Raw genomic sequence first — 144,179 nt, forward strand, 5'->3', positions numbered from 1 at the left:
AATATACAGTGCCTTGAAAAAGTAATCATACCCCTTGAAATTTTCTAAATTTAGTTATGTTACAACCAAAAACGTAAATGTTTTTTATTAGGATTTTATGTGATAGACCAACACAAAGTGGCACATAATTGTGAAGTGGAAGGATAATGATAAATGGTTTTCATATTTTTTCACATTTTTTCAATTTTTTTTACAAATAAATATCTGAATATCTGTGGGGTGCATTTGTATTCAGCCCCCTTTACTCTGATACCCCTAACTAAAATCTAGTGTAACCAATTGCCTTCAGAAGTCACCTAAGTAGTAAAATAGAGTCTACCTGTGTGTAATTTAATTTCAGTATAAATACATCTGTTCTGTGAAGCTCTCAGAAGTTTGTTAGAGAACCTTAGTGAACAAACAGCATCATGAAGGCCAAGGAATAAAGTTGTGGAGAAGTTTAAAGCCGGGTTTGGTTCTAAAAAAATATTCCAAGCTTTGAACATCTCACGGAGCACTTTTCAATCCATCATCCGAAAATGGAAAGAGTATGTCACAACTGCAAACCTACCAAGACATGGCCGTCCACCTAAACTGACAGGCCAGACAAGGAGAGCATTAATCAGAGAAGCAGCCAAGAGGCCCATGGTAACTCTGGAGGAGCTGCAGAGATCCACAGTTTAGGCGGGAGAATCTGTCCACAGGACAACTATTAGTCGTGCACTCCACAAATATGGCCTTTATGGAAGAGTGGCAAGAAGAAAGCCATTGTTGAAAGAAAGCCATAAGAATTCCCATTTGCAGTTTGCGAGAAGCCATGTGGGGGACACAACAAACATGTGGAAGAAGGTGCTCTGGTCAGATGAGACCAAAATTGAACTTTTTGGCCTAAAAGCAAAACGCTATGTGTGGCGGAAAACTAACACTACACATCACCCTGAACACACCTTCCCCACCGTGAAACATGGTGGTGGCAGCATCATGTTGTGGGGATGCTATTCATGTGTTAGAATGGCCCAGTCAAAGTCCAGACCTAAATCCAATTGAGAATCTGTGGCAAGACTTGAAAATTGCTGTTCACAGACGTTCCCCATCCAATCTGACAGAGCTTGAGCTATTTTGCAAAGAAGAATGGGAAAAAATGTAACTCTCTAGATGTGCAAAGCTGGTAGAGACATCTCCAAAAACACTTGCAGCTGTAATTGCAGTGAAAGGTGGTTCTACAAAGTTTTGACTCAGGGGGGTGAATACAAATGCACGCCACACTTTTCACATATTTATACCACACTTTTCAGATATTTATTTGTAAAAAAGTTTGAAAACCATTTATCATTTTCCTTCCACTTCACAATTATGTGCCACTTTGTGTTGGTCTATTAGATAAAATCCCAATATAATGCATTAATATTTTTGGTTGTAACATGACAAAATGTGGGACATTTCAAGGGGTATGAATACATTTTCAGGGCACTGTAATACTGTAAATGTTTGCTTTTGGGTTTAATACTGCTTTAAGGGCTCGCTCGGCCGGGCACATGTGTATTTTCTGCATGGAATGCAGGTTCTTGCTGGCAGAGCTAGTAGAAATCCTGCCTAAACTACTTGCGTTTACATGCATTTGGACACGTACGAGTCTAGTGACTGTAAACATATATGTGTATGTGTGCTTTTTTATGCATTAACACGTCTACAAATGTAAAATGTGCAGCACAGGAGGCACCTGCGTCCTATTTTTTTGTATGCTGTTAAAACACAGAGGAAATTTTCACTTAGACACAGCTGTGTGTATGGCACTAGGGTTGCACCAATACTGGTTTCTATGCTCATACTAAGCATTTGCACGCATACAAATGCAAATGCTCCGATACCTGAAAATTATACCTTTGTGGTGTGATTTAAGCTCATACAAAATGAGTTGCAAAGAATCACATACGATTTGAACAGGTATGTGGTGCGATTCCGGTCCGAATCGCATGCATTGATTCAACTAGGAATCGCACCGCAATCCTGTTCAAACTACATGTGATTCTTTTGCAGTGCGATTTGAGCCCATTCATTTTGTATGGACTCAAATCGCACCACAAGGACATCGGCAAGTACTTGACCGAAAATATCGGTACTCATACCCTCCGGTAAAAAAACGGTATAGGCGCAACCCTATATGGCACCATTGATTCCTATAGTGCTGCACCCGCACAGATGTCACATTGGGAGCAGCGGCTGTGTCCATGCAGCTACTGCATCCCAATTGACAGCAATGGGACTGCCTGAACAAGGATGCACCTGTTTGGGTAAGCACGGCCCTCCAATGGTGCAGACATACCAAGTCTCCCGCATTTCTGCGGCAGCTCCCGCACACCCGCAAGTACCTCCCGATATCCCGGGAATGATCGGTGCGGCGGGGAACAGCTGTGAACACCGATCACCCTGTATAGATTTTTAGCTGACAGCCGCTTCTCCTTCTCTCCCTCCCGCGGCTGTCAGCTACAAATCTATACAGGGAGATCGGTGTTCACAGCTGTTCCCCGCCGCACCGATCATTCCCCCCTGTGTGCTGCTCCTCTGGCCCCTGTCCTTCTCCGCCCCCCCCTGTTCTCCTCCGGTCCCTCCATGTCCTCCTCTGGCCCCCATCGTCCCCTGCAGTTGGCTTCCCTCCTCTCCCGCCGGCTGAGGGGGACCTGTCAGGATGGAGAGCGGAGGGAGGGGCTGGGTAAATATGTCATTCACCGACCCCTTCCTTTTTTTTAAAACACAGAGTAAACTGTGTTTACTATGCTTCAGTTTATGAATGGACAGGAGCCTCTGTCTCCTCTCCATTCATCTTCAGTGCTGAGAAAAGGACTGGGGAATCTGTGTCCTCAGTCCTTTCTCTGTCTCAAAGAGGGTCTGTTTAGACCCCTGATATCTCACCAAAGCCCCCCAAAAATATAAAAAAAATTAATTGTAAAAAATGTTTAAAAAAATGTAAAAAAATATATAAAATAAAAAAAAAACTACTGACTAACTACTGACACCACTCCCCCCTGCCCTATTGACACTGTCCACTGCCTCAACCCCCTTCCCCCAAAAAGAATTGTGAAAAAAAATTAAAAACAAATTAATTTGTAAAAAAATCAATACGTAAAAATAAAAAACTACTGACACCATCCACTGCCACATCCCCCTTCCCCAGAAACACAGTGAAAAAATATTGAAAAAGTGATTTTAAAAAATCGCCACCTCCCTGAAAGGAGTTTTTGCAGGTTGGGATGTCTGAATGGTGTATGCTTACGTATGCTCCATGGTAAAGAAGCCTTATGCCGCGTAACACACGATCGGACTTTCCGCCAACAAAACCGTGGATTTTTTTCCGAAGGATGTTGGCTTAAACTTGTCTTGCATACACACGGTCACACAAATGTTGGTCAAAAATTCCGAACGTGGGAACGCGGTGACGTACAACACGTACGATGAGCCGAGAAAAAGGAAGTTCAATAGCCAGTGCGGCTCTTCTGCTTGATTCCAAGCAAGCGTGAACTTTTGTGCGACGGACTTGTGTCCACACGATCGGACTTTCTGACAACAAGTTTTGTTGGCTGAAAATTTGAGAGCCTGCTCTCAAACATTTGTTGGTGGAAAGTCCGACAGCAAATGTTCAATGGACTTTCCGACAACAAGCTCACATCGAACATTTCCCGTGTGTACGCGGCATTAGATGCATACAAAACTGTACACTTGTGTGAATGGGCCCTAAAGATACATTTAACCTTCAGTGCACACCTTGGAAAGAAAAGGAAACATCACAGCCCACAGTTCACATTTCTTTTATATAAAAAACAAAATATTTTATAACAGTGCATCCTCTTTACAATAACTCACAACTCAAAGACATGAATTAGATATACATTAGAGCCATTTGTTGAATCCAGTGTGTCTCCGGCTTCCACAACACGACAGCTTTGTTGTAAACAAAGCATCCACTTGTCACACAATCACACAAGGACTGACCATATAGATGGGTAGGTTGACCCTGTCATTACTCTGCCCGGCATTATACCATCTATGAGTGATGGCCGAGCATGTTGTGACAGGTCTCAATGTACCTCATGTGTGATATAGAAGAATTTCCTCTGACTAGTTCTATCAGCTGATAAGACTCTAAACAACAATAGCAAGTGCAAATGGCCTCTGGGGGCTGAACGGACCAGCTTCCAATAGTTCTGTGCAGATAATTCTCCTCTTTGTGTGGAGGAACTCAGGCTTGAGGCCTACTAGATGGAATTGTTATTTTTTTTTCTGAACATCAATAATAAATACCGCAGAACAGACTCAGTAGGAACAGTTCCAGTGCTGAGAGCCGGCTTCTAGCCAACATACTGCTCCATCTTCTAATACTCTCATTACTAGTAAACATCGCTTTAGACTGGACCAAAGTGGCAGCTTGAGGTAGAAAATCGATCAGTCCGAAATGATGCGCAGCTCGATCTCTTCTGCTGTAGAGTTTAAAAGTAAAAAGTTACTTTATTATCAATGTTAATATTATTAATTAAAAGGATTAGAGTTATTATAATAATTAAAATAAAATATAATTTTTATTTATTCTTTTAAATACAGTGGCGATTAACTTTTTTTTGTTAGTGTTATGGAAGAAGTTCTTACTGCCTGATACGGCAAACTCACTATGCAACGATTCTATTTTGACTATCTATTATGTGAGCTGTGTATTCATTTGTATGTATGCTTTACAGTCATTTAATTCTACCACTCTTACAATTTCTTTATCTTTTTAATAAAAACTTTATTGAAAAAAACAAACACAGTATATTAAAATAAAAATTAACGTTTTTATAAACATGTTTATTTCACCTATACTTTGCATAATAGAGGTCAGCATGATGCTTAACCACTTGCCCTCTGGAAGATTTACCCCCGTTCATGACCAGGCCATTTTTTTGCGATACGGCACTGCGTTGCTTTAACTGACAAAGGCGCGGTCGTCTGAGGCTGTACCCAAATAAAATTTATGTCCTTTTTTCCCCCACAAATAGAGCTTTCTTTTGGTGGTATTTGATCACCTCTGGGGTTTTTATTTTTTTGTGCTATAAACAAAAAAATACCGACAATTAAAAAAAAAAATGTATGTATATATATATATATATATATATATATATATATATATATATATATATATATATATGTATATATATATATATACAAACATACCCAATAAAAAATGTAAAAAAATCTAAATTCTTCTTCAATTTAGGCCAATGTGTATTCTACTACATATTTTTGGTTAAAAAATTCCAATAAGCGTATATTGATTGGTTTGCGCAAAAGTTATAGCGTCTACAAACTATAGGATATTTTTATATATTTTTTGTTTTTTAATAGTAATGGCAGCAATCAGCAACTTATAAGACTGCGATATTGCGGTGGACAGTCGAACACTAACAGATGCTTTTGACACCTTTTGAGGACCAGTGATACTAATACAGTGATCAGTGCTAAAAATATGCACTGTCACTGTACAGATGACACTGGCTGGGAAGGGGTTAACATCAGGGGTGATCAAAGGGTTAACTGTGTGCCTAGCCAGTGTTTTTTTACTGTGTGGGAGGTGCTTTTAATAGGGGAAGGCATTGATCCATGTTCATGCTTTGCAGGAACACAGGATCCATGCCTTCCCTTCCTCACAGAACGGCAATCTGCCTTGTTTACATAGGCAGACCACCATTCTGCCTGTGTACCAAAGGACCGGCATTTGCCAGTGGACACTGGCACCCGCCGATTTACATAGGCAGACCACCGTTCTGCCTGTGCACCAATGGATCGGTGGGTGCCAGTGGACATCGAGTCTGTGGTACACTCCAATCAGCTCCTTATGTGTATAATCACAGCGTCGCATTTGCGCGCCCTCTACCTGGAAGTGTCGGATCACGTACAATGAGGGAAAAAAGTATTTGATCCCCTGCTGATTTTGTACGTTTGCCCACTGGCAAGGAAATGATCAGTCTATAATTTTAATGGTAGGTTTATTTTAACAGTGAGAGCACTTACACTGTATGAGAGCTGATTGGAGGAAAGGGACCCCCCCCCCCCCCCCCCACACACACACACACACATAGGCAGAAGGAACATGCAGAGCTGTATTCTGAATAGGCAAGCTTAGTGCTTGTCTCCCTCTAAGCACCCTCCCTGACACAAATTTTGAGCTCTTGTTATCTTGTGTTGGAGAACCTGTCAGAAGTGACTTATGCTGATAACAGAGGAACAGAGCACCAGAGAGAAACAACACTTAGAGCTTTGGAGAGAGACAAGTAAACACTACAGATATATGTGCTTAGTTCAAATTTCATGAATGGGGTTTACAACCACTTTAAGTACCATTAAGGGTCAGATCTAAGCTTTGGCTCATTCAGTGGCCTCTTGCTTCTCATTCCTAGGTGAGAGCTTTCACAAAGGAGGTCATACACATTGTTCCTCCTGTGCAATCTACGTTGACTCTGTGGGACCTTAACCTGGTTTTGTCAGATCTTCAGAAACTATAGTTTGAACCTATCAGGGATATTCCTCTCCCTGTTCTTGAAAACTCAACAGGAAGTAAGAGGAAGTACCTCCAAAGTGAGCCCCCCCCTCCTTCCCCTGCAGCCTTCTGGGACACAACACAGGTCCCAGGAGACTACGGAACCATTCACAAGGCACAGTGCGACTCGCAGCTTCACAGCCAGTTTTCCTTACTTACAATTCCAGCACCTGGACCCAAATTCGATTGAAGAATCGGCTCAAGTGAGGACATCGCTGGATCCCTGGACAGGTAAGTTTCCTTATATTAAAAGCTTTGGCCCATTCAGTGGCCTACTGGTTCTCATTACTAGATGAGAGCTTTCATACAGGAGGTCATGTACATTGTTCCTCTTGTCTGTGCAATCTACGTTGACTCGTTGTGGGACCTTAACCAGTTTTTTTTTCAGGTCTTCAGAAACTGCTGCTTTAAACTATCAGGTTAAAACTTAACAGGAAGTGAAAGGAAGTACCTCTAAAGCAGAGGTAGGCAACCTGGGGCCCTCCAGCTGTTGTGGAACTACATTCCCATGAGGCATTGCAAGGCTGGCAGTTACATTTACTCCCAGAGGGATGATGGGACTTGTAGTTCTGCAACTGCTGGAGGGCCCCAGGTTGCCTACCCCTGCTCTAAAGTAAGGAAAATGTCCTCTTAGACAGACAAGTCCCCCCATCGAAAGATTTCTCAAAAGGGGGATTTTTGGATAAGCCAGCCCTCCACAATAAAAGGTATGGGGTGGGGGGCAAAGCAACCACAGTATCAGTGTATAGAAAGCTGTTGTAGGGAAAGGATAGCAAAAGATGACAAACTACCTAGGGAGAGATTAGGGACAGTTAGCCAACTTTACTTTAAAGGAGAAGTACAGCTAAAGCTCGTTTGGCTGTACTCCTCCTATAGATCACAGGAGTGCAGTTCGTTCTGCACCCCTGTGACCGTTTTCAGCAGAAAGCGGGCTGAAGTCTGCTCTCTGGTGATGTCACAGAGTCTGTCCAGGCTCCGCGTCATCACGACTATGGAGTCAGGAACCACCTAGATCCCTGAACCAACAACTGGCTCAGCCTCTCAGCGAGCCGTTGAGAGCCGGAGCTTTCCGCTCCCGCCTCCTCCACAGCCCAGCGCTCCAAAGAGCGAGGAGGGGGAAGATTTTATTTTAGGTTGAACTGCTTTTTTTCTACAAGGTTTCCAGTTTAAAAAGTAGTCTTTTGTTTCAGGAATGGTATTTTGAGGGGGTTATATTTCTTTTGAGCGTTTTAATTTTATTTTATGTTAATAGAGCCTTTTTTAGGTATAGGTTGCTCAAAGTGGAGCGTTCACTTATTACTGACCATGTGTTCTTGAAGCTGCCTTTTGTTCATAGTACACCGCTGCATTGTTTGAAAGAAAAAAAAAAAAACAAGTGCATGAACAGTGTGCAAACAAACCACCGCAAATTATATCACTCAGTGTGACACCTATCTCCATAGATAAAATTTAGACATTCACCTGTTAGGCCTATTATCCTTGTATCCTTTCTGCTGTCCAGTTTTATAATTTATTTTTAACTCTTCATTACTGTAGTAAAATACCTGCCTGTACTCTTTGTCCCTAGTACTTTTTGTAAATTCTACTTAATGAACAATGTTCTACTGCTGGTCAGTTTTACATTGTTGTATCATCTGCATTTTTTAAATTTTTAATATTATCTGATAGAACTTGACCACTGGCTGGACAGTTTTGCATCAATGAGAACAGGGACAGCCACAGCAAACTACAGGACAATTTATATCTTCCAGTCAAAAGGGGGTATACTACTACAGTAAAACCTTGGTTTGAGAGTAACTTGGTTTGAGAGCATTTTGCAAGACAAGCAAAATGTTTTTATTACATTTTGACTTGATATACTGTACAAGCGATGTCTTGATATACAAGTAGCGTCATGTCACAACTGAATATAAAAGAGAAGAGAGGCGCCTCTAATTGTAGCAATATGGTTACATTTAATGAAGGTACAATATTTAGCAAATCACATGGTTGATGATTAATACAGGGACTGCAGGAATCTGGGGTAAATCTGTCCACATAAACTATCCTCCTCACCGCCATCGACGTCATCCTTTCCACGCTGTACTCCATGAGCGGTTCAAGCCTCGCCTTCAGATCGCTCTACTGCATGGTAGTCTTCACTGTCACAATTGCAGACTGACAGCGGTAAGAGCCGGCGGTCCGGGGGATGGTCTATATGGACAGCTTTAGTTACAAGATAAAGGGTTCCCCTAGGTGGACTTTTCCGGCACTTGCAAGGGCAAACAGGTAGGGTGTATAAAGAGTAAAGGGCGTTTGTATATAATAAAAACAGTATAATTTTATTAGTATAAACAAGTACATATGATAAAAACAAGCAGTAGATATCCAAGATAACATAATGAAACTACACAATAGCCATGATGAACACACCAAAAATGGACAGCTTTACCCCGGATGCCTGCATACTTAGATGTGCCTCTTTTAATCATCAACAATGTGAGTTGCTAAATGTTGTACCTTAATGTGACCATATTGCTACACTTAAAGGTGCATCTCTTCTCTTTTATACTCTGTAGCTCCTGATGAATTTTGCTTCTAATGCCCTGTACACACGACCGGTTTTGCCATCGGAATAAACTCTGAAGGTTTTATTTTTATGCCATCGGAGTAAACTCTGAAGGTTTTTCAGACAGAATTCCGACGGAATTCCGCTCAAGCTGTCTTGCATACACACAGTCACACCAAAGTCCGACCACCAATAACGCGGTGACATGCAACACTTACGATGGGACAACATGTACGACGTCTCATACTTGCGTCAGAGCATGCGTCATTTTTGGTACGTTGGAACAGCATACAGAAGAGCGGTTTTCCCGATAGGAATTTGTTCCGTCTGAAAAATATATCTAAGTCCGTCTGAATTTTGAAGTAAAACGTCCAATGGGGCATACACACGGTCGTAATATACGATGAAAAGCTCCCATCGGACTTTTTCTGTCGGAAATTACGACCGTGTGTACAGGGCATAAGGCTCCATGCACACTGGTTAAAAAATGGCTGCTTCTACAAGAGTTTAGTGTTCTGCCTTTAGAAGCAGTTCAATGTTATCCTATGTTATCCTATGTGTTCATGCAAATTAGAACGATTAGAGGCATAATTTGAGTGCAACTATATTATTAGAGGCAGGAAAAAACCCTTCTGGCTTGCGTTTCTGACTTGAGCTTACTAACAGAAAAAATGTAAAACTCTCCTAAACTCGTCTAAACTTTGTACAAAAAATGCTCTACATGAGTGATTTTTTTTCTGCCAAAGGAACTGGAGTTCTTTTTAAGCCCAGTGTGCATAGAGCCTAATCCTCTTGTAGAGGCTTCCATTTGTGGATGGACATCTTATGTTTACACAACCTATCACATTGTTATAATCTTTTTATATGGATTATAAACTGGAGGATTTATGAATAAATGATTGTGGAACGAATCATCTGAGTTTCTATTATTTCTTATGGGGAAATTCTTTGGAAATGGCTTTGGATTACAAGCATGTTTCCGGAACAAATTATTCTCACAATCCAAGGTTTTACTGTATTTGATTGAGACTGTTTGTGAAAATCATACTTTTTTTCTAATAGATCCCAGATCTCTCAGTAAAGAGTACCTTTTACTGCTAATCATCCCTTATGATTGCAATAAAAGTAAGAAAAAAAAGTAAATGGAAAGTGTAAAAATATATATTTTTAAATAAAATAAATAATTAAGAAATTTAGTGCCCCTGCCCCCCCATGCTCGTGCCCAAAGGCGAACGCATATGTAGGTTGTGCCCGCATATGTAAACGGTGTTCGTATCACACATGTGAGTATCGCTGTGAACGTTATAGAGCAATAATTCTAGCACCAGATCTCTTATTTAACTCTAAATTTGTAACCTGTAAAAGCTTTTAAAACGTTGCCAGTGAAGATTTTTAGGTACTGTAGTTTGGCGCCGTTCTATGGGTGTACATAATTTTAAAGTGTGACATGTTAGTTATTATTTACCGTATATACTCGAGTATAAGTCGATCCGAGTATAAGTCGAGGCCCTAATTTACCACAAAAAATGGGAAAAACTTATTGACCCGAGTATAAGACGAGGGTGAGAAATGCACAGCTACTGTAGGTGGAAAAAAAGGGTCAACAATGCCCATGTGCAGCCTCACTGTGCCCTTTTGCATGCCTCACTGTGCCCATTTGCAGCCATAGGTCCCCTGAAATTCAAACTCGGTAGTTAAGGGTTCCTAGATGCCCCCTAGCTGCAGCCAAAATTTGGGGTCTCTGAACCCAAAGGGTCCCAAAATGACATTGCTGCAGATGGACACAGTTGACCGATTTGGGGCCCCGTATCTCGGGGCTACTTAGTGCTAAGAACCCTAAATTTGGTGTGCAAACCCAGTGGAACTAGCACCATAAAACTTCCAAAGCTAGGGTTTCTAGTACTAAGTGGCCCCGAGATACAGGGCCCCAAAAATCAGTTCAGAAAATGTCAAGCACTTTTCTGCAGCAGAGAATGACATTTTCCGAACTGGATTTGGGGCCCCGTATCTCTGGGCCACTTGGTGCTAGGAACCCTAGCTTTGGATATGTTATGGTAGCAGTTCCTCTGGGTTTGCACACCAAATTTGGGGTTCCTAGCACCAAGCGGCCCTGAGATACGGGGCCCCAAATTCGGTTTGGAAAATGAATTTTTTTGCTGCAGAAAAGTGCTTGACTCGAGTATAAGTTTGCACACCAAATTTGGGGTTCCTAGCACCAAGTGGCCCTGAGATATGGGGCCCCAAATTCGGTTCAGAAAATGTCAAGCACTTTTCTGCAGCAGAGAATGACATTTTCCGAACCGATTTTGGGGCCCCGTATCTCAGGGCCACTTAGTGCTAAGAACTTCAGCTTTGGATATGTTGTGATACCAGTTCCACTGGGTTTGCACACCAAATTTGGGGTTCCTAGCACCAAGCGGCCCTGAGATACGGGGCCCCAAATTCGGTTTGGAAAATGAATTTTTTTGCTGCAGAAAAGTGCTTGACTCGAGTATAAGTCGAGGGGGGCACTTTCAGTACAAAAAAATATGCTGAAAAACTCGACTTATACTCGAGTATATACGGTATATTTTACAACAAAAATGGGAATTATATTGTGTTTGTGTGCCCTAAAACTCATTACATTGTACGTTTCTCTAAAAATTTGTGTTTGAAAAATTGATGCGCAAATACAAGGTGACATAAAAAATGGCAAAATCTACCATTTTATTCTCTAGGGCCTCTACTCAAATATTATATATATATATATAAAATGTTTGGGGTTCTAAGTAATTTTCTAGCAAAAAAATATGATTTTTACATGTAGGAGAGAAATGTTAGAATTGGCCCGGTAGGGAAGTAATTAAAGTGGTGATAAAACATAACACTGCTGTGTTCATAGTAATGTCAGACTGTATCATATACACTGGGGTTGCTTTATTAAAGGCAAACAGACTTTGCCCGTGTAGTTGCACTCTGCAAGGGCGTTTGCACCAGAGCTTAGTAAAAGAGATGAAGCTTCACTTTGCAAAGAATACCCAATCACATGCAAGGAAAATAAAAAAACAACATATTTGCTTGCATATGATTGGATGATGGAAGTCAGCAGAACTTCCCCCTCATTTACTAAGCTCTGGAGCCAATGCCCTTGCAGAGTGTACAGGCTATTTGCCTTTGGTAAATAAACCCCATTGTGATTTTGCAAATTGATCCATTTTAGTCTGCTTTTATTCGACTGCTGGAAAAAACACTTGTTATAGATATTTTTTTTTCATTTGATTTTACAGACACTGAATCATCCAGCAATTTTTGTTTTTGTAAATTTCAGGACAATTGGCAGTCAGAACTAAGTAATGGTTGTAGGACAAAACAGAGCAATTTTCCTCTAATTAGACCAGAGAGAAATCAATTGTATCCAACACAAACACACAGAACCGTCCAGTATATCTGGAACCTGATGTGAGTGTCAGGTACAATAGCAGACTATTATAATAACGATTAAGTAGCCACCTTTACAGTTTATACAAGCTATTGTGACCATTAACTTGCAGTTAGGATTTGATATACAATCATACAATAATTACTGATATTAGGCATTTACATTTGACATACTGATTTATTACTGGCTTACAAAAGGAGTGACATTAGACACATTGGATTTGATTTACCAAAGCTGGCCATACACTGAACCATTTTGCAAACAGGTAATTTTTCTCCTTCACTGATATGCGCTGATGAGGCTGCACTCATGGGCACTGATAGGAGGCACTGATGAGGCTGCACTGATAGGTGGCACTGATGAGCACTGATAGGCGGCATTGATGGGCACTGAGGCTTTTTTATTACATATGACCCCGATGTCTAAACGCCGTTATAAATGTCATTGTTGGTACATCTGATTAACGTGGCTAGGGTTTGTGTATTTCAAAAGTGGAAGTGTACTGAACTCCCTTCGCTAGGTCAATGATTTTGCTGTAATTGAGGAGACCCAAGTAATGGAAGAACATACTGCGGCCTTGAGGCGAAGTAAGTAACAGTAGCGCATAACTTGGTTTTATTGGACAGCGTTTTCCTATTCTAAAGGCTATCATACTTACCTTGTCAATGATGGTTAGACCTGACTGGATCTCAGGCTGTGCAATATCCCCACTGGGGAGATGCGCTGGGGTAGATGTGCAATTTGTTTCGGTCCGAATACAAATTCGGCCAAATTTTTGGTGATTCGGATGTATCTGAATCTCTGAATGAAATAGTAACGAATAGTAACGAATTTAGTTCAAATTTATTAAAATTTGTTTCATTTATTCATTTTCCAATGAATTCCAACTTTTCAGAACGATTAGAATTCAGATCGATCAAAAAATGATCGATCGATTCAAATTCTGTGTGAGGAAATAGCTGGTTGTTAAACAGCGTGCCGGGAAGCCGCCTGCCCGCGTCCTTAACAACCATGAGTCATCATCTGTCAGCGGGCTTCCCCACTGGCAGATGAATATAAAGATAAATAATGCCGGCAATTGCTCAGCAATAGAAAAATGTAAAAAAAAAACGACGTGGGGTCCCCCCCAAAATTCATGCAAGACACTTAACGAGCATGCACCCTGGTAGGTCAGGAAAGGGGGGGGGTGAGTGAGCACCCCCCCTCCCTACTGAACCATACCAGGCCACATCCCCTCAAAATGGGGGGGGGGGGGGGTGCCCGTGTTGATAGGGACAAGGGCCTATTCCTAACAACCATGGCCTGTGGTTGTCGGGGTCTAGGGGTGGGGGGCTTTAACAAGGGGGCCCCCAGATCCCAGCCCCCCATGTGATCATGTACCCGTACCCATTCACCAAAAAAAGTGTCAAAAGTTTTCTTTTAAAAAAGGAATTGTCCTGTGTTTCTTACCTTTTGACACTTTTTTTGGTGAATGGGTACGGGTACTCGATACCCAGTTACATAGGGGGGTTGGGATCTGGGGGCTCCCTTGTCAAAGGGGGCTTCCAGATTCCGATAAGCCCCCACCTGCAGACACCGACAGCCCAGGGTTGTCGGGAAGAGGCCCTTGTCCCCATTAACGTGGGGACAAGGTGCTTTGGGGTGGGGGGGAGCAGAGAATCAGTAGCAATTCCTGAACACCAATCCTAGTATGTACTGCACTATAGTGCCAAGGCTTGAGCAAGTCCAAAACAGTTGTCCGTTTTTTTCCTGCTGGAGCACTGGCCATTGGAGTTCTTTTTCCTGGAATCGAGGATTTGCCCCAGAGTGTCTTCTGCTATCGTTGGGAGGCTGATATCGGAGGTGACCAGAGGGACATCAGTTGCGGCTCTATAGGATCCCTACACTGACCTGCTATGCCTGTTTAGACCCCCCTGAGTAAGGGCGGTCACAGGCTTTCTGGTAAGCCTTCATTCTCTCCGGTGGTGGGCAGCACTATTGAGTGGTCTACGGGACATTTTTTTGCACTCTATTTTTTTGGACTAATTTTTTTATGTTCATAATTTTTCAAATTTTGTCATTATTGCTTGGACTTTTTGAGCACATAATTTTTTGATGTAAGTTTATTCACTGGTGATATATTGATTGTTTATAATAATTTTTAGATGTTAATTATTATCACTATTGTTCATTCACTCAGATTCATGTCCAGCACTACACTGATTTATCTATACTATTGTTGTTTGTGTAGTTGTACTTTGGAGCTAACCGTCGTGCTGGTCACCTCATGGGTCTGGGATGTATGGGACCTTTGATTATCATTATTAGTTTTTCTGTATTTGTGGTTGGATTTAATAAAAGTCTACATTAAAAAAGAAGGTACACTAACAAATTGAAGCCAAACTCCAAAAAAAAAACTGTTGCTATAATGCTTATAAGTACTACATATAAGGGTTATAGCAACAGTTTATTTTTCTTTTGAGATAAAGGTTGTACAGCAATAAATAAAACTGATCATTGTAAGCACCCCTGCCAGTGATAAATGGTTTGTCTCAACACACTAACTGCTACATTTTCAAGACAGCTTGCTCTGTTGAAGAACAACAGTCTTGCTGGCTGAATCACCAGGTGAAAATACATACAAACATAAAGTCTAAAAAAGGAAACTAATGTAGCCATCACATTTAATAAGAAATGGTAATCTGCAATATAATAAATGTTTGCTTTTGGGTTTAATATCACCTGAGGCCTGATTCACACCTATGCATTTTTAGTGCCTTTTGATTTTGCAGATTGGCACTACAAAACATGTTCCATAGGAAACCATATTAAATGGACTGTAGTTCAAATCTGCAAAATGTAAAAAGCACTAAAAATGCATAGGTGTGAATCAGGCCTTAAGGTGGTTTTCAAAGGTGGAATAGGGATAACCTGTCAATGGTTAGGGAAGGTCTTTTCAACCAGCCTACACCTATTCTTGTGCAAATTAAGGCCCCCTTGTTAGCTTGGAAGATGGCGTTTAAAGGGTTTGTAAAGGTAAAAGTTTTTTCACCTTAATGCATTCTTATGCATTAAGGTGAAAAAACATCCGACAATACCGCCCCCCCCCAGCCCCCTTCCGGTTTTCCTTACCTGACCCCTCGAAAGTCCCGCGCTCACCCCCAACATCCTCTTCGCCGCTCAGCCTGGCTGTTGATTGGTTACAGTGGATGGATTGAAAGCAGTGCAGCCATTGGCTCGCGCTGCTGTCAATCACATCCAATGACACGGCGCGCCGGGGGGTGGGGCCGAGTGATACAGTGAGCGGCTATAGCCGCCGGCTGTATCACGGGAGCGCGCCCGCAAGCACTCAACACCATGCGAGGGAGCTCGTATGAAGGTGTTAAGTCCTTGCGGGGGGGAGCTGAGACAGCTGCCGAGGGACCCCAGAAGACCAGGTTCTGGGCCACTCTGTGCAAAACGAGCTGCACAGTGGAGGTAAGTATAACATGTTTGTTATTTTAAAAAAAATTTTAAAAATTATCTTTAGTGATCCTTCAATATTGAGGAACAGATGGAGATTTCATACAAATGAAGAGAACAAAAAAATATTTGGTCATTTAGGTTTGTATTTCTCTATTGAAGAGCAGCTAGAAAGAAACACAGTGAAGTGACAATGATCACTGACATGGCTTCTTGATAAAAAAGACAGAGCAATTATTTTTTTTTTTTTGCAAATTTTACCTAGGCTGCCCATATGGCACAATTTGATGTTATTTTCATTGATGGTAACATCAAAAATTTCACAGCGAATCAGTTTTGGTAAAATCATACCACTGATCCTTAATGCTAAATAAAGCCCTAGAATTGGTTATTCATCAATCATTTGAGCCAGATGAAATCTCTTGCTTTACCCAGACACTGATAGAAGTCACAAGACTGCTCTCATTAATTTAGCAGTTTATATTTACTAGAATAATTGCATTTCCTTGTTGTATGTGCTGTGGGAGACCAGATATAGTGAATGCAGGGTCCTGGGTTTAGTAACACTTTAACTGCTTCAGCCCTGGAAGATTTGGCTGCTGAATGACTAGGCCATTTTTTGCGATTCGGCACTGCGTCAATTTAACTGACAATTGCGCGGTCGTGCGACGTTGTACCCAAACAAAATTGACGTCCTTTTTTTCCCACAATGAGAGCTTTCTTTTGGTGGTATTTGATCATCTCTGCGGTTTTTATTTTTGGCGCTATAAACAAAAAAAGAGCGTCAATTTTGAAAAAAACCCAATATTTTGTACTTTTTGCAATAATAAATATCCCCATTTTTTTTTTTTAAAAAGCAAATTTTTTCTCAGTTTGGGCCGATATGTATTATTCTACATATTTTTGGTAAAAAAGCGTATATTGATTGGTTTGCGCAAAAGTTATAGCGTACAAAATAGGGGATAGATTTATAGCATTTTTATTATTATTATTTTTTCTTTTACTAGTAATGGCGGCGATCTGCGATTGTTATCGGGACTGCAACATTATGGCGGACACATCGGACACTTTTGACACATTTTTGGGACCATTGGCATTTATACAGCGATATAAAAAGCTATAAAAATGCACTGATTACTGTAAAAATGTCACTGGCAGGGAAGGGGTTAACACTAGGGGCGATCAAGGGGTTAAATGTGTTCCCTAGTGTGTGTTCTAACTGAAGGGGAGGGGACTGTGTAGGGGAGATGATAGATTGCTGTTCATACTTTGAATGAACAGACGAGATCTGTCTCTTCTCCCCTCAGAGAACCGGGATCTGTGTGTTTACACACACAGTTTCCGGTTCTCGCTGTGTCACGAGCAGTCATCGCGCCCGCTGGGCACCCGCATCGGCTGGGTGGGTGAAGTGACATAACGTCGTTTTGCCCAGCCGTGCCATTCTGCCGCAGTACAACTGCGGCGGCTGGTCGGCAAGCGGTTTTAACTGACCTCAGCCACACTGAGCTATTTAATTTCTTAAGCCCCTGTTTTCCATAGTCACAAGTGTAGGGCAGGACTGGGAAGTTTTGTATGGGGAGTGCAGCGGACACAACCATCCAGAACGTTCAAGGTAAGGAGGGATTTCCAGGGGGCTAAGTGCCTCATTGATTGGTGGACATGGTGAAAGGAGGTTGTTTCTAACAGACATGAGGGTCTATAGTAAAAAAAAAAAAACTTTTCACGTCTTCCAGCATCAGCATCCCTTGCGGCTTGCCACATTAGGATGCAGGACATCTCAGAGTGGCAAAGAAAGTTGATACTGTAAGGCTCGTTTACACTTTCAATAATGGATAGTAAAAAACGTGGTTAAACTGCATTTTTACAGCCCCTGTGGCATTCATTGGGCAGTACCGTTATCAAACACAACCCATTCAAGCAAAAGGGGCCACACAGCAACCACCCTGAAACTGAGAGCAATGCATGCAGTTGCAGCACGGTGGTGTGGTATTTGTACGGTGAAAATAGGCAGTGAAAACCTACCCTTGGACTTTATTTTTCCAGACTTGGCAATTGCAGATCTGAACATGGTAGCTATATAATGCCCAGTATGTGTCCCGCTCTGAACGATGTTTGAATAGTGAGCCACTCAAAGCCACCGGCAATTTATCTCATTAGAAATAGCCCAGGGGGCAACTCTGTCCTACCCTGGCCTGGGGTAATGCACAGACACATATACACAACAACACAACACAACACATACTAATAGAAAACACAACTGTGTTCTAGTACAAGACTGCGTTACCTCGTCGGTGCTGTTTTCTCTTCTGGCAGATGTTAATGCATTTATTACACACCCACATGAGACAGACTAAAACTGCCGACCCAGCAGCCAGGAATGCTATAAACACCGCCACAAAATATAACTCCTCATAGCGGACCTCTGGAAGGAGAGACAGATGTGAATAAGATATACAATAGGCAGTAAGTTGGGGAATGTCTAAAAGAATCATCAGAAATCAAAGGACAGCTTCTACCATGGACATTGAGGATGATTGTACTCTGTTTGATGTTGCCAATTTCATCGCTCAGGGTGATCATGTAGAACCCAGAATCTCTGACCTCCACGTTCAAGAGCTGTATAGAGCCATTGTCGTAGTTGTGAACACGCCCATTGTAACTACTGGAGATGTTGATGTAAGAGTTCGTCTTCCACTCTATGATGCATTGCGACTTCCAGCTGGACATGAACTGCCACTGAATCCATGATGTTCCGTTACAAGTGTAGTCGACAGACAGGAGTACATTCTGCGTCACTGTGGCGTTTATGATGGGATCTGGGATGAGCAACATGATACCTTTGCCTGAAGGAGAAAATATGCAGGACATTTTAGTTTTCATATTCTGTTCACAAACATCAATTCAAATGTTTTAGGTCAAACCAAGTGTTAATATGTTGGCCATAAAAATAATGCTAAGTGATGGATTATAGTTTAGATCAGCCATTCTCAACCAGGGTTCTGTGGAACTCTAGGGTTCCTCCAGAGGTTGCTAGGGGTTCCCTGAGATGTGGTTGGTGGACATCTCATCTTAAGGTTCCTGCATAGTTGCATGGCTAATGCCACTTGCTGGAGACAATCCAAAATGACACCAATGATCTTCTTAGTTGTCTGAAAGTGTGGCAATTTGACCACCACTTAAAGAGTGGCATTCTTCCCATTGGCCACCAATGTTAGGGACATTTTTCCCACTGATACGTAAACTGGTTTTAGAAAAGGTTTCCCAAGACCTGAATATTTGTTTAAGGGTTCCTCAGGGGTAAAGAGGTTGATTAAAGCTGGACTAGAATCTTTCAGTGGGGTAACTTACTAATGGACTAGAAGCAGTGATGGTGAACCTTGGCACCCCAGATGTTTTGGAACTACATTTCCCATGATTCTCATGCACTCTGTAGTGTAATTAAGCATCATGGAAATGTAGTTCCAAAACATCTGGGGTGCCAAGGTTCACCACCACTGGACTAGAGGCTGTTCATTTTGCAAAGTGCATGTTCACCTAGCTTTGTAAATAAGGTGAAGCTGTGTTTGCTTGGAGATCCCACTCATGTGCAAGGGAAATTAGGACTTTCGCTTAGACTAAAAGGTAAGTAAACATTTTCTGTGAGAGGAGTCATCGGGGGGGGGGGGGGGGGGGGAGCACTGAGCCTATAGTTAGGCTTTAAAGAAATCTCTGGTCTTAAAAAAACCTTTCTATAGCTTCTAACAGCAGCATTGTTCAGGTGACAACCTGCTAATAATGTTGATAGTTCTTTAGACTGGAAGGGCTGAAGCCCAAATCAGCAGATATTCTGAATCCTGAAATATCATGTGTAGCGCTTACTCCCGTAGAAGCCGCTGGAATTTTCGGGCCTTCCCTTTAAATACAGCCAGGCAGCAGGAATTTCTCAGCTTTCATACAGACTTAAGAATCAGTCCAGGGGATTTTTTGTTTTTTTGTTTATTTAGGCAGGGGGCAAACTTGGGTGGGGAATAGGGAAAAGCATGGGATGCCCAGAACTGTAGAGCTTTAATGAAACCTTGAGGACTTGCTAACCTTTCTGGCTGCTAGATATTAACGTAAAAAATGCTGTACTCCAGAGGGATTAACGGCACAGCTAAACTGATAGCAAAAGGTTCCAACTGATGAATACAGGTGCTACTCCTTAGAAAACTGCTGATGCACCTAGCTGCTTTGAACCCAAACTAGAGGTGTAGGATGGCTTTGATTGCGCTGAACTAGCATTAAGCAGTCCCTTGGATATGGGCATGCAAAATATTGCACCTACACTCAGTCTCACTTTGATGAGTCCTGAGGTCCATGAGGCTGCTGCACAGGCTTCCTGCTATACAGGCCTAGATCCTCTTGACTGTCAGGATAGCTTCAGCTAACTCTAGCTGAGGCTGAAAAGAGTGTGGGACTTCAGATGCTCCTTCTCTCTTCCACTAGCTCTCTCCCGTACTTCCTGCTGCCCAGGGGCAGAGCCCCCTAGCAAAGGAGTCCCTTTGTGGCAACATACTTTCTTCATTTCTGTGTGTTTTCTATAGATCTATATGTTTTCAATACTTCAGTTGAAGTTCAGTACGTTGATCTGTTCTCTTTGGGGTCCATTCACAAACATTAAAGCATACAGGACAAAGTAACAGGGCCATTTTCCTCTAGGGAACAAACATGTACAGTATCTCACAAAAGTGAGTACATCCCTCACATTTTTGGAAATATTTTATTATATATTTTCATGTGACAACATTGAAGAAATGACACTTTGCTACAATGTAAAGTAGTGCGTGTACAACTTGTATAACAGTGTAAATTTGCTGTCCTCTCAAAATAACTCAACACACAGCCATTAACGTCTAAACCGCTGGCAACAAAAGTGAGTACACCCCGAAGTGAATATGTCCAAATTGGGCCCAATTAGCCATTTTCCCTCCCCGGTGTCATGTGACTCGTTAGTGTTACAAGGTCTCAGGTGTGAATGGGGAGCAGGTGTGTTAAATTTGGTGTTATCGCTCTCACTCTCTCATACTGGTCACTGGAAGTTCAACATGGCACCTCATGGCAAAGAACTCTCTGAGGATCTGAAAAAAAAGAATTGTTGCTCTACATAAAGATGGCCTAGGATATAAGAAGATTTCCAAGACCCTAAAACTGAGCTGCAGCATGGTGGCCAAGACCATACAGCGGTTTAACAGGACAGGTTCCACTCAGAACAGACCTCGCTATGGTTGACCAAAGAGGTTGAGTGCATGCGCTTAGCGTCATATCCAGAGGTTGTCTTTGAGGAATAGAAATATGAGTGCTGCCAGCATTGCTGTAGCGGTTGAAGTGGTGGGAGGTCAGCCTGTCAGTGCTCAGACTTATACAATGCACACTGCATCAAAATGGTCTGCATAGCTGTCATCCCAGAAGGAAGCCTCTTCTGAAGAAGATACACAAGAAAGCCTGCAAACAGTTTGCTGAAGACATCAGACTAAGGACATAGAGTACTGGAACCATGTACTTATTAGGTTCAGATGGTGTCAAGCGTGTGTGGCAGCAACCAGGTAAAGGAATACAAAGACAAGTGTGTCTTGCCTACAGTCAAGCATGGTGGTGGGAGTGTTGTGGTCTGGGGCTGCATGAGTGCAGCCAGCACTGGGGAGCTACAGTTCATTGAGGGAACCATGAATGCCAACATGTACTGTGACATACTGAAGCAGAGCATGAACCCCTCCCTTCAGAGAGTGGGCAGCAGGACAGTATTCCAACACGATAACAATGCCAAACTAACCTCCAAAATGACCACTGCCTTGCTAAAGAAGCTGAGAGTAAAGGTGATGGACTGGCCAAGCATGTCTCTAGACCTAAACCCTATTAAGCATCTGTGGGGCATCCTCAAACAGAAGGTGGAGGAGCCCAAGGTCTCTAATATCCATCAGCTCCGTGATGTCATCATGGAGGAGTGGAAGAGGACTCCTATGGCAACCTGTGAAGTTCTGGTGAACTCCATGCCCAAGAGGGTTAAGGCAGTGCTGGAAAATAAAGGTGGCCACACAAAATATTGACACTTTGGGCCCAATTTGGACATTTTCACTTAGGGGTTTACTCATGTTTGTTGCCATTGGTTTAGACATTAATGGCTATGTGTTGAGTTATTTTGAGGGGACAGCAAATGTACACTGTTATACAAGCTGTACACTCATTACTTTACATTGTAGCAAAATGTCATTTCTTTAGTGTTGTCACATGAAAAGATATAATAAAAATATTTACAAAAATGTGAGGGGTGTACTCCCTTTTGTGAGATACTGTACTTACCTTCCATTCACTACCAATCCACCACTGGAACACTGGAGAAATTCCTGGTACTTCCAAGTGTGGGGGGAACACTTGACACTCCCTTGCCTCTCTACAATGCACTACTGTCTAATCACCCAGTCACCAAGCCTGAATGCTGTCACATAGGGGTGGTGGGGGTGTGCACAGCCTTGTATAATGTTAAATATGTTTGGCCAGTCAAAAGCACGTATTTGGGTATTCTTTGCAAAGTGAAATAGTTACAGAGTTAGCCTGGTTGAAAAAAGACACAGGTCCATCCAGTTCAATGTTACCACACTTACTAAGCATTAGGGAACATTGCCTTGCAAAGTGCAACTTCTTTTAGTGAACAATAAAGTGAATACTAAAAGTAGAGAGGGCTTTAAGAATCTCAACATGTTCATGAACAGAGCTCACTTCTTTAGGAGAAGAGAAGGTGGAGATATATAGTATGTTAATAAAAAGAAATAAAGGGCGGGACTTTTAGTGAAGAACACGGAAGCAACTGAGAAATTGAGTAGAAATAGGCTTTTGATTGATTCAATACATAGAACAAAGGTTAGGGGTATGCACTTCATGACATATATTGTATATCAATATTTGGAAGTCAATTAATACATAAATACGTAGTCCAACCATGGGTTAAAACAGTATTTCACAAATACACCGGTCACATAATAACATGATTAATTGCATTGTAAGAAATATAATGTTTGTAATGTTTTAACCCATGGTTGGACTATGTATTTATGTATTAATTGACTTCCAAATATTGATATACAATATATGTCATGAAGTGCATACCCCTAACCTTTGTTCTATGTATTGAATCAATCAAAAGCCTATTTCTACTCAATTTCTCAGTTGCTTCCGTGTGCTTCACTCAAAGTCCCGCCCTTTATTTCTTTTTAATATAATTCATTGGGATGGAGGATGAGACTTGTACGGCCACTGATCCTCATGTAAAGTCCCAAATTTTTTTTTTTCCTTTTAATATATAGTATGTTGTCTCACAGTTGTCCAACAACAAATTGCATAAAACGTGTCAGTTCACCAATCTGTGCCTCCTATGTTTGTCTTCTTGGGGAAGGGTAGCTTGTCACAAATCTAAATATGGTTGTATTTATCCCACCAGTTAACCACTTATGGTATAATGGCAGTAGGATGCCACTGTCCCATAAGACAACCGATCCTGTTGATCTTTTTGGTTGGAATAGGTTTTAGGGATAACACCAGAGTCACTTAACATCCTCAAAAATCCTTGCGAAGTCAGAACCCTCCATATGATGGTGCCCACGCAGCGACCCACTTATAATGCATGAAAGCATTTCTAAAGGCATTTTTTAATTAAAATACCAAATATGTTATACTTACCTGCTCTGAGCAATGATATTTCAAAGATTGGCCCCAAACCTCTTCTTTTGGGGTCCCCCATCACACTGTCTGCTCCTCCTCTTCTGTGTCTGCCCCCATATTAAGCCACTTGCTATGGGGGCAGATGTGCAGGCTCGGCCCCGCCCCTGCTCTCAGAATTTGATTGACAACAGCAGGAGCCAGGAGCTTTATTGAAAGACTTGACCAGATCAAGTAACCACACATAGACAAAGTGCCTCAAACAAAGACTGTCACAAACTGAGAACCCAGGCATCTTAGTATTGCAAAAATAGAAAAGGTTTACTCAGGGCTTTTTTTCTCAAACAATAGGTACTGGAACTCAACCATGACCCCCCAAAACCCCTCCCCTAAACACACCGTCCAAATCACATCAAATAGTGGGTGTGGTCATATTTCACAAACAGTAGGAGGGTCTTAATGGGGCAATAAATATCAGGATTGCATTACATACAGAGTGCAGAGTTCATGGGGGTTACACACAGAGTGCAGAGCTGTCACTTGTAAACACAGAAACCAGACTTCTGTGTTTACAAGTGATTGTGGTGAGCAGGCACCAAAGGGTCTGAGCCAGAGGTGGTGGAACTGAATTCCACCAAGTTCCCCCTGAAAAAAAGCCCTGGGTTTACTAAATTTAAGTTATAGAAAAGCACTGGGAAAGCCTCCACCAAACACCATTAAAATCACAACAATGTTGCCATTAATACATTTTTGCCATTAAGATTTTTGCTTGTTTAGCGTTTCTGAGCTTTGAGTGATGGTTAAAGCCTGACCAGGCGCTACGACGCTCGTGCAGAAAACACATACCAAATCCCATTAAGACTGGATTGCTAGGAAGTGTCTGGCTAAGTGTCATTACTACTCTGCAAAATGGCCTAGGACAGTCAGTAGCATGATAGCGATAACCATCGCATGGCAAAGTAAACCTGTCAAAAGCGTAATGGGGGGTAACAGCAGATAGCACCAAATTATGCAAGACATGATGACAGGTATTAGAGCATCGTATATGCATCTACAATACTGACCCACATAGAGAGATGCATAGAGACTCTGCCCTACAAAATAACCTGTCACCCAGATATAGTCTCAGACTAGCTCTTCCTTATCTCTATACTCTATTGCTTGTGTTAAAAATAAATTATTCTATATACCTGAAATACGTCCCTAAATCCATAGTCATGTGATGTGTCCTGTTCCGCCTCTTCTATCTTCTTCCTTACATTTTCCTATTGGCTTACCAGTGGCAGGGCCCTATGAAGATGCAGTGCTACCCCTGTGAGGGCCGCTTAATATTGTATGTTCTTCTGTGCAGCCTTGACCCTGTGAACTTTCCAGCCCTTCTGAGACTCTAGGTTCAGACATGATGTGTATACCTTTAACTAGTTACGGACCAGCCGCCGCAGTTGCACTGCGGCAGGTTGGCTCCCCTGCACAAATTGCCATCATTGTACGTCGGGCACGTACACGGCGATCTGTGGATGCGTGTGCACGCCCATTCGCTAGCAGGAGAGACAACCAGCGGGTCTGGCAGACTCGATGTCCGCCGGCCACCCACGATCACTCCAGAGACAGGCAGAACGGGGATCTGTCAGTGTAAACAAATAGATCCCCATTCTGTCAGGGGAGTAGAGTGAGATCTGCTGTTCCTAGAGATAAGGAATAGTGATCTCTCTCCTCCTCCAGTTAGCCCAGCCCCCATACAGTTAGAAACACCTCCCTAGGTAACACTTAACCCCTTGATCGCCCCCCTAGTGTTAACCCCTTTCCTGACAGTGACATTTATACAGTAATCAGTGGCTATTTTTAGCTCTGATTGCTGTATAAATGTCAATGGTCCCAAAAAAGTGTCAAAAGTGTCCCATCTGTCCGCCGCAATGTCGCAGTCCCGCTAAAAATCACAGATCACCAGCATTGCTAGTAAAAAAAAAATAATAATAAAAATGCCATAAAAAACTGATTATAGCCCTCTTGGATTTACTCAATAAAAGAAGAGGCTTAAGGGGTGTTAATTCAGCCAAATTCTGGAAGAACAGCCAAGACTCAGCTGAGGTAACTCTCAGAGCAGTTAGACAGAAATGGCAATAACAAGTAAATGACACTAGTGTACAAAGTAACAGACTAATAGCAACGGATTTCTTAAAGGGTATTAAGTTGTTGTTAGTACTACTACTGCTAAAGGGGAGACCCAGGCCAGCCTATAATACCCTTTATCCTAATGAGAGATGGAGTAGTATAGATACCAGTAACGTGTCCCCTTTAAGAGTGATGAAAAGACAGTGTTCCAAATACAAGGCCTTGCAATTATCTTCACCGGCAATTGGAGCTCAGAGAAGCAAAGAATTCCTAAATGTGGCAAAGCGATCAGCAATCAATGCAGGGAACCTTTACAAGACTAGTGGCAAATCCTCTTAGCAATCCGAGTCTAAGATGTCTGTATACAGTGTTCAAAGTGATGTGCTAATGGCTGGTAACTGGATTTTTGGGCATGTGCCCGCTCACCAATCCTGATGTCCGCAGTGGTTAACCACTAAACAATACAAGTCTGTCCTTCTTCTAGCAAGCAAGATGAGATGGCTGTTCAGTCTGCTGATTTATTGGATCTTCTGACACCTTTGCTGTCAGCGATGCTGCTGGGGTACCTCTGCCCTGGTGTAGCGAGCAGAGTCCGTCCTGCCTGGGCTGAAACTGCAGATGCTGTGGATAGCATGGTAGGCCGCAATCCTTGGAAAGAAGCGGCAGAGCTTTATTCACTCGATGGATCCTGGGAAGCAAGAGAGCGTGGGCCTGGGCGGCAGATCCCTTTAAAACCTATCCTATAAGTCTCCCCTGGAGAGAATGGCTTGCTGGGAAGTGTAATTCATAGCTAATTCAACAGTTCAGCGATGGCTGCTCAAGAGACTACAGTTCCCACGATGCTCTCCTCCAGGCTCAGAAATGTGATGCATGTAATCCGAGCCCAGCACTAGAGGGACACAGAGACAGTCTGAAGAAATGGAGGCTAAGTCTGCAGTATGTATATATAGCTGTAGTCTGCTCCTGGCTACATAGGACTACAGTAACTAATGTCATCAAGAGGCAACCAGCACTGGATGGACCATTTGTGACTCCGGGAAACAGTGCCAGCAAGGGTGAATATTAAAAAGGCTACACAAGCTATTTTTTCTGAACAAATTGGTGAATGGACGAGAGAAGGGTGGGACGGAGGAGTAGAACCGCTTTCTGCTTTGCCTGCAGATGGGCTTTAATGACACTTATCTCTGGGTCTATAATGTGTAAATTTAGAAGAACACAAGGTGAAGCCATTTGAGGTGGAGATAAAATACAGATTTGTGAATATTTATGACTATTTTCCTTCCTAGCTATCTTCTGTAATTTACAAATTGCCTCGACCCCCATATAATGGAGATGAAGAGATATGAACAATGTTTTTAGTCTATATCAGGAGATCAGCCTAGGGTGACAGCCATGGCTCCCTCCATAGATACAGCAGAGGAATGCCATAGCCACCCAGAGACAGGAAGTGTGTTATTTGCAGGATTACCAAATGAAAATATAGTAGAAGCATCTCTAAAAAAGAGAACAAATGCAGCCACCACACCAAGGACTAGTAAGCTGTAATATTTTCCATTATTCGTTTTGGGTTTAGATACACTTTAAAGTAGAACTGTAGGCAAAACTTTTATTAAAATTTGGATAGAGTAAGGAAGGAAGGGTAGTAACCCATTAATTTTTTTATTTTTGCTAACTGTGTCCCATCGTGGAGATTTGCCTTCACTTCCTGTTCCATAGGCAAAACAGGAAGTGAAAAGGAAATCCCTGCCCCCCCCCCCCAAGTCTCACCAGAACTAGTGTCCCCATTAAATGATTTTCACTGAATTACTTTTTATGGGGACAACCCCAAATTTTGGATTTTTTTTTACTTTCACTTTCATGGATAATGGTAAACAGGACAAATAGAGAAAGTGGAACGGGGGTACAGACAGCAATAAAAAAATGTTATAATCTATCTTCACTCTAGCCAAAACTAAAAAAAAAAGTTTTGCCTTTTTTTTCAATCAAGTAATTTTTACTTTATTTCCAATTTACAACAAAACTCAAAACGCACAGAGCATTCCCACAAAGAACAACGACAAACCCCCCCCAAAAAAAACACACACTTTTTTGCATCTTCAAGATTATACCTTGACTGTTACTTAAAGTGACACAAAAGCTTTGTTTTTTGTTTTTTTTTTAAATAACAAACATGTCATACTTACCTCCACTGTGCAGCTAGTTTTGGCACCGAACATCTTCTGGGGTCCCTCGGCGGCTCTCGCGGCTCCTCCCCGCATTAGATAACCCCCTGGGAGAAGAACTTTCCCGTGAGGTTACCTTGCCGGCGTGCTCCCGAGTCATTCATTCAGCGTCCATAGAAGCCAAATGTATGACTCAACCCCACCCCCTGCGCCTAGGTAATTGGAATTGATTGACAGCAGCGGGAGCCAATGGCTGTGCTGCTATCAATCCATCCAATCAGGACCCGAGACACCGGCTTTTGTTGGTGTGCTCGTCCCCAGGACATGATAGCGGGGGTACAGGTAAGTAAAACGGGGGCTCAGGGGGGCTGCAGCGTTACAGGAGGTTTTTCACCTCAATGCATTCTGCATTGAGGTGAAAAACCTCTAAGGTTTACAACCCCTTTAAGACCTCTTTTTACATCAAACTCAATGATTATCTTTTTCCTACATAAGGTTAATGACATACAAATCTAACCATTATATTCAATCTGATTACTATACCTTAACAACATATATATGCATATTTAGTTATCCCCCTCTAAAAGATCTATATCATTGTTAACTTTCTTCAACATCTTTATTATGTTCAACTAATTACTCAACTAACTTAGAAACTAACCACCAGGACCACATTTTCAAAAACTTTTAGGGCTTCTCCTATGTTTATATGCCAATTCCTCCCTTTTTTAACTTAAGATTAATTGCTTTAGACCATTGGGCTATTTTTGGCAGAGAGTTTGATATCCATTTTTGTAATATAAGTTGACGGGCTATATACATAGATCTTAACCACATCACATGCATTTCAACCGGGATAGTGTCTTCCAGGACAATTCCTAGCAATGCTATTTTTGGATTAGGCTATATCTTAAATACAAACTCCCAGTAGCGATGAAATTTGGGTCATCGTCATAGCATATGTATAAGTGTACCCGTATCATTAGTACACCTTGGGCAATTTGGTGTAATTGCTTTACCCCAAGAATGTAACTTTAAGGGAGTATAGTGGGATCTATGAATAATGAATAATTGGGTCAGACACTTTCAGGAGGATAAGGATACTCTGAATAAATTCTTCAAAGCTTGCTCCCACTCCTCAGCACTGAGTCTCCAAGTCCCTACACCATCGTCCAGGACTACCATCTTGTATTTTAGTTCCAACTGTCATTTGTAGGGAAGAGTATATATCCCCAATAAGTCCCTGTTTAGAGTGTCTTATGCCGTGTACACATGAGCGGAATGTCCGACAGAAAAAGTCCGACTGGAGCTTTTCATCGTATATTCTGATCATGTGTATGCCCCATCGGACTTTTTACGTCGAAAACTCTGACGGACCTAGAAGGAGAACATGTTCTAAGTTTTTCAGACGGAAACAATTCCTATCGGGAAAACCAATCGTCTGTATGCTGTTCTGACGTACCAAAAACGACGCATGCTCTGAAGTAAGTACGAGACGGAAGCTATTGGCTCCTGGCTATTGAACTTCCGTTTTCAAGTCCCGTCGTACGTGTTGTACGTCACCGTGTTCTGGACAGTCAGAATTTGGTGTGACCGTGTATATGCAAGACAGCGGAATCTGGTCGTGTGTACAGAGCATTATAGTTACTGCCATCGCTAAAATTAAAGATGGAGTATGTTTTAGTTGAAAAGTCGTGGCCTGACTCTGCAGAGCCGTAACTGTGAATATAGAAAAAATAATTTATTAGACAGATGATATTTCTCTGCCAATATATCAAATGGTTGTAGAAAATCGTTATCAAAAAGTTGATGAAGTAACACAATACCGGCTCTTTTCCATTAGTCAAAATTTTCGAGTTTTGCTACCTCAGGTAGTTGCAAATTTTTCCATATGGACATATATTGGGTATATCCCTCATCAAGTGTTTCTTGTTTGACAGTAGTCCAAATTTTATAAATAAATTAAATGAAATGAAATGTGGGAAAACAGTGTTTACTGTGGAAGTGATAAGCTACTATTATCTGCACTGGTGGATCCATTGGCAGTTGGGAAAATATAATTTGCCGTATAGGGTCCTCTCGATTTATATCATTCCAACCATATAATTGCTGAAGTTGTGATGCCAGATAATACAGTCTGACATTAGGAACAGATTAACCTCCTTCATCCTTAGGCAACTGTAGAGTTCCCAGTTTAATCTGAGGGCGTTTATATCTCCAAATAAGATCTTTAAACAAAGTATCTACTTGTCTAAAACATTTCTGAGGCAACCATACAGGACAATTTTTTAGAAAGTATAGTAGTTTTAGCATCCAAATCATCTTTATCAGATTGGCTCTGCCAACTACTGTTAAAGGTAACTTAGTCCAAATTTTCCCCACTTTAAAGCGCTTAAGTAGTGGAATTAAGTTCCTCTCTACATATGCGCTCACTTGTGATGTAACCTGGATGCCTAGGGCAAAAAGTAGAGGTGATAATGGACATCCCTATCTTGTACCTCGTTCTAAAGAGAAAGGGTCTAGTGGCTAACACTTTTGCCAATAACTTCACATCTGATGTAAGTAATGATATTGGGCAATGCGATTATGGATTATCAGGAGTCCTATCAGGTTTTAATAGGACTATAATAATCGCCTCATTCATAGAAGGAGGGAGATGACCACACTCCAATGCTGCATTAAAAATCTCTAAAATTTCAGGCAACAAATCAGCTCCATAGACTTTATAGACCTCCCCTGGTGACCCATTTGCACCTGGGGTTTTATTATTAGACATACTGGCAGAAGCAAACTGGAGTTCTTCTAAAGTCAGAGGTTTATCCAGTGCCTCTGTGTCAGCTGCAGACAATTCTGTTAGCGTAATGGAATTAAGAAAAAGTTGCAGTTCGGTCTCTTTATAAGATACATTACTACTATTCAAGTTTTTTTATAAAAAAATCAAAAAAACACAGATGATATCTCTGTGGTAGTATGTGCAATTTTAGTTGGGGATACTTGCAATTCTACCACTTGTGTCACTGTTTTTTTTTAACTTCTATTATTATTATTATTATTGTTGCTAAGAGATGGCCCGTATTTTCCCCATCCTCAAAATAAGGTTGCTGAAGAAATTCTGTTCTGTTCTGTTTTTTTTTTTTTTTTTATGGGAAATATCGGCATATGTCTGTTGTTTTTGTATCCACATCTGTTGAGCTTCTATAGTGGGATTCGCTATATATTGAAGTTCTGTCTGTAGAACATCTTCAAGCCTTAGATCTCTTTTTTTTTTTTTTTTTTTATTTGAGAAATAAATAAGCCTTTTATATAGGCTTTTAAAGAGTCCCAGTAGACCTGCAAAAATACAGAGGTCTTGTTAACAATAGTTAGCCTTTAGTTAAACTTTAAGTAAATATCCATTTCATCTGAAGATGTAGAGGACATTTATGTTTAACAGCCTTATACACTCTTCGTGAACTGAGGCTTTAATCTGTTAGTCATATGCTGTAACGCTTGGACACATGTTCCATAGTAATACTATAAACATTAACTTAAAGGAATGGTAAATGATACACATAACTGCCATTTACAACTGCACTATTAATGTTTTATGTGTAATAGGTAATAAAATCAGAGGGAGACTCCGGGATGAATAACCTGGAATACAAAGGTGCCGCAGTGCTGGTATGTCTATGGAATGTTTAGGATCTTTTAAAAGTGAATTCTAGCTATGACTTATATAGCACAGTTACAATGGTCTAGCTGGGATGCGCCACAGCTGGCCAATCCCTGTGGAATTTGGAAATCACTGTAGAAGACACCGGCATTACAGTGATCCCTACTATCTTCTAGGACCTGTGCCGATTGGCTGCCCTGCTGCACAGCGAACATGGGGGTTGCTTGCCCTGTACAGGCGCTACTCCTCAGACCCCGTTCACACTTGAGTGTTTTTCAGCTCAAAGCTCAGAAACGCTCAACAAGCAGAAATCCCATTCATTTCAATGGCCCCTTTTCACATCTGAGCGTTTTGTCACTTGCAGCAAAACACCTGTCAGTGAAAAAAGTACATGAGGTACTTTTCAGGCTGATTTTAGCTTTTTTGTCCCCATAGACTTGAATGAGCGTTTATTTCCAAGCGTTTTGTCGTGCGATTTCTGCTCAAACAGCAGCTCTCTGCCACTTTTCAGCAGCACTTCACACCTTTTAATTGAAAAACACCTATTATATTTGCAAATCTGCTAAAAAAAAAAAATGCTCAAAAAACAAAATGCTTGAAAATAATGTCTGCAAATCACTACTCTGAGTTATGTTGCCACTTCAAGCCCCTGTGTGGGCAGATTGGATGCTTTCTGTTATTCTTTTAAAATGTAATAAAATATAGTTGTACCAGAAAAAACATCTGAAAATGCTCAGCTAAGTGTGAATGTTAAAGAATGCAAAGCATTCTGTTATTGAATGAAGGGGGGGGGGATACTGTGATGTCACCGGCTGCCTCTATACATCGTCCAATCAGAGAACACCTTGCATTCATTGAAAAAATTTCAAGACATTCTGTAAACGGCAGCGGACTCCCTGTGTTCACTATGCAGCAGGGCAGCTATTCGCCACCGGACCCAGAACATAGTGCCGATCACAGTAATAGCGGTGACTACTACAGTGATTTCCGATTTCCATGGGGATCCCACGTGTGTGGCATATACATACTTACATTGTTGGAAGGTGGAATTCAGCTTTATATCATCAATATAAAAATAAAATAAATAGAATTTAAAGTGTACAGTATGCCCAAACTTTTTCCTTGTTTTTGACATTTTGGGGATAGGGTTTGAACCCGTCTTTTACTGTTATCTGGGGCCCCCGATTTCCCCTCACTGCCTGTACTGCTGATATTTTACTAAACAGGAGGTCATGGTAACTCTTTAACAACAGCACAGGCTAAAATATGAATACTTTTTTTGAATGTTGTAGGGGAATGCTAGAATCCCGGTTGGGTTTTTATTTCTGTTTGTGTCTGTTACAGATGTTCCTTCATTTCCTGTCTGGTGAAACTGTTGTCAGCAGGATGGGAAGTGAGGGGAAATCTCTCTAATGGAGCCCCAGATTGCAATAGAAACCTAATCCTTCCAAAAAAAAAAAAGTAAAATGCGTTTAGATTGATATACACTTATAGCAGAGCTTGACAAATGTGGTTAGAATCTAGAAGCCAGTTAAAAAAGTTAGTAGCTAATTTTTTTAAATCACATGTCCAGTGCTTCGGGGCAATAAGAATTGCTTAGTAGAATTATTATTATCCAGCTCAACCTTAGTCTTTGCACCTGCGGGGGGCACATGGGAGGGATCCAAACCGCTCCTGCTGTGTAGCCCAGGCGCCAAGAAGCAATTTCCAATCGCCATTGCGACCTGGCGCCTGGGTTTTGTCCTGACTTAAAGCAATGAGTAAATGTTTAGAATACCACTAGTATTCTCTCTGCTTTGTCCTCCTCAATAAAATCAAATGTCTCACATGCCAACAAATCCAAATTCTCACTGCCCATGGTGCAACTTTTATGGGTGAGAAAGGCCCAGCCATAGAGAATAATGGTAATCTTCATTTGGTATTTTGGTAGACGTTGGTAGTGGGCCCAGCCTGGATCACAAAAGATCATGTGTGGAGAAAACAACCCTTGTGCCTTCACCATGTCTACATTTTAATACATTAAAAAAATCTGAGGTTACTGGTATAAAAGTCATTTTTCACAGATGTGATAATAAGGCTGTGCTAAAAGCCTTGCTGGGATGCATTAATAATCATATATTAGAAGAGCAAATATACCTATCTCTCTTGAAGAAAATGATTCTCCAGGCTCCCTCTAGTGCTGCTCATATAACTGTGTATATCTCGTACCTGGTGCTGGAGGCCAATGGAGGGAGGACTTCCCTTGCGGCTAAGCTCGAGACTCCCCTGAACATGGAACAGGAGGAGTCAGACTCAAAGAAGCACAAATCGCCTGCTGGAATTGCTTGCAGACTTGTTCTGACTGGAGTGTTGTCAGACGAGATGTCCAGGTACTCAGATGAGACACCAGTATAGTGTCTGCAGACAGGTGGCATCCGTGGGAAGCAGTCAGTTGAAAGCTAAGGTACCGGGTGTGGACAAGAGCTAGCGTGGTCAGGAGTATAGCCAAGTTCATACACAGAAGAGCAGGATCAGACAGTCCGTTTAACAAGCCGAGGTTAGATCAGGAGGCAGGCAGAAGACAGGTCCAAGGACAAGCCGAGTTGGTAACGGGTAGCCACAGATGCAAGGGTATCACAGGAACAAATGCACTGGAGAGCTGAATATCAACCACCAAATCACAGAGGGCTCCCTTATAAAGGCCATTTGGCACCAGTCCGGGCCGGGAGAGTGCATGGCTGTGTGCCAGCATGCATTCATGTTTGCTGGCATGCCTCCGGGTGGCCATGTAAGATACTGACAGGAATGCCAGGTCTTCGTGAGCCTCTGTTGCAGATAGTGTCCTAAAAGTGTAATTTTAAATCTCTACTTTGTGACGTCATCACCTGGGGCATTATGAGTCTGTGACATCACAAGGGGAAGGGGCCTCTGGATGACATCATCCAATGGCCACGTCCCTATCGTTATTTAAGAAATGCTTGACATCGGCTCGGACAGATCAGCAGGATGCAGCATCGGAGGAGGGTCATCGGCAGGAGTGGCGGCAGAGGCAGAAGAACACTGGACAAAGAAGACAGGAGAAAGAAGAAGAGCAGAAGAAGAAGTGGGAGAAGGAGAAGCCCGGAGGAGGAAGATGCGGAAGAAGATGGAGGAAGACAGGAGGAAGAAGAAGATATTTTTAATAAAAGACTTGTCAAAAACTGTCTACTGTATATTTTCACACTAGACTACTTTTTGTGGTGAATGGGTAGGGGTACAGTGTACCCCATACTCATTCACATAGGGGGGAATTTGGGATCTTGGGGCTCCCTTGTTAAAGAGGGCTTCCAGATTCCGATAAGTCCCCCGCCCGCAGACCCAGACAACCACCGGGCAAGGGTTGTCAGGGAGAGACCCTTGTCCCCATCAAAGCACCCACCTATGTTGAGAGCATGCGGCCTGGTAGGGTTCAGGAGGTGGGGGTGCTTGCTCGTCCCCTTCCTTAACAGGTAATGGTCTGGTATGGAGTTTGGTGGGGGCCCCACGCCATTTTTTAAAATTTTGCTAAGGGGGGGGTCCCCTCCGAATCCATACTAGACCCAAGGGCCTTGTATGGAGCTAGGGGGGGACACCCCACACCCCCAGGTGACAACTGATGACTCATCGGTTGTTAAGGACGTGGCTGCCGGCTTCCCGGCCCCCCCTTTAACAACCAGTTATATACAGTGAATGTACAGCTAAAAAAACCCCACAAAATTCAAATTGCGGCAAAACCGCATCAAAATTGTGATAAAAACGCGGTACTTGCATTTTGGATGCGGGTCCATTGAAGTCTATTACATGCAAAATGCTGCATTTTGCGGGAGAAAAAGTCAACGACCCTTTTCTAAAAACGCAGAGGCACAAAAATACATTGATATGAATGTGTTCCATAGGAACTCATGTTACAAAAAATTCCCTGCATTTCTGCAAAATGCAAAATGCATCAAAAAACGCATTAGTGTGAATTGAGCCTGTCAGAGGCTAAGAAGTCTACCACCCATGAGTGGTACAGTTTATTTCAATACAGTTTATTTACAGATCAATTTGGATTGGGGAAAAAACTATATAGAGGATCTGACTTTTCCACCGCAATTAGAATGATTTAGATCCCGTCACCTTGTGGTCCTTCGATATTATGTCTTTGACTGCTTTGCGATTTAAAAGAAAAATATGGATTTGAACACGCGATCATTCTTCCAAATTGCTACCTGTGTGGCCTTTGGGTATGTGAGAAGAACTAAAGCGAGCCTGGATCAGCCTTTTCTCCAGGACAGGTAAATCTTTTAACCCTTCCGTTATTTTTTATTTATCCAACCCATCATGATTGCTTATTGTCTGAGTAAAATCCGGATTCTGTAAAGGAATTGAAGTGTCATCCCTAATAATGTGCTAGGAGTCATTCTTTGTATAGACTTGTCTGTATATTCTAATAGGACATATGATTTATTGATATAAACTTCAGTATTCTTTCTTTGAGACTATTTTGCATAATCTTTTATTCATGGGAATTTATCACCACACAGCAATTGATTTACTATAAGACAGTTCCTGGCAGGAGACAATAGGAATACATTAATGACTGGTGAATGGATTCGGTCCAATTATATTAATGCAAGTCATGTCGTATATCAATGCAGAACGCCTAATATAACAGTTATCCCAACTGAACCTTCCATTTAAATCAGCATAATACATTTCAAAAAAACTAAAGGTGTTCAAACTCTAAGGTCTCTTTCAGACAGGCAGTGATGCTGCTTACTTCCCTCTAAAAATTGATGATCCATAGTGGATCGTTTTTCAGAGGGTGGTATAACAGTGATTGGCAGGTGTTCAGGAGAAGCTAATGCTGCCTCCTGATACCTGTTTTTTTTTTTCTTTTTTTACCTTTTTCTTTAATTGCCAATTTTACATTGCGGTATCGCACTGCACCTGTGCAACCAGTCGCACTGAGATAAGTGGGGCCCCCATCGAAACTGTTCTTTGCTCGAATTTGCGGTGTAGCCCCACTGATCTCAATGGGTAAGTTTGACAGGAGGTACCACCCATCAAGCCTGTTTCCTGGCAGCATGCTGCAGAAAAGAATACTTGCTATTTGTGTAAGCAGTGGACCCTCTACAGAGGTCTGACACGCCCCCTGTTAGAGCACCCTATTCAGCAAAGCTCATGCTTCCTGCTGATTGGATATATGTGCCAGACCTCTAGAGAGAAACTATTACTTCCACACAGAAAGAAAGGGTCCTTCTTGCCAGCAAAATTGTGCCCCCCATCCAGGTTAAAGGTTGTGGCCTTAAAGAATAGAAGACACTGACAGAGCCAAGGACAGGCTGTATAAGTGAAGCATTCATAAGTAAGCTGTGGCCGTATAACTGTTTTAGTTGCGGTCCTTGTTATTAAGAGCCTTTTGTTGAGTTCTCATAGAGTCTCGCTTTTATTTAGTTTTTTTATATCCTCCTTTTATTTTGTTTTTATTGAGTCACCTTTTTCAGATTTTGAGCCTCCCTTGTTTAGATTTTTCATTAATTCCACCTTGTTTTGTTTTTTATTGAGTCCCCATTTCATTAAGTTTTTATTGAGTCCCCCTTGCATTGAGCTTTTATTGCATCCCCCTTGTGTTGAGTTTTTATAGCATCCCCCTTGTATTGAATTTTTTGTATCCCCCTTGCATTGAGTTTTTATTGAGTCCCCCTTGTATTTTTTTATTGAGACCCCTTGTATTGGGTATTTATTGAGTTTTTATTGAGTATTTATTGAGCCCCGCTTGTATTGAGTATTTATTGAGTCCCCCTTGCATTGAATTTTTATTGAGTCCCCCTTGTATTGAATATTTATTGAGTTTTTATTGAGTCCCCCTTGCATTGAGTATTTATTGCGTCCCCCTTGTATTGAGTATTTATTGTGTCCCACTTGTATTGAGTATTTATTGAGTCCTCCTTGCATTGAGTATTTTTAGTGTCCCCCTTGTATTTAGTTTTTATTGAATCCCATTTATTTACGTTTTTATTGAGTCCCCCTTGTACTGAGTATTTATTGTGTCCTCCTTGTATTGAGTATTTATTGAACCCCCATTGTTTTGAGTTTTTATTGAGTCCCCCTTGTTTTGAGGTTTTTTTAGTCTTCCCTTTTTTTACATTTTAATTGAGTCCCCCTTTATTGGGTTTTTATTGAGTCCCCCTTGTATTGAGTTTTTATTGAGTTTCTCTTGTTTTGAGTTTTTATTGTGTCCTCCTTGTACTGAGTTTTTAATGAGTCCCCCCTTGTTTTGAGTTTTTTTTTAGTCCCCCTTGAATTGAGTATTTATTAAGTCCCCCTGCATTGAGTTTTTTATTGGGTCCCCCTTGTTCTGAGTTTTTATTGAGTCCCCCCTTTATTGAGTTTTTATTGAGTTCCCCTTTTATTATGTTTTTATTGAGTCCCCCCTTTTATTGAGTTTTTATTGCACCCCCCTTGTATTGAGTATTTAATGAGTTTTCACTGAGCCCCCCATTTACATCCAAATCAGGTGAACGGTGTAGGAATTACAACAGTTTGTATATGTGCCTCCCACTTTTTAAGGGACCAAAAGTAATGGGACTATTGGCTGCTCAGCTGTTCCATGGTCAGGTGTGTGTTATTCCCTCATTATCCCATTTACAAGGAGCAGATAAAAGGTCCAGAGTTCATTTCAAGTGTGCTATTTGCATTTGGAATCTGTTGCTGTCAACTCTCAATATGAGATCCAAAGAGCTGTCACTATCAGTGAAGCAAGCCATCATTAGGCTGAAAAAACAAAACAAACCCATCAGAGAGATAGCAAAAACATTAGGTGTGGCCAAATCAACTGTTTTGAACATCCTTAAAAAGAAAGAACGCACCGGTGAGCTCAGCAACACCAAAAGACCTGGAAGACCACAGAAAACAACTGTGGTGGATGACCGAAGAATTCTTTCCCTGGTGAAGAAAACACCCTTCACAACAGTTGGCCAGATCAAGAACACTCTCCAGGAGATATATGTGTGTCAAAGTCAACAATCAAGAGAAGACTTCATCAGAGTGAATACAGAGGGTCAGGGCCGACATCAGGGGGGTACAGCCGATACACATGTACCAGGCCCGAGTGTCTGCAGGGGCCCGGGGCGCGGTGGCAACCAGGAAGTGTGCAGGAGAGAGGAGCCGAAGGAGATATAGTACAGGTCTGCAGGAGAGATGCGGCCGTAGGCTAAGCATAGTAAGCTGGCACGGCTGGGACTCGGGAGATGGTATGAGGGAGGAACTTAACAGCCTTTCAGTTGCTCATTGGCTGAGTTGCTCATAGCCAATAGGTACACAGAGAGTGCAGTGTCCATCACTGAAGAGCCTCGTGCTTCCTGTGTTGGTGGGGGGGAGAGAATTCCTCTGTAAAGAAGCTGCTGCAGAGATCGAGGTAAGTGAAAAAAAAAAAAGTGTTTTTTCCTGAAGCTGCTAGAAGACATTGTACATGCACGGTCTGCGCTCCCCTGTTAATATCAATCACTGTATTGCCAGCCCTATTGCTGTCCTTTTAGCAGAGTGAAGGTGAAAGTAACATTACACATGTGCAGCATAACTGTCAGCTTATGTCACCATGTTAAAAGGACAGCACTATGGGTAGCATTACAGTGATTGTTATTAGTCCAGGTTCACTAAACTAGCCAATGCTCTGAAAAGCAATCCATGCGGATTGCTTTTCAGGCCCCTTTCACATGAGTGGTCCGATCGGGTCCTCCTGTCCGTTTTTTAGGCAACCTGATCAGACTGCCCATTGTTCTCTATGGATTGGCAGATTTAAATGGAAATGTGTCCGTTTACACCCGTCTGCCTCTGATCTGATCTGGCAAAAAGAAAAGATGGAAGGGCCCCCATTCCCCTCCATCTGGCCGGATCAGAGGGCAGTTGGGTGTAAACGGACGGCATGAGCAGACACAGGTCTGTCAGTTGCCCGCTCAGCTCAGCAAGGGATCCACGGACAGATCCCCTGCTGAGAAAAACTGGATCGGCCCCTGTGAAGATTGCAGCTAGAATGCAGATAAGGCCGGCCATAGATGGTTTAAATTCTGTTTAGCAGAGACTGGCTGAGATTCAAACTATGTATGGACAGGCTGAATGTACCCAAGGTAATCGATCAATCAACTTGAGTACGACCAGCCTGTCAGATTTTACATACAATTATCGCTAGCAGCTCTTGTAGTCACTAGCAATAATTACTGTGTTCTCCTGGCAGGGGCGGTTTTCCCACCCCCCACTGGGAGAATACAATGGCTCCACAGCGGAGATTCCCCCATCAACACTGTCTTTGTTAATGGGGGAATCGAGCAATTTTTTTCCTGCAACCCGTGGGACAGAGATGGGGGAAAAAAATCATAATTGGGCCAAAATGGGGAAAAAAGTGCTTGCTTTATATATACTTTAGTATGATGCATAACTAGAACATCTAACAGGGTTATGTCATTGCATGAGATTTCCCCTCACTTTCTGTGTTGATGTCACCATAACAGGAAGTGAGGGAATCTCCCTGTGGGAATATAGCCAGGAATTGTTCATATATATATATATATATATATATATATATATATATATATATATATATATATATATATATATATATATATACGTATGCGCAACAGTTAGTGAGAGAGAAATGCCCTTGGAGACAGTTGCCACCAGAACCGGAGTCCCAGGATGGAGGAGAAGGGACTGGAGGAGGAGGAGGATGTGGCATGATGGAGATGGGACTGGAGGAGGAGGAGAAGGACATGGGATCAGGGAGATGAGACTGAAAGAGGAGGACATGGGATGGGACTTGGTGGGACTGCCAGTGGGTGGGCCCTGGGGAATGTTGATGGTCAGGTCTGGGGGGGGGGGGGGGGGGGGCTAGGCCTAAAACTGTGTAAGGGGCCCCAAAATTTCTGATGGCGGCCCTGCAGAGGGTTCACCACAAGATGTAAACCATTGGTGAGCCTCAAAAACAGGAAGGCCAGATTAGAGTTTGCCAAACAACATCTAAAAAAGCCTTCACAGTTCTGGAACAACATCCTACTATGGATAAATGAGACCAAAATCAACTTGTACCAGAGTGATGGGAAGAGAAGAGTATGGAGAAGGAAAGGAACTGCTCATGATCCAAAGCATCAGTGAAGCATGGTGGTGGTAGTGTGATGGCGTGGGCATATATGGCTGCCAATGGAACTGGTTCTCTTGTATTTATTGATGATGTGACTGCTGACAAAAGCAGCAGGATGAATTCTGAAGTGTTTCCGGCAATATTATCTGCTCATATTCAACAAAATGCTTCAGAACTCATTGGACGGCGCTTCACAGTGCAGATGGACAATGACCCAAAGCATACTGCGAAAGCAACCAAAGAGTTTTTTAAGGGAAAGAAGTGGAATGTTATGCAATGGCCAAGTCAATCACCTGACCTGAATCCGATTGAGCATGAATTTCACTTGCTGAAGACAAAACTGAAGGGAAAATGCCCGAACAACAAGCAGGAACTGAAGACAGTTGCAGTAGAGGCCTGGCAGAGCATCACCAGGGATGAAACCCAGTGTCTGGTGAGGTCTATGCATTCCAGACTTCAGGCTGTAATTGACTGCAAAGGATTTGCAACCAAGAATTAAAAAGTGAAAGTTTGATGGATGATTGTTAATCTGTCCCATTACTTTTGGTCCTTTAAAAAGTGGGAGGCACATATACAAACGGTTGTAATTCCTACACCGTTCACCTGATTTGGATGTAAATACCCTCAAATTAAAGCTGAAAGTCAGCAGTTAAAGTACATCGTGTTCATTTAATTTCCAATCCATTGTGGTGATGTATAGAGCCAATTAGAATTAGAATTATGTTGATGTCCCAATATTTATGGACATGACTGTATGTGTGAATTACAGTCTTTAAGTTTTTTAGATATACAAATGAAAGTGATCAGATGAATACAAAATACTTCATCAGTACATGCTAATGTTTCACAAGCCTTTTTTATGTTCATTAACATACTAATGATGGGAAAAAGGAGTAACCGGGGAATACGTAATAGAAGCAGATTAAAATTCAGCTTTAACTAGCAGTAAAATTGTTTTCAAACTAGCTGACCACTGTTGTTTCAGACACCATGGAGCTGCACTAACTTTTACTTTTATTTTCCATTACTGGATCATCACTAACTCTCTAATGCAAACACAGAGCACGCGCACAAGTGAGTGGATAGCAGGGTTTCTCAAATGGGATTTGAGGACTAATTACTCCACAGTGGCTGCAGCTACAGAGGTCATTGAGGGATAGTTTTATAGCTTATCTATTGCTAGTTACAAGTATATGCAGTAAAACCTTGGCTTGAGAGCGTTTTGCAAGACAAGCAACATTTTTAAATACATTTTGACTTTTGACAACTGGGTATAAAAGAGAAGAGAGGTGCCTCTAAGTGTAGCAATAAGGTTACATTTAATGAAGGTACAACATTTGGCAACATATTGCTACACTCATGCCGCGTACACACGGGCGGACTTTTCGACAGACTAGGTCTGGCGGACTTTTCGACTGACTTTCTGACGGACTTTCCGAATGAACGGACTTGCCTACACACGATCAACCAAAGTCCGATGGATTCGTACGTGATGACGTACGACCGGACTAAAACAAGGAAGTTCATAGCCAGTAGCTGCCCTAGCGTCGGTTTTTGGCCGTCGGACAAGCATACAGACGAGCGGACTTTTCGACTGGACTCGAGTCCGTCGGAAAGATTTGAAACATGTTTCATTTCTAGGTTCGTCGAACTTTTGGGGAAAAAAGTCCGCTGGAGCCCACACACGATCGAATTGTCTGACGGAGTCCGGCCGTGTGTATGCGGCATCAGAGGCACCTCTCATGTTTTATACTCTGTAGCTCATGCTGCATTTTGCTTCTAATCCCCTTGGTGGAGGCTTCCATTTGTGGATGGACATTTTATGGTTACACAACCTTTCACATTGCTATAATCTTTTTATATGGACTATAAATTGAAGGATTTGAATGAATAAATGGTTGTGGAATGAATCCTTTGAGTTTCCATTATTTCTTATGGGGAAATTCACTTTGATATATGAGTGCTTTGGATTACAAGCATGTTTCTGGAACAAATTATGCTCGCAATCCAAGGTTTTACTGTAATTAGGTTTATATAATTCCCATAGCCTTGTCATAGTTTTACTTTAAAACTGTGAAATGATTGAAACAATGGGTGGTAAATTGCTATGGACTACTCAATTTCATGCAATCGCAAAGCTGATAGAAATCTTGACATGCTGCAAAAATTGTCAAGTGTATAGAACGTGTATAGTCAGTTTATTTGTCGGGTATGAATGACTGAAAACAATGCAAGCCCTATGTCTCTGACATTTTAACTCAGCAGTGTCTTGTTGGGGAGCCTGATGCCGCGTACACAGGACCGGACTTTACAGCATACTTTGCCCGGCGGACTTTGACGGACTTTACGACAGACCTTCCGAATGAACGGACTTGCCTACACACGATCAACCAAAGTCCGACGGATTCGTATGTGATGACGTACGACCAGACTAAAACAAGGAAGTTCATAGCCAGTAGCCAATAGCTGCCCTAGCGTCGTTTTTTGTCTGTCGGACTAGCATACAGACGAGCGGACTTTTCGACCAGACTTCAATTCCAAGTCCGTCAAACTTTTGAGAAAACAAAGTCTGCTGGAGCCCACACACGATCGAATTGTCCGACGGACTCCGGTACGCCAGACCAAGTATGCCGGAAAGTCCGCTCGTGTGTACGCGGCATAGGTGACTGCAGTGGACTGCAGATAGCTTCTAGATAGAGATATGGATGTATGTAATACAATATAAAGTATAACTAAAGGCAAACTTTTTTTTTTGTTTTGGACAGAGTGGAGAGGGATTAGAGCCCCTGTCAGTTTTTCATTGATGTCTGTGTCCTCGTTAGAGAGATTCACTCTTTGTCCCATTTACTGTTATCACAGAAAGTGAAAGAAAATCCAAAATTTTCAGTTGTCCCCAGAACAGCGTAGCCAGGTGCTGGACTACAGAAACATGGAGAAAGATATTTACCTCTTTACAATTAGTTTACGTTCACTTTCTACTGAGATACTGATGCTATGTCACTCCATTTTCCTCTGGCTAGCAAGGAGAGAGCTAAAACCAAGCAACCTCATAGATTTCAATGCAGGGCACTAGTAATCCTGAGCATTGTAGTCTGAAACAGTAGCCATGTAAAACAGGAACTGACTTTCTGAAATGCAGTGTGCCCTGGACAGCAAGACTTAGTAAAAGATTTTTTATTAAACTTCACGGGAAAGTGGGCTGTCTTGGCACTGAGGAAAGCAAGAAGAGCACATCTGCTGCCAACTGACAAACTGGTGAGGGGCCAGACTGGCAGGGACCAAGCCTGAGACCCAGGGAGAGATGCCCGGGTCCATGCAGCATAGACCACAGCGGTTGAATTTTACCGCTGCAGCAGGAGGACCAGAGTGTACTCTCACCCTCTTCTTCCCACCGCTGATCTTCGGAGGCATCTGAGAGAGAGAGGGGACCCTTTCCACAGAAAGACTTTGCAGCTGCACCACAGGGACTGGTGAGAGGGCTCCTCACCCATTATTCACACTGTTGGCAGGAATTGAGACACTGGAAACAAGATATTAGAGGGGAACTCCACTTTTGTGGTAAAAAAAAAATAGCAAATAAGAAAAAAAAATATTACATACACAACTGTGACACAAGGCATATTGTAATTGAATTGTATTAAAAATCACCTTTCCTTTTCATTCTGCAATGCTGTAATTCTCTGTAAAATGCAATGCAATATGGCTACCTGGAGGGGTTCTGTAGACAGAATGTGTATAGAACGCCCCCCAGAAACATAATTTCCTGCTTGTGTGATTGGGTCACTGATTTCCCCAGAAGTCTGCACTAAGATACAAGCCAGATTTCAGGCAGCCCAATTTTTGTTGAGCTACTCTAAATAGGATATCATGTCTAAAGTGATGCAGACCATGCAATTTTCCTCATTAGAGTCCTGCAAGTGCAGCAGCTGATTGATAAATATGAAACCACTCCCATCAGATTAATTTTCCACATGGACACAGACGAAAAACAGTGATTTCTTCAGAATAACAAAAGGTAGGAATCTGCAACAAAGTTTGTTAAAATCCTTGCAATGTACACAGATCACCCAGAGGAGTTACTCTTTAAGTCTATCACAGACATACTACACTTGTGCCATACCTATTCATTGTCTATACCACATCCATACTGCATCTATACTGCACCAATACCAACTATATACCGCATTATACTGAACCTTTACTGCACCTGAACCACATCCACCTTTGCACCTGCGCCACGACTATACCGTATCTATACTGCATGCAGGTTAACTGGGACTCTTGTTAAGTGTACTGATTCTCCTAAAAGACCCCAACGATAGCTGGCAGAAGAACATCTCAAAGGAATGCCCCATCCCGTAATACTAATCCTTCAAGCCCCTTTGTTCCCCTGCCCCTCTCCGCTACCAGACCCCTTTTCTTTTGAACAGTGTATACCCAGTCAGTCTAGGACTTACATATGCTACTAAAATGTGCTCTGGCAGTATTGTTTCAACACTCAGTAGATTAAACTACATTACTGCCCACCTTGCTACTCCTTATGCTGATCTGGATGCCATGTGGGAGATTTACTAAAACTGGTGCACTCAGAATCTGGTGCAGCCGTGCTTAGTAACCAATCAGCTTCTAACTTCAACTTGTAATCATTACAGTGCCCCTTTACAGTGTGGTTTCCGTTATATCACAGTGCCGCTTTTACTTTACACTGTGTAATCCATTAATATCCCATCACCAACCGCCAAAACCCCACACCAGCCCATGGGTAGCTGAATATTTTTGCATGCCTTTTGATATTCTGGGTTTGTTTTTTTATGGAGCATTACCTGGGTAACTCTAGATCTGGTTTCAGCTATGTACAGAGTCCTGCCTTTCCAGGCTTTGCCTATGGTTTGGATTACTGCTGTGAGGACACCCCGGTCAAACCGATCACGACATTGAAATCGTGCTACTTCGCTTGAAGTAGCACGATTTCAAAGTAGCATTTCAGTGCTACTTTAGGTGCGCCTTGGAAGACATCTGTACAAAATCATGCACAGATGTCTATGCATGTCGCACCTGAACTTGCAAAATGTAGTGCAGGAACTATTTTCAAAATCGGTGCGACTCCGACAGAGTCGCACCGATTTGACTGCTTCCAATGCGGACAATAGGGTGCGACTTGTCATGCAATTTTAAACTGTCAAATCGAATGACGAGTCACACCGGTGTGACCGGGGGCTTATGCCCCGTACACACGTTAGGACTTTGTTCGGACATTCCGACAACAAAATCCTAGGATTTCAGACGGATGTTGGCTCAAACTTGTCTTGCATACACACGGTCACACAAAGTTGTCGGAAAATCTGATCATTCTGAACGCGGTGACGTAAAACACGTACGTCGGGACTATAAACGGGGCAGTGGCCAATAGCTTTCATCTCTTTATTTATTCTGAGCATGCGTGGCACTTTGTCCGTCGGATTTGTGTACACACGATCGGAATTTTCGACAACGGATTTTGTTGTCGGAAAATTTTATATCCTGCTCTCAAACTTTGTGTGTCGGAAAATCCGATGGAAAATGTGTGATGGAGCCTACACACGGTAGAAATTTCCGACAACAGGGTTCTATCAAACATTTTCCGTCGGAAAATCCGACCGTGTGTACGAGGCATTAATATTAATTAAAATTGTGTTTTTTTGTAAGGTCAATGGGTGTTAACTTGAACAAAGCATTTTGCTTATGGGGGGGTAGCGTGAACCCCAACAATTTTGTTGAGATTTTAAAGACCTCAATTCAAAATTGCTTGGCTATTGGGAGACAACGGTAAGGTAAAATTAAAGTGGTCTTGTTGGTTTTTAATCGTGTAATGGGTTTTAAATGACTCCTGAGGGTAGCTACTTCTTTCAAGTCTCCTGGACCTGTTCTTATGCCAAAAAATAGCTCCTCATTAGCTTAATTATTTTATATGTTTCACATAAAAATACAGAATTTTTTGATAAAACATATAAAAATTATTAAATACAAAGAAAGAGAAAAGAGAAAAAAATGAAATAATATGAAATGAGATAAACTAAACTACCCTAAATAAAGAAAAAAATGGAACCTTTAAAGTAAAGTCAAAGAGAAAAAAATCTTTTTTTTGTTTTATAAAGTATACCTTAGCAGCTCTTTGACTGAAATTGGGAGTTTCTGCTGTACCCAAAGCAAAATTGGTAATTTAAGGCAAAATCGATTAAAACCACACCACTTATCCCTACTTACCACACTGGGTGAAAGGAAAAGGATGAGTTGGGAAGTCTATTCTGGAAGTTGCTTCTAGCAGGCTGTGGTCTGTCCCTCTTACAACATTTATGCTATGGAAACCCTAATTCGCCTGCAGACTTGGAGAACGCTGCCACTAGTCAGGCTGGTTAAACCAGTTTCTAAAGCATATCCTTGTTACAGTCCAAATAAATTATTCCTCAGGACTAAGCTATACTTATCAGTCCAATATACTGCATCTGCCAAGCCTTGATAGACAGAAACCTTTTCATTCCTCAAACGCGTTGGCTTTAACAAAAGCAGACTTTCAATAAATACAGCTTCTAGGATTTATACAATGTACAGCTCCTCACTAGTCAACCCAAAAAACACATGCTTTCGGCCATCACTCTTCGAGAGAAACCTAAAAAGGAAAACTTTCTCCCACACATGAGTTCCAAATGGAATACCTACTTGAGCAAACAATCCAGAGCCCCGTCTTTCTCCTGTACCCTTTTAGACAGGTGTCACTGGAATAAGTGTCCCCTTTGGAAGAGTTCCCAACTATGGCTGACCTAATGACAATTAAAAATTTTTGATTTTTCACCTTTAGTCCTGGTGACAGAGGCCACTATAACAAATAGGGAGGGCTGTATCCCCTTATCACTCAATTCTTTCAGCAGGATAATGTGCACACCAAACTGCAAAAATGTTTTGAGGAACATAATAATGAGTTTGAGGTGTTGACTTGGCCTACAAATTCTCCAGATCTCAATCTAATCAAGCATCTGTGGGATGTGCTTGAAAAACAAGTTTGATCCATGGTCCCACCTCACAACTCACAGGACTTAAAGGATCCGTTACTGACAGCTTGATGCCAGATATCACAGCATACCTTCAGCGGTCTAGTGGCGTCCATGCCCCAATGGGTCAGAGCTGTTTTGGCAGCTAATGGGGGACCTACTCAATATTAGGTGGGTGGTCAAAAAGTTATGGCTGATCGCTGTATGTTAGTTTTGATCCTGACCATAGTTCCACTTTAAGATTGGTGGTGAGTGAGCCATCTCCCCCACGGCTTATATTTAGACTTGGTACTTTAGCACTTTTCTGTCCGGAATCATTCAATCCAATTATAATCACTAATGCAATTAAGATGGTATTTTATGTTACTGATATAAAAACCAATTTCTCCAAATATGTGTATTTTAAAGCAAGCATAGCTAAATGCCAGGACCCGAGCCTTAGCTACATCTGAGAGCTGCACATAGTGTACTGCCGCAGGAAAAAAGCCGCTGTGCTGACCTTTGGAAGTTCTTCATTATACTACAGTATTAATCTAAGCAGTGGATTTGGGTTGCCATGGTAATCCTTGTTCTCTAAGCATGGAAGGTGTTGTACACTTTCGTACAGATCACCATGGAAGCCTCTATTCAGCAAATGCCAGTCTGGCATCTGGAAATGAATGAATAAATGAATCCTAGATTTTAGAGAAGACCTGTCATTGTGTGCTGCACAGTAAATAGGAATAGTCATTTCCTACAGCTGTTAACACCACATACACTATATTAAAAAAGTATTGGGACACCTGCCTTTACACACACATGAAGTTTAATGGTATCCCAGTCTTAGTCCGTAGGGTTCAATATTGAGTTTGCCCACCCTTTGCAGCTAAAACATCTTCAACTCTTCTGGAAAGGCTGTCCACAAGGTTTAGAAGTGTATCTATGGGAATGTTTGACCATTTTTCCAGAAGCGCATCTGTGAGGTCAGGCACTGATATGGACAAGAAGGCCCGACTCGCAGTCTCCACTCTAATTCATCCCAAAGGTATTCTATTGGGTTGAGGTCAAGACTCTGTGCAGGCCAGTGAAGTTCCTCCACCCCACGGCTCAGATAAGCTTTAGTGATTCTGCTGATTGTAATTGTTGGGGCGTTCTTCCCACTGATCATCAATGTAAGGAACATTCTTCCCACTGACCACCGCCAATGTAGGGAGCAATCTTCCCAATGACCACCACCAATGTAAGGGTCATTCTTCTCACTGACCACTACCAATGTAAAGGTCATTCTTCCCAATGACCACCATCAATGTAATTGTCATTCTTCTCACTGACCACCACCAATGTAAAGGTCGTTCTTCCCAATGACCACCACAAATGTAAGGAGCATTCTTCCCACTTACCACCACCAATGAAAGGGGCATTCTCCTCATTGACCACCAATGTAAGGGTAATTTTTCCCACTGACCACCACCAATGTAAGGGGCATCCTTCTCATTGAACACCATTGTAAGGAACATTCTTCCCACTGACCACCACCAATGTAAGGATCATTTCTCCAACTGACCACCACCGATGTAAGGGTCGTTCTTCCCACTGACCATCACCAATGTAAGGGGCATTCTTCCCACTGACCATCACCAATGTAAGGGTAATTCTTCCCACTGACCACCACCAACGTAAGGGTCATTCTTCCCACTGACCAGCACCAATGTAAGGCTTAATGTACACGGAACATTTCCTCTCCTGAACTATTTAAAGTGGAGGGCCACCCTGAAAAAAAAATTGCACCAAAAATCCTAACAAAATAAAAAAAAAAAACATTTGAAAAAAAATTTTTTTTAAAACTTACCTGAACCCTTGTTGCTAGGCAGTCTTCCTAATCTGCCTCTTCCTATTCCGCGGCGTGTTCTGTTCCTTAGTGAGCGGCCCCATTGCCTTCTGGGAACTGTGTGTGTTCCCAGAAAACCACGGGGCCATTCACAGAGAGCCGCGCCGCTCGCACGTGCGCAGTAGGAAACTGGCAGTGAAGCCGCAAGGCTCCACTGCCTGTTTCCCTTAGTTAGGATGGCGGTGCCGGGACCCGAGAGCCGAGGGACGGGTCGGCCTTGGGCGGCCGACATTGCGGGCACCCAGGACAGGTAAGTGTACTTATTTAAAGTCAGCAGCTACAGTGTTTGTAGCTGCTGACTTAAAAAAAAAAAATTTAGCTGGCCGGAATCCCGCTTTAACTTGACAGATAAAAACCCACATTTAAAATGTCAGTGGGGTTTTGCCACGTTTGCGTTTAGAAAAAAAATATATATTTTTTTCAAAATAGCCAAAAATGAAAAACGCCTGTAAACGAAATGCAGCTAAACACGGGTACCGCGTTTAGCGGTGTTTAGCATCTGAAACGTCAGAAACATCAGCGTCTAAACTCACTTTTTTGCCTTCAAAGAAAGGCCTCTAAACGCAACTGCCTAAAAACGACATTAAACTAACCTGTGTACATGTACACATAAGATAACATTGGATGAGTTCAGGGGCAGCTGAAAAAAGCAGCCAACTGCCTCTGAACGTCCGTTTACCAGCAGCAGTGTATATGAGGCCTTAGGGTCATTCTTCCCACTGACCACCACCAATGTAAGGGGCATCCTTCTCATTGACTGCCATTGTAAGGAACATTCTTCCCACTGACCACCACCAATGTAAGGGGCATCCTTCTCATTGACTACCATTGTAAGGAACATTCTTCCCACTGACCACCACCAATGTAAGGGGCATCCTTCCCATTGACCACCATTGTAAGGAACATTCTTCCCACTGACCACCACCAATGTAAGGGGCATCCTTCTCATTGACCACCATTGTAAGGAACATTCTTCCCACTGACCACCACCAATGTAAGGATAATTTCTCCCACTGACCACCACCAATGTAAGGGTCATTCTTCCCACTAGCCACCACCAATGTAAGGGGCATTCTTCCCACTGACCAATACCAATGTAAGGGGCATCCTTCTCATTGACCGCCATTGTAAGGAACATTCTTCCCACTGACCACCACCAATGTAAGGGGCATCCTTCTCATTGACTACCATTGTAAGGAACATTCTTCCCACTGACCACCACCAATGTAAGAGGCATCCTTCTCATTGACCACCATTGTAAGGAACATTCTTCCCACTGACCACCACCAATGTAAGGGGCATCCTTCTCATTGACCACCATTGTAAGGAACATTCTTCCCACTGACCACCACCAATGTAAGGATCATTTCTCCCACTGACCACCACCAATGTAAGGGCCATTCTTCCCACTAGCCACCACCAATGTAAGGGGCATTCTTCCCACTGACCACCACCAATGTAGGGGGCGTTCTTCCCACTGACCAGCACCAATGCAAGGGGCATTCTTTTCATCGACCACCAATGTAAGGGGCATTCTTCCCACTGACCACCACCAATGTAAGGGTCATTTTTCCCACTGACCACCACCAATGTAAGGGTCATTTTTCCCACTGACCACCACCAATGTAAGGGGCATCCTTCTCATTGACCACCATTGTAAGGAACATTCTTCCCACTGACCACCACCAATGTAAGGGGCATTCTTCTCATTGACCACCAATGTAAGGGTAATTTTTCCCACTGATCACCACCAATGTAAAGGTCATTCTTCCCACTGACCATCACCAATGTAAGGGGCATTCTTCCCACTGACCACCACCAATGCAAGGGGCATTTTTCTCATTGACCACCAATGTAAGGGACATTTTTTTCCCACTGACCACCACCAATGTAAGGGGCATTCTTCCCATTGACCACCACCAATGTAAGGGGCATTCTTCTCATTGACCACCAATGTAAGGGACATTTTTCCCACTGACCACCACCAATGTAAGGGGCATTCTTCTCATTGACCACCAATGTAAGGGTCATTTTTCCCACTGACCACCACCAATGTAAGGGGCATTCTTCTCATTGACCATCACCAATGTAATGGGCATTCTTCCCACTGACCACCACCAATGCAAGGGGCATTTTTCTCATTGACCACCAATGTAATGGTCATTTTTCCCACTGACCACCACCAATGTAAGGGGCATTCTTCTCATTGACCACCAATGTAAGGGACATTTTTCCCACTGACCACCACCAATGTAAGGGGCATTCTTCTCATTGACCACCAATGTAAGGGTCATTTTTCCCACTGACCACCACCAATGTAAGGGGCATTCTTCTCATTGATCACCAATGTAAGGGTCATTTTTCCCACTGACCACCACTAATGTAAGGGGCATTCTTCCCACTGACCACCATCAATGTAAAGGGCATTCTTCGCACTGACCACCACCAATCTAAGGGGCATTCTTCTCATTGACCACCAATGTAAGGGTTATTTTTCCCAATGACCACCACCAATGTAAGGGGCATCCTTCTCATTGCTCACCAATGTAAGGAACATTCTTCTCACTAATCACCACCAATGTAGGGAGCATTCCTCCCACTGACCACCACCAATGTAAGGGTCATTCTTTTCATTGACCACCAATGTAGGGATATTTTTTCCAACTGGCCACCGCCAATTTAAGGGGCATTCTTCCCACTGACCACCACCAATGTAAGGGGCATTCCTCTCATTAACCACCAATGTAAGGAACATTCCTCTCACTGACCACCACCAATGTAGGGAGCATTTTTCCCAATGACCACCACAAATGTAAGGGTCATTCTTCCCACCGACCACCACCAATATAAAGGGCATTCTTCCCACTGAAGACCACCAACGTAAGGGTCATTCTTCCCACTGACCACCACCAATGTAAGGGGTATCGTCCCACTGACCACCACCAGCAAAAGGGTCATTCTTCCTACTGACCACCACGAATGTAACGAATATTCTTCCCACTGACCACCACCAATGTAAGGGGTATTCTTCCCACTGACCACCACCAATGTAAGGGTCATTCTTCCCACTGACTGCCACCAATGTAAGGGTCATTCTTCCCACTGACCGCCACCAATGTAAGGGTCATTCTTCCCACTAACCACCACCAATGTAAGGGTCATTCTTCCCACTAACCATCACCAATGTAAGGGTCATTCTTTCCACTGACCACCACCAATGTAAGGGGCATTCTTCCCACTGACCACTGCTAATGTAAGTATCATTCTTCCAACTGATCACCACCAATGTAAGGGGCATTCTTCTCATCAACCACCAATGTAAGGGTCATTTTTTACACCCACCACTGACCACCACCAATGAAAAGAGCATGCTTCTCATTGACCACCAATGTAAGGAGCATTCTTCCCACTAACCACCACCAATGTAAGGATCATTCTTTCCACTGACCACCACCAATGTAAGGGTCATTCTTCCCACTAACCACCACCAATGTAAGGGTCATTCTTCCCACTAACCACCACCAATGTAAGGGTCATTATTCCCACTGACCACCACCAATGTAAGGGTAATTCTTTCCACTGACCACCATGAAAGTAAGGAGCATTCTTCCCACTGACCCACACCAATGTAAGGGACATTCTTCCCTGAGACCACCACCAATGTAAGGGCCATTCTTCCCACTGACCACCAAAAATGTAAGGGGCATTCTTCCCAATAATCACCACCAATGTAAGGGGCATTCTTCCCACTGACCACTGCTAATGTAAGGGGCAGTCTTCCCACTGATCACCACCAATGTAAGGGGCATTCTTCTCATCAACCACCAATGTAAGGGTCATTCTTTCCACTGACCTCCACCAATGTAAGGGACATTATTCCCACTGACCATCACCAATATAAGGAACATTTTCCCACTGACCAACAATGGACTAATTGTAGCAGAGGTCCCCTGAGACATGTGCTGCCATTAGTCAGCCCTTTCAAAATGAATTGACTGTCACACAGCTCAGTGATTCAGAAGTTGGACCTGCGCCTTTTTTATTGACAGCGCACAGCACTGCAATGCACATACTTTGTTGCTTCACTGTGCACTGTGGTGTGGCCCATCTCAGTCAACAAAGTATGTTAGGATTGCATCCAAATGAGTAGCATGCATATTTCCTGAAAGCAGAGGATCTTCAGAATAAAATGGTTATTGCAATTTTATATGTCGCACAATGTTATTGCAACTGCTTATCAAATCTACATTTTCATTACTAAATGCAATTAACGTAATTTTTGTGCATACAAACCAATCATATTCCCCCAAATATAAAAGATGAGGTTGTGTCAATTACATAGATACCAAATATGTCAAACCTCAAAAAATAAATAAAAAATAAATTATATATATATATATATATATATATATATATATATATATATATATCACAGTATATTCATTTAGTGGGGTGGAATCACTAATCAGTGTACAGAGGCTATTTTGCACATAGTGGTATTTTACTTTAGTTTTTGTTTATTAAATATATTTTGTTAATAGGAACATATTATAGTAGGTAGTGCTGATTTTACACATATTATTAGTTCTTAAAATGATATGCATCCGTGAAATGGCAAAAGAACTACGATACGCTAAATTGCTTTAAAAGCCTTTACAGCACATCAGTTTAGACTAGAGTTACACTTAAATGATGGCTCTAAAATTGTTCCTCCCATTCTGGTGCCCATGGCAATATCTAATATGTGGTATGCAATTGTTGTTTTGGTATGCCTGTGTGTCTGGAATGCACCTTAGCATTCGTATGTGCATGTAAGTGGATGCAGGGGCTTTACCTTTTTTGTGATAGTATAGTGCAGGGGACAGGTTCTCTTTATTAAACTCAATATCATCCCTACACTCTTGAGTGGAAACTGTGGTCTACCTGCTGTTTCTCTGACCACAGCAGCCAGGGTTTCGCAGCTCGGGACTTTAAACTTTTTAAACAGTGTAGAAGTTACAGCTGCTGAAATCACTTCTACTACATAGACAACAGCTGGGAGCAGCAAAGGGGCTAAACGATCACCTGGTCATCCTGACATTTTCTTGTTTAGGCACTTCCTGTTATGGGGTGACAAGTATCTCCCAATTGTAGTCCTGTGTTGTCACCCTGTTACACATGGAGACGACACCGACACTGTGATGAGGACAGACATGACAAAGTGGGTGCTTGGCCAACAAAATGTTGCCATACCCGGTTCTCTCCTCCTTGCTACATCGGTATTGCATGTAAAGGAATGTATGCTTGGTATGTGTATATTATACCTTAAAACTTTGATCCACTTTCGTCCTGTGATTCATTGCTCTTCCGGTATCTGTCTCATGTCTGTTTCTATGCTTTCTATTGTTTATGGTAACATATGATATATGATGATATTCTTTATGTATACAGTGTCAAATATTTACTGTATAAAAGTCAATGGCTGCACTATACATTTTTTTTCTTGGTGTGCTTATTCATAGTTCTGTTTTCTTAACCAGGGACTTCCTAGACAGTTGGCAGGTATGACGGCGAACTATCTACAAGCCATAGCTGAGCGGTTACTGTAAAACAAACACATGGCCCATCCCAGCCTTATCTACTATAAATGACAGCTGGAACTATAGTGGAGTATGAGAAGGATGGGGGGCGGGGCCTGCTATCATGGGAAGAAAATAGAAACATAGAAGAGTGAAAATCACCAAGTGGACCAATCAAGTCTTTTTTTTTTTTTTTTTTTTATTAATTTTTTTTTTTTTACTTTTTTGTTTGAGTGTAGATCTATGTTTACCCCAAGTATGTTTAAATTTATTTAAGGTGACCATAAACTATACAATCTGATTGTACAATCCCTGTTATGGTGGCCATATACAGCGGGTAAAATAAGTATTGAATAAGTATTGAACACGTCACCATTTTTTAGGTAAATATATTTCTAAAGGTGCTATTGACATGAAATTTTCACCACAAGTTGGTAACAACCCCAGAAAAATGGTGACACGTTCAATACTTATTTTTTATAAAATCGTTACTTGATTCAATTGAAGTGGTCAAATCTGCAAACAATTGAATAGCCATAACTTCCCTTTCGATAAATTTGGACTCAAATTCAATCGGATTCAGTCAAACTGAGTCATTCGGCCAGTGCAGAATATTATCAATTGTTTTGCATCAAACGACAGCACTGAAACGTTTTGTTTGTGAACACGATCGTATTTTGATCGATCAGATTATGAGACTACATGGTGTGAACAGAGATGCAACTGACAGTTTACGGTTGTAAGTTACGATGGTAGCTTAACTAACGCCTTCTATTAAAAGTCTAAAAGAGATTATACAATCAGATTGTCTAGTGTATAGCCAAGTTTAGGCCCCTTTCACATAGGCAGATGGGGGAGAGGGGGGTAAGTCATGAAAACAGTTTTACCACCCCTGGCCACCTACCTAAACAATATAGCTGGAGGGGGCTGTTAATGTGTTGTGGCTGTGATGCTTTGTGTGGTGGCTGCAGCAAATTTACCACAGCATGTCAAGATTACAAGTGGCACCATCTGACTCAAGTCAATAGGGCTGTGATGGAACCGTGAGCCGCCAAGCACTTGGCTTGCCATCGTGGTGCATTGGTCCCCTTAAATATTGCTGTTTGCTCCTGAACGCCCGACAGTGGTTGCTTAGCTGCACTCTGAAAAGTGATCTGCTTTTGATTGCTTAGTGTGTGTAATGCATTGTATTGTGTTTTTTTCCTCTTTTTTTTTTTTACTTTATTGAAGTGTCACAAAATGACAACTCTATGTACTGCAGTGCATTGCAACATGCTTTGGTGTGGTGGGATACATTGCAACGTGCTGTGGTGTGATGGGATACATTGCAACGTGCTGTGATGTGGTGGGATACAATAAAAAGGGGTGTGGTGTGGTGTGGTGGGATACAATACAACGTGCTGTGGTGTGGTGGGATACAATACAACGTGCTGTGGTGTGGTGGGATACAATACTATGTGCTGTGGTGTGCTGGGATACAATACAACGCGCTGTGGTGTTATGGGATACAATACAACATGTTGTGGTGTGGTGGGATACAAAACAACGTGCTGTGGTGTGGTGGGATACAATACAACCTGCTGTGGTGTGATGAGATACATTGCAATGTGCTGTGGTGTGGTGGGATACATTGCAACATGCAGTGGTGGGGTGGGATACAATGCAACATGATGTAGTGTTGTGGGATACATTGCAAAGTGCTGTAGTGTGGTGGGGTACATTGCAACGTGCTGTGGTGTGGTGGGATACAATACAACGCGCTGTGGTGTTATGGGATACAATACAACATGTTGTGGTGTGGTGGGATACAAAACAACGTGCTGTGGTGTGGTGGGATACAATACAACCTGCTGTGGTGTGATGAGATACATTGCAATGTGCTGTGGTGTGGTGGGATACATTGCAACATGCAGTGGTGGGGTGGGATACAATGCAACATGATGTAGTGTTGTGGGATACATTGCAAAGTGCTGTAGTGTGGTGGGGTACATTGCAACGTGCTGTGGTGTGGTGGGATACAATACAACGTGCTGTGGTGGGATACAATACAACGTGCTGTGGTGTGGTGGGATACAATACAACCTGCTGTGGTGTGATGAGATACATTGCAATGTGCTATGGTGTGGTAGGATACATTGCAACATGCTGTGGTGTGGTGGGATACATTGCAACATTTTGTGGTGGGGTGGGATACAATGCAACATGATGTAGTGTTGTGGGATACATTGCAAAGTGCTGTAGTGTGGTGGGATACAATACAATGTGCTGTGGTGTGATACATTGCAACGTGCTGTGGTGTGGTGTGATACATTGCAATGTGATGTGGTGTTGTGGGATACATTGCAATGTGATGTGGTGTTGTGGCATACATTGCAACATGCTGTGGTGGGATAAAATAGAACGTGCTGTGGTGGGATACAATACAACGTGCTGTGGTGGGATACAATACAACGTGCTGTGGTGGGATACAATACAATGTGCTGTGGTGAGATACAATACAACGTGCTGTGGTGGGATACAATACAACGTGCTGTGGTGGGATACAATACAACGTGCTGTGGTGAGATACAATACAACGTGCTGTGGTGGGATACAATACAACGTGCTGTGGTGGGATACAATACAACGTGCTGTGGTGGGATACAATACAACGTGCTGTGGTGGGATAAAATAGAACGTGCTGTGGTGGGATACAATACAACGTGCTGTGGTGGGATACAATACAACGTGCTGTGGTGGGATACAATACAACGTGCTGTGGTGAGATACAATACAACGTGCTGTGGTGGGATACAATACAACGTGCTGTGGTGGGATACAATACAACGTGCTGTGGTGGGATACAATACAACGTGCTGTGGTGGGATACAATACAACGTGCTGTGGTGGGATACAATACAACGTGCTGTAGTGTGCTGGGAACATTGCAATGTGATGTGGTGTTGTGGGATACAATATAACATGCTGTGGTGTGGTGGGATACATTGCAACATGCTGTGGTGTGGTTTCAACATGCTGTGGTGTGGTGGGATACATTGCAATGTGTTGTGGTGGGATACATTGTGCCACATAGAAATGCACACTTGCTGAATTTCTATGCAACGCACTGCAGGATTATGGTGTGAACTGGGCACATAGATAGCAATTGCTTGTGCTGAGCCTGTATTGACCTATGAGGAGCCATGCAGTGCACTGGACATAGTGTGAACGGGCCCTAACACTTGCTGGCTCCACCCTTAAACACAATTACCTACATGGGAAATCCAGACTCACACATAATAGCTGTTGCTCGCTGGCTTGCAGTCTCTCAGCCAATATGTACTAAGTGGGATGGAAGGTGTAATCACACACATAGCAGAAGTTACCTGCCTGCCCCGTGTTCTCCGGTGAGACGATCACCCTGAACCTTGTACTGTACATATACCGGATAACCACATCTAACCACATCTAACCACATCTTAAATAAGGGCATTAGCCAATGTATCCCATTGGGTAATAAATTTAAAAGAGCGAACAAAAGTCCTGGATGGCTTAACTCCAATGTAAAAATGCATATAAAAGCAAAGGAGAAGGCCTTCAAAAAATACAAGGTTGAGGGATCATCCTCAGCATTCAGACTATAAAGAATGCAACAGGATATGTAAAGGTGCAATTAGGACAGCTAAGATAGAACATGAAAGACACATAGCGGAGGAGAGCAAAAAAAATCCCAAGAAATTCTTTAAGTATGTAAACAGTAAAAAAGGGAGGACAGACCATATTGGCCCCATAAAGAATGAGGAAGGACATCTGGTTACAAAGGATGGGGAGATGGCGAAGGTATTGAATTTATTCTTCTCCTCAGTCTTCACGAGTGAATCGGGGGGCTTCAGTAACCAAAACTGCAGTGTTTATCCTCATGACACAACACAGGAAGCACCTCCATGGTTAACAGAGGACGGAATTAAAATTAGACTTGAGAAACTTAACATTAATAAATCACCGGGACCAGATGGCTTGCATCCGAGGGTACTTAGGGAACTCAGTCAAGTGATTGCCAGACCGTTGTTCCTAATTTTTACAGATAGTCTACTGACTGGAATGGTACCAGCTGATTGGAGAAAAGCCAATGTAGCACCTATATTTAAAAAGGGCCCAAAATACATCCCTGGGAATTACAGACCAGTTAGCCTAACATCGATAGTATGTAAACTCTTGGAGGGGATGATAAGGGACTATATACAGGATTTTAGTAATACGAACAATATCATTAGCAGTAATCAGCATGGATTCATGAAGAATCGTTCTTGCCAAACCAATCTATTAACCTTCTATGAGGAGGTGAGTTGCCATCTAGATAAAGGAAGGCCTGTAGACGTGGTGTATCTGGATTTTGCAAAAGCATTTGACACAGTTCCCCATAAACGTTTACTGTACAAAATAAGGTCTGTTGGCATGGACCATAGGGTGAGTACATGGATTGAAAACTGGCTACAAGGGCGAGTTCAGAGGGTGGTGATAAATGGGGAGTACTCAGAATGGTCAGGGGTGGGTAGTGGGGTGCCCCAGGGTTCTGTGCTGGGACCAATCCTATTTAATTTGTTCATAAACGATCTGGAGGATGGGATAAACAGTTCAATCTCTGTATTTGCAGACGATACTAAGCTAAGCAGGGCAATAACTTCTCCGCAGGACGTGGAAACCTTGCAAAAAGACCTGAACAAATTAATGGGGTGGGCGACTACATGGCAAATGAGGTTCAATGTAGAAAAATGTAAAATAATGCATTTGGGTGGCAAAAATATGAATGCAATCTATACACTGGGGGGAGAACCTCTGGGGGAATCTAGGATGGAAAAGGACCTGGGGGTCCTAGTGGATGATAGGCTCAGCAATGGCAGGCAATGCCAAGCTGCTGCTAACAAAGCAAACAGAATATTGGCATGCATTAAAAGGGGGATCAACTCCAGAGATAAAACGATAATTCTCCCGCTCTACAAGACTCTGGTCCGGCCGCACCTAGAGTATGCGGTCCAGTTCTGGGCACCAGTCCTCAGGAAGGATGTACTGGAAATGGAGCGAGTACAAAGAAGGGCAACAAAGCTAATAAAGGGTCTGGAGGATCTTAGTTATGAGGAAAGGTTGCGAGCACTGAACTTATTCTCTCTGGAGAAGAGACGCTTGAGAGGGGATATGATTTCAATTTACAAATACCGGACTGGTGACCCCTCAATAGGGATAAAACTTTTTCGCAGAAGAGAGTTTACCAAGACTCGTGGCCACTCATTAAATTAGAAGAAAAGAGGTTTAATCTTAAACTACGTAGAGGGTTCTTTACTGTAAGAGCGGCAAGGATGTGGAATTCCCTTCCACAGGCGGTGGTCTCAGCGGGGAGCATTGATAGCTTCAAGAAACTATTAGATGAGCACCTGAATGACCACAACATACAGGGATATACAATGCAATACTGACACATAATCACACACATAGGTTGGACTTGATGGACTTGTGTCTTTTTTCAACCTCACCTACTATGTAACTATGTAACTATGTAACATCTATTCTACAAGACTTCCTCTTTTCTCGCCCCTTCCATTTATACCAGTAATGACATATTAAAGGGAAACTTTGGGCATTTTAATTTGATGCTTTTAAAAAAAAAACTATTTTATACCTGTTTTTGTTTTTACTATTTTTATATATAATCTTTCTTATACAAATCAACATTAAAAACAGAGGGGGATCCAATAGCACAAATGAGAGAGCCAGAACAATAGCCTCTTTCTTTTTCAGTCCATCGCTAATTGAAACAGATCTGCGCAAAGCAAGGAGAGAGTGAGCATGAGCCATTCCCTTATTTTTTTTCATCTTTGTGTATAATCTGAGCTTCAGCTATATGGCTCTATAAAAAGTAGAAGGGGCAAAGCCCAACCCTTGAAAAACAACCCCACACCATAATCCCCCTCCACCAAATGATCTGGACCAGTGCACAAAGCAAGGTCCATAAAGACATGGATGAGCAAGTTTGGGGTGGAGGAACTTGACTGGCCTGCACAGAGTCCTGACCTCAACCTGACCTCAACCTGATAGAACACCTTTGGGATGAATTAGAGCGCAGATTGCGAGCCAGGCCAGCTTGTCCACCTTAGTGCCTGACCTCACAAATGCGCTTCTGGAAGAATGGTCAGACATTCCCATAGACACACTCCTAAACCTTGTGGACAGTCTTCCCAGAAGAGTTGAAGCTGTTATAGCTGCAAATTTTGGCCTGATAACATGCACACAAGTTGACCCAAAGGGGTTTGAATGGCTATTAAAGGTAACCATCCTCACCTGTGATCTGTTTGCTTGTAATTAGTGTGTGTATAAAAGGTCAGTGGGTTTCTGGACTCCTGATAGACCCTTGCATCTTTCATCCAGTGCTGCAATTATGTTTCTGGATTCTGAGTCATGGGTAAAGCAAAAGAATTGTCAAAGGATCTGCAGGAAAAGGTAGTTGAACTGTATAAAACGGGAAAGGGATATAAAAAGATATCCAAGAAATTGAAAATGCCAATCAGCAGTGTTCAAACTCTAATCAAGAAGTGGAAAATAAGGGGTTCTGTTGAAAACAAACCATGGTCAGGTAGACCAACTAAAATTTCAGCCATAACTGCCAGAAAAATTGTTCGGGATGCAAAGAAAAACCCACAAATAACTTCAGGTGAAATACAGGACTCTCTGAAAACGTGGTGTGGCTGTTTCAAGATGCACAATAAGAAGGCACTTGAAGAAAGATGGGCTGCATGGTCGAGTAGCCAGTAGAATGCCACAAAGTATCCTGCTTACAATACGCCAAACAGCACAGAGACAAGCCTCACACCTTCTGGCACGAAGTCATTAGCTTTTTGGCCACAACTATAAATGCTTAATTTGGAGAGGAGTCAACAAGGCCTATGATGAAAGGTACATCATTCCTACTGTGAAACACGGATTTGGATCGCTGATTTTTGGGGATGTGTGAGCTACAAAGGCACAGGAAATTTGGTCAAAATGGATGGCAAGATGAATGCAGTATGTTATCAGAAAATACTGGAGGAACATTTGCATTCATCAGCCAGGAAGCTGTGCATGGGACGTACTTGGACATTCCAACAAGACAATAAACCAAAACACAAGGCCGAGTCGACCTGTCATTTGGTACAGCAGAATAAAGTGAAGGTTCTGGAGTGGCCATCTCAGTCTCCTGACCTCAATATCATCGAGCCACTCTGAGGAGATCTCAATAATGCAGTTCATACAAGACAGCCCAAGAATTTACAGGAACTGGAGGCTTTTGCCAAGAGGAATGGGCAGCTTTACCATCTGAGAAGATAAAGAGCCTCATCCACAAATACCACAAAAGACTTCAAGCCGTCATTGATGTTAAAGGGGGCAATACACGGTATTAAGAACTGGGGTATGTAAACTTTTGATCAGGGTCATTTGGGTAGTTTCTGTTGTCATTATGATTTAAAAAGAGTGATTATAGTTGATTGATAATAAATGGCTTCAGCCAAACACTAACCATGAGTGAAAGAAAAGTTTTTGTGTTATCATTCATATTCTTTGAAAAATGGCCAAGAAATCATAAATTCTGGCAGGATATGTAAACTTATGAGCACAACTGTATATATATTATATCAAATATTAAATTTATTCTGCCCAATTAAATGAATAAACGTCCAAATGCTTGATGCGCCTAAATGCTGCTTAGGCGTGTTTTTGAAGCTGCTTTTCTACTGCCAGGAGAAAAGCATTTACAAAAGCCCCAGTTTGCATGAAGCCTGAACATCCACAATTAGGAGAGTGCAAATTCAAACCCTCTCATATGTCATCACAGATGACTGCAACTGTTGTTAGATCTAGAAAGCACTTAAAGACAACCTAACTGGGTGCCATTTCATTTACTAAAGCACTGTGTATTGATCATTTTATTGGACTGGTTACTAATAACAGAGCCATCATGTCCAATTCGATAGCCAAAAAATATAGAACAATTGGACTTTAAAGGTACCAAAACACAGTAATATATTCACAAATATATATTTAAAATGTACGGGTACTATTTATATACCTTAAAAAAATATATTAGGTAGGATGTAATCCCATTACACACAATACTTCTCTTTGAATTTTGTACCCCCTGCTTGGCACATATATCTGCAACCTACCTACTTATTTAGGAGTACAAAAGTCTTCACATTTCAAAGCCGTAATCTGCAGAGGGCTGAGACCACTTTTCAAAGCGTTTACCAGATGTAGATCTGCTTCCTCAGGAGATAAATTGGAAGTGAGAGATAATTTGATCTTGAAAAATTATCTTTCTCCTCCTAGTTATCTCCTGAGGAAGCAGATTTCTATCTGAGAAACACATTGAGAAGCGGTTTCACCCCTCTGCAGATTACGGCTTGGAAATGTGAAGACTAATAGTACTCTTAAATCAATAAGTTGTTTGTGGATATATGATCCGAGCAGGGGGTGTTTTTTTGGGGCGCTAGGAGGTTACTGTGCGAAGAATGCAAAAATAAGTATTGTGTAATGGCTTTAAATCAATTTTATATGTTTTTCTAGTTCAAAGATTTTATTGAGTTTTACATATGCCATCACAGTGTATCACAGAGATGCGACAGGGAGATGGTAACAACACAAAGTCAGATTCAGTAGAGGCAAAGTTGGGAGAAACTAGCAGCGGCTAGCTGGCACCCCCCAGCCATAACTCTGGGTTCAAGATGGGGACACAGTGCCTTGAAGTAGAGGTACTGGTCATGGAAAGAGTGAAAGAAGAAGAGACAATGAAGAAGGGAGAGGGGATCTGGAGTGTCCCATGACTGTGGCCAGAGGGTTCTAATGCAAAATACGAAAAAAGGATAGTGTCAAGGTTCTAATAAAGACTTATCAAAGGGGGTAAATACTTATTGATCCAGGGTTGCCAAATTCTCATGTACTTCTGCACCTTATCCTACCTAGAGGGTGGCCTCTAACTTGGCATGGATCATCGCCTAGGTCACTCTATTTTTAGTGGCTGTCGTACACAATGCCCGTGACGTCCATGATCTGGTGAAGGTTTGTTTTGCAGCAGTTGATGCATAAAAGAAGAGGTCAGATTGGTTCCTGGTCAGCTCTGATGGTGCCATATTCAGTAAGACTGTCTATGAAGCTGGTTATATAGATTTGTCAAACAGCTGTGAAAGAAGTAAGAAGATTTCACCCCAAAAAGATTTCACTTGAGGGCAGATCCACCAGGTGTGAAGATATGTGCCGGGTTCTCCACAACACTGAAAGCAGGTTGATGAGTAGCCCAGAATATATTTAGCTATTCTACCACTTTATAAGATGTTTCAAGGGTGGAAATTTTAAGAGACACCTTATGAGTTGCCTGCTAGATGTCTGCCCAGTCACTGGGTGTAAGGTCTAAGGTTAAAGTGGTTGCAAACCTCAGACATGAAATATGAACAAAGCATATCCCTCTATAGTGTGTACTCAATTAAGAGCACTAAGTGTTATTTCTGTCTCCTGCTTCGTTCCTCTGCCATCTGCATGAATCACTTCTGAAAATGTTTCTAACACCAAGAGGAAAAGGGTGACAGAGGAGAGATCTCTTCCTGTGTGCTGTGTGGAGGAAGGTGTTTCCCTTCCCTCCAAACAGCTCTCAGAGCTCTCCTCACTGAGCTTTTCAGAGTGTAATTTCAGCTCTCTGACCCTTTTTATCTGACAGCTCAGACAAGCTCTATAAATTCTGGACTTTGAACAGCTGTAGAGAAGATAGACTGCAGATAAACAAGTGCAACTTATGTAGGAGGATTTGTTTCATCTCTGTGTATCTCCTGAGGCCAGTCACTTCACTAGGTATATATAAGGGTTTACAGCTATTTTAAGTCAGTTGCCCATTTAGAGACATGGGGGGAGGTGGCATTGGAGTAGTTAGTAAGATGTGGGTGGTAATGACTCCCTTGGTGTGTGGATCTGAAATGCACAGGCGCTCTTAGGTGGGCATTACATTGAGGAGTATGCCTGGTGAAATTTTCATGGGATAGAAGTGTTTGGTTTGAAGGTATCTGAAAAACTCAGAGCTGAGAAGTTAATATTGTTCCTGCAGGTTAGAGAAAGATTTAAAGCCTGTGGAGGAGACTAAGCGATGTTGGCGTGTTACCCAACGATGTGTCCAATCTAATATGTTTTTAAGGTACATCAATAAAAACCTGTACATTTCAATATATTGCGTATATTACTATATTTTGGTACCTTTAAAGATGAACTTAACGCAATTTTTTTTCCCCATTTTGAATAACGTGAACTAGGGTTATAAACCCTGTCCCATTGGAGAGATCTCCCTTCACTTCCTGGCTCCTAGCCAAAACAGGAAGCGAGAGGAAATCCCTCCAAAGAGAGGGAATCCTGGTTGTCACCAGAACTAGTGTCCCCATTGGAAGATTTACCCTACGTTCCTGTTCTGGTAACATTGCAAAATTTGTGATTTTCTTTCACTTTCACTCTCAGCGGTATTGCTAAAGAGGACAAATAGAGAGGGTGAGTAATGCCGCGTACACACGGTCGGACTTTCCGGCATACTTGGTCCGGCGGACCAGAGTGTGCCGGACAATCCGCCCGTGTGTGGGCGGCGGCGGACTTTTCCGGCGGACTTCTTCCCAAAAGCCCGCCGGACCTAGATTTTAAACATGTTTTAAATCTTTCCGTCGGACTCAGTTTCGGGCGGAAAGTCCGCTCGTGTGTGTGCTGGTCCGACGGAAAGCCCGCTCGTGTGTAGGCTGGTCCGACAGACCAAATGCGACACGAGGGGATGGTATTGCATCTCGCGCTCGCTGCAATAGGAAAAACAAATCTTCCTATTGCGGCGAGCGCGGGGCATACCAGGCCCTTAGGTCTGGTATGGATTATAAAGGGGAACCCCGCTACGCCGAAAAAACGGCGTGGGGTCCCCCTAAAATCCATACCAGACCCCGATCCGAGCACGCAGCCTGGCCGGTCAGGAAAGGGGGTGGGGACGAGCGAACCGTACCAGGCCGCATGCCCTCAACATGGGGGGTGGGTGCTTTGGGGGAGGGGGGCGCCCTGCGCCCCCCCCCCCAAAGCACCTTGTCCCCATGTTGATGAGGACAAGGGCCTCTTCCCGACAACCCTGGCCGTTGGTTGTCAGGGTCTGCGGGCGGGGGCTTATCGGAATCTGGGAGCCCCCTTTAATAAGGGGGCCCCCAGATCCCGGCCCCCCACCCTATGTAAATGAGTATGGGGTACATGGTACCCCTACCCATTTACCTAGGAAAAAAGTGTAAGTAATAAAACACACTACACAGGTTTTTAAAATATTTTATTAAACAGCTCCGGGGGGGGGATCTTCCTCCGGCTTCGGGGGTCTTCTTCCGGCTTCGGGGGTCCCTCCGCTTCATCTTCTCCCGGCGTCCGGTTGGTTCTTCTCCGCTCTCCGGCCTCTTCTCCCGGTGTCGCAGGTCTTCGGCCGGCCCCTCCGCTCTCTTCATGTAGCTCTATTGCGAGCGGAGGTCCGGACTTCTGGACTTCTGGGCTTCTTGGCTTCTTGGCTTCTCTTCTCTTCCCCCAGATGTTGACACGACGCTCTCTCCGGCTGGACTGGTCTCTGAGGGCTGCGTTGTGACTTATATAGGCGGAGACCCCGCCCCCATATGATGTCACAGTCCTTGGGCATGCTGGGACTGTGACGTTTTAGGGGGCGGCGTCGACCACGCCCCCTAAAACGTCACAGTCCCAGCATGCCCAAGGACTGTGACATCATATGGGGGCGGGGTCTCCGCCTATATAAGTCACAACGCAGCCCTCAGAGACCAGTCCAGCCGGAGAGAGCGTCGTGTCAACATCTGGGGGAAGAGAAGAGAAGCCAAGAAGCCCAGAAGTCCGGACCTCCGCTCGCAATAGAGCTACATGAAGAGAGCGGAGGGGCCGGCCGAAGACCTGCGACACCGGGAGAAGAGGCCGGAGAGCGGAGAAGAACCAACCGGACGCCGGGAGAAGATGAAGCGGAGGGACCCCCGAAGCCGGAAGAAGACCCCCGAAGCCGGAGGAAGATCCCCCCCCCGGAGCTGTTTAATAAAATATTTTAAAAACCTGTGTAGTGTGTTTTATTACTTACACTTTTTTCCTAGGTAAATGGGTAGGGGTACCATGTACCCCATACTCATTTACATAGGGTGGGGGGCCGGGATCTGGGGGCCCCCTTATTAAAGGGGGCTCCCAGATTCCGATAAGCCCCCGCCCGCAGACCCCGACAACCAACGGCCAGGGTTGTCGGGAAGAGGCCCTTGTCCTCATCAACATGGGGACAAGGTGCTTTGGGGGGGGCGCAGGGCGCCCCCCTCCCCCAAAGCACCCACCCCCCATGTTGAGGGCATGCGGCCTGGTACGGTTCAGGAGGGGGGGGGCGCTCGCTCGTCCCCACCCCCTTTCCTGACCGGCCAGGCTGCGTGCTCGGATCGGGGTCTGGTATGGATTTTAGGGGGGACCCCATGCCGTTTTTTCGGCGTAGGGGTTCCCCTTTATAATCCATACCAGACCTAAGGGCCTGGTATGCCCCGCGACGGGGCTCGCAAGGTGTCAATCTAGCCGATAAAAGCGGCAAGATTGACATCCTTTTCTAGTCCCGTCGCACCTGAGTCACGTTCAAAATGAACGGACTTGTCCGTGTGTGGGCAAGTCCGTTCATTCTGAAAGTCCGCCGGAACTCCGGCGAAAGTCCGTCGGAAAGACGGGCGGACTTAGCCCGCCGGAAAATCCCGGCGTGTGTGGGCAAGTCCGTTCGTTTTAAAGTCCGGCGCACCTGGCGGACAAAGTCCGTCGGAAAGTGTGCCGGACCAAGTAGGATAGAAAGTCCGCTCGTGTGTACGCGGCATAAGGAGAGTGAATAGAGAGGGTGAATAGAGAGGCCCAGACAGTGGTAAAAAGTGTAATTTCCATTACAGTCACTGTGCCATTGTAAATCCTTGTCTTCTGGTGGGGATCCCTTTCTAGGAGACTGTAAACTAACCCTCATAGGATTCTGACATACAAACCCAAGCCCTGGTGAAGGGGTTACTTTGGCCCCCCGAAATGCATTGGATATTGTTTGTCTACCTATTGTCACTACATTGTCAAGAATAAAGCTATATGGACTGCGTGAACTCTCTCTCCAGCATCTGCTGCATCATTTCTCTAGACCAGTGTTGCCAACCCCCCGAAGTAATATTTACTGACAGGATGCCAAAATTTACAAATGGCACTTTTTACTGGCAGAAATCATGACATTTACTGACAGAGACGCATTTTTTTACTGACACTGCATACAAGTACCTAAAATGACCGTTTTCAGTGCTAAACAGTGTAAATATCAACATTTAAACTATAAACATGTAGCTAGTGCTATTGGCAATGTGTTTAAGTTAAACAAAAGTAAAAAAACATATTTTTTCATTTACATAAAGGTCAGGCTATTATAACCCAGCCAGCACAGAGCTCCCCCATATATCAGAGTCTATCAGAGACCATCTTCCGCTGAGTGAATACACTAAGGTAAGGGGGGAACCTTTATATCAGTGCTCCCTTACATCTCTTAGAATGGTCTGGTGGCACTGTCACTGACCTCCTCTCAGGTGCACCTTGCAGGGCTCAGTCAGGCGGCTCCAGCTTGGCGACTCTGGTTTTATCCTAACGTCTCCTCTCCAGTGTCCACACATGTCTGACTCCTCCCGTGACCCCCATCCCGGTGGCGCTCCCACTCTTGACTCCTCTCCAAACTCCCCCTCAGCGACTGCAGACATGATAAAAGACAAGAAATGGTCAGAGGCTGCGGACATTGTACAGGAGTTAGTCAGAGGCTGCAGACATTGAACAGGAGGAGGTCAGTGACTGCGGACATTGTACAGGAGGTGGTCAGGGGCTGTGGACATTGTATGGGAGGTGGTCAGAGGATGCAGACATTCTACAGAAGTTGGTCAGGGGCTGGGAACAATGTATGGGAGGTGGTCAGGTGCTGCGGACAATGTATGGGAGGTGGCCAGGGGCTGCAGACTTTGTACGGGAGATGGTCAGAGTCTGCGGACATTGTACAGGAAATAGTCAGAGGCTGCGGACATTGTACAGAGGTGGTCACAGGCTGTGGACATTGTACAGAAGGTGGTCAGGGGCTGCGAACATTGTACAGGAGGTGGTCAGGGGCTGCGGACATTGTACAGAAGGTGGTAGGGGCTGCAGACATTGTACGGAGGTGGACAGAGGCTGCGGATATTGTACAGGAGGTGGTCAGGGGCTGCGGACATTGTACAGGAGGTGGTCAGGGGCTGTGAACATTGTGCGGGAGGTGGTCAGAGGCTGCGGACATTGTACAGGAGGTGGTCAGGGGCTGTGGACATTGTACGGGAGGTGGTCAGAGGCTGCGGACATTGTACAGGAGGTGGTCAGAGGCTGCGGACATTGTACAGGTGGTGGTCAGGGGCTGCGGACATTGTACAGGAGGTGGTCAGGGGCTGTGGACATTGTACAGGAGGTGGTCAGGGGCTGTGGACATTGTACAGGAGGTGGTCAGGGGCTGCGGACATTGTACAGGAGGTGGTCAGGGGCTGCGGACAGCCATATTTTTTACATGAAAAACCAGAAACATACCAAGGTAGAGGGTATGGTTCAAAGTACCATATAATAGAGCCACAGGGAAATCGTATCACAATAATGCAAAAAAACAATGATCAAACTATACAAGAGTTTATTATAGAAAAAATTACAAAATTAATATTGAAAAATGAAACAATACCTTCACCTTCCGCCATTAAAAGACAACGTTGTCTAAAAAGGCAATGCGTCTAGACACCATCCATGTATCCATATATATAGCATATAAATTCACTGCAATGAGCAAATAAACAATAGGGTTTAATGGCACCACCGAATGCCAGGCAGTCCTATAAACTAATATACAGAAAGCAGCAATGCTGCATGTTCCTATAACGGTGTCCACACCATGGAATCCTGAACGGTGATGCCAAAAGAATGCATAGAATGGTGACAGACGCACACGGACAGGACAGCAACGCGTTTTGCTGGGCAACCCCACCTTCGTCAGGACAGTCATATTTTTTACAGGCTGCCCATAAATTAATGGGCAACACTGCCCCACACGGTAGTGTCCTCCTGCCCCCCCTTTAGTGTCCTTCTCTGCCCCCCTTCATATCATGACCCGCCCACTGCAGTGTCCACTGCATATCACCCCCACCCAACAGTAATGTCCTATCTGCCCCCAGCCAGCAACCAAACTTCACATAGACTCCACTCGCACACAGTCTCTGTCAGACCCGCCCCCCTGGAGGCGGAGCACTGCCCACCAGGGATAGCTGAATGCAGGGTCAACGCAGGATCGGATTGGGAGTATTTCCAGAATTGCGCATGCGCAGTTTTGACCCCTCACAGCTATTTTTTACAGGCATTTTTCACCTGCTACTGGCTTTTACGCGCAGGAGGAAAAGTGCCCTGTTTTTATGGGCTGGCTGTAAAAATACGTACGGTTGGCAACACTGCTCTAGACCCCCTTCCTGATACTAACGATGGTGAGCCATGTCTTTGGAATGTGTTTCGGCTCTTTGTAGTCTCCATCAGGGGGACATATGACAGGGTGACACAGATAATGCAGGAACATAGACAGTTGTCACACTAGGACATGAAGGGCTTGAACAAGGACCATCATGATAGGATCACAGATTGTATTTACCCACTTAACAACGTCGCTGGATTTTCAGTGGTTATACCAAGATGATGACGACTGGCAGGACGACTGGCAGGACGATGGTTTTGTAAAAGCAATCCTAGCAGCTAACTAGTCACTGGATTGCATATATAAGCAGTGGGAGGGGAATCCCTCCCTCGCATGGCTTGCTCTGGCTCTTCCATCCCACCAGGATCGGCTTTGATTGGGTCTCCGCTATGGTAACCCGGAAGCGATGACCCGACATCACTTCCAGGTTTACCCGGATGTCAACGGTGCCAATTTTGAAAAACCAAAAGCATTCAAAAACACTGATCCTGGTGTTTTGAATGCTTTTAAGGGCAGAGGAGAAATTTGGGGTCTTATAGACACCAGATCTCTCCATAAGAAGTACCTGAGATGTTTACATTCCTTGTGACAGCAATAAAAGTGATTAAAAAAAAATAAATTAAAGCAACAGTGTAAAAATAAAAAAGGTAGAATAAATTACCAATTAAAAAAAATAAATGTAAAGTGCCTCGTCCCCCTGTGCTCACGCACACAGGCCAACGCATGCGTCGTTCCTACATGCACGCAAACATCGATCGTCCCACACATGTGAGGTATTGTCACGAACATCAGATCATGGGCAGCAATTCTAGCACTAGACCCCATGTGTAAATTTAAAGTGGCAACCTGTAAAGGCCTTTAAAGCATCGCCTATGGATAGTAAAATTTACGTCTTTTGTCGCCATTGCACAGGCATGTGCAATTTTAAAGCGGGACATGTTTGGTAACTGTTTACTCATCGTAAATTCATCTTTTAGATTTTACAAAAAAAATGGGTTAGTGCAGGGCTCAAAATTTCAAGTCTTGAGCTACTAGCCAGATCTTAAGGGTTACTCGCTACCAGTTGCCCCACCCAACCCCTACCCTGCAGCGCCCCTAAACACGCCCTTGTAAAGTATCTCATGAAATTAACTGTTAAATGTTTTATGCAGAATTAAGTTACAAAAATAAATATTATCAAAAGAGGCAAGTGGAATGGAAGCTTGAGGGCTGTATTTACCTATATATATATATACACTGTGTACTGGTTCCGCCAATTGGCTTCCAGGTTTCCCCTCTCTGTCCCAAGCCTAATCATGGGACAACAACTCAGCATAACTAGCTTTGTCCAATAAGCAGGAAGAGGATATAGGCAGCATTTTTGCTAAATCAGAAAATAAAGCAAGTACATGTAAAATAATAGCCGTCAGATTATCCCTAACCATACATGGGGCAGTAAAGACTAATGCTCCGTACACACGATCGGATTTTCCGATGGAAAATGTTTGATGGGAGCTTGTTGTCGGAAATTCCGACCGTGTGTAGGCTCCATCGGACATTTTCCATCGGAATTTCCGTCACACAAAATTTGAGATCTGGATCTCAAATTTTCCGTCAACAAAATCCGTTGACATAAATTCCGATCGTGTGTACACAATTCTGACGCACAAAGTTCCACGCAAGCTCGGAATCAAGCAGGAGAGCCGCACTGGCTATTGAAATTCATTTTTCTCGGCTTGTTGTAAGTGTTGTACGTCACCGCGTTCTTGGCGTTCGGAATTTCCGACAACATATGTGTGACCGTGTGTATGCAAGACAAGTTTGAGCCAACATCCATCGGAAAAAATCCATGGATTTTGTTGTCGGAATGTCTGATCGTGTGTACGGGGCATAAGAGTGAACAAAAAAATTTAAGAAATCCTGAATGCTCCCAAAGTGTGCCTGCCTCCACGACTGAGCCGAGCCAGAACACTCGCCCTCAACTTATTTCTACTCGCCAAATGCGAGCAGGCGAGTGGAAATTTTGAGGGATGGATTCTTGTATTGTGTTTTTTTTAATTGAAATTCAAAAAAAGTGTATTTTTCAAAAAAAATTGCAGCGCAATACCGTGCGATGTAAAAAAATTGCCACACCCACCAATTTATTCTCCAGGGCCTCTGCTTTAAAAAACATATAATGTTTGGGGGTTCTAACTAATTTTCTAGCAAAAAATACTGATTTTTACATGTAAACAAAAGTGTCAGAAAAAGGCCTGGCGCTGAAGTGGCTCAATCAAAGCTCCAGATTTAGACGATGGAAATCAAAGTTGTAAAAACAGATGGGTGTATGTTGTTGAATGGCTCACTATATAGTTCCATGCTCCTCAGGCTTTACCATGCATGAACCCAAATTTGTAGGCACATTCAATCTGCGTTAAAGCTGAACTCCAGCCTTTCCTACAGTCTTGCAAAAGTGAACAGGCTCCTCTCCTGTAGTGCGATTTCACTGCACATTGTGAGCTTCTCACAGAGTGCATTAGAAGCTGCAGCAAGATAGAAATCGCCTCATTTCCTGGCTGGAGGACAACTAGCATCATCCAACGTTTTCCTCCCCAACCTGACTATCCCTGGACTGCCCTTTTCATTCAATGGATTTCAGTTCTTCCAATCATGGTGGTTCAGCACTACATGTAGGTGTGACCTAGTAAAGTCTACATCAGTGTTTCTCAACTCCAGTCCTCAAGGCACCCCAACAGGTCATGTTTTCAGGATTTCCATTATTTTGCACAGGTGATTTGACCAGTTTCACGGCCTTGGTAATTACCATAGCCGGTTCATCTGAGGGAAATCCTGAAAACATGACCTGTTGGGGCGCCTTGAGGACTGGAGTTGAGAAACACTGGTCTACATGAACATGGAGCCTACCTAGGAGTATCCACCCCTCCATACTGATATCCACCTATGCTAAGGCATTTTAATATGTGCATAACTCCTCCCAACAACCAGTCCATAGCTTGCATCAGTGTTGAGGACTCTTGAGAACTCTTGAGAGAAGTACTGTGAGGTTTTCAGGAAGCTATGTACAGCCCCTTGCTGGCTCCTCCCACCAGCCATGATCTGCCTGCACAGTGCACTGCATAGAGAAGCACAGAGACCAAGTGATGACTTTACTGGGTCTAAAATAACGTATGTAAGGAAAATGTCATTAGTATATTAATGAGAGGGAGGGAGAAACCAAAGGAGGCATATTATAATCAGATTAAAATTCAGCTTTAACCCATGCTATTAATTGCTTTGCCCAGTGGCTCAACTAATGCAGGAGGGAAATCATCCCAAAGAAGTAGACAGAGGCACTAACTTCCCCCACACTAATCTAAAAGAAATTTTCTGGAATTTATATCTTATTCTAGATTACCAAAACAATATTGGTATTCGAATATAAATAAAGATAAACTAACATACTTTTATTATTATACAGGATTTATATTGCGCCAACAGTTTGCGCAGCACTTTACAGCATGAGGGCAGACAGTACAGTTACAATACAATTCATATAGTATAGTATATAGTAGTTACATATAGTAGGTGAGGTTGAAAAAAGACACATGTCCATCAAGTCCAACCTATGTGTGTGATTATGTGTCAGTATTACCTTACATATCCCTGTATGTTGCGGTCATTCAGGTGATTATCTAATAGTTTCTTGAAGCTATCAATGCTCCCCGCTGAGACCACCGCCTGTGGAAGGGAATTCCACATCCTTACCACTCTTACAGTAAAGAACCCTCTACGTAGTTTAAGGTTAAACCTCATTTCTTCTAATTGTAATGAGTGGCCACGAGTCTTATTAAACTCTCTTCTGCGAAAAAGTTTTATCCCTATTGTGGGGTCACCAGTACAGTATTTGTAAATAATTCAATACAGGAGGAATCAGAGGGTCCTGCTCATCAAAGTTTACAATCCAAGAGGGAGGGTCAAGTGATACAAAAGGTAATAACTGTGGGGAGGAGCTGATGGAGAAAATAAAAGTACAGTTGTTAGGCGGGGGGCAGAATAGGCTTCTCTGAAGAGAAGGGATTTCCGGGATTGTCTAAAAGCAATCAGAGTAGAATATTGTCAGACAGATTGAGGTAGGGAGTTCCAGAGGATGGGAGAGGCTTGGGGAAAGTCCTGGAGGTGAGCATGGGATAAGGTGACAAGAAGGCTAGAGAGCAGAAGGTCTTGGGAGGAACGTAGAGATCTCCTCACGAATTGTATCAATCTTATGTTTGAAGTGATTGGCGATCTCCTGGGCAGTGAGTGAGTTAGTGGGTGGAGGCAGTGGATGACGAAGTAGACAGTTGAAGGTAGAGAAGAGCTGATGGGGACCGGATGATAGGTTGTTAATGAAAGTGATAAAAAAGGGGCTGCTTGGCATGAAGGAGACAGGAATTGTATTTCTGGAGGGCAGATTTATATTGGTTGAAATCTTCCTGAGACTAAGTCTTACGCCACAGGCGCTCAAGAGCGCGGCTATGTTTTTTCAGACTTCTGGTGTCATCAGTTTGCCATAGTTGTAGGGGCCTGATTCTGTGTGTAGTGAGGGGGCCAGTGTATCCAGGGAGGATGACAGTGAGTTGTTTTAGACAGAAGTGTCTAAGTTGGGGCAGGACAGGGATGAAAGTTTGTCATAGAGGTGATCAGTAGTAGAGTAAAGAAGAGAAGGGTTGAAGTGGCGAAGGTTTCCACTGATAAATGTTAGGTAGTTGGAGAGAGAGGAGGTGGAAGAGAGGGAGAGAATGAAACTAATAGGGTAGTGATCAGAGAGAGTGAAAGGATTGTTGGAGAGGTTGCATGGAGTGCATAGGTGGGAGAAAACAAGGTCAAGGGTTTTACCATCAGAGTGAGTAGGAGCATGTATCCATTGCTTCAGGTCAAAGGAGCAGGTTAGACTGAGAAGTTTGGAAGTAGCAGGAGTGTTAGTATTAACAGGGATGTTAAAGTCACCTAGAATGATTTCAGAAGAGAGAAAGTAGGGTAGCCAGGCGGAAAAGTCATCAGGAAAGGCTGCTACTGGTCCAGGTGGCTGGAGAGAAAAGACGAATGCAATGTGCTTCAAATAAGGAGAGTGACAGAGAGGGAGGTGGGTGAAGTACCTGAAAGGTGCTATGCGGGACTAGAAGGATTCCCACTCCCCCTACCTTCTGTCCATTGGGTCTGGCGAAGTGAGTCCAGAGAGGGCCACCATGGGAGAGGGCAGCAGGAGAAACAGTGTTGGATTCATGAAGCCAGGTTTCAGTATTGGCGAGTAGATTAAATGAGTTAGCAATAAAGAGGTAGTGGAGAGAAGCGACAATCAGTGCTGCCAGAATGACATAGGCTGCTATTGCTGTTGGCTATATTCAGTACTTACAACACACCTGTCCATCATGGTCAATCAATAGACAAAAATAGATACATACAAATCTTTGCACTTGCAGAACCCTAAATCCTTAGTCTACCCAAAGGGAGGAAAGACCCCTGATACATCATACTGGCTCCTACCGGAAATGCTAGCTGACTGGTTGTCGGGCTGACCCACTAAAACTTTCTAAGTATACAGACATGTTTCTCTGACTGTTCTCTGACTTCACAAGTTCATCACTTGATCTAGGTCAACAACGTAAAAAGAATTGAAGACAGAGAATCAGCATGACAAAGAGACAGCTGGCATTTAAGATGATCAGCAATGGCAGTCTATGGACCTCTCTCACAAAAAGATTTGTTTTACCCAAATTTTTGCAAATGTCCAGCTTATGTATACACCCAATAAACACATGCATATTCAGATAATCCATTTATTTCAATTTGTTATGTTAATCATTTATTGGTGCATCATCCACATATTCCCCTAAGTGTTATGTGCTAGGCATTATCAAGGGAATGCAATCAAATGCGCTCCAAGCTATTCCCTGAATTCTTGCTGCTGAGGTTTGAGTCACCAGATATCTATATCTACCACTGTAGAACCACAAGTTCCAGCAGGCTGACCATTTTAATTCCATGAAAGTTCAAGAACAGCTGACACCCACTGCCTTCAGCCCCCACTGATAGAGTTGGCAGTTCCTTTACTCTGGGGAACTATAGGTTCCAGTAGGGCAGTATCTACAGTTGTAACATGTATGATTGAAGATCAACCTTTTTAGTATCAGCTTGCAGATGGTGTCAAGCCAATGTAGAACTACAAATCCCAGTGTGTCGGAGCTTATACTCTTTGACTGATTGATGCACTGCATGGTGGTTGATTCCATCGGCTGTCAGCTCCACCACATGTAAACTCTTTCCTGGTCTAGATTAGTATAAGCAGGTTAAGATTCCCATAGAAAGGTATGACCCATTGTCTGATCCAGGCTACTTTTTTTTTTTTTTTTAAAGTTTTGGATAGACTAGGGAATGGCTAAAACCTCTGCCAGGCTTTTATTACTGTCCGTGTACCATTTGTAGCAATTATCCCTCTTTTCCTTTCCCGATGACATCTCATTCTCTCCCATCACATTAGGGCAGGTTTACTAAAGGATTATATAGGATTTTGCTAAGCAAATGTTTGCTTAGATTAGATTAACTAAGGCGAAGCTATGTTCACTTTGAATACCCATTACCCAAAGATGTGAAAGGGAAACTGAAAAGCAAGTTTTGATGAACTGAACACAGCATCTCCTTATCCACAATGATCAACTACCATTCACTTTACAATATGAACCTTCTCTACTCGTTTAAACCCCAATGAATCTGATACCTAGGCTTTGTAAGTTTATACTTCTGATTGCCCTATAGTAGGTTCTATCAGAGAAATGTTGACATTAAGCCCTGATGAACGGGGATTTCTTGATCCTGTAATGAGTTGTCTGTTGTCTGTCTATTGCTGTTCTTCCTGTTGTCACATGGTCACCAATAATAAATGTTAATGGACTTTTGAGATGATTGGTTGGCGCTCTGATAATTTCTTTGTGATACCCTTTAAAGAAACCAGAGGATTTTGAGATCTCCTACTTTAAGCATCTCAGACCCCCAAAAAAATGCATATAATAAATATATTCAAACCATATAACACAATACTGATCAAAATATTTAATAAATATATTCAAACCATATAATACAACAATCATTAAAATATGTAATAAATTAATTCAAATATATTCAAAATAGGGCTGCGGAAATTAACAAATAATTCCTCGATTAATCGTAAATTTTTTTGATCGATCAAAATCCTTTTGATTGGTACTCACCTCTCCGCCGGCTTCTGGGTCTTCAGGGAGTTCCATCGGAGATTCGGTGACGTCACGGACATCGACGTCATCGGACTCCTACCCCTTCCCCAGTCATTGACGGTGCCCACACTGGACAATGGCAAAGTAATGGAATACAGCAGGCACCTGACTGATCCAATCATGGCCTGAAAGGCTTCGACCAAGTGGGCGTGTCCGCGAATTGCTGAGGTGTGGCTGCGAGTCGGTTTTGTGACTGACCGGACACACCCCATGCTGATGATACGTGACCCTTTGCTGGGAATAAACAAGCATTGGAAGGCATTATGAAGGTGAGTGTGTTGTCTGTACTGGACAATTGTCAATTGTGGAGGAGGAATCGTGGTGATTTAAAGTATATATACAGCTTGAGTCTGTATTTTAGTTTTAGATTAGGTCATGCAGAGAGAAAACACCTCTCGGTTTAGACTTTGCCAGTGTCCCAGTGTGGAGCTTTCATTTCACTTCCTGTCCCAGAGACACAACGGGAAGTGAAATGGCATTCCTATTTTAGATGGTTGTCAACAGGACTGGTATACCCATTGGAGGCATTACCCAGGTAGCAATCAATTGAGCTGCAAGTTTTAAAATGTCTTGTTAAAGTAGAGGTCTACCCTAAAAACAAATTTAACATTAAAAGACTCCTTAAAATTTTTTTAAAAAGATTTTTTAAAAGTGTTAAGTCATGGATTGTGGAAACTAACTAGTGTCGGGTGATTGTATATAGTGTATACCACATTTACCACTGACTAATGCAGAGTTGCAATGCAAGGAGATCAGCTAAAAGTAGTTGGATCTGTATGTGCGTTATAATTAATCAAAATTAGTCGATTAATCAATTTAAAGAAATCGATTAATCAAACACGAAAATTTTAATCAGTAACAACCCTAATTCAAAATGATATGCTTCTAATATATTTAAACATACATTTCTTCATGTATGAGATGTTTAAAGGTGGAGACCCAACAATACATTTTTTTAAAGGGTGCGTCACACATCAAGCATTTAGGAGTTATTGGTTAACTATTAGGACTCATATATTGTATTGCTTTAGATTGAATATCAGCAATGGTCTCCAGTGTTTTGCTATCTTAATAGCCTGTACAATTAGATTGTAATGTGTGGACAGCTTTAGAGATTTTGAGCTTTTCTCCAAAACGGGTAGTTTGCAATAAATGCCGTTGAGTACTATCATAATTATCATGATACTGTCATGGAACTGTCATAATAGTGTTATGGTTGTAAAGATACTGTCTAGGAACTGTCATGATTGCCACGATACTGTCAAGGAACTGTTATGATTGCCATGAAACTTATGGAACTGTCATGATTGTAACAATACCGTCAAGGAATTGTCATGATTGCCATGATACTGTCAAAGAACTGTCATGATACTGTCCTGGAACTATCATGATTGCCATAATACTGTCATGGAACTGTTATGATTGCCACAATACTGTCAAGGAACTGTCATAATTGCCATGATACTGTCATGGAACTGTCATGAATGGCAGGATACTATTGCCAAAATACTGTCGTGGAACTGTCATGATTGCCATGATACTGTTCTGGAACTGTCATGATTGCCATAATACTGTTCTGGAACTGTCATGATTGTCATAATATTGTCATGGAACTGTTATGATTGCCATGATACGGTTCTGGAACTGTCATGATTGCCATGATACTGTTCTGGAACTGTCATGATTGCCATAATACTGTCATGATTGCCAGGATACTGTCAAGGAATGGTCATGATTGCCACAATACTGTCAAGGTACTGTCATGATTGTCATGATACTGTCATAACGCTGTCATGATTGTAATGATACTGTAAGGTGGACCCCCTGGATTATATATATGGAACCTTAATGTGCAGCTTTGTATCTGTGAAATTGATTGAGGTAGTAAAGTGAAATAAGCCCCCTATTTGGATATGCCTCTCTTATTGTCCTTTTTTTTTTAAAGGGAGTCCAATAGAAAAAAATAATGATGATATTAGTATTTATATAAGATGAGGAGGAAAGATATATAAGAATGTATAGAAATACATATGACTAGTCTTTATACATGGCTATGTTTAAGGAAGAGGAAATATGGATACTGAAGGATTTTTGTGTTCTCCCCTTTTATCTTTTACTTCTTTTTCTGTTTTTGTACCTTTTTCTCTGTCAATGAAAATTTAATAAAAACAAATTGGGTAAAAATTATTGTAATGATACTGTCAAGGAACTGTCATGATTGTCTTAAAACTGTCATGATTGTCATGATATTGTCATAGAATTATTATAATACTGTCATGAACTATCATGATAGATACTGTCAAGGAACTGTCAGGAAACTGTCTTAATTGTCAAAATACTGTCATCGAACTGCCATGATTGTCATGATATTGTCATGAAATTATCATAATACTGTCATGGCTGTAATGATACTGTCCAGGATCTGTAATGATAGATACTGTCAAGGAACTGTAAGGAAACTGTCTTGATAGTCAAGCTACTGTCATGAACTGTCAGGAAGCTGTCTTGATTGTCAAAATACTGTCATGGAACTGTCATGATTGTCACGATATTGTCATGAAATTATCATAACACTGTCATGGTTGTAATGACACTGTCCAGGAACTATCATGATAGATACTGTCAGGAAATTGTCTTAATTGTCAGGATACTGTCATGGAACTGTCAGAAAACTGTCTTGATTGTCAAAATACTGTCATGGAACTGTCATGATTGTCATGATATTGACATGAAATTATCATAATACTGTCATGGTTGTATTGATACTGTCCAGGATCTGTAATGATAGATACTGTCAGGAAACTGTCCGGAAACTGTCTTGATTGTCAAGATACTGTCATGGAACTGTCAGGAAACTGTCTTGATTGTCAAAATACTGTCATGGAACTGTCATGATTGTCATGAAATTATCATATCAAATTATCATAATACTGTCATGGTTGTAATGATACTGTCCAGGAACTGTCATGATAGATACTGTCAAGGAACTGTCAGGAAACTGTCTTAATTGTCTTGACACTGTAACACTGCTGTCATGGTTGTCACAATACTGTCATGATTGTTGCAAGTGCACTAATACAGTTTCAATCACCTTAATCATTAAACATGGGAAGCCAAGATCACAATGAATGAATGGGGAAGAAATCCTAAACCAGATCCATTCAGATAAGGGACATTTCTAGGGAAAATATTCCTGGGGTTGTCCCCGTAACTGAAGACAAATCTGTTGCAAATGCTATACGAGCGATCGTTCGCCCCTTGTATAGAGGCACCTCTATAGGTGCCGACCTCCTCATTGTGCACACACAGGCAGAGAACATAGACTTACTGTGAGGGATCAGCTGTAGAAGGCATAGTATGAGAAGCAGCACTGTTGCTCTGGCTTGTCCCCAGTCTCTGATATTCTTCATGGGAGAGATAGTGACAGCTCATCCCAGGTTTCCTTGTGTCTGGAGCAGCAGCCAGGCATGTTGCTGTCAGTGTTCAGTATTCATCCTTCTCCATAGATGACGTCATTATAGTGGGGATCTCCAGACCTGGCAGCCCTCCAGTCACACAGCACCTGCACTGTGTGGTTACCTGTGCCTCCCGCCTCGTTATATATGGAGCTGCAGTCTGCTGTCACAGGCGCTCTGGTTTAACCAGTTTGCATAGGCACGTCCTTTAAAAGAAACACACAAGGCGAATGCAGCAGACTTGTTTACAGCACATGCTCAGATATTGATTTATGGATGTTTGCTGGCAGCAGTACAAAGACACCATCTACAAAGGGCTGAGGGAAGGCCGTTACACTTTAGGTTGTACTGACATGCACTGTTCTGCCTAATGGGAAATTAATGCTTATACAGTGCCTTGCAAAAGTATTCACCCCCCTTGGCATTTTTTGTGTTTTGTTGCCTCACAACCTGGAATTAACATGGATTGTTTGAGGATTTGCATCATTTAATTTACAGAACATACCCACAAACTTTGAAGATGTTTTTTTTTTTATTGTGAAGCAAACAACAAATAGGACAAAATAACAGAAAAAGTCAATGTGCATAACTATTCACCCCCCTAAAGTCAATACTTTGTAGAGCCACCTTTTGCGGCTATCACAGCTCTAAGTCGCTTTGGATAACTTTCTATGAGCTTGTCACATCTTACCACTGGGATTTTTGCCCATCCCTCCTGGCAAAACTGCCCCTGCTCCTTCAAGTTGAATGGTTTGCTCTTGTAAACAGCAATCTTTAAGTCTGACCACAGATTTTCTATTGGATTGAGGTCTGGGCTTTGACTAGGCCATTCCAACACATTTACATGTTTCCCCTTAAACCACTCAAGTGTTGCTTTAGCAGTGTGTTTGGGGTCATTGTCCTGCTGGAAGCAGGGCCGGTGCTACCACTAGGCAAACTAGGCGGCCGCCTAGGGCGCCCTGCTGCCTAGGGGGCGCCCGGCCACTGGTTTTCCTACTCTCTTCTCTCTACAGCAAGCAACTAAGTCTCAGCATCAGCAGGCAGCCGCAGCTCCGTTCACACATAGTGTCAGAGGTGCAGCAGTGGTGGAGAACTGTGTCTGTGTCCCGACTCCTGCAGCAAGCAAACATTCATTGATGGGCACTGGTAGGCTGTATTGAAGGGCACTGGTAGGCTGCATTTGATGGGTGCTGGTGAGGATACATTTGATGGGCGCTGGTGAGGCTGCATTTGATGGGCGCTGGTGAGGCTGCATTTGATGGGCGCTGGTGAGGCTACATTTGATGGGCGCTGGTGAGGCTACATTTGATGGGCGCTGGGTGGGGCTGCATTTGATGGCGCTGGTGAGGCTGCATTTGATGGGCGCTGGTGAGGCTGCATTTGATGGGTGCTGGTGAGGCTGCATTTGATGGGCGCTGGTAGGCTGCATTTGATGGGCGCTGGTGAGGCTGCATTTGATGGGCGCTGGTGAGGCTGCATTTGATGGGTGCTGGTGAGGCTGCATTTGATGGGTGTTGGTGAGGCTGTATTTGATGGGCGCTTTATTAAAAAGGTGGGATTTACATGGGCAGAAAAAAGGGGGCGGAGTCAGCCGGGGGGGGCGGCAAAATGAGGTTTCGCCTAGGGTGTCAAAAATCCTTGCACCAGCCCTGGCTGGAAGGTGAACCTCCGTCCTAGCCTCAAATCACACACAGAGTGGTACAGGCTTTGCTCAAGAATATCCCTGTATTTAGCACCATCCATCTTTCCCTCAACTCTGACCAGTTTCCCAGTCCCGACTGCTGAAAAACATCCCCACAGCATGATGCTGTCACCACCATGTTTCACAGTGGGGATGGTGTTCTTTGGGTGATGTGATGTGTTGGGTTTGCGGCAGACATAGCGTTTTCTTTGATGGCCAAAAAGTTCAGTTTTAGTCTCATCAGACCAGAGCACCTTCCTCCATACATTTTGGGAGTCTCCCACATGCCTTTTCGCCAACTCAAAACGTGACATTTTGTTTTTTGCTGAAAGTAATGTCTTTCTTCTGGCCACTCTGCCATAAAGCCCAACTCTATGGAGAATACGGCTTATTGTCGTCCTATGTACAGATACTCCAGTCTCTGCTGTGGAACTCTGCAGCTCCTCCAGGGTTACCTTAGGTCTCTGTGCTGCCTCTCTGATTAATGCCCTCCTTGCCCGGTCCGTGAGTTTTGGTGTGTGGCCGTCTCTTGGCAGGTTTGCTGTTGTGCCATGTTCTTTCCACTTGTACTTCTCAACAACATTGTCCCTTACTTGTTTGGAGAGTTCCTTGGTCTTCATGGCAGTGTTTGGTTAGTGGTGCCTCTTGCTTAGGTGTTGCAGCCTCTGGGGCCTTTGCAAATGATGTGTATATATAATGACAGATCATGTGACACTTGGATTGCACACAGGTGGACATCATTTCACTGATTATGTGACTTCTGAAGGTAATTGGTTGCACCAGAGCTTTTCATGGGCTTCATAACAAAGGGGGTGAATACATACACACATGACAATTATCAATTTTTTATTTCTGAAAAATAGTTTTATGTATATATTTTTCTAATTTTACTTCACCAACTTAGACTATTGTGTTCTGATCCATCACATATAATTCAGATTAAAAAAAAATTGAACTAAAAGCTGTAATGTAACAAAATAGGTAAAAAGCCAAGGGGTGAATACTTTTGCAAGGCATGGTAGATATACCCTGCATATGATTCTAGCATGCCCGTCATATGCTCCCCTTAATTCCTGAAGGGGAACTCCAGAAAAATAAAAGTGTGTTTTCAACTTTGCAGCCAAATTTGAGAAACTCCTAATATATGTTTATGTGTTCTCATTTACCCAGCATACCCAGAAATAATAATAAAAAAAAATATGTATTACCTTTCTAGTTTTTATTTTGGAGCAGGTTTATACATAGGACCAGGGCTTTTTTTCAGTGGGAACGCGGGGGGAACACAGTTCTGGCACCTCCAGCACAGAATGTAGGAAATGGCAAGGTGTACTAGAGTGTGCCGGAGGGTCTACTGATGCTGGCTGCTGGGGGGGGGGGTTTATGGTCGCTGGGGGATCTATTGTTGTGGGGGGGGGGGGGCATATGTTGCTGGAGAGGTTAAAGGATAAGCTCACATTTGTTCACCTTCTTTTTTTTTCTAAATTCCAGCACCCCTATGTACCAATATAGCATATATGTACTTTTTTTGCAAAAATATCAAAGCTTTCCATAAAATCTACAGACAGGTACCTTACTGTTCTCCAACCATGTTTCCAAACGTATCGATTGCTTCAGTGTTACTTCCTTACAGACTTTAGGTCATGACACAGGAAGGAGTTGACCAGCTGACCTCATTAGCACACACCCTGCATCATCCACCCACCTGTTCCCAGGTGCACATTTTTTAAATGAAATGCAATCAATCAGTGATCACCCATCTCGCTAAATAGACATTATACAATCAGATTGCATACTGTATGGCAGGGATATGCAATTAGCGGACCTCCAGCTGTTGCAGAACTACAAGTTCCATGAGGCATAGCAAGTTTCTGACAGCCACAAGCATGACACCCAGAGGCATGATGGGACTTGTAGTTTTGCAACATTTGGAGGTCCACTAATTGCATATCCCTGGTGTATGGCCATCTTTATACGAGTACATAGAAGGGAGTGGACAGAAACACTCAGCTGTCAATCCCCATTCACATCTTTGCATAACGAGAACTTTTGAGTGGAGATTGGTGCGTTTTTTACTGTAATTTTTGGTGCAGCTCATTTCTGAAATGCAAGGAACACACAGATGTGAATTAAGCCTCATTGTTCTTGTGTTATTGCACCAATTTCACTTTCAGGCCCCATTCACATCTAGCATGGTGGGAGCGAACGTTTTATGCCTTGTTTTTTCCTGTGACACGCATAGGGCAGCCCGTTGATTTAAATGGGCTGTGCTATATGTGGCTTATGGGACATGTTGACGTTCTGTGGGTTGTTTTTTACTGGGCGTTTTGCAGCATTTGCCACTCGTGGTTTTCACATGGCAAAATGCGTTTGCTTCTGTGTTTGGTGCGTTGATAACAATTAATGGCACTGAAAGCGCAACTAGTAATTTTAGGTGTATAAAGGTGGCCATACACTATACAATCTGATTGTACAATCTCCTTTAGATCTGCCATCAATTTTGTAGTGCAAGGGCCTGCCTGATTGGATATAGAGTGATTGGCTAGATAGGTGTTTTCTCCTATTATATACATTTGGTATCTAAAGGAGATTGTACAATCAGATTGTATAGTGTATGGCCATCTTTATACACATAAAAAACGTGTAGCTGGGAATGGGAGGGTAGATGACGCAGGGTGTGTGCTAATGAGGTCAGCTGGTCAACTCCTTCCTGTGTCATGACCTAAAGTCTGTAAGGAAGTAGGACAGAAGCAATAGATATATTTGGAAACATGGATTAAGGACAGTAAGGCACGTGTCTGTAGATTTTATGGAAAGCTTTGATATTTTTGCAAAAAAAAAAAAAAAGTACATGATCGCGATATTGGTACATAGGGGAGCTGGAATTTAAAAGAAAAAAAAGAAAAAGGTGAACTTAGCCTTTAATTGATGCTGGTGGAGGATCTATTGTTGCTGGAGGGGGGGTATTTGTTGTGGGGAGGGATCTACTGTTAAGGGAGGGGTCTTTTGTTAAGGGAGGGGTCTATTGTTGCTGGCTGCTAGGAGATATATTGTTGCTAGTTGGGGGGGTCTATTGTTGCTGAGGTGGGGGAATATTTTGTGGCGGCTCTATTGTTGCTGGGGGCATCTATTGTTGCTGAGTGGATCTATTGTTCCTGGGGGTCTATTATTGATAGAGGGGGGTCTATTGTTGTTGGCTGCAAGGCATCTATTTTATTGCTTTTCTTATTACCAGTATCAAATTCCATACAAATTACTTGATTCTGTATTATCTAAAAGGGATGGTACTGAATGGTGGGTAAGGGGTGGAACCAAGGGACGGTGCTCGTAGGTGGGTAGGGGGCGGAGACAAGGAGTGATTTGGAAGGAGGGAGTACCTGCACCTATTTCCTGAAAAAAAAGGCCCTGCATAGGACTCTACAGGCAGATTGTGTGTTCAGAATACCTTACAAGGGACGGGTTTGGTTGAAAGTTGTATTAAACCCAAAACCAGAAAATGTATATATTGCAGTTTAACAATCATTAGATGTGATGGCTGCATTTTTTTTTGTTTTTTGTTAGGCTTTTCTCCCTTTGGTTTCACCTGGTGATCTGGCGAGTAACACACCTCCTGTATTAGAGTGCCCCCACTCTGGATGAAGGAGCACAGGGGGCACCTTTGGACAGCAGCGCTGTCAGTCTGGGGGGAGGGGAGTGTAAGCAGGTGTTTAACCATATGCCCTCCAGAAGATTTACCCCCCTTGATGACCAGGCCATTTTTTGCACTGCGTTATTTTAACTGCCAATGTCGCAGTCATAAGATACTGTACCCAAATAAAATGTATGTCCTTTTTCCCCTACAAACAGAGCTTTATTTTGGTGGTTTTTGATCAGCTTTGCGGTTTTTATTTTTTGCGCTATAAACAAAAAAAGACCGACAATTTTGAAAAAAAACAAACAATATTTTTTACTTTCTGCTATAAAACATATCCAATAAAAAAAATGAAAAATCTAATTTCTTCATCAATTTAGGCCAATATGTATTCTGCTACATGTTTTTGGTAAAAAAAATCCCAATAAGTGTATATTGATTGGTTTGCGCAAAAGTTATAGTGTCTACAAACTATGGGATATATATATATTTTTTTTACTAGTAATGGCGGTGATCAGCGATTTATAGCGGGACTGGGATATTGCAACGGACAAATCGGGCATGCAACATTAGAGTCTATGGGACTCTATGTCGCAATGAAGTCACATCAAAGTAGTGCAGGAACCTTTTTCAGGCTGGGTTCACACTTTTGCGAATTGGATGCGGGGATTCGCAATAATTTTAACCGGCTTTGTATGAAGCCGGTCCACATATCTCCTTTGCGGCTCCGGTGCGAGTTCACACTGGAGCCCTGTGCGTTTTTTGGTCAATTTCAGGTCCAAATTCAGTCAAAAATTTGGTCTGAAATCGGACCTGAAACGGTGAACGGAGACGCACCGGACCCCTGCTGTGAGCCGAATGTGAAGATAGTGTGAACCCAACCTAAAAGTTGCACTTGAGTCGCATTGATGGGAACGGCCGCTATTGAAGTTCTCATTTGCCATGCGACTCTGTGTGTGTGTGTGGCAAGTCGCATACAAGGTTGCACCAGTGTGAACCATGGCTAATACTACTTTAACCTCTTAAAGCCGACGCCTCCCGGCCCTTTAAGAGGTTTATGATGCCAGCAGGTGGGGAGGGGCTTAAGAGCACATGACCGTCCTGATTGGCTGTCACTGCGGTCACGTGATCCAAAACCTCCGGATCGCAAGCTTGGATCGGGACCTTACGGTTAGGCGCCGGTAACTGTGCTGGGAGCGTGTACCGCGCGTGCTATCGGCACAGCTGTATGGACAGCAATTCATGCAAATATGCGGACCCTCAGCACCAAGGACCAGGCGCTGGGAGGCCACATATTTGCATGCGGCTGGCGCCAAGGGGTTAACATCAGCCACGGTGAGTTGCGAAAGATTTGCTGCTAGCCCACCTATTCCATCTGCCTCCTCCATTCATAGAACTTGTAGTATTTTTTTCCCAGATTGCAAAGTGTTTTGTGATTGGAGGAGGAGGTAATTCATCTGCAAGTCCTCCATTCCATAGACATGTGCAGAGGGTGTGCCGGTTGTGTCTGGGCACACCCTAATCACCCTGTGCTGAACACTCTCTTATATGTAAACAAATATGTCCTCTTGCCTACCTGACCCTGGTCTTGGCCCAATATGTTTTGTAGTCATTCAGCTTCTCACACAGTAACTGGTGCTCAGCACAGGCAGCCAATTACCGCTCTCAGGAAGCTGAGATGAGTGTCGCCCAATGATTGGACAGTATGGCTGCTGTCCTTGGCTATTGGCTGAGGCTGTAGAGGTGGGCTGGACTAGCGGGGAAGTACTGTGCTTTTTACTGCTGTGCAGGTCTGGCCCACAACTGGACAGCTTCATGTTTACCTTTTTCATCTCCATAGTTACAGCTCTCTTATATGTGCTTAAAAGGATAGTTCACCTTTACAAAAAAACTGCCTATACAGATAAGGGATGTTTGTAAATGAAAACAAACTGTGCAGCTCTGACTAAAGATGAGTAATGCCCTTGCTATAGGTGTAGGCCATTTACATATCTTATGAAGCCTGACTGGAATACTCCCAGGATGTTGCCAAGCGAGGCCTAGTCGTTACCGCTCACCTCCACCATCATAAGAGTGATCTCTTTCTCTGATTCAAACCCCCTCACATATGAGCAGTGACAACTAGGCCTCACTTATCAACATCCTGGGAGTACTTAGCAACGTCCTGCGAGTGTTTCAGTCATGCTGCATAAGGTATGTAAATGGCCTACATCTATAGAAGGGTTTTATTCAACTTTAGTCAGAACTGCAGAGTTTGTTTTTATCTATAGTTTTGTGGTAAAGGTGAAATATCCCTTTAACCCTTTCCCTGCCAGGTCCGTACGTCATATGGACCTAACGGTGGGGGTTATCACACACAATCCAGTGGCTTTTAGGATTGTGTGTGAAACTGACAGGCAGACTTCTGCCTGTCAGGTGAGAGCATTCAGGCGGCTCCGCTGCTGCCCGTCGCTTGCACACACCCCCCTATACCGGCGCCCTGCCATGCTTACCGGGGTCCGCTTGCCCATCGGCGGGCCTGGGATCTCCATAGCAGTGCCGTTGTCTTGCCGAGAAAGTTCCCTCGGCGGATAAGTTCCCCCCCTGTACTGCGCAGGCACAGCGCCTGCGCAGTACGAACTACTATCAGCCGCCGGAGATAGCCGAAGCACAAAATCTACAATCAGCTGTATACAGCGCCTGCGCCCTGGGTTCAGGTTCCTTCCCCACCATCCAAGTGGACCCAGAGGGGGAATAAAAAAAAGTCGAGCGAAGCGAGGCCGTGCCCGAAGCGTGGCGAGCGAAGCAAGCCCGCGAGGGGCCCTCTTACAGGAGCCGTGTACAGCTGATTTTCCCCTATTCATCTTCAGCTATTTGCGCCGGATCCTACCGCGCAGCGCCTGCGCAGTAGAGGGGGGTCCTTATCCGCCGAGCTGAACTTTCTCGGCAGAACACCGGCGTGTAGAGGGGAAGGAGAAGAACAGACAAACGTCCGCTCTCCTCCCCTTTTTTACTTGTGACCCTGAAAGCAACGTCTCTGACTTCCGGGTCAAGCTCTCAGTGCCCCCGGCTCGCTTTGCCGGGAAAGGATGTTTTGTAAGGCGATCTGCATCGCAAAACATTAAGTGGAGTACAGGGGAGACATGCAGGGTCTTTCAAAGTGGAGTTCCACCCCAAAAAAAAAAATAGTAATGTGCTTAAAAAAAAAAAAAAAAATTTTGAGAATTTTTTTTTTTTTACTCACCTCCAAATGCCTGTTGCTAGGGGGTCCCTCGTAGTCTGACTCCTTCGGTGCCTGGGCTCCTGACGTCACTTCCCTTGGCGCAGGAAGGGAGATTGCCTCTCCACCCTCCCTCTTGTCAATCATCTGGGACACGTGACCAGTCCCAGATGATTGCGGGGCCAGTGACTGCGCGCGGCTCACGCATGTGCAGTGGGTGCCCGGATGTGAAGCCACAGCTGGGTGCCCACAGTTAAAAAGCCGGCGCCGCCGGGCGGAGGGGGGGACGAGCGGAGCTTCGTTCCCCCGCATCGCTGGACCCCGGGACAGGTAAGTGTTCGATTAAAAGTCAGCAGTTGCAGTATTTGTAGCTGCTGACTTTTAATTTTTATTTTGGGAACACCGCTTTAAGTAAAAAAAACATTTAAAATTTTTTTTTGCAAAAAATAAAGTTACACCCAAGCACATAAACCCCCCCCCCAAAAATTTTTTAGCCCCCCACATATACACACGCACGAACGTAAACGCATGCGTTGGGGCGCCTTCGAGTGAAAATGTTGATTGCAATACACATATTACACATCGCCGTGCACGCCGGAGTGAGAGCTATAATTCTAACACAAAACCTAATATATATATATATATAATACTGATGCGGCCCGTGATGAAATTGATTTTGACACCCCTTGCTTTAGATAAATATTAAAATAAGGAAAGAAAGCTTCAAAACACACAGGGGGAAGTAAAACAATATATATTCCTGCAGACGAGTTCTGCTTTAATTGTCTTTTCTTTGCCAAAGTCCCCTTATCGTCCTTCCGTTTGTTGTGTCCTTCAGATCACTTCTAACTTCTCCAGATTTTATCATAATGATGTATATGTTGAAAAATTCATGGTACAGAACAGGTTGACTCCTGAAATCACTGCACAGTGCAGCTCACAGCTGCCTCAGAAGCTGTGTGTGCAGACGATCGCAAATTCCATCCAAGTCAGAAGAGGATCTGGAGAAATGTAATATTTTCTATTACGTCAGTTCTTGATGAAAGTAATGGCATCTATACAGTAAAAGCTGCAATGAGTCTCATGTAGCATTGGCAGGACTTTGTCAGTTTCAGCACCCACACATTAATGAGAAAGACTGTGCTGTAATCACTGATGGAGTATCGTTATGCCAGGGCAGGTGGCATGGATTCAACCCCTGACAACCCAATTGAACTATTAGAGCCCCCTTCTATAAGTGACTGATAAATGATCTGCTGACAGGCTAATGGATGACTGGTCCTCTGCTCTAGTGTGGAGGGAGGCCGGGCATAATCAGAAGGAAACCAGATGTCCGCAGGCTGACGGATCTGGTACACTGCAGCTTGGCAGCATCATCCCTGCTTCTGCAGTCTACCTTTAATGCCAACGCATTAGCTTTAGTGTTGGAACATTGACTATGGCTGTTTTTGGTGCAGAGCTCTTGATGCAGAGAGCAATGTCCTACCAAAAGGTCCTCATTCCACGTACCCTCCGGGTAACCCTAAAACTAACCCCCGCGCTAAACTTCCCTACAACACGAAAACTTGCGCTCACACACTCACTAACCTTTCCTGTAATCCTACCACTGATCCTCACACTAACCCCCCCTGTAATCCTAACACTAATCTTCACACTGACTAACCCTCCCTGTAATCCTAAATCTAATCTTCACACTAACCCCCCCTGTAATCCTAAATCTAATCTTCACACTAACCCCCCCTGTAATCCTAACACTAATCTTCACACTAACCCCCCCTGTAATCCTAACACTAATCTTCAGACTAACCCCCCCTGTAATCCTAACACTAATCTTCAGACTAACCCTCCCTGTAATCCTAACACTAATCTTCACACTAACCCCCCTGTAATCCTAACACTAATCTTCAGACTAACCCCCCCTGTAATCCTAACACTAATCTTCAGACTAACCCCCCTGTAATCCTAACACTAATCTTCACACTAACCCCCCTGTAATCCTAACACTAATCTTCAGACTAACCCTTCCTGTAATCCTAACACTAATCTTCAGACTAACCCCCCCTGTAATCCTAACACTAATCTTCACACTAACCCCCCCTGTAATCCTAACACTGATCTTCACACTATCTAAAAACTAACTATTTTTTAGAGAGGAGCAGTGCACACCTTTAGCATGAGGAATTATACGTTCATTTTTCTGCACCATAGTAATTTTGGGCTGTACTTTCAGTCACATATTATGCAACTTATGATTATTTTGCACACTGTGTCACTTTCCATTATTTGTATTATTTATCGTATTAGGAGTTGCACCCTGCACGAAGCACTTTATTAGTTTGCGTAAGTTAAAGCATGAAGATTCACAAGTCTATATTGTGATGTAGAGGTTATTGTGTGGTATTTTTAATATGCACTATGCACTTGGAAGTAAGAAGTCATATGTTAATATTGTGGTAGCAATTTTGTTTTTTTTCCTGGATTTTGCAGTGGTCCTAAGGTTTATTGCTATACACTTGCATCTGAAATAGGAAGATTTTACTCATACTGATTGGTGCAGCATTGGTGAGCCTTTTTCCGTATTCTGGTATTTGAGGATAGATTAGCGCCACATACTATATCTGATTTAAATCTTCACACTAACCATCCCTGTAATCCTAACACTGATCTTCACACTAACCCCCTGTAATCCTAACACTAATCTTCACACAAACCCTCCTGTAATCCCAACACTAATCTTCACACTAACCCCCCTGTAATCCTAACACTAATCTTCACACTAACCCCCTTGTAATCCTAACACTAATCTTCACACTAACCCTCCTGTAATCCTAACACTAATCTTCACACTAACCCCCTGTAATCCTAACACTAATCTTCACACTAACCCTCCTGTAATCCCAACACTAATCTTCACACTAACCCCCCTGTAATCCTAACACTAATCTTCACACTAACCCCCTTGTAATCCTAACACTAATCTTCACACTAACCCTCCTGTAATCCTAACACTGATCTTCACACTAACCCCCTGTAATCCTAACACTAATCTTCACACTAACCCTCCTGTAATCCTAACACTAATCTTCACACTAACCCTCCTGTAATCCTAACACTAATCTTCACACTAACCCTCCCTGTAATCCCAACACTAATCTTCACACTAACCCCGTTGTAATCCTAACACTAATCTTCACACTAACCCCCTTGTAATCCTAACACTAATCTTCACACTAACCCCCTGTAATCCTAACACTAATCTTCACACTAACCCTCCCTGTAATCCTAAAACTAATCTTCACACTAAACCCCCCTGTAATCCTAACACTAATCTTCACACTAACCCCCCTGTAATCCTAACACTAATCTTCATACTAATCCTCCCTGTAATCCTAACACTGATCTTCACACTAACCCCCCCTGTAATCCTAACACTAATCCTCACACTAACCCCCTGTAATCCTAACACTAATCTTCACACTAACCCTCCCTGTAATCCTAGCACTGATCTTCACACTAACCCTCCCTGTAATCCTAACACTAACCCTCCCTGTAATGCTAACACTAATCTTCACACTAACCCCCCCTGTAATCCTAACACTAATCTTCACACTAACCCTCCCTGTAATCCTAGCACTGATCTTCACACTAACCCTCCCTGTAATCCTAACACTAATCTTCACACTAACCCCCCTGTAATCCTAACACTGATCTTCACACTAACCCCCCTGTAATCCTAACACTAATCTTCATACTAATCCTCCCTGTAATCCTAACACTGATCTTCACACTAACCCCCCCTGTAATCCTAACACTAATCCTCACACTAACCCCCTGTAATCCTAACACTAATCTTCACACTAACCCTCCCTGTAATCCTAACACTGATCTTCACACTAACCCTCCCTGTAATCCTAACACTAATCTTCACACTAACCCTCCCTGTAATCCTAACACTGATCTTCACACTAACCCTCCCTGTAATCCTAACACTGATCCTCACGCTAACCTTTCCTGTAACCATAAAGTGTAAGCTCACCTTTTCAGAAGAAATGAAAAGGTGAACTAAAACCTTACAACCTCCCCATTCCACCTACTTCCTGGCAGTGGCGGCCCGTCCATAGAGGGCCGCCTCTCCTGTCCATGCGTCCGGCCCCCTGATCTACATATCAGAGTGCCAGACCATGGATTCCAATGAAGCACATGATTAGAGCCAGAGGCTGTAATAGGCTTCAAAAAAGGGTGGCCTCGAATCGCAGAGCATTGCACTCCGAGTCCACCCACTTGTGTGACGATAGCAAATTACATTTCGCTATTTTCACACTAAAGTTTCTCCCCGCCAATTAGGAAGCAGGTCGTGAAACCTGTTTCCCGATTGGCCAAAGCGTCAGGTGATCCTATTGGATGCCATGCGATTTGGCGGAAGAGGAGACACACGGCGGAGGAAGCTTGAGGAGCGGACAACAGAGCCGCCACTGTCCCCACTCTAGGAGAGGAAGAGAGGACACCACAGCCCCACCACACGAGCAGGTATGTGCCGGACTGCCCGTGGGGGGGGGTGTTGTCTCAATGCCGCGGGTGTTGTTTGTTTGCCGCCCCCCCTGAAAGAAGAACCCACCACTGCTTCCCGGTATCCACTCTACTTACCTCTGGTGGGTCAATCAGTCATAGCCCTCTTCTCTCTGCAGAGCTTCCACATCAGATCAGAGCTATTCTGGCTGGTCAGTGCCGGCACAGAGCATCGTTCTGATCTGTCCCAGAAACGCTGCAGAAAAAAGTGGGAGTAGAGGAAGGATTTCCAATCCCTGGACCGCTGCATGGGCACTGAGAGCTCGTCACCCATGGAGGTAAGTACAGTGCGGCCTGTGGGGATGGGGAGGGTGTACATTGTTAGTTCACCTTTTCCTTTTTATCTGAAAAGATGAACTAACCTTTCAGCAATAAGTGTCACACATACTTCTCCTGTACTCCTAACACTCATCCTCACTAACCTTAAAGTAATTGTAAGCCTCAGACATGAAATATGAACAAAGCATATCCCTCTATAGTGTGTACTTGCCTCAATCCAGAGCACTAAGTGTCATTTCTATCTGCTGCCTCATTTCTCTGCTATCTGCATGAGTCACTTCTGTCAAGGGAATCTAGGATGGAAAAGGACCTGGGGGTCCTAGTAGATGATAGGCTCAGCAATGGCATGCAATGCCAAGCTGCTGCTAACAAACAAAAAGAATATTGGCATGCATTAAAAAGTGGATTCACTCCAGAGAGAAAACAATAATTCTCCCGCTCTACAAGACTCTGGTCTGGCCTCATCTGGAGTATGCTGTCCAGTTCTGGGCACCAGTCCTCAGGAAGAATGTGCTGGAAATGGAGCGAGTACAAAGAAGAGCAACAAAGCTAATAAAGGGTCTGGGAGGATATTAGTTATGAGCAGGGGCATTGCTAGGGGGTGGCTATTGGGGCTATAGCCCCGAATCTGGGGCCCATAGCCCCGAGTCTCTTGCTGCAGGGTCCCTGCCTAACCAGCAGGTTGCGGCAGCTACAGCAGGTGGGCTGGCTGCATGAGAGAGGCGGAGGAGAGGAGAGAAGCGAGCAGGTGGATGAGCAGAGATGATATCTCCCTCCCCATAACATTAAGTGCCCGCTCCACATCTGCGCTCTTCACAGCCGGGCCTCTTCAATTTGGGAGCGAGGTGCAGCAAGCAGCAGAGAGATGACATCATCTCTCACTGCCCGCCACACATCAGCGCTCTTCCGCCCTCACGGCACAGTGGAGTGGAAGTCACGTGCTTCCCGTCATTGTGGAGCTCCACTTTTCAGCCAGACCCCCTTGCTTCAATGTCGGAGGTGCGACGGGGAGCAGCGAGATGTCATCATCTCTCACTGCCCGCCCCGCATCACCGCTCTCCTGCTCTCACTAAATGAACCAGTGCTGTCAGCCTGCCACCAATGCACATTTGGTGGCACTGGCTGACATGGCAAGTGACAATCCACATCAGTTGGCAAGTGACAACCCACATCTGGTGGCCGGTGACGTGGCAAGTGACAGTTTGCAAATGGTGGCAGGAGATGTGGCAATCTGCAAATGGAGCCAGGAGACGTGGCAAGTGACAATCTGCAAATGGTGGCAGGTGATGTGGCAAGTGACAATCTGCAAATGGTGGTAGGAGACATGGCAATGGTGGCATGACTGACGGATTACAGATGTCATTTTTACCCCTAATAGCAACCCACTACCCTCTTACCCCAATGACTCAAACCACACCGAGCTTGGAGTATTAAAAGGCCGTAGCGGCCTAATTTATTAAACAAATAATCTTAAATATAAAAATATAACATATCAACATTATCTATCATAAATAGAAAACATCAACAACAAAAACAACATCTGTTGAAACAACCTGCTTAATTATCAAGCATTGGTCTGAGCAATATCTTGACCATCCTCTGTGTCCATAACAGGACTTGCACTGCGGTCCCATCAAATCTATCAAATAGGCCTCAAGCCGACAAGCTGGCTCAGAGACTAGCAATGACCGCAGTGCCCCATTATCACTTCCCGGCTAACCTCCGTTAACCGGGAACCACCATCATGAGTCATATCAACGCTAGCTCCCAAAAAGACTCTTACTTTTTCCATTTACCTTGCCAGACCAACGCCCGCCACTGCCATGACCTCGTCGAACCCCCCTTTTTTTTTTTTTTTTTTTTTTATATGAACCATAACCATATCTAGTTAACCCTACTGTACCAAAAATTGGGAGGGTGGGCGGGAACTTTCCACAGCTACTGTTACTCCCCCCTGGGCGGGGTTTCCTTATAAAGCCTTCCTTTATACCTCCCCCTCGGTTACTTAATACCACACCCCTAAAACTATTAACTCCCCTGTTACCACAGTCATGTATGCCCTCCACTATGCATTACATGCTGTTGCTGCGGGCTACTCTGGAGACGTGACAATCTTCAAATGGTGGCAGGTGATGTGGCAAGTGACAATCTGCAAATGAAGGCAGGAGACGTGCCAAGTGACAATCTGCAAATGGTGGCAGGAGACGTGGCAATCTACAAATGATGGCAGGTGATGTGGCAAGTGGCAATCTGCAAATGGTGGCAGGTGACGTGGCAAGTGACAATCCACATCTGCTGCCAGGTGAAAGTGGCAAGTGATAATCCACATCTGGTGGCAGGCAACCTGGCAAGTAACAATCCACATCTAGTGGCAGGTGACGGTGGCAAGTAACACGCTGCATCTGGTGAGAGGAGATGTGGCAAGTGACACGCCCAGGGATCCCACTGATTCTGCAGTATGGTGAGTTGAACCACTTTATTATATATTTGAATGTAACAATAGAAATAATGCACTTCAATCACCCTGACACCATATCAACCATGGTGCCATAATGATTGAAGCGCCAACACCAGCCATCGCCTGTGAAAAATTGCTTACCACCGGTCCTCCCCCCGCGGGCATGCAAAAAGGTTGGTGACTGCTGCTATGGGTTCTAGCCCCAGATCTTTTGCAGACCTAGCAATGCCCCTGGTTATGAGGAAAGGTTGCGAGCACTGAACTTATTCTCTCCAGAGAAGAGACGCTTAAGAGGGGATATGATTTCAATATACAAATACTGTACTGGTGACCCCACAATAGGGGTAAAACTCTTCCGTGCAAGGGAATTTAATAAGACACGCAGCCATTTACTAAAATTAGAAGAGAAGCGGTTTAACTTTAAAGGGGTTCTAAACCCTCGTGTTTTTTCACCTTAATGCATTCTATGCATTAAGGTGAAAAACCTTCTGTCATGCAGCAGCCCCCCCCAGACCCCCCATTTTACTTACCATTTTACTTACCTCAACCCATTCTTTCTTGCCACGGGTAAGAGCACACCAGCTCCAGTTGGTGTCTCTTGTCCTTATTGGATAGATTGAAAGCAGCGCAGCCATTGGCTCCCACTGCTGTCAATCAATTCCAATGACGTGGGAATCGGGGGGGTGGGGGGCGGGGCCAAGTCTTGCTGTCTGTGTCTATATAGGCAGCAGCAGGACACGGGAGCGCGCCCGCACGGGTGTCCCGAAGGAGAGCATTTCTCTGATGGGGCACTCGAGAAGAGGAGGCGTCAGGAGCGCCGCTGAGGGACCCCGGAAGAGAAGGAATCGGGGCGCAAAACCAACTGCAATTGAGGTAAGTACATAGGCGTGCGCACAGGGTGTGCCAGGAGTGCCTGGGCACACCCTATTTGCCTTGTGTGCTGCATATTCCCCCCTGTTTAGACCACTGATATTTCATTCCCCCCCCAAAAATGTTACACAAGCCCATAAATTTTGGGCAAAGAAAATTAACAAAATGACACTGTCCACTGCCCTACTGACACCATCAGTACATATACACATGCATATGTATTTTAGCTTTGGGGTGCACACCCTAATGCAAGAGGCTGCGCACACCTATGGGTAAGTATGATATGTTTGTCATTTAAAAAAAAAAAAAAAGAGGGTTTCGTAACCCTTTAAACTGCGTAGAGGTTTCTTTACTGTTATGCCCCGTACACACGATCAGAAATGCCGCCAGCAAAACTACAATGAGAGCATTTGGTCAGAAATTGCGACCATGTGTATGCTCCATCGGACTTTTGCTGGAGGAATTCCCGCCAGCAAAAGATTGGGAGCAGGTTCTCTATTTTTGGGTCGGAAAAAGTTCCTATCCGAAAATGCGTTCGTCTGTATGTAATTCCGACGTGCAAAAAATCACGCATGCTCGGAAACAATTCGACGCATGCTCGGAAGCATTGTACTTCATTTTCTCGGCTTGTCATAGTGTTGTACGTCACTGCGTTCTTGACGGTCAAAAGATCAGAGAACTTTTGTGTGACCGTGTGTATGCAAGGCAAGCTTGAGCGGAATTCCGTCGGAAAAACCGTCCAACATTTTTTCCGACGGAAATTCCGCGCGTGTGTACGGGGCATAAGAGTGGTTAGGATGTGGAATTCTAGTCCACAAGCATTCGTTACAGCGGGGGGCATCGATAATTAAAACAAAACCATTAGATAGGCACCTAAACGACCACAACATACAGGGACATGCAACATAAATTCACACACACAGGTTGGACTGGATGGTCTTGTGTCTTTTTCCAACCTTACCAACTATCTAACCAACAGTGTAACTATGTAAGTTTTCCTGACACCAAGAGATAAAAGGTGACAGGGGAGGGAGCTCCAGCTGATTGACAGCCTCAGCTCTGTTCCTGTGAGTGGTGTGGGGTGGGTTGTCTCTTCCCTTCAATCAGCTCTCTTCACTGAGCTCTGTAGAGTGTCATTTTAAGCTCTCTGCCCCCTTTTTTCTGAACTCTCAAGCTTTATAAATGCAGCACTTTGAATGGATGTAGCAAAGAGAAGACAGCAGATAATCAGATACAACTTATGTAAAATTATTTGTTCTTTTGATCATGGGTATCACCTAAAGCTAATCACTACAGTGGGTATGTGTGAGGGTTTAGAACCATTTTAACTGTAATGCCCCATACACACGGTCGGACTTTGTTCGGACATTCCGACAACAAAATCCTAGGATTTTTTCCGACGGATGTTGGCTCAAACTTGTCTTGCATACACACGGTCACACAAAGTTGTCGGAAAATCCGATCGTTCTGAACGCGGTGACGTAAAACACGTACGTCGGGACTATAAATGGGGCAGTGGCCAATAGCTTTCATCTCTTTATTTATTCTGAGCATGCGTGGCACTTTGTCCGTCGGATTTGTGTACACACGATAGGAATTTCCGACAACGGATTTTGTTGTCGGAAAATTTTATATCCTGCTCTCAAACTTTATGTGTCGGAAAATCCGATGGAAAATGTGTGATGGAGCCTACACACGGTCGGAATTTCCGACAACAAGGTCCTATCACACATTTTCCGTCGGAAAATCCGACCGTGTGTACGGGGCATAACACTATCACTAGTTCATACACTAAACTTCCCTGTAACCTTAACACTAATCCTCACACTAAACACTACCTGTAATTCCCAACACTACATTTCCCAGTAACCCTTCCTGTAACCCTTAAGGGAGCTGTAAAGGCAGAAGGTTTTTTTTATCTTAATGCATTCTATGCATTAAGATAAAAAAACCTTCTATGTGTAGCAGCCACCCCAGCACCCCCCAATTACCTACCTAAGCTCCTTCTCTCTCCAGCAATGTCCACAAATAATCTTCACACTAACCTTTCCTTTGGTAATAATCCCAAAAGCAAACTTATATTGTATAGCAGCTTACTAATTCTTAGATGTGATGGCTGCATTAGTTTTATTTTTTAGGCTTTCCTTCTCCTATTTTCACCCAGTGATCTGGCCAGTAAGTCTGTTGTTTTCTCAACAGAATAGGCTGTCCTGCAGATGTAGCAGTTAGTGTTAAGACAAAGCATTTTACACTGACAGGGGTGCTTACAATGATCATCCTTTATTCATTTATGTAAAACCTTTATTCCAAAAGAAAAAAAAAAGAGTTTGCTGTAATTGCTTACAAAGCATTAGCTGCAATTTGGCTTTGATTTGTTAGTGTATCTACATCCGCTAGTACGTCTAACATCCCCCTCCCCCCTCAGACTGGCATTGTAGTGGTCCAAAGGTGTCCCCTGTGCTCATTCATGCAGAGTGGGGACACTCTAATACAGGAGATGTGCTACTGGTCAGATTACCAGGTGAAAACAGAAGGAGAAAAGCCTAAAAAAGAAATTGAATGCAGCCACCACATCTAATGATTAGTAATCTGCAAAATATAACTTTTTTGGTTTTGGGTTTAATATGGCTTTAAAGGCGGCTTCTGCATTAATGAAAATTCAGTTTAACCCTGTCCACAATGCAGAAGGATAATACAGCAGCAATAAAGGAAGAAGTTCTGCAGCCCCTTTTCTAAGGATAGATAAGCTGTAATACGTTACAATTTTGGTTTTGGGTTTATTACCGCTTTAATACCTTGTTTTCATACTTTCCTTTGGGCCAAGGATGAACCATACCAGCACTGGAATCTGCTGATTCATATTATTAGAATCCTCTGAGAGCTTTGCCACCTAGTTCTTGCAGTGTTTTTCTCACCCAGCACATACTGGCCTCGGTGCTCCTTAAAGTGATACTAAACACACATTGGGGGTTATTTACTAAAGGCAAATCCACTTTACACTACTAGTGCAAACTACAAGTGCAAAGTGCACTTGAAATTGCACTGAAAGTGCACTTGGAAGTGCAGTCGCTGTAGATCCGAGGGGGACATGCAAGAACTTCCCCTCGTTTCAGATCTACCCCTCAGATCTACAGCGACTGCACTTCCAAGTGCACTTTCAGTACAATTTAAAGTGCACTTTGCCCTTTTAGTTTGCACTTGTAGTGCAAAATGGATTTGCCTTTTGTAAATAACCCCCACTATTTCATTTTCATTATCCCTTCTATTTCTGTATGTAGATGATGGCACTGTAATTATTTTAATAATAAAAAAAAAAACATCTAAGTACTTTTTTCTAATTGATATACAGCTGTCACATGACCCAGCTCTTTCCCAGCCTGTCTGCGGGGAAACATAAGCAGGAGGAGCTTTAAGTCCTCTGCTGCTGGTCACATGTTCAAAAAAAAAAAAAAAAAAAAAACACAGCCTTTGGAATACAGAGTAAAAATACATAAATAAAATATACAAATTGTTTTAAATTGTCATGCAAATATACTGTATATTTGAAATCAAATCTTTGTTATTTTTGGCAATAACATGGTGTGAGTGGATTTCTGCCAGTCACAGGCTGTGTCACACCCATCCAGCCTGTGTCTGGAATAAGAGGGAGGTGAAGCCTCTAATAATCTACATGTGATATCCCAACCCAATGTGTTTGGCTGGTTAGTGGGCATGGAGGAGAAGGAAGGGAATGGCCTGTCATTTACCATTGCGTATACACCCACATGTGTGACTCTATAGTCACATGGGTTGCTCAGATGTGATAGGGAGGAAATGCTCAGCATAGGAACTCACTGAAAACTGAGCATGTGCAGAGCTGCCACCACAGCTGCAAAATCCCCAGCTGAATTGGGGACATGGACAGAAGGGGGAGATAGAGAGCAGCAGGATCAACCAGGTTTTTTGCAGAATACCAAAAATGAATCTAACAGTGACTGAGTGAGTAGGAGCAGCATATGTAATACACCATTTATTGATAGTTTTTTTTATGATGTGGATTTAGTTACACTTTAAGCTACCTCTACATCCCTCTCTTTTGGTTATGTAGCCCAATTAATGCATAAGGTCTCTCTTGTGTTCTACGAAAATAGCCTGTCCTTGGCTCTGTGCCATACCCGTACACAAAGTGGGGATGCTAATAACATTGCCAATAGTGTTTGTATCAAGAGGCAAGGTGAGGCTATGTCTCAGAAAGTGAGAGAGCAAACAGTGTAGAACTACGTTTTCACCCTTCCCAATTACCAATGTAGGCTTTCTGTTACTATAGACTAGTTATTCCAAACCAAGCTTCTGTGGAACCCCATGGTTCTCTCAGGGTTTGCCAGGGTTTCTTGAGCTGTGGCTGATTGACCTCCCATCTGATTGTGCCTGCCTAGTTCTGGGGCAAACACCACTTGGCAGAACCACCAGCTTGATACCAATTATCTTTTGAGTTGTCTGTAAGGGTGGCCTTCTAACCACAAGTGTAAAGATTGCATTCTTCCTACTGACTACCATTATAAGCGCCATATTTCCCATTGACGCCTGATAAACTGGTTTTAGAAAAAGGTTCTCCAAGGACTGGAGATTATTTTGGGGGTTCCTCTGGGATAAAAAGGTTGTGAAAAGCTGTTATAGAAACTAACAAAACTGCACTGTGTGCAATGCTGTTTTCTAAGAGGACATCCAGGACTTCGGGTGGGTGGGATATACCTTCCGTCATAATTAGAGGCAGATTTACAGCATTGCCCACAGCAGTGAAGATGAACTGCCCTGAGATTCCTCTCACAATGAGCAAATACTTCAACAATATGCTGCGACAGAGGCACATCGAAAGTATGCAGTGGCATTTTTTTTTTAATTTTTGCAGAGAAACTTTCAATAAATCCTGCCAATGGAGCAGTGGGTGTCTTGTCAGCTGGAGAAACAAATGCTGCATTTCTTTCACTTGCTGTTCCCTCTTAATGAGATTATCTGTGTGTTATTTATCACATTAGGAGTCGTGACTGAGGATTTGTTTTGTGAATATTAGAGACATTTGTCACCTTTTTTGAAAGCTTGAGGGATTCAACTCAACAGAGATACAGCTTGCCACTTGATATTCTTGTATGGTACCTTAGCATTTTTTTTAAAAACAATTTCTCTAGCTATACATGCAAGACAAAGCAACAGATTCTCTTTGAATACAACCCATCCTCAGTAGCACAAACCATTCCATTGCTTACCTACTGCTCTGCTCAGCCTCCAGCAAAGAACAGGATACCCGGTACCTCCTGGCAGTGTTGCCAACCATCAGAATTTTTACTGGCAGCAAGTAAAAAACGGGCACTTTTCTCCTGCCAGTAAATGCCAGTAAGAGGAAAAGGTTGCCAGTAAAAAATATGGCTGTGACGCTTGGCTTGGAACTGGGCATGCGCAGCTCGGGTCCGGAACCGGCCAGGACCATCCAAGTGCCTGCTACAGTGTGTTCGGGTGGTGCCGGCGGGGGGGGCGAGTCTGGCGGAGATGGTGCCCGAGCATGTCGTGTGATGTCATGGTGCAAGGGAGCCGAGCGGAGCGATCAGAGCCTCGTGTGCGGGTCTGTGGGGCAGGAGCAGGGCAAGCCGGGAGCGCAACTGTCAGTGCTGTTTGGACTGGAGGGGACTGAGAGGACCACCTGGCATGAAGAAAGTCCTGCCCTGAGCCACTTACTATATTGAGACTAAAATAAGAAATATGCTTTTTGCCTTAATATCTACCTGAAATCGCATTGCTAATTGCATATTCTACTTATTTGTAGCCTAAATACTGAAATTTGCACTTACAACTGTCTTTTTGTAACTTTTGGAAATGCCAGTAAAAAATTTGGCTTTGCCAGTAAATTTTGGATGTTTTGTCAGTAAATTTCAATCTGGTAGGTTGGCAACACTGGTAGGTAGAATCATGTGACTTCCTTCCATTTATTTTATGTGAAATCAGTGGTGCTTGTGGATTGGCCCAGTGCTGTCACATTGAGGTGGAGAGCAAGTTGATGTTTGTCCATGGCTTCTCTTCCTCGCTACTGGAAGCTTAATGGGGTGGCAGGAGAACAATAGAAAGGTATATGAAAATATGACTTGTATTGCAATTGTATTTGTTATATGAATTTTTTTTTTATTTGCAATTTTTTTTCAACGAAAAGTGCAGTTTCCCTTAAAGCTACATAAGTGTAGCACTTACTCTCTTGGGTCCCCTGTTCCTGTTCCCAAAACTGTACAAATAACACCACACACTCTGAAACACCTGGCTGGGTGGGGAATATTTATTGCGGAGGTATATGTAGTACTCCAGTGTCAAAAGAGATCCAGTATGACACAACAGCAATGATACAGCAAACTGTTAGAGCCCTTTCACACTGACAGCGCGGCCGCACTACCTTTGTTTTAGAGGCGCTTTTCAGCCGCTAGCAGGGTGCTTTTAACCCCCCCCGCTAGCGGCCAAATAAAGGGTAAAAGCGCCCACAAAGCGTCGCTGCCGAGGCGCTTTTCAGGCGCTTTGGTGGCGCTGCCCATTGATTTCAATAGGCAGGGGTGCTTTAGGAGCAGTGTATTCACTGCTCCTAAAGCGCCCCAAAGATGGTGCTTGCAGGACTTTTTTTTAATGTCTTGCCAGTGCAGCGCCCCAGTGTAAAGGCACTCAGGCTTTCACACTGGGACTGCAGACGAGGCATTGTTTTCAGGCGCTTTACAGGCCCTATTTTATAAGTGCTAGAGTGCCTGAAAAAATACCTCCAGTGTGAAAGGGGTCTTACAGTGGTTTTAAAGCCATAAGTTTTTTTACCTTAATGCATTCTATGCATTAAGGTAATAAATCTTCTGTGCTGCAGGCAGGGTGGATGTGATTCAAATCAAGTCAATTTAAATCACGATTTTAACCACTTAAGGACCAGAAGATTGGCCCCCCAGGCCATTTTTTTGCGATGCGGCACTGCGTCATTTTAACTGACAATTGTACGGTCGTGCGACGCTGTACCCAAACAACATTGATGTCCTTTTTTTTTCCACAAATAGAGCTTTCTTTTGGTGGTATTTGATCACCTCTGCGATTTTTATTTTTTGCACGATAAACAAAAAAAGACTGACAATTTTGAAAAAAAAAACAATATTTTTTACTTTTTACTATAATAAATATCTCCCAAAAAATTAAAACAACCATTTCTTCATCAGTTTAGGCCAATATGTATTCTTCTACATATTTTTGGTAAAAAAAAAAATCGCAATAAGCGGATATTGATTGGTTTGCGCAAACATTATAGCAAAATAGGGGATAGATTTATGGCATTTTTATTATTATAATTTATTTTTTTACTAGTAATGGCGGCGATAACCGATTTTGAGCAGAACTGCGACATTGCAGCGGACAAATTGGACACTTTTGACACTTTTCTGGGACCATTGACATTTATACAGCAATCAGTGCTATAAAAATGCACTGATTACTGTATAAATGTCACTGACAAGGAACGGGTTAACACTAGAGAGCGATCAAGGTATTAAATGTGTTCCCTGGGAGGTGTTTCTAACTGTGGGGGGACGGACTGACTGGGAGTACAGAGAGATCGCTGTTCCTAATCACTAGGAACAGACAATCTCTCTGAACTCCCCTGTCAGAACGGGGGTCTGTTTGTTTACATTGACAGATTCCCATTCCCGCTCTCTGTGGAGCGATCGCAGGTGGCCCGCGGACATCGCGGCCACTGGCCACGCACATCGGCTCCCCCGCCGCACTGCGGATGCGCCTGATGTAGCTGTTAAAAAGAACTGCCGCAACAACTACGGCGATTCGCGGGAACAAGCCGACCTGCCGCCGGATCATGACGGTGGCTGGTCGGAAAGTGGTAATGCATTCTATGCACTAAGGTCATAATTCTTCTGTGCTGCAGGATCTCCCCCAGCCCCCTATTATACAGTATTTACCTGAGCCCAGTCTTGATCCAGCACTCAGCACGAGAGCAGCAGCTCCCTCGGTCTCTCTCCCTCCTTACTGGGCAGAATGATAGCAGTGGCAAGTTAACTGATTTTAACTTGTTAGCATCAAGTGTCAAAAAAGGTTTAGGCCGGGTTCACACTGGAACAGGCTGCGGTTCGCACAGGAGCGCTGTGCGTCCCTGTTCCCCGTTTCAGGGACGAATCGGGGCAGAATCTATGCCTGAATTCGGCCCTGAAACAGAGGCCAAAGACGCACAGCCTTTCTGTGCAGTGTGCTCAGCAGCCCCAACGGAGATATGTGAACCGGCTCCATAGGGAGCCAGTCACATTCTCCTGCTATGCGAATTAGATGCGGGGAAACACACATCTAATTTGCATAGGTGTGAACCCGGCCTTAGTCTTTAAATGGTTAAACTGACCTAATTTACAGACAGAAGTTCATTCCTTTGATCTAAAAGAACAGAAGATACAATGTTTCTGTTTATCTCCGCCTAAAGGCCTGTACACACAATTCGAAAATCGGATGACAGATCGTCTATTTTTTTTTTTTGCATGCTAGGTGCATATCAAAAATGGAGAGGTTACTAAAGTTACAAAAATTCTCGTACGACAGAATAAAAATTTGGAAGTGATGTCATGTGTTGTAGTGTATTTCTATTGTATTTTCAGACGAAAACTGTACTGCTTAAACAAAAATTATGCGATCTGGTATCATACGAGAAAAATGTTCGTGTTTGTAAAAAATAAATAAATAAATAAATAAAAATGCTATAAATCTATCCCCTATTTTGTAGACACTATAACTTTTGCGTATGGTTGCCACCTCATCCTTTTAAACCCGAACACATATGAATTACACAGGTTCTGTGGCTGATTAAGGTGGTAATTAAACTCACTTGGTGCCCTATCTGCATATAGCCTCAGAACCTGTGTAATTCAAAGGTGTTTGGGTTTAAAGGGATGAGGTGGCAACTCTACTTTTGCGCAAACCAATCAATATACGCGTATTGCGATTTTTTTAATCAAAAATATGTAGAAGAATACATATCGGCCGAAACGGAAAAAAAAAATGCTTTTTTTCAAAAAAAGATGGGGATATTTATTATAGCAAAAAGTACAAAAATATTGTGTTTTTTATTTCAAAACTGTCGCTTTTTTTTGTTTATAGCGCAAAAAAATAAAAACCGCAGAGGCGATCAAATACCACCAAAAGAAAGCTCTATTTGTGGTAAAAAAAAAGGACGTCAATTTTGTTTGGGTACAACGTCGCACGAACGCACCATTGTCAGTTAAAGCGAGGCAGTGCAGAATCACAAAAAATGTCCCGGTCATTCAGCAGCCAAATCTTCCGGGGCTGAAGTGGTTAAACCCGAATACGTATTGATTACACAGGTTCTGTGGCTGATCAAGGTGGTAATTAAACTCACTTGGTGCCTTATCTGCACTAAATTAGTCTCAGAACCTGTGTAATTCATATGTGTTCAGGTTTAAAGGGATGAGGTGGCAACCCTATACTTGTATCGCACTGTAGGTCACAGCAGTACGCTTGGTCAATGACACACTATTTGTGAACTGGCCGTATCAGATCATCATTATCAGATTTCATATCTCTATAGGGGAATAAAGCCATAAAGACTGTCACATGTATACAATTTAGATAGATATTCCAGACAACACTGAGCTGTAAAATGAAGAGTTTTACTGTATTCTAGCAAATGTGTGTTAATCTATTAAAGACCTAATAGTCATGCAAAGAAATTACTGTGATCTATGTACAGGTGCATCTCAAAAAATGTAAATATCATCAAAAAGTAAATTTATTTCAGTAATTCAGTTCAAAAAGTAAAACACTTGAATCAGAAGGTACATATCAGCCTAGGCAGCCTAGATCACGTGGTCTCTGGTTGCCAATCATTGCTGCAGAGTCTAGTGTTTCCAATCAGCAGTGAGATGGATGAAGATGACGAAAGTGGCTACCTCCATGTACAGGTGCATCTCCAAAAAATTTAGAATGTCATCAAAAAGTTGAGTTTCACTTTTTGAATTGAATTACTGAAATAAATTAAAGAGTAACTGCAGTCTGCTCACATAATTTGTAATAAAAACATCTTTGCCATTCTGAAGCTTCCCTCCAACCACTTTGCATATTATTTTATATATACTGTGATTCTGTACTTGCCAAATTTGCTGCAGAAATCTCCCTCCACTGAGTCTGGCGGCATCCATTTTAACTGTGGGCAGCTGAAGCTGCTGCCTGTTCACTTCCTGGATTTACACGGACACACAGAGGCACACCTCCAGCTCTGCAGCTCTCATTGGCCCCTTTTATGACTCACCCCCCCTTCCTGGCAAACTCTCACGAGAGTGAGAGAGAGAGCTGTGCATGATGTCATAATCCTAGGCTTTTTACCAGACAAGAAACAGTAAGTGGGCTGTATAAGGTATTTACTGGCAGAAAAAAAATGATTTATTATTCAAATTTAAAACAATAAGGGCAGAAGATTTAATAGATGGAAAGTTGAAAAAATTACTGAAGTTCCACTTTAACTTTTTGATGATATTTAAATTTTTTTGAGATGCACCTGTACATGGAGGTAGCCACTTCCATAACTCCTCAGCAGTGCCACTGGCTGATCTCCTGCATGCCATGCCGCATTGATGCAGTGATTCATGCAAAAAGGACCCCCCGATCAAGTATTTAAATGCATACTATACTGTACATGGACATACTTTTCAGTAAGCCAACATTTCTCTATTAAAAAACTTTTATTTATTGGTCTTACGTAATATTCTAATTTTCTGAGATACAGTGGAACTTCGGATTACGAGCATAATCCGTTCCAGGAGTATGCTTGTAATCCAAAGTACTCAAATATGAAAGCGAGTTTTCCCATTGAAGTCAATGGAAACTAAAATAATTCATTCCGCATTGACATCAATGGGATTCAATACCAGGTGGGGGGGGGGGGACGCCGGAGAGCCTCTGAAACGGCCGAAAAGGCCCAAGGACACTTCAGCTGACTTCCTACCCGAGATTTGCCGAGGTCAGCTGTGCTGTACTCGGGCCTTTCCGTGCATTTCCAAACAGCGCCGCTCGGCTCCAGGGCCCCCCACCTCAGGCCAAAAGTGGTACTGCACACCGCTTTGGCAACATTCGCAAACCGAGTTACGATTTTTTAAAAATACAGTGCTCCTATTGCAAAACGCTCGTTAACCGCGTTACTCGCAATCCGAGGTTCCACTGTACTGAATTTTGGATTTTCACTAGCTGTAAGCCATAATCATCAAACTTAAAAGAAAGAAATGCTTGAAATACATCACTCTGTGTGTAATGAGTCTATATAATATATGTATTTCACTTTTTTAATTGAATTACAGAAATAAATGAACTTTTTGATGATATTCTAATTTTTTTGAGATGCACCTGTACATAGAGATAGTTCATCCTCTTCATCCATCTCACTGCTGATTGGAAACACTAGACTCTGCAGCAATGATTGGCAGCCAGAGACCATGTGATCTAGGCTGCCTAGGCTGATATGTATGTACCTTGCTCATTCATGTGAAATGTATTGCTACTACTACTTGAAGGTGTCACTCGTGTACAGCTGGATTCCACAGTTATCCATTGGTTTGTTATACTTTATGGTGAAGGCATTGGAGCAGAGTTGGTTCTAAAAATTGGATGACTTCAGATTCTAATCAAATTTCATAAATTTCAGAGTTGAATCTGAATTACGGTGTTATGTTTGGCATTTCACATTCTTAAAGGCTTGTGTGGGAAAGGAACCAAAGGCTGCTCCAAAAGTGGCTTATGCCTTGTATCTACTTCTGCTAATGCCTGGGCACACGTAGCTCGACTGTCAGTGCCTCCGTGTCCCACCTTTCAACCTTTTTAAACTCCCTTTTAGAACTTTTAAAGGAAGGGTTTAGGCAGGTGCAGTTAGCTACTTTGCTACTAGGTGGCTCTGTACCAGAATAGTGTCTGGTTACAGTAAGTAAGGTCATCAGGTGCTAGGCCCCCCTTTTAGGTAGAATTCCCCTGCAGTGATGTCATGAGTGAGTCAGTGCCCTGTTATAAGCCAGATTAGACGGAGCGCTAACTGCTCTTGGGGTGTGGAAGCTAAATACTCCACAGCTATGAGGATTTAAACAGCTTGTGTAGGCCCTGGATAGAGCAGGAGGCCAGTAGTGGGCCTGTACTCAGGAGGAGCCAGCTGTGGTCTTTCTGTCCCTTATAGAAGTGGGGGCTAGGGTGGATTGCAAAAGGCCTTTTAGGCCAGGATGTGAGAGCCCTATGTGAGGCTGCTACCTTGGAGGGTCCCGGGAGAGGTGTACTTAGTGAGAAGGTGAAAACAGAGAGCACAGTCCTGTGAGTACTAACGGCCCTGGGTATAAGAGAGACAGTACGGGAGATGGCTGTTGAGGTACTGCATATGCTTTCATTTGTGACTACTGTGGACTGTCCACTAGATGTGATTGACTGTGTAATGTTAAGTGACTCCAGAGTGTATGTCTTAGTGATGTGACTGTGATGCCATTTTCTGAATGCCACCAGTAAAGTGCAGCAAAACTACGTTTACGTGTGGCCATTTCTTCCTTTGGGGTTGTAAAGGTCAACGACCGGGAATGTTGTGTGGGGGCCTCTGGCATGGAGTGGGGAACAAGATGGCGGAGGGTTTGGCTTCAGCAAGCAGGATAGTGTTCTAACAGTTCAGGAACGGCGGTAGGGACTTCTGCTCTTACAAGTGGCTCTTACCATGTTAAGCCCCATCGTCTTTTTCGAGCTGCCTGGAGCTTCCCTAACCATTCTGCGCAATTGCGCATCATTTGCTGCTCTAAAACACACTTTTTTGGAGTCACATTGACTTCCGTAGGACTTACCATTTGAAAAATCTGATTTTGGGGTTTGCAACTTTTTTAAAAAAGTCGTCTGAAATACAACAGATCAAACTAAATGGCACAGTAATGCAGGTATGGAGCGTTAGTGTGTTGCTCCACTTTGCATCAGTGTGAGAAATGCAGCAGGCTCGATATGTTTGGGTATTGGGGTGCATTACAGACCATTAAACTTAAATGGGCTGTCTAACACAATGCAACGCACCTCAGAAAAACATTACCATTGTCTGGCTCTCTTAAGATGTTGGGTGATGTGCTAAATTCACCACAATTATTTTCAATTTGTCCACCACTGGTAAATACTGTATGTGCTTACCAGTTTATACCTACCACTTGGATCCCTTGATCCCCCCCCCCCAGGTGCCCTCTAGCAGTATTTTATGATTTAAATATTTAACTTACAGATTGCTCCAGGATGACCAAGTAATCCTTTTCGGTTTTCTAGGGCAGTCCTCAGTGATGCAGAAAGCAGCACTAGCGTGATGACGTAAGTGGCATTCTCTGCATCAATACATTGTAAGTGCAAGGCTCTGTGCTGCCATCCCCTCATTGGGTGCACCTCCATGATACCCCAAACTCATAATATGTCCTCAGTCTTCCAGGCATCATTTAATCCAGATGACTGAGGACATCTTGTGGTGGGAAAAAAATGCTGCAGGGCAAAAGAGCCAGATAGGAGGTGAGTACTGCAGTCGAGTTGTTTTTTTATTTTTAATGCTGCCTTGAATTTTTAAGTCCAATCTCCTGTCCTTCAACTGTTAAATGCTCATGTTTTAGGAGGCAATGCAGATTCTGACATTTGTATATTTGATATTTCTCTCCAGGCACAGGTTGATGCCCTGTTTACAGCTTAAAATCCAAGTAGGGCCCCACAGGAACTGAATAGTAATGCAATTACTCGCAGAAACCACAATGTGTTTCACTTCAGCACTGTCGTTATTTTAGAAATGATGTAGGCCTGGTCAGGTCATGTTTACTCTAATGCTTAGTTCTGATTCCATCGTACCTTTTAATAAGTACGTTTTTAATGTATTTGCGTTTTACAAAAATTGGATTGTTTAATGACATCCTCGTATAATGTCGGAGATATTATGATCTCTTCTGTTATTATGGCAATAGACAAAGGTTATTGCTTTAACAGCTTTTAGAAACCTAAAAGGTTACATATAAAACACTGTTCCTGTACACATTTCAATATCATCTCTCGTGAAATCAATAAAAGGGAACCATTAACTCTGCATGTTTTTCAGCATTGATTATGTTAAGATAAAGCTTCACCTTTCTAGTACATATGATATACAGTAGAAAGTATAGTAAAATCATCAACTTTATAAATCATTACTGCTCTTGTTTCACTTTTCATAACAGTTGGGAAATATTTCCAACTTTAATAGTTGCAGATACATGGAGACTCAATGTTGCCTGTATTCAAACATTTTTGCGATCCCTTCCTTTAATTTTGGAGCAGGTAAGGGTTATAACCCTGGGCAAGTTTTTATTGCTTTCTGTGCTATCCCCCTTTCTGCCCACCGGTAGATTGACCCTCTCTATTTGTCCCGGTGACCAATTTGGCCAGTAAGAAAGTGATGGGAAGTCTAAAAAAATTTTCACAGGAATAGGTGGTAAGGATAAATCTTCCAATGGGGACATTGGTTTTGGTGACACCTGTATTGCTATGCCCATTTTTTTTGTAGTGATTTTGTTGCAGATTTGGAAAGGTCGGTAGCCACCATTTGTGAGTCAAAAGATTTACTGTTATGCCTACTGCCATACCCCCTACATTCATCTCCTGCACATGTTGTCCTCTATACATGCTGTGCACTCCTTTTCTACAAGTAATATCCACTGTCATACCCTCTGCACTCCTCTCCTACACATACTGCCCACTGTCCTATCCTCCACACTGTTTTTCAGCACATACTGCCCACTATCCTACCCTTTACACTCTTCTCCAGCACATACAGTATTCACTGTCCTACCCTTCACACTTCTCCAGTACATACTTCCCACTGTCATATCCTTCACATTCCTGTCCAGCACATACTGCCCACTGTCATACCCTTCACACTCCTCTCCTGTACATACTGCTCTCATATACTCCTTACTCTCTTCCACATTCCTCTCCTGCACATATTGCCCCCTGGCATACCTTCCACGTTCTTAGACTTATAAAGCGTACACACGGTCGGACTTTGTTCGGACATTCCGACAACAAAATCCTAGGATTTTTTCCAACGGATGTTGGCTCAAACTTGTTTTGCCTACACACGGTCGCACAAAGTTGTCGGAATTTCCGATCGCCAACTACGCGGTCACGTACACCACGTACGACGAGACTAGAAAAGGCCGGTTCAGAACCAAGCGCGGCACCCTTTGGGCTCCTTTTGCTAATCTCGTGTTAGTAAAAGTTTGGTGAGAGACGATTCGCGCCTTTTCAGACTCATGGCTTTCAGATCGTTTTCTGCCGTTCAGTTTGTGCTTGTGGGTTTGTATCTGCTCTTCAGTGCGTGCAGTCAGTTCGTATCAGAGTTTTCTGTGTGATCTTGCCTGCTCGTTGCTGTTTTTCAGGTCGCTCTTCACAGGCCTTGCTGTTCTTCAGTGCGTTCTGTTACTTCGTTCTGAGCAGCCGACCGTTTACTAGCCATGTTTCATATGCGTACTCCTCGTAGAGTTCGTGCTGTGCGGGGGCTTGGTGTTGGGGTCCTGACCTTGACACAAGTCCAGTCCATGAACAGGGTGGGGAGAAGTTCATGGACCAAGAATTGGTTGCTTCAGCGTGACCAGTTCTGTCATATGCCTTTGCTCCGTGAGATCCGTGAGAATAATCCTGATGATTTCAGGAACTTTCTCAGGATGACGGACCCCGTGTTTCACCGTTTGTTGGCTTCGCTGACCCCCTATATCAGCAGGCAGGATACCTGCATGAGGCAAGCCATCACTCCGGAGCAGAGGCTGGTCGCTACCCTGCGGTATTTGGCCACAGGGAGAAGTCTGCAGGACTTGAAGTTCTCAACAGCCATCTCCCCCCAGGCTCTGGGTATCATCATCCCAGAGACCAGTTCTGCCATCATACAGGTCCTGCAGAAGGAGTATATGAAGGTAAGATTTTTATCCTTTTATATCACATTTTATTGTCTTTAATGTTTGATAATATATTGTATTTCTTTCCTCATTCCCATATTGCTTGTAATATGCTGTGAATGTCCCCTTTGTCCTCATGCATGCTGGATTTTTATGTAATTATTATTTTAGGTCCTTCATACATATTTGCCCTTCAATAACCTCCCCAGCATGGTGTCTCCTGCCCTATATTCACCTCATGTAGTCACTTAACAATGTTTTTTTTCAGCTCCATAGTAGTGCTTTACCCCAAACACTCCCTAAAATGTTTGGTAATGTTATTTTTGATTTAAATTCAGGCAGAGTGCCAGAGGCTTTTTTTTGTGGTGTCCCAAAATAATTTTTAGTAACCCTCCCTCCCCCAACTGCTAAGTCAGCTGATCCCAATTCTCTATCCTCAATCATCTATCTGCTGACTTTGCCAAACCCATACACACTATACCCATCTCTTTTGTGGTCAGATTTATGGCTGAATTACCCAAAGTATGTAGTGCAAGGGCCTGCCTGTATACTTTCCAATGGTACTGTTTAAAGTTTTTGTATCCTATTATTATCTTGATAGGTAATAGCAGAATGTCCAAATGTCCTCAAATGTGTACAGTGTGTATTTATATCTTTGTATTATGACACTTCTTACCTGTCCAGTGGGCTGCCAATAGTGTAACTAAGGAGGGGCTGTTCCAAGTAAGACCCATTATTTAGGCATTCATCTCTCAATGAAGTGAAGAGGGTTACCTGTCCAAGATTTCCACACACCCCATAATGTTAGAAATGGCCCATGAGAGGGGGGGGGGGAATATGATAGGTGTACCTTATACTTTGGCCTTGTTAAATTCCCCTTAATAAATGCTATCTGGAGGTTGCCCCATAATGTTTGTGTCTAATCTGCTTGCCATGTTTCAGAGTAAAAATAGTAATGTTTATTGTTTTTTCCTCAACAGTTTCCTTCCACGCCACAGGAATGGCAGACTGTGGCCTCCCACTTTGCCCAGCGGTGGGACTTTCCTAACTGCGGAGGGGCAATTAATGGGAAACACGTCCACATCGTCCCACCACCCAACTCGGGGTCGTACTATTATAATTACAAGGGGTTTAATAGTATAGTGATGTTGCGGTGGTGTCGGCTAATTACGACTTCTTGTATGTGGACGTGGGGAAGAATGGCCGGATGTCCGATGGTGGAGTCATCGCCCAGACGGAGTTCTACAGGCGTCTCCAGAATGGCAGCTTGGACTTGCCAGCTCCAGAGGACAATGTGGAAGGACTCCCATTTGTGTTCGTTGCTGATGAAGCATTTGCGCTGGGGGACCACCTGATGAGGCCATTCCCGATGAGGACCCTCACCCCGGAACAGAGGGTTTTTAATTACCGGCTGGCCAGAGCCCGTAGAGTGGTGGAGAACACATTTGGAATCCTGGCCAGCCGGTTCCGCCTATTTCTGACACCTATCCATATGGCAGAGTATAAACTGAACCATATAATACTTGCGTGCTGTGTTCTCCATAACTTTTTACGGAAACATTCGGCCAACTATGCTGGCTCAGTTGGGCCTGAGGCCGGAATCCTACATCAAACCACACTGACGGCGCTTGAAAGTGGCCGTCCTGGCTTGCCCTCCCTGAGTGCCCGTGATGTCCGGTTACGCTACCTGGAGTTCTTTGCGGGTAGGGGGGCTATCAATATGCCAGACAATATGTGAAGCCTTTTTAAAATAAAAAAAAAAAAAGAAAATCTTTGTGGACATTTACTGCTTGTGTTTGTTTTAGCTGACCCTGACAGAAATGTTTTGAGTGCAGAAAATGTCGTGATTGGGTAACCTTATACAAAGCACTGTTGGCTGTTATTTCCTAAATGCAAAAACACATTTCACTACAAGTGCATTTGCAACTGCACTGAAACTGCACTTGTAGTGCAAAGAGGATTTGCCCTTAGGAACAAACCCCCACTTTTGCATAAAACAGCTATTACATCACCCCAAAAGTGTTGTAGTGTTGAGACAATAATCCACACATTCTTGAGTAAGCCACTTTTTTATACCTGCACAATCACATGTGCATTTACCAAAGGTTTTTAAAACAAACCAACATGTTTGTTGTATAACAATTTTTGCAGTAGCATTATCAAAAATCGAAATGTCCATTTCAGATAAAACAGGCCTGTGTAAAACCAACAAGAAAGCCAAAAAACTTGAACTTGCAAAGTTCACATTAGGTAAAACCTGAAGGCTATATCAGACATCAGTATTTAGGAACTGGGTTTGATATAGCGTTCAGATGGGTGGAAATCACCCCTGGAAAAGCCAAATTTGGAAGATGCACACCAATTTCCCAATGTCAACATGTGCTATCTGCCATCAGGGGGGATCAAGGGACGTGTTTTGGGGGAGCAAGCCCTTCCTCAACGCGACTTTATAATTGAGGAAGGGGTTGCACCCCCAAAACGCGTCCATTGATCTCCCGTGATGGCAGATAGCACATGTTGGCACACTGTGTGCATCCTCCAAATTTGGCTTTTCAAAACATTGCAAAAAAATTTAAAAGATTGAACCACAATACAAAAAGTGATTTTGTGGGGTTTTAAATTCGCCCCAAAACATCAATGATGTTATTATTTTTTTTAATAACATCATGGATTTTTTGCTGGATGTTTTGCAGTTCGGCATTACACCCCATGATCTCCCCGATCAGGATCTGGGCACTTTCTGAAGTAAAGCGTTCTCTATCCCTCACATCACGATCACCTAAAAAGAGATAAAGAAAAAAAAAAACTGGTCTCAAAAATCTGCCACCATCCATCTCTTTTACCTGAGCCTGTGGTCGCAGACACTCACCTGTTGTGGTGCCAATCTCCACCACATCTTCTTCATCCTCCTGCTCAGCTTGTGTTGGTGTAAGTTCCCCTTCTTCCAGAGGTGGGGGGTCTCTGGTCTCCTCGGATGAGGGGTGTCCTCCGAGTCTTTTCTCCCCTATGTAAAACAAAAATGGTATAATTAGCACACAGATATTTGATGGCAGAACTAGAAATAGGAAACATTGCTTGGAAGTGGGGTACAATTGTCTATTTTAGCCGAGTTCCAAGATGTATTTTTTTTATTGCCCTTTGTCAAGCTGCAATACTTTACCTGTTTAGTACAAGCTTCACAGATGGAGACCCCCCTATAGTATACACTGGAGCACCTGTGTGGCCCCCTAATAAAAATGGTGTTCTTGTGTCCCACACTAGTGCTCCAGTGTCCAGATGTGAAAACAGCTGCTCAGTGTCCTCTCCTTACACACAATCTAGTTTGCATTTCATTCTAGTAACAAACCCATCTACACAAACAAATATTTGGCATCCAAGTAGGCCCAAAAAAAATGTGGGAAAATGCATATGGCCTAAACAATGGTGTTCTAGAGGCCGAAAGAAAAATGTTTGATTCGAACGAATAATGGGCCCATGAACATTAAAGTTGCCCTTTTAAACGTTACAATTAATAAAAGCATATGGAGCAGCACGAACGTAATAAAGACAGAAAGAATAGGAACACAGCACAACTACTTACTTTTTTGCAGCACTCTCCGGATCTTTCGGTACTGCTCTGGCTCTCTCAACTTCAGGTCCGACCACCGCTTCCTGAGCTGATCTTTAGATCTTCGTACCCCGAAATTCCTGTGAAGGCTTTTGACCACTTTCGCCATGATCTTGGCCTTTCTGATGTTGGGGTTGGGGTAAGGCCCATACTTTCCGTCATAGTCGGACTTCTTCATGATGTCGACCATCTCCAACATCTCCCCAAAGGACATATTTGTGGCCTTAAAACGTCTCCTTCTGGATCGGGACGTGTCCGAATCCGGGCTTTCCTCCTCCTCCTCCTCGTTGCTAGAATTAGCATGCACCTGTTCTAACTCCGCCATGTGCTCTTCACCCACTGCGCCGAACGAAAAGGGGCGGGGAATAGACTAGAAAGAACCTCAGGGGCGGGCGGAGTTACACGCATGCGCAGTGTGTATAAAGCGTAACACGTACGATCTGTGAGCGGAGGAAGGAGCATTGGACGCGCCGATCGTAAGAACGAAGGTAAGAGACAAACTTGTGCCTATACTGCTTCTAGATTGAGGCCTATATTGTAACAAGATTAGGAGAGTTTTGTCTGACATTAGGCTTTGTCTTGTGTTGTGTCTTGCAGTGAACATGGATATGCTACTCAAAGATAATGACTTCATGTCAGTATTCATAGATATGTTACGGGAGCTGCCCTGTCTGTGGGAGATTAACCACCCCCATTTCAAGAACCAAACAAAGAGGAAGGCAGCACTGGTGCAATTGTGTGAAATTGTGACGCAGGTGATCCCCACGGCAGACATCACCTATTTAAAGATATTAATTGGTTGCCTGAGGAGCACATATCTAAGGGAGTGCAAGAAAGTCCTGGATTCACAGAGATCCGGAGCAGCAGATGACATCTATGTCCCCAGGATGTTGTACTACGACAGGCTGCATTTTCTGGCAGGCCAGACTGAACCCAGGCCATCCCTCTCCAGTCTTCCTTCCACGCTTCCTTCCCCCCCGGCTGAGGCTTCTGACGCCCAACCTGGGCCTTCCAGGCCACATGTGGAGGAGCCCAGATTGAGCCAGGTATAGCATTCCTCTAAATATTTCTGCTTGTCCAATCAATGATGTTAACTAGATGTTAGTTGGGAGTACTAATTTAGGATTGGGATTGATGAAGCAAAACATTACAACCATGTCCCTTTTTCATACACAGGGATGTCTCAGCCAGGAGGTGGCCGGGCCGAGCCGGCTGGCTGATCTGCAGGTCCCTCCACCCCCCCTGAAAAGAGAAAGTGGCAGTAGGAGGAGTGCCCTAGAGGAGGCTGCTATAGGATTCTTTTGGAGGGCTACAGAGGTCCTGGGAGCACCCCACACCATGGAGGAGAACATTGCTGCCTTCATTGCATATAAAATGCAGAGGATGGAGGAGGGCCAACAAGTCATGTGTGAGGCCCTCATATTGGAGGCTCTTGAGAAAGGTATGAGGGGCCAAATGACACCTCAGACACACCTTTGTGAAGGTCCTCCTCCTCCTCCTGCAGGTCCTCCTCCTCCTCCTCCCTCTCCTCCAGGTCCCCCCAGTCCTCCTCCAGGTCCTCCCAGTCCTCCTCCAGGTCCTACTCCTCCTCCTGCCACATCTCCAACTGCACAGCCACAGCCCGGAAGGAAGTGTGGAAGGAAGACCAGACAGTGATTGCCCTGGGTTCAGTCTGGTCAGCCAAAAGATACAGCCTCTTGTGGTACCACAGCCTGGGGACACAGATGTCATCTGCTGCTATCCGGATGTCTGCGAATTCTGGACCAGACTGCCCTCCCTTACATATGGACTCCTCAGGCCACCAATTTTGATGTTGAAGAATTGATGTCTGCCGTGGGGGTCCCAGGCTTCGCTAATTTCTCCTGTTGATCCAGTGTTGCCTTCCTCTTTGTTTGGTTCTGATCCCTTAATAAAGGATTTTTGTTTTGAATTATACTCTCCTATGTGTTTTACTTCAAAAAGGACAGTTTGTTTGTGAGGATTCAGGTACATTTCAAATATACAATGTGAAATGAACAAGGGACACCAACACCAAACAATCTCCTGGAGATTAAATAATACAAGATATCAATGGTGTTGGGGTAACTTGACACACAAAACACACCCAAAAATATTCTGGAGTAAAAATAAAAATAACATTGAACAAAGATCAGCCTTGGAAAAAATACAAACATTAAAGAAAAAAAAGGGCTGAAAATCCAAAAAAAAAAAAAAAATAATATAAAACTGTCAGATGTGACAACTAATAACAATATATTTAGGGAATCCCACTAAAAAAACACAAATAAAAGTTTGTGAGAAGTGTGTGTGAATATGAGCAGCAAAACTACTTAATTCTTGTCACATTATAAAGAAGAAGAGAGTGCGCTGTATTAAACCATTTTTAACATTGCAGCGTGACGAAAGTGCTGTATCCATTGCGAACGCTAAGTTTACCAGAACGAGCTGTCCCGTCTCGGAATTTCTTCTGAGCATGCGTGGCACTTTGTGCGTCGGAACAGGCCACACACGGTCGGAATTGACGCGATCGGATTTAGTTGTCGGAAAATTTTATCTCCTGCTGTCCAACTTTGTGTGTCGGAAAATCCGATGGAAAATGTCCGATGGAGCCCACACACGGTCGGAATTTCCGACAACACGCTCCGATTGGACATTTTCCATCGGAAAATCCGACCGTGTGTACGGGGCATTAGTCTTAGACATACAGCCCACTGTCATTTGTTCTGCACTCCTCTCCTGCCCATTGTCATACCCTCTACACCCCTCTCCTACATATACTACCTGCTATAATACCTTCCACAATTCTCTAATGAACATACTGCCCACTGTAATACCCTCCACACTCCTCCCCTGGACATACCACCCACTGTCATAACCTTCACAATCCTCTCCTGCAAGTACTTTCTGCTCTCATACACTCTGTACGCTCTTCCACACTCCTCTCACATATTGCCCCTGGCATACCCTCCACATTTTTAGACTTAGTCTTAGACATACTGCCTGTTGTCCTACCCTCTGCACTCCTTCCCGCCACATATTGCCCACTGTCATACCTTCTGCACTCTTCTCCTGCACATACTGCCCATTGTTATACCATCTACTCTCCTTGCCTGCACATACTGACCACGGTCATACCCTCTATAATCCTTGCCTGCACAAAATGCCCACTGTCATACCCTCTACACTCCTCGCCTGCACACACTGCCCACTGTCATGCCTTCTGCAATCCTCTCCTACACATACTACCCACTGCCACACCCTTTATTTGCCTGCACATACTGCCCACTGTCATACCCTCTGCACTCCTCTCCTGCACATGCTGCCCACTTTCATGCCCTCTACACCCCCCTCCTGCAGATACTACCTGCTCTCATACACTCTGTACTATCCTTCTGCATATATTGCCTCCTGGCATACCCTCCACACTCCTGTTTTAGATAAAATGTTCGCTGTCATACCCTTGCCACTCTGTATATACTGCCCGCTAAGACATTTCTGTTTGTCAAATCCCCAGCTTTTACCATTCTGGAATAGGCACACATTTGCTAGTACCGATAAAATATAAGTGGAATAGTTGGAGATGACCCTTCATTGATACCTGTTTATTAATTTTATTTACGGCATATACAGTGCCTTGAAAAAGGATAAAAAATGTTTATTTCATTCCTTATTGTAATGCTTTCCCATGGGGATTTACTATGCTTCTGTTATGCTTCTTTAGTGGATTCTCAGCGTTTTAAAATGATTTTAAAGGCAAAAATATTATTTTTTTAATTATTATTGGGTCAAAGCAGTGTCTTCTCCCTTCCTCGCTGCTCTGTTCACAGAAGCCATAGGTAATTGAGTTGAGAGAGAGAGAGAGAGAGAGAGAGAGAGAGAGTTGGAAGGCAAACAGATTCTGTTGCTCTCTCTTTTTAGAAAACCCATAATCTCTGAATTGCAGTGTCCAGGATGCAGCTTGATATTAAATGTTTATTTGTAAAATATAGATTTTATATTAATGGTAAAAAATGGTAAAATAATTTAACATTTATAAATAAAAAGAGACAAAATATACATTTGACTTAAAACTTTTATAGTTTCCCTCTAACAGGAAGAACAACACCACCTAAATGCATGGAATGTTGGTTGATTTTGTTCTTAGACTTAATCACTGCTTGGCACAAATCTATAGCAGCCCACAGTCCTACAGCTGTTCAGCACATTCCTACTGGTAAACCTTCTGGTGATCTTCTTAGTACACTTACAGTATATATCATGGATGACAGTCTATCGTGTGGGGGAAAGTTTGGCAACACTCAGAGCAATCAGGTTTCTTAGTTTCATGATGCACTGCCACTAGACAACTTGTAGAGTCATCTGTATTGACAGTGCACCTTGAAGGGGGATCTTCTCAAAGCTCCATTTACACACACTCCTCAGTACGAACCTTCTGCTTCCATTTGGCTTCATCCCAAGAGGCTGGTCTTAATCAGAACCTCCTCCACATCCCCAAGGCCCGTTATAAGTCAAAAGGCGAGGGAAATTTCACAGTCCAAGGACCTCGGCTATGGAACGCTCTAACCACGGACATTCGCTTGGAAAAAAAACATCTGGCCTTCAGGAAGAAGCTCAAGACCCATCTCTTCTGAAGACCCAGATGGACACTGGTGGCAAAAGCGCCTTGAGGCGATTTAGTTCGTATATGTAGCGCTATACAAGTTACTCATTCATTCAGTTGTAAACCCAAAGAAACAAAAAAACTCTGTAAGACAAAGGCATAATGAGCTAGTATGCATCGCATACTAGCTCATTATGAAATACGTACTTTAGATTGACGCTGTTGCAGCGGTCCCCGTACACCGCTGTGACTGGCGACATGTCGTTCAGAGTTTCTTCCAGGTTTGCGGGCTCCGGCACTGTGATTGGCCAGAGCCGTAAGGACGTTACTCCCACGCATGCACTCAGGAGCCGCCGGTCACAGCACGGACATGGCGTAGATCGCTGCGGAATCTGTGGCGATCTATAGCCAGAAGTGGGAGTAAATACCTGTATTATCCAGGTATCTGCTCCCCCCGAAAGGTGCCAAATGTGACACCGGAGGGGGGGAGGAACTGGAAAAGTGGAAGTTACATTTTTGGGTGGAACTCCGCTTTAAGGCTTTTATTATGTGGCAATGAGGTGAGAGTTCTGTGAGTACTGAGGTAATTGGTGGAAGCACAGAGATTCATTGTTTACACTAAAGAAGAACAAAGCACTTTATTGGAATTATAACACTTGGACACTTGTCAGCTACTGTGTACTACTTGCAGTGGCGGCTGGTGGTATATTTCAGGTGGAGCGGGAAAAACAGTGCACCCCCCACCCCACCCTGGTTGGTCGATGAGCCCATTCACCGCACTTACCCCCAGGCAGCGCTTCCCTCCAGGAGGCGGCTTTGACCCATGCGTCTCCTCCGGTAGCTTCCTCGTCTCCTCCCTCCTCCTCTCTCCTCGCTGTGGTCCAACAGGATTGCTTGTTGTTTTGGCCAATCGGGAAATGGGTCTCATGATCCACTTTCTGATTGGCGGGGAGGAGATTCAGTGTGAAAATACTGAATATTCATTCGCTACTGTCACACAACTGGATAGCCTCGGGGGGAGGGGGGGGGGTGTGCAGTGCTTGCTCCCCGAGCCCACACTTTTTTTAAGACTATTAGAGCCTCTGGCTCTAATCACATGCTTAAAAAAAACCCACCCCCTCCCATTGGAATCCATGATTGGAATCCAATATAATGGATGGGCCACCCCTGACTACTTGACTATATGGTTTGTTTATCACACATTTTCTACATGTGGTTCAATAAAAACCATCCGACATTCGGCCCATGTGTATCTCAGCCGTTTGGCTGGCTTCTCCAGTTAATGGCTGAGAGCGCTCACAGAGTGTTCTGGCGTGGGGGCCGACCCCGTCAGAACACAACAGCTCAGCGGAGGAGATCGCTGTACTAATGGACTGTTAGTAAAGTGACTCCAACCGGAGCTGTCAGATTTTTTTCTGGGTTGACCAAAAAAAAAAACCTATTATGCCGCGTACACATGATCGCACATTCTGACAACAAAATCCATGTTTTTTTTCCGACGGATGTTGGCTTAAACTTGTCTTGCATACACACAAATCTTGTCGGAAATTCTGATCGCCAAGAAAGCGGTGACGTACAACACGTACAACGAGCCAAGAAAAATGAAGTTCAATAGCCAGTGCGGCTCTTCTGCTTGATTCCGAGCATGCGTGGAACTTTGTGCGTCAAAATTGTGTACACACGATCGGAATGTATGAAAACGGATTTTGTTGTCGGAAAATTTGAGATGCAGACCTCAAATTTTGTTTGGCGGAAATTCCGACGGAAAATGTCCGATGCAGCCTACAAACAGTCGGAACATTTCCCGTCCGAAAATCTGACCTTGTGTACGCGGCATTAGTGTGTACCAGGCTTAAGACTGAGAACTCAGTGATCAAAGACTGCTGATTACTCAGTTCTCGATCTTTACTGAGCAGAGAGCCGGTGACTACTCTGCTCTGCCCCTCCAGCGCTCACTGGACTGGTTCGCTGAGAGGCTGAGCCAGCTGCCGATCCAGGCAACTGGGTGGATTTTGACATTAAAGTCAGGATCTCCCCAGAGTCTGGACTGGCGAAGCCACGTCAGCCGATAGTGGACTTTAGCCTGCTGTCGGCCTAATACGGGCCACTGATAGAGGTGCTTAAAATTGTCAGCTTTTATTTAGATAAAAATGTTATCCCCAAATGGGAAAAAATCGGTTTCTATAATTGCTTAAAGGATAAGTTCACCTTTACAAAAAAAACAAAATGCACATTTTTTTGCAGGTAAAAAAATATGCATTTATTATCTTTTGTTAGGGACCTGTCAAGCATTGCACCCATTATCAACAGATCATGGGTGTAATGCCACGGTCCTACGAACTGTCTGTGTAGCTGTCTGCCCGTACCTCCAATAAGGACAGACAGTTACTGAATGACAGGTAGCTCAATGAACTACCTAGAGCACTCAACAGAGCCCTGGTAGTTTGAGAATTACAAGCCGACAGCCGCAAAGGCTGTCGGTACTTGTAGTTCATTGATTCCCAGGGATCTGTGAATGAATGACACTGCCATGTGGGCAGGGCCGTGCTCTCTTTAAATTGTGACAATGAGTGGCGGGAGAAGATTCCTGGCTCGCTGTCACGAGGGGGATTAGGGGGAGAGGGGTCAGATGCTGAACATGTTACATGTAGACATCCCAACCTACAAAAAATCATTTCAGGGAGGTTTCAAACTCATTTCAGGGAGGTGACGCTTTGCGCCGGTGCCGACGCCCCCCCCCCCCCCAATAAAATGCAGCCTTACCAGTGCCAATTAAATGCAGCTATACCAGTGCCTATGAAATGCAGCCTTACCAGTGCCCATGAAATGCAGCCTGATCACACAGGGGCTGGGCTGGTGGTCCTGGGGTCTGGCTGCTAGGGTCTGGCTGCTGGAGCTGGGCTGCTGGTCCTGGGGTCTGGCTGCTGGAGCCTGGATTCTGGCTGCTGGTCTGCTGGTCCTGGGGTCAGGCTGGCTGCTGGGGCCTGGGGTCTGGCTGCTGGAGCTGGTCTGCTGGTCCTAGGGTCTGGCTGCTGGAGCCTGGATTCTGCCTGCTGGGGCCAAGGGTCTGGCTGCTGGAGCTGGTCTGCTGGTCCTGGGGTCTGGCTGCTGGAGCCTGGATTCTGCCTGCTGGGGCCAAGGGTCTGGCTGCTGGGGCCAAGGGTCTGGCTGCTAGAGTCTGGCTGCTAGAGCTGGGCTGCTGGTCCTGGGGTCTGGCTGCTGGGGCCTGGGGTCCGGCTGCTGGAGCTGGGCTGCTAGTCCGGGGGTCTGGCTGATGGGGCCTGGGGTCTGGCTGCTGGGGCCAAGGGTCTGGCTGATGGTCCTGGAGCCTGGGGTCTGGCTGCAACGGGGCTGTTGAGGCATCCCAGTCAGCGAATTCAGTACAGACCCCTCTCGCTCAGTGCAGACCCCCTCCTGCCGTGCAGACCCCTCTCCCTCAGTGCAGACCCCTCTCCCTCAGTGCAGATCCCCCTCCCTCAGCATAAACCCCCTCAGTGCAGACCCCCCCTTCACTTGTGCTAGTAGTTCCCCCTCCCATAGCGCCCCCAGCATTTCTCCATGTACAAATACAGTACACTGTTCAGACCTCAGAACAGCGTGGGATATGAACAGCGGCGTGTCCCTCCATGGACTCCCTCATCCATCCTGTGTACAATAGTGTGGGAGGAGCTGCAGTGCAGAGGGCTGGAGGGGCGGGGTACCGATCTGAGCCGAGAGCCAGGGTAACATTTCGGGGAGGGAGAGACACAGATCAGTGGGGTGTGTGGATCGTGCGATGCCGCTGCCCACAGATGTCACCCGGATGCGGCCCACACCCCCCTGCCCCTTCATAACAACGTCACTGCCTCCGCCCACCCCCCTCCTTCCCTGCTGAATTGACTGGACGAAAAAAAGTACCCATGCAGCAGCCAAAGCAGACTGGGGACAGTAGTATGGGCTGTCGTCCCCCCCCCCTCTGCCTCAGCTCGCAGCGCCTTACCGCCGCCTGTCACTCAGCCACAGACAGAGCGGCCGTTCGGGCTGTTCTGTCTGTCTGTAGCTGAGTGACAGACCCAGCCGGGAGATCGCCCTGCGCTTGCGGGTGTCCGGGAGCCCGCAGCCAAATGCAGGAGACTCCTGCGGCTCGCGGGAGACTTGAGATGTCTGTACATGTTGTATGAGTGTTCTATGGATGTAAAATATAACATGTTCAGAATGGTGAACTTATCCTTTAAAGCAGTATTAAACCCAAAAGCAACATTTATTATATTGCAGATTACAAATTCTTAGATGTGATGGCTGCATTAGTACTTTCTTCTGTTTCCATCTGATGATCCAGCCAATAAGTCTGTTTCCAAAAGTCCAAGCTCTCCGGTAGAATGTATTAGTTACATGGATGAGACCAACCATTTAACACTAAGATTAAAATGATCAGTATTTATTTATTCATGCAAAACCTTTATCCCTAAAGAAAAGAAAAAAAAGTTTGCTGTAACTGATTATAAGGTGTGAGCTGGAGTTTGGCTTCAATTCACTAGTGTATCTAAAGCTGCTAATATATTGAACACACCCCCCCCCCCCTCCAGACTGGTAATGCTGCTGCCTGCTGTGCCTCATGTGCTCATTCCTCCAGAGTTGTGTCTCACTAATACAGGAGGTGTGCTACTAACCAGATCACCAGGTGAAAACAGGGAAAAAAGCCAAAGAAAAGAAAATGGATGTAGCCTCCACATGACTGGTACGCTGCAATACAATACATTTTTGGTTTTGGGTTTAATACCACTTTAACCACTAGCCAACCAGCACACAATGATGTACGCCGGCACAATGGCAAAGCTGGGCAAATGGGCGCACAGGTACATCCCCTTTAAATTGCGGCATTGTGGGCATGCGCGTGCGTCCACCACATACTCAGTGACCGTGGGGGGACCAGCGATCTTGTCACGGAGCGGAAGAATGGGGAGATGCCTTTGTAAACAAGGCATTTCCCCGTTCTACCTAGTGACATGACAGAGATAACTGCTCCCTGTGATCGGGAGCAGTGATCGCTGTCATGTCAGTGGTAGCCCCCCCCCCACACAGTTAGAATCACTCCCTAGGACACACCTAACTCCTTGATCGCCCCCATCCACCCCCTAGTGCTTAACCCCTTCCCTGCCAGTGTCATTTACACAGTAATCAGTGCATTTTTATAGCACTGATCGCTGTATAAATGACAATGGTCCCAAAATGGTGTCAAACGTGTCCGATGTGTCCTCCATAATGTCGCAGTCACGATATGAATCGCAGGTCGCCGCCATTACTAATAAAAAAAAATTAATAATAGAAATGCCATAAATCTATCCCCTATTTTGTAAATGCTATAACTGTTGCACAAACCAATTAATATATGCTTATTGCGATTTTTTTTTTTACCAAAAATATGTAGAAGAATACATATCGGCCTAAATTGAGAAAGAGATTTTTTTTATATATATTTTTGGGGGATATTTATTATAGCAAAAAGTAAATAATATTGCTTTTTTTTTCAAAATTGTCGCTCTTTTTTTTAGTTTATAGCGCAAAAAATAAAAACCGCAGAGGTGATCAAATACCACTAAAAGAAAGCTCCATTTGTGGGAAAAAAAAGTAGGTCAGTTAAAGCAATTGTCAGTTAAAGCGACGCAGTGCCGTATCGCAAAAAGGGCTCTGCTCAGGAAGAGGGTAAATCCTTCCGGGGCTGAAGTGGTTAAGGTGTTAGCTGGAGTTCAGCTTCAATTTGTTAGTCATAGTCACTTATGTAAAGTCCATCTAATTCTACTAGTCCATCTAATGCCTTGTTTCCACTGAGCGGATCGGTTTGGGTGGGTAGAGTGTGGAAGGCCTAGAATGGTCCGGTCTATTCAGGTGAGCGTTTCCACTGCAAGTCGGACTGCCAGGGGCCATACGTGGGTTTAGAAAAAATACCTAGCATGGCGTCACACGTCCGCCAATCAGTGGAATGTATCGTAGCTCCGCCCTAACCGAACCGTACCATTTTCTATGGCCCCACATCTGAAGCAGGACCCTGAATGGTACGGTTCGGTTGTATGGGCCGCTTTCATAATGGAAACACTCAAAATAGCGTACCGAACCGAACCGATGCGCTCAGTGGAAACGAGGCATAACACTAACCCCACCACAGGGTGACAGTGCTTCTCTTCAAGAGTGGTTACTTAGCTCCTCCTTGCTCCCCCATGCATACAGTGGAGGAGTGAATATAGCCACCCTAAGACAGGACATGTGTACGGGCCAAATCACCAGGTGAAAATAAAGGGGGAAAAAATGCAGCCACCACATCTAAGGACTGATAAACTGCAAAAAATTACATTTTTGTTTTTGGATTTTCGTATATGTGCTGTAACCCTACAGCCAGTAATTAAATCAATCCAACAGCAGAAATGTCAGCTTTGGTTAGACTGACCTTTTGTATTCAGTCATTTAAACCTTAGCTGGTAACCAAGGCAATGCAGGAAAGGTAAGAGTGGGTGATAAGTAGGATTAGCTACGGGTTACAAAATATATGACTGTAGCATTTGTTATTCTATTAACTGTTCCATTGCAAGGCAACATAACATAGGTTCTGCAAAGTCTATCTAGTAGACTCATTGATCTGGAATTATTAAATATAACAGGCCCACCATATTCTGATTTTCAAAACAGCCATTTAGATTTAAAGATTCAAATTATCACTCTCCTATCAACTTTGTTTTACAGTGGGGATGGAAAGTATTCAGACCCCCTTAAATTTTTCACTCTTTGTTATATTGCAGCCATTTGCTAAAATCATTTAAGTTCATTTTTTTTCCCCATTAATGTACACACAGCACCTCATATTGACAGAAAAACACAGAATTGTTGACATTTTTTGCAGGTTTATCAAAAAAGAAAAACTGAAATATCACATGGTCCTAAGTATTCAGACCCTTTGCTGTGACACTCATATATTTACCTCAGGTGCTGTCCATTTCTTTTGATCATCCTTGAGATGGTTCTACACCTTCATTTGAGTCCAGCTGTGTTTGATTATACTGATTGGACTTGTTTAGGAAAGCCACACACCTGTCTATATAAGACCTTACAGCTCACAGTGCATGTCAGAGCAAATGAGAATCACATAGGTGTGCGCAGCCTATTGCATTAGGGTGTGCACCTTTGAGCTCAAACACACATGCGTGTGTGGGTATCTACATATATATGACCCCGGCACATTGAGCTCCCTTCCGGCACAGTGAAAGAGAAGAGCATAAACACTTCTCTTATGGCAGAGACGGTAAGAGGGAGATCTTTCCCCTATTTCTGCTGCTACACAGAGTGATAACACTAATGTGCACGGGGTGATTAGGGTGTGCCTGGGCACACCCGGCACACCCTGTGCGCACGCCTATGGAGAATCATGAGGTCAAAGGAACTGCCTGAAGAGCTCAAAGACAGAATTGTGGCAAGGCACAGATCTGGCCAAGGTTACAAAAAAATTTCTGCTGCACTTAAAGTTCCTAAGAGCACAGTGGTCTCCATAATCCTTAAATGGAAGACGTTTGGGACGACCAGAATCCTTCCTAGAGCTGGCCGTCCAGCCAAACTGAGCTATCGGGGGGGGGAGAGCCTTGGTGAGAGAGGTAAAGAAGAACTCAAAATCACTGTGGCTGAGCTCCAGAGATGCAGTCGGGAGATAGGAGAAAGTTGTAGAAAGTCAACCATCACTGCAGCCCTCCACCAGTCGGGGCTTTATGGCAGAGTGGCCCGACGGAAGCCTCTCCTCAGTGCAAGACACATGAAAGCCCGCATGGAGTTTGCTAAAAAAACACCTGAAGGACTCCAAGATGGTGAGAAATAAGATTCTTTGGTCTGATGAGACCAAGATAGTACTTTTTGGCCTTAATTCTAAGCGGTATGTGTGGAGAAAACCAGGCACTGCTCATCACCTGTCCAATACAGTCCCAACAGTGAAGCATGGTGGTGGCAGCATCATTCTGTGGGGGTGTTTTTCAGCTGCAGGGACAGGACGCCTGGTTGCAATCGAGGGAAAGATGAATGCGGCCAAGTACAGGGATATCCTTCTCCAGAGTGCTCAGGACCTCAGACTGGGCCGAAGGTTTACCTTCCAACAAGATAATGACCCTAAGCACACAGCTAAAATAACGAAGGAGTGGCTTCACAACAACACCGTGACTGTTCTTGAATGGCCCAGCCAGAGCCCTGACTTAAACCCAATTGAGCATCTTTGGAGAGACCTAAAAATGGCTGTCCACCAACGTTTACCATCCAACCTGACAGAACTGGAGAGGATCTGCAAGGAGGAATGGCAGAGGATCCCCAAATCCAGGTGTGAAAAACTTGTTGCATCTTTCCCAAAAAGACTCATGGCTGTATTAGATCAAAAGGGTGCTTCTACTAAATACTGAGCAAAGAGTCTGAATACTTAGGACCATGTGATATTTCAGTTTTTCTTTTTTACAAAATCTGCAAAAATGTCAACAATTCTGTGTTTTTCTGTCAATATGGGGTGCTGTGTGTACAAAAAAATTAACTTAAATGATTTTAGCAAATGGCTGCAATATAACAAAGAGTGAAAAAATTAAGGGGGTCTGAATACTTTCCGTCCCCACTGTATATAGATGCCGCTATCATCTTCATAACCATATTTTCTTTTTCTACTATTTTACTTTAGTAGGGTTAACCCCTTTTGGGACTGCCTAATACATACACTATATTACCAAAAGTATTGTGACACCTGCCTTTACACACACATGAACTTTAATGGCTTCCCAGTCATATGTCCCATACACACGGTCGGACATGGATCGGACATTCCAACAACAAAATCCATGGATTTTTTCCGACGGATGTTGGCTCAAACTTGTCTTGCATACACACGGTCACACAAAGTTGTTGGAAAATCCGATCGTTCTAAACGCGGTGACGTAAAACACGTATGTCAGGACTATAAACGGGGCAGTAGCCAATAGCTTTCGTCTCTTTATTTATTCTGAGCATGCGTGGCACTTTGTGCGTCGGATTTGTGTACACACGATCGGAATTTCCAACAACGGATTTTGTTGTTGGAAAATTTTACAGCCTGCTCTCAAACTTTGTGTGTCGAAAATTCCGATTTAAAATGTGTGATGGAGCCCACACACGGTCGGAATTTCCGACAACAAGGTCCTATCACACATTTTCCGTAGGAAAATCCGACTGTGTGTACAGGGCATTAGTCTGTAGGGTTCAATATTGAGTTGGCCCACCCTTTGCAGCTATAACAGCTTCAACTCTTCTGTGAAGGCTGTCCACAAGGTTTAGGAGTGTGTCTATGGAAATGTTTGACCATTCTTCCAGAAACACATTTGTGAGGTCAGGCACTGATGTTGGATGAGAAGGCCTGGCTTGCAGTCTCCGCTCTAATTCATCCCAAAGGAGTTCTATCGGGTTGAGGTCAGAACTCTGTGCAGTCCAGTCAAGTTCCACCACCCCAAACTCGCCCATCCATGTCTTTATGGATCTTGCTTTGTGTACTGGTGCGCAGTCATGTTGGAACAGGAAGGGGCCATCCCCAAACTGTTCCCACAAAGTCTAAATTTTAATTACATAATGCAATCAAAGCAATTGACCCTCCCTCTTAGATGTTGGAGGTGTAGCACCCTCATCCTAAAACAGAGCTCCAGGTAAATTTAGCTATGCTTGGTGGTAGCTAGCCTGGCTAATTTGAAGTTTTTATGGATAAAATGGGCTTCCTCCTAATCCTGTTTCGGCTGTGGTTTCTCCCTTTTGTCAGCAGGTGGAACTGTTGCCTGTGGCATTAGTATGATGAGCTACAGTAAATTCAGGTTATGAATAAACATGCTTTTCTCAGCCAATTAGACTGGCCGCTTTGCATGCTGGGAGAAGGTATTTATTTGGAGAGAGTCAGGTGATCTAGGTCTTCTCTGCCCAGACTGAGATCTGGGTGGGTGCATGAGAAACAGCTTCTGGCTGCTAGGTCTGAAGCCTGAGGCCTATCCAGGAGCTCTCTTGGCTGCTAGGTCTGTTTAAGGCCTATCTAGGTGTTTAAGATTTTACAGAGTAGAGCCTGCTTAATACCTGGAAACAATGCTGAGAGGGATGGAGTTCTAGAGAAGTACTCTCCCACATTTTCCTGTTTGTGAGAAAGTAACTTCACCCACCACGACCTGCACCCTGAGGAGGGTAACCTGCACCCAGAGAAGGAATGTAAGCCCTCCCTGCCTCTGGGGGTCACCACCAGGCCACCGGAAATGTGGGGTAGGCGCTACAGAGGCACTGATGTTGGAGGAGAAGGCCTGGCTTGCAGTCTCCTCTCTAATTTATCCTACAGGTGTTCTATGGGGTTAAGGTCAGGACTCTTTGCAGGCCAGTCAAGTTCCTCCACCCCAAACTTTCTCATCCTTGTCTTTATGGACCTTGCTTTGTGCACTGGTCCAAATCATTTGGTGGGGGGGGGGGGGGATTATGGTGTGGGGTTGTTTTTCAGGGGTTGGGCTTGGCCTCTTAGTTCCAGTGAATGGAACTCTTAAGGTGTCAGCATGCCAAGACATTTTGGACAATTTCATGCTCCCAACTTTGTGGGAACAGTTTGGGGATGACCCCTTCCTGTTCTAAAATGACTGTGCACCAGTGCACAAAGCAAGGACCATAAAGACATGGAAGAGAGCATTTGAGGTGGAGGAAATTGACTGGCCTGCACAGAGTCCTGACCTCAACCTGATAGAACACCTGATAGAACACCTTTGGGATGAATTAGAGTGGAGACTGTGAGCCAGGCCTTCTTGTCCACATCAGTGCCTGACCTCACAAATGCGTCAAACATTCCCATAGACACTCTCCTAAACCTTGTTGGCAGCCATCCCAGAAGAGTTGAAGCTGTTGTAGCTGCAAAGGGAGGGCCGACTCAATATTAAACCCTACAGACTAAGACTGGGATGCCATTAAAGTTCATGTGCGTGTAAAGGCAGGCGTCCCAACACTTTTGGTAATATAGTGCTAATGGCTTGGTCCCCGATCGTGTGATCACTGTGGCAGCCAATTACAGTGGTCACATGATTTGCCAATCCCCCAGCGTTCAGAACTTTTTAAAGGGATGCGTGGGTGGGTGAGTGGGTAGGAGTTAATATGAAATTCTGTATTTGAAAATATTTTATACCTTTTGAAAGGCTCTAAATATTTTGATTTGCTAAAAACATAATACATAAAATTTGCTAAAGCTGACACAAACAAGTTAATGCATTAAAGTAGTAATTCCTCACACTGTCTGCCAACATGTTAAGACAGAGAGTCTGTTTTTACTGGACAGGATTGGATCGGATGTTGGCGGGGGTCAATGGACACCCGCCACTCCATAGAGGAGACTGGAGGGTCCAAACAGGTCCCAAAAAAACTTGACAGGTGGACCTAATCGGTCCGCCCCTCCAAACTTTAGAACTTCCCAATGAGTGACACTTGATCAAGGGGACAACCTGCGGCACGCTCCGTGGCAAAATGTGGGTGTGGCCAAACTCTTATCAGCGGGAAGGGCTTATGCCCATGGTTAAACAAAACCCAGTCTTCTTTGTATAAAATATGCTTTTATTGCTTTGTCTGAGCCTACCTTAAAGAAGAATTTAATTAAAATAGTCAGGGACTGCATAGCAACCAGGAACTGTAGAGAAAATGAACATTTTGGTGAGAAGTATATAATGTACAGTGTTGTGTATATAGTGCATTAGAAAAGAAAAAAATACCTCTAGGTAGGACTTTGGAAGCAGATTGGAACAACAATGTATTATCTTAAAAAATTATATTTTGAACATAGATACATAGGAATAGACAATATAAAATTCTAAAAAATGTATCGTCCATTGACAGCCACACAATGGCCAGAAGAGATGGACGTTACATATACCCAAGAAAAGGAATGATGTTTCAACAGTATGGCATCAAAAACATGCTTGAGCCTCTGTGCGTCAACGCGTTTCACTGGATCGTTTCCTCAGGACACACATTGGGGGTATAGAAACAGGTCTCACTTATCCAGACATATGCCACTGTCTACACAGGACTCTCCCTGGATGGGCGTCATAACACCAGAATAACCAAAGCCAGGATTTCAAATTTGAAATATATACCAAAAGGTGGTTCAGCCTCTAGGGGCAAAATGAAAGCTTGTATGGTACACTTATCATCAGACATGAATCAAATATTCGCTGTACTGCAGTCAGTAGTCACATTCACATCGAATAGTGAGTATAGCCCTTCAAAAACTATACATTTGCATGAAGGTTATCTACTTCACAGCTATGACCGCATAAATCCACAGGGGGGGGCAGCACCTGTAATACGTGCCTGTGTATCTTCCCCTGACAAATATAACTGCATAAATCCGGCAACACCTGTAACGTGTGCCTGTATATATTCCCCTAAAAGGGATGGTACTTCACCACTAACCATCCTGTGTTATCTATCTTACATTTATTCCATCTCTGGCAGCATTCTTTGTGGGACTACAGGTCACAGCAATTCTCTGTGGTGAAACAGCAGGTCACAGCAGCAGTGGGGCAGCAAGTGTTCTAACATTTTTACTACAAGGGTGGTAGGGCACTGGCAGAATACAGGGATTCTTTCTCTCAGGGTACCAGCACACTGGAGGTTGTTGTCTCTGTTTCTCACCTTACAAAGGCCCTTATTGTTTTGACAAGGGTTCTGGTGTTTGTCGGCAGGCCATGTCTCACAAGCGGCAAAGAGGAGAGGATTTGGGGGGTGCAGGGTCCCAAACCCAGAAGGTATGAGGGAAACTGTACGTAGTCCTCTGTGCCACATTTCCCTGGGGGTCCAGTTTAATTCTCAGGAATCCTCACCGCCCGGTTTAGGGGATCGAACAACACATGAGGTCCTTGGCTAAAGCTCTGTTCTCAGCAGAGACATGACAACCTCCAAACAGGAGGTGATAGAATTGTAGTGCTACTGGTTATTTGGGCTTATTTCCCCCGCTCACAGTATGTACAGCCAGACAAACAGCATTTTCAGCATTCTTCCTTTGGCTGAAGAATCAGTCTAGGGGCTTCTTTTAGGGATTTTATTGAACATGAGCTTGTATAGGGATGGGGAGCATGGGATACCCCGGAACTGTAGAACTTGAGGAATGCTGGGCTTCTGAGGGCTGTTCTGTACAAAATGCAGGCTGTATTGCACAACCTCAGGCTGCATTGTATTCTCTTTGCTGATCTGTACAAATCCTGGCTGTCTTGCACAACTCCTGGCTGCACTGAGCACACTTTAGCTGTATTGTGTGCTACTGGCTGTCTTGCACAACTGCTGGCTGCACTTCACTTGCTCATGGGATAAACAAATTGAGGGACCAGTCCCCAGCTGGTCCTCAAAACAAGAAGGGAGTGTAGACTATTGCGGTACAAGTATAATTGATATAGATTCACATAGGTAAGAACATTATAGAGTTGGGGTTAGGGGAAAAAAGGGGGGGAAGGGGAGGGGAAAAAAAGAAGGGAACAAAGGAATGGGGAAAGGGGGGAGGGGGAGGGAAAAGGGGAGGGGAAAGGCAGTAAAAGGGAGGGAAAGGAAGATGAGAAGGAAAACCGGGGGGGGGGATAAGGGGGAAAAAATGAGGAAGGAAAGCAGAGTAAATGGGAGGCAGAGGGAAAGTGTATGAATAGACTAACCTTTAAGAAGATAAAGTACAGTTTGGGTCCGGGGCACAGAAAAGTAATAGGATCTGTCCTTACCACCCAGTCCCGAAAGAGACTGGTTACCAATATGGGGGAGATGGCCAGGAGTGGTAATCCAGCCAGCTACGGAGAGGGGAAATATCCCCACTGAGGTGACCTGAAATGGATGACAGATTGCAGCCAAATGATGGTAAGAAACAGGGCCATCTGAATCCTATAGAAGGCACAGGAAAGGAGCTTAGAGCAGAAGGTACTTACTTGGGTACAGAAAGACACAGTCAGGACCCCAGGAACCACGTCCAGCAGCACCAATAAGCAGATAAACTGCTTAAATAGTCCCCAACCAGGCAGCACCATTAGACGCCAGCTGATGCCGGCGTATGACATCACCCAGTCTGATCTCCCGCACGCATGCTCGCTAGTCAACCGGCCAAAGGGCAGGAAGCCCAAGCTGGGACGCGCACAAGTTGACAGGGGCGGTTCCAAGGTGTGGAGACCGTCCCACCAGGGAGATCACCTAGCCGCCGCAAGAGTAACAGGTACATGCCTGATGAAGGGGTCCTGCGTGGCTCCGAAACGTCGCTTCTATTTATTTTTTTTTTGATACTATGTGATTAAAATTTTGGACCCAATTTTGGAGATCCTGGTGTGTTGGTAACACTTCCTTCTCATGATTGCAGTCGGTTCCAGCCATTGGTCATTTCAGCACCCAATTTAAGATACAGCCGTTTGTGCAGGTACGTGTGCATTGGGAGTATTGCATTGGAGGAACAGGCACAGGACACAGGTGACACCTGGCGATGGCATGGAACATTGCAGGCCAGGAAGCAGCAGAGCACTCAATAACAGTAGTAGTTAAACAGTACAATACACTTTTAATAATACAACCAAAGAATAGCAAAAAACATATAACATTGTACATTCATAGTAATACAGAGAGCATAACAGTCAATGGGAATATATGTGGTTGGTGACCACATAAATTTGACAGAGATCCTAATAAACCCACATAGAAAGTTGGAGGCTACAATATGGAATGGGCCATGATGATAGTTGCGTCTAGCACATACTATGTAGTAATGGGACTGAGTGAGAAATAACACTGGAAAGACATAAACTAGCATTGAAATTTGTATATTAGAACAACCATTGCACCAAATTGGGCACCTAGTTAAACAACGGTGTGATAACACACCAGAGAAATGGTCTGAATGAATTGACCTCATTCAAGCCAGGGGGTAAAGTGGCACTTAACGTCTCGATCCAGAGGGTCTCCCACTGCAGGAGAATCTGATCCCCCCTCGGATCGAGAGGTACCACCTCCAGCGCTAGAAATATGACCGCCAGTGGATTGAACCTATGATAAAGGCCAATATGCTGTCCTATAGTGGTAAGCTTTCCATTAGTAGAGTAATAGAGGTGATCCCCTAACCACTGCCTGAGCTCTCTAATAGTCTTCCCTACATAAAAAGACTTGCAGTCACACAGCATGAGATAAATGACCCCAGTTGTGCTGCAGTTAGCTGAAAAACGGAGGGAAAAAGTTCCCCATTGGGTAGTCTATAGGTAGTGCCCTCCAGGATCCAGGGACAGTGTGGGCATTGTCCACATTGTGAAGTTCCCCGGGGACCTGAGGGATGGTTAACTGATGATCAGTAATGGCTACTTGTTAAGCGATCTTTAAGTGATGTTGCTCTTTGGAACACAAGTTCCGGAGTGCTACGAACATGCTTAGAGAGAATATGGTGATCTGTAAGCAGGTGCCAGTGTTTGGCTAAAACACTGCGTAGTTTATTCTGGTGAGCTGAAAATTTTGTAATAATCTTGACTGTTCCTGTATTTTTAGAAGATAGTGGATCATATAACAACATGGATCATATAATAATAACCTGGTATGGGGGAACGCTCTGTTGAAGGCCTTTCTCAAATTCTCAAATTACTTCGAGAGTAGCCTCTCACCAGTAGGCGGTCATACAGTAGAGCAGCTTGAGTGTGAAAATCTTAATCAGTGCAGTTCCTGCGTAATCGGAGGTACTGTGCATAGGGGATACTGCGTACATAGGGGATACTGCGTACAAGTGGTTTCGGGTGTACACTAGAGGCATGCAGCAAGATATTGCCAACCGTAGGCTTACGGTATAGATTTATGCCCAAAGTTCCATCAGAATTTTTGATGATTAACAGGTCCAAAAATGGGATATATGTATCATCAGTGCTAAATGTAAAGTGTAGGTTCATGTGGTTGATATTCAATAGTTGAATGAATTCTCTCAGTAAAGCCGCTGACCCTGTCCAAACCAGTAATAGATCATCTATGAATCTGTACCAACAGAGAATAGACTGTAGAAATAACGTATATTGATCATTGGAAAAAATAAATCTCTCCCAGGCTCCTAGGTAGAGATTGGCATGTGATGGCGCACAAGATGTGCCCATAGCGACGCCTTGGGTTTGGAGATAATGTTGTTCTTCAAAAACAAAATAGTTCCTGGTGAGCACAAAGGACAGCAGATGTAGAATGAACTCATTCAATGGCCAAGATGTACGGTCTTGTTCCATCAAGAAAGATTTGGTCATCAGAACTACCTGCTCGTGGGGGATGCTTGAATACAAAGCTTTGACATCAATAGCCATGAGCAGGGAGTCCCGAGGTACCTGAATCCCTTCGATGTGTAGTAAATCCGTAGTGTAGTGGATGTATGAAGGTAAGCTTGATACATGAGGAAATAGAAAGCTGTCCTCGAGACACATTATCTGGTATTGTAAATGTGACATAACAACAGGGCCGATCCTGGCCGGGGTGCACAGGGTGCAGTACACCCAGGCGCCACAGAGGTGGGGGCGCTGAAGCACAAGAGTGCTCCCCTCCCTCCACCTCTTCTCCTTGTCCGTAGGCGGCTCTTTCCGCCGGTCACCGCCGCCGCCGCCGCTGTGTCTCTTGCCGAAGCCCATCCCCCCTCCCTCCTCCTGTCAGAGGAGGAGAGTGGAAACAGCTGGAGATCGGAGTGGCTGTGTCTCTGTGTGCAGTGAGACCAGCCGCGCAGTGACGTCACTGGGGGGAGGGGCGGTCCGTTCCCGACGTGTTCCAGCTCTCCTCCTGTGTAACTCCCGCCTGCTGCCCAAGCCTGACACGCTTTTAATTAGCTCAATGGAGGGGGGGCTGGTTTGTCAGGGGTCTATACTAATGGAGGGGGGTTTGTCCTGGGGGGGTCTATACTAATGAAGGAAGGGTTGTCCTGGGTGGGGGTCTATACTAATGAAGGGGGGGTTGTCCTGGGGGGTCTATACTAATGAAGGGGGGGTTGTCCTGGGGGGTCTATACTAATGGAGGGGAGGGGTTTGTCCTGGGGGGGTCTATACTAATGAAGGAGGGTTGTCCTGGGGGGGTCTATACTAATGAAGGGGGGTTGTCCTGGAGGGGGGTCTATACTAATGAAGGAGGGGGGTTGTCTTGGGGGGGTCTATACTAATGAAGGGGGGTTGTCCTGGGGGGTCTATACTAATGGAGGGGAGGGGTTTGTCCTGGGGGGGTCTATACTAATGAAGGGGGGGTTGTCCTGGGGGGTCTATACTAATGGAGGGGAGGGGTTTGCCCTGGGGGGGTCTATACTAATGAAGGGGGGTTGTCCTGGGGGGTCTATACTAATGAAGGGGGGGTTGTCCGGGGGGCTATACTAATGTAGGGGGGTTGTCCTGGGGGGGCCTATACTAATGGAGGGGAGGGGTTTGTCCTGGGGGGGTCTATACTAATGAAGGGGGGTTGTCCTGGGGGGGTCTATACTAATGAAGGGGGGGTTGTCCTGGGGGGGCTATACTAATGTAGGGGGGTTGTCCTGGGGGGGCCTATACTAATGGAGGGGAGGGGTTTGTCCTGGGGGGTCTATACTAATGAAGGGGGGGTTGTCCTGGGGGGTCTATACTAATGGAGGGGTTTGTCCTGGGGGGGTCTATACTAATTGAAGGGGGGTTGTCCTGGGGGGTCTATACTAATGGAGGGGAGGGGTTTGTCCTGGGGGGTCTATACTAATGAAGGGGGGTTGTCCTGGGGGGGTTCTATACTAATGAAGGGGGGTTGTCCTGGGGGGGTCTATACTAATGGAGGGGGGTTTGTCCTGGGGGGGTCTATACTAATGGGGGGTTTGTCCTGGGGGGTCTGTACTAATGGAGGGGGGGTGGTTTGTTCTAGGGGGTCTGTACTAATGGAGGGGGGGTGGTTTGTCCAGGGGGGTCTATACTAATGGAGGGGGGTGGTTTGTACTGGGGGTCTGTACTAATGGAGGGGGGGTTTGTCCTGGGGGGGTCTGTACTAATGTAGGGGGGGTGGTTTGTCCTGGGGGGTCTGTACTAATGGAGGGGGTGGTTTGTCCTGGGGGGGTCTGTACTAATGGTGGGGGTGGTTTGTCCTGGGTGGTCTGTACTAATGGAGGGGGGGTTTGTCCGGGGGGTCTGTACTAATGGAGGGGGAGTGGTTTGTTCTGGGGGGTCTGTACTAATGGAGGGGGTGGTTTGTTCTGGGGGGGTCTGTACTAATGGAGGGGGGGTGGTTAGTCTTGGGGGGTCTGTGATAATGGAGGGGGTGGTTTGTTCTGGGGCTTCTGTACTAATGGAGGGGGTGGTTAGTCCTGGGGGGTCTGTACTAATGGAGGGGGTGGTTTGTCCTGGGGGGTCTGTACTAATGGAGGGGGGGTACTTTGTCCCGGGGGTCTGTACTAATGGAGGGGGGTGGTTTGTTCTGGGGGGTCTGTACTAATGGAGGGGGGTGGTTTGTTTTGGGGGGTCTGTACTAATGGAGGGGAGTCGTTCTGTACTAATGGAGGGGGTGGTTTGTCCTGAGGGGGGTCTGTACTAATGGAGGGGGGTGGTTCTGTACTAATGGAGGGGGGGTTGTCCTGAGGGGGGTCTGTACTAATGGAGGGGGGTGGTTTGTTCAGGGGGCTCTGTACTAATGGAGGAGGGGTGGTTCTGTACTAATGTAGGGGGGTGGTTTGTTATGGGGGGGGTTTGTACTCACGGAGGGGGGTGGTTCTGTACTAATGGAGGGGGGGTGGTTTGTCTTGAGGGGGGTCTGTACTAATGGAGGGGTGGTTGGTTTGTCCTGAGGGAGGTCTATACTGATAGAGGGGGGTGTTTTGTCCTGGGGGGTCTATACTGATGGGGGGTCTGTACTGAGGGAGGGGTTTATACTTAGTGGGGGGTCTGCACTGACGGAGGGGGGTCTATACTTAGTGGAGGGGGATCTGTACTGAGGGGCGACTATAGTTGGTGGAGGGGGGGTGATACCATGTTTTACCACACCGGGTGACACCCCTCTCCTCTTCGCGCTCTGCTGTACTAGTGAGTGGCGCACTATGTTTCTTCCCCCGCCTTCATATCGGCCAGGGAAGAAAAAAAAAAGGAGCAAAGAAGAGGATTGTGGGACATGTAGTCCCGAGAACTGGCAGCCCCACTGTAACACAGAAACTGCAGCCCACACAACATGCTCAGCTGAATGGGAGAGAGAGAGAGCCAGGAGCCCGGCAAAGCTTTCAGGGAAGTACACCCAGGACTCCAGAGGGTGAGGACAGTGCTGAGGGAACACCATCAGAGAGAGAACCCCGCTGACCTGCGCCACCAGAGGGAAAACCACACAGCCTGGCGCCATCACTAGCGGAGAAAGGAATGGAGTCATTGCCAGAATACAGATCTGGGTGCTACCCAGCGGACTCGCCACGGGCAATTCAGAGTGAGCAGACTCCTGATCAGAGGAACCGTTGTTGCTGTATCGCTGGGTCAGGTGAGAGGGCCGATCGGTCATTATCTACTAACGTCCATAGGAGCTGCAGTCTCCGACCATCTCTTGTATCATGTCTGCAGTCTCTGACAGTCTCCTGTACTATGTCTGCAGTCTCTGACCATCTCCTGTACTATGTCTGCAGTCTCTGACCATCTCCTGTATTATATCTCCAGTCTCTGACCGTCTCCTGTAGTATGTCTGCAATCTCTGACCATCTCCTGTAATATGTCCGCATTCTCTGACCATCTCCTGTACTATGTCTGCAGTCTCTGACCATCTCTTCTAATATGTCTGCAGTCTCTGACCATCTCTTGTAACATGTCTGCAGTCTCTGACCATCTCTTGTATCATGTCTGCAGTCTCCGACCATCTCTTGTAACATGTCTGCAGTCTCTGACCATCTCTTGTATCATGTATGCAGTCTCTGACCATCTCTTGTATCATGTCTGCAGTCTCTGACCATCTCTTGTATCATGTCTGCAGTCTCTGACCATCTCTTGTAACATGTCTGCAGTCTCTGACCATCTCTTGTAACATGTCTGCAGTCTCTGACCATCTCTTGTATCATGTCTGCAGTCTCTGACCATCTCTTGTATCATGTCTGCAGTCTCTGACCATCTCTTGTAACATGTCTACAGTCTCTGACCATCTCTTGTATCATGTCTGCAGTCTCTGACCATCTCTTGTAACATGTCTGCAGTCTCTGACCATCTCTTGTATCATGTCTGCAGTCTCTGACCATCTCTTGTAACATGTCTGCAGTCTCTGACCATCTCCTGTAGTATGTCTGCAGTCTCTGACCATCTGTTGTAACATGTCTGCAGTCTCTGACCATCTTCTGTATTATGTCTGCAGCCTCTGACCATCTTCTGTATTATGTCTGCAGCCTCTGACCGTCTCTTGTATCATGTCTACAGTCTCTGACCATCTCCTGTACTATGTCTGCAGTCTCTGATCATCTCCTGTACTATGTCTGGGGGCTCTTTCTAACAGACTCTCTAACAGAAGCCCTCTCTGTGTGCATCAGAGAGAATCCCCTCCAGGTCTCTTTAGTGTATGCTCTTTCTGTATTTCCTTTATTGTTAAAAGATCATGGGAGGATCCCAGGGTAACGAAGACTTCTTAGGGGAGCATCTCTGTGTTTGAGTCGTTGCCATAGTAACATTTGTAAAGGGGAGGATTTGGTAGAATGACCACGCCCACGTGGGGGCGCCAGAAATATTTCTGCACCCAGGCGTCTGTGACCCTAGGATCGGCCCTGCATAACAACAATGTTTCCACCTTTATCAGGTGGTTTAATGATGATGTTGTTTCTTTTTTTTGCAAACGTTTAAGTGCAAGTGATTGGTTGGGTGTGAGGTTGAATGAGAAATCCTGCTAGTGGTTTTATTTAATGTCTTTAATAGAGTGATAGAGAAATGCGCAGATTGCCGGGCAAGTCATTAGTTTAGGAAAATTACGTGATTTCGGTTTAAATTGTTTGGGGGTATTGGATGGATTGAAAGTTGGGGTGAAAGAGGGTTTCAACGGGGCAACCTGGCCAGAGCCAGGGGGCTCCTCAGTGTTCCCCTCATTATACAGAAGCATCAAATCATGGAGCGCACAGAACTCCTCCATGGTAAAGAACTTTGTGCGCTCAGTGAGTTCACGCTTGAGATTGGTGTTGTAACGATCTTTATCAAAAATAAATGTAAAGGTTAGATTTTGTGCAAATAAACATAAATCCTTAATTGTTTCAGTGATGTGTTGCTCATGAGATAAACCACCCCACAGTCACTTCTCCTCTGTATAGCAGGATCACATACTCACTCAATCCAATGAATGGTTGGGCTTCCTACACCAACTCTCCTCTGGCTCTGCTCAGTCTCTAAATTCGTCTCTCTTCAGTAGGCCCCCAGCTGAGTCTAGCTGGGGCCTCAATGTCTTCAAAAGGCTCCTCTGTCTTTTTCCCTCCCTCTCTCTGCCCCAAGGGCCTTGCACAGGGGTCTCCTCCAGAAGGCTGGACCCTCTCCACACTGCTGCCAGGGCTCAGAATATTTATGCCCCCCCCCCCCCACCTTCTTGGCACATCTTTCCAGGGATTGGCCAGAGTGACATAAATATTCAGGCTGCCTGTACTGCTCTCCCTCCCACTATACTTCAAGAAATCTCTGTAAAACAGGAGGAAGTAGCAGAACAGAAGCCTGTGAGATACTGAAGAGCCCCAAGCAATCAACCCCTGCTCCACTATTTACAAATTTTCCTAGCAGCCTGCTGTGAACTAGGAGGGTGCTACAGAATTACAGGGTTCACCATGGTGGGGGCAACTCCAAGGGGGTGATGTCCTGGGAGGACCTGAGTACACTTCACTGAGAAGTGGAAGAGATGGAGTTTATATTGAAGCACAGGGAGGGAGGTCCTGCCACTAGAGCATATTAATATTATCAGAGAGTGAGCAGAGAAATACAGCAGTGACCAGATACAGACTAGTACATGTCCCTGGTACAGCTGAAGGTTCTGCACTTTTGGATGGAGTGTCCCTTTAACCATTTCTATTGCACTGTGTGACTGCTTCTCA

At 44.0% G+C, this 144,179-nt stretch overlaps 1 protein-coding gene across 4 annotated transcripts; it reads right to left on the minus strand.

Moving 5' to 3' along the window:
- Positions 1–3,670: 3,670 nt before the first annotated feature.
- VSTM5 (V-set and transmembrane domain containing 5) lies at positions 3,671–81,668 on the minus strand. Of its 4 annotated transcripts, XM_073613001.1 has the most exons (6): positions 81,224–81,660; positions 68,714–68,881; positions 18,468–18,794; positions 18,236–18,373; positions 7,849–7,887; positions 3,675–4,451 (listed from the first exon to the last, which is right to left on the minus strand). In XM_073613001.1, the coding sequence occupies exons 1-6, from the start codon at positions 81,303–81,305 to the stop codon at positions 4,417–4,419; spliced, it is 789 nt and encodes a 262-aa protein (XP_073469102.1). In that variant the 5' UTR covers positions 81,306–81,660; the 3' UTR covers positions 3,675–4,416. The 4 variants fall into 4 exon arrangements, with proteins under 4 accessions (XP_073469104.1, XP_073469102.1, XP_073469103.1 ...); XM_073613003.1 differs by lacking the exon at positions 7,849–7,887 and having other exon boundaries at positions 3,671–4,448; positions 81,224–81,668; XM_073613002.1 differs by lacking the exon at positions 7,849–7,887 and having other exon boundaries at positions 3,738–4,451; positions 81,224–81,652.
- Positions 81,669–144,179: the final 62,511 nt, after the last annotated feature.

Source organism: Aquarana catesbeiana, linkage group LG02, assembly GCF_042186555.1.
Source record: "Aquarana catesbeiana isolate 2022-GZ linkage group LG02, ASM4218655v1, whole genome shotgun sequence".
NCBI lineage: Eukaryota > Metazoa > Chordata > Amphibia > Anura > Ranidae > Aquarana > Aquarana catesbeiana.

What these genes read in the sequence shown, in the direction of transcription:
- VSTM5 (XM_073613001.1), bottom strand. Translation starts at nt 81,305, where the DNA reads ATGAAGAATATCAGAGACTGGGGACAAGCCAGAGCAACAGTGCTGCTT. An exon ending in CAAGGTGCACCTGAGAGGAG is followed by an intron (nt 18,795 to 68,713) that starts GTCAGTGACAGT and finishes TTTCTCCTTCAG; the next exon opens with GCAAAGGTATCATGTTGCTC. An exon ending in AATCATCCTCAATGTCCATG is followed by an intron (nt 18,374 to 18,467) that starts GTAGAAGCTGTC and finishes CTCTCCTTCCAG; the next exon opens with AGGTCCGCTATGAGGAGTTA.